The following is a 107,085-nucleotide window of genomic DNA, read 5'->3' as shown; positions in this document are numbered from 1 at the left end:
CTGTCAGAAAGGCAAGGTGCCATTTCCATTCTGCATCATTGAGCTCTGGTACTTCTTGGTTTTTTGAAAGTAGAAAAGCTGTACTCTGCGAAACGTTTCAAAACTCTCCCTCTACTCAGCCAAGGGACTTCTGTGGGCAGAGGCGGTTGACGTCATCCCTGAGAAACCGTGACACTGAGTGTATATGCTGGCAGGTATCTTGGCAACCAAACAGCGCTCACTGGTGGCGGGCTGGATCAGACTTCTCTGCGGCCGCATGTGGCCCTCGGGCCGTAGTTTGAAGACCCCTGGTTTAGAATAAGGAGGTTCAAAAAGAAACAAACAACAACATCCAGGCACAAGTCTGGCTCAGGAAAAGGGTCTTTTGGACACAAGTAGGCCTACAGGTGAGTGGAAACCAGGTGGATCCTGGTTGTTAACATCTCCTTCTTCTGACCAGCTCCAACCTCGAGAGAGAGAGGAGAGAGAGAGAGAAAAAGAGAGAGAGAGAAGAGAGAGAGAGGAGAGAGGAGAAAGAGAGAGGGGAGAGAGAGGAGAGAGAGAGAGAGGAGAGGAGAGAGAGAGAACTTTAGGGGTGCAGGAGCAGTTTAAGTTTGGAGGGACAGGCAGGGTCTTGGCGACCTCGGGAGGAGAACAGGGAAAGAAATGTTTCTCAAGGATTTTGAGTCCCCGCCGGGCGGTCCCCACCCTCCTGCCCACAAGAACACTTTTCTCAACCTGCACTCACTCGCCAGGGTCTGGGTCAGGCCCTGGGACCGAAGAGCATCAAGAGAAAGAGGTCTGAGACCCACATTTTCAGGGTTCTGCGAAGACTGACTTTGGGCCTATTGCCAACACCTCGTGGACAGACGGTGATTGGTTGATCTATACACCGACATCCTATGGTACTTGACAGGTTGGAGAGAGAAGTTAAACTCAGGGTACACCCTGAATCCCCAGCGCTGAGCTCCAGTCCTTTTTTTTTTTTTTAAACTTTATTTTATTTATTGATTAGTTTTTGGACCACACCCAGCGATGCTCAAGAGTTACTCCTGGCTCTGCACTCAAAAATCATCCCTTGCAGGCTGGGGGACCATATGGGATGCCAGAAATAGAACTGGGCCCCTCCTGGAATGGCTACATGCAGGACAAATGCTTTACTGCTGTACTATCTCTCCAGCCCCTGATCTCCAGTCCTGACACCTAACACCAGTGAGTCACTCATACCTGGGACCTGGGTCTTGGCCCTCTTCAACTGTCTCCCCTGTCCAAATCCCAGGACCTAGTCAGCGACTTTCTGTGATTTTCAGTTATGCTACCAGAATTTAGAGTGCAGGAAACTGAGTTAAAGACTCATTGTTGTTGGTTTTATTTATTTATTTTTGGCTTTTGGGCCACGCTGGGCTGTTCTCAGGGGTTAATCTTGGCTCTTTGCTCCAGATCACCCCTGGCAGGTTCTGGGAACTATATGTGGTGTGCAGGATCAACCAGAGTTGGCCACAAGCAAGTCAAATGCCATCTACACCTTACTTTCTATCTTATCTCATTTCTGAGTGAAAGACTCACAAAGTCATTTGGACTGGAATAACACCAACGACTTATTGTGTATTAACAGAACGAGTTTTGTTTGTTTTTGTTTTTGGGTCACACCCAGCCTGCTCAGTGATTACTCCTGGCTCTCCCTCCTGTCAGGCTCAGAGGACCATATGGTATGCCAGGAATTGAACCGGTCCGTTCAGTGTTGGCTTCATGCAAAGCAAAAGCCCTCCGCTGTGCTATCGCTGGTTTTGTTTTTTGGGACATACCCTGCAGTGCTCAGGCTTAACTCCTGGCTCTGCAGTGAAGAATTATTCCTGGCAGTGTTCAAAGACTATACAGGTTTCTGGGGATCAAACCTGACTCAGCGATGCACAAGGCAAGTACCCTCTTGCTCCAGTTTCTAACAGAAAGTCTTTTTAAGAAAAACTATTTCAGGGGGCAGAGAGATAGCATGAAGATAAGGCATTTGCCTTGCATGCAGAAGGTCTGTGGTTCGAATCCTGGCATCCCATATGGTCCCCTGTGCCTGCCAGGGGCGATTTCTGAGCATAGAGCCAGGAGTAACCCCTGAGCACTGCCAGGTGTGACCCAAAAACCAAAACCAAAACCAAACCAAACCAAACCAAACAAACAAACAAAACAAAACAAAAAAACAAAACAAACAAAAAAAAGAAAACTTTCAGTTACCCTGCCCCTAGCATAGAAATGGCCCACCTCAGCATTGGAGAGATAGTTTAGTGACTTGCAGGGGTCTCAAACTCAATTTACCTGGGGGCCGCAGGAGGCAAAGTCGGGGTGATCCTGAGTGCAAAGTCAGTAGTAAGCCTTGAACATTGGGGGTGTGTGACCCAAACAACTAAAACAAAACAAAACAAAACAAAAAAAGATTCCTCTAGGTCAGTGCCACAAAATGTTGTACAGAGGGCCGGAATCGGCCCTCGGGCCGCGAGTTTGAGACCCCTGGTACGGTCTTTGACTTGCACACAACCAAACTGGGTTTAATCCTCAGCATCCCATATGGTCTCCTGAAAATAGTCAGGAGTGTTTCTTGAGTGCAGAGCCAGGAATAACTTCTGAGCATCATCAGGTGTGGCCCCAAATCAAAAATTAAACAACAGTAATGGTGCAATTTCAAGGAGCTGGAGAGCAGAGTTTTGGGAGTAAACGATGTAAACGTCAGAGACGGGGAGAGCTCCTGAGCTCTTCCCGCTTCTGAGCCCTGGTTCTAGGGCTACCAACAAAGTTTCTTCACCTCATTCTATCCACTCAGGCCTATCAGTTACTTGACTCAGACCCCTCAATGTTCCTTGGTTGCTAAGAGATAGAGAGTAAAGAGTTGGCTCCCCCGTGTGGCCACAAGACTAAGTACAAGAGCGCTTTTCCCCTGCAGTTTAATGGGGGAACCTCCCTGGGTTTCCCAGGGTTCCCAGTAGCTGGACGCGTTTTAGGCACAATGGAGCGGCCCCTGTCACGTAGGAGTTTAAAGATGTTTCCTCGTCTTTGGTGATCATTGTACTCAGGCCTCAGGGTCGAGTAGGTCTCATGTCATTCGTGCTTCAGGTTGGCTGCCCCAAATGTCCCTTGCTCTCACATGCCTGTTCCTGCCATACTTAAAGGAATGAAGTGATGCAGGAGTACCTCCTACTGCAAGCCAACCACGATTCTCTTACTCTGATATAAGGGAAGGTGTCGGGTGCCCCAGGGTACTGGTAGTGAGATGATGGGAGCGACTCTTACAGACTTTATGACAGAGCCAAAAGGAGTGAGGGGGAGGATGGACAGGGAAGGTTCATCTTAGTGGACCTTGAGCAGGTGGGATGTTTGGGTAGGGAAGGGACACTGGGGAAGTGTTTGGGGAGCTGGAGAGTCTCTAAGTTACCTGGCAGGTTATCATAAAGATGTTGGCTCTATGACTGATCAGTAGAGTCTAAGTTGTAGCCATTTTTCCATTGTTGCAGGTATAATGTAAACACACATATGAATAGGAGATATGACAGCTGGTTAGAGGTAAGTGCTCCTTCCAGATCCAGAACACTTTCTTCAAATCCCTAGTACTTGGTTGTCAAGGACATGTAGAAAAACAAGGCCTGTTTGCCCTGGGACAACCAGCTCAGGAACCTTGTTTTGGGGTCTGCAGTAAGACTTTGCAGGCCAGGGTCTCAGTATAATCCCTTTCCATAGCTCGGGCACCTTTAGGTCTCTATTGAAAATTTTTGGATATTAGAATTTGAATATGTCATAGCGATTTCTTCTAGGAAAGAAGTTCATGAGGGTTGCCTCCATGTTTTGTCCTTTACTTACCATCTTCTGACTAATTATCCTCAAATTTATCACCCTAGAATTGTGTATTCTAAGATTTACTTTGGGGGAGGCTCCTGTGTGGTTTGTTTCATGGTTCCAACTTCTATTCTCATGGGGCAGGAAGGTTCTGCTTTAAAGCTTCAGAGTTCATCCAGGTGCTGCTGGAAACAAGCCTCACATACCTGCTTTGTGGGTATCTCTCAGTTCCCTAGCGAGTGTCCACACAATATAGCCATGATTGATCCTCTATGAGTGAACAGGAGTGTAGACCAGACAGAAGCCACAGGGCCTAGTTGGCCTTATTCTGGGAGTTTCACATTACTATAACAGAAAGTTCAGTCACATTTGGGCACAGGAAAATGTGTCCACCTCTAAGAAGCAAAGAATGTGGGGACAGTTGAAGCCACCACACTCTACCTTCTTATCACAAATTATTTGCATTTTCCTTACATGCAAAATAAATTTCCCACAGTTGAGGTCCTAAAAGTCTGTTTCCATCCAGACTCATCACAGAATCCCAAGTGTCAATGTCTAATCCAGGATGGCACCAAGGAGGCATCTGAGAGCATGTGTATGACTGATGCCTTCTGTGCTTTTGAGCCTCCTGACTGGAACAAATCTCCTGGCCCACAGCCCCAGTGTATGATGTGGGAAAGTCACGGAGACTTCTGGACACATTTGATGTAGAAAGATATTCACGATAACTTAGCAAATTGAAGCTTGTCACTTTCTCCAATTCCTTCTTCACAGGCCCTGTGACCTCCCACCATATCAGAGGAGTCTACAGTTAACTAGACTACAGTTAAGTAGTCTACAATTAATTTTCTTCTCATTAAGAGAAGAAACCTCACATTCCACATGTTTTTGCATTGGAATGACTTGAGCCCTATGTACGTGTGACCACATGCTGGATTCTAGCTCAGGATGCTGTGACATCCTGAGAAGTCATCCTGGGAAGTGCAGGTGCATTTGTCACCACGGTTAGTGGAAGTACTGTCCTCATCTCTAGAAGCAACTGTGACAGCCTTCCTTACTCAAGGCCCTTCCTTACTCAAGCCTCAAGGAGTCAGGGACATGGGGAAAAACACCCCAAATTGTGGCAGCAGCAGCAACAGTGGGTCCTATGACTGAGGATGACAGGATGGTGATTCTTACCTGGTTGTGGGGTAACCCACAACATTCTGACATATGTATGTGTTGGTAGCCTCAAGCTCCAAGACCAGACATTGGAAAGACATTGTTCTGGAAGCAAATGCTGATTCAGGAAATAATCCACACACACGGAAGGCAGTGAAACAGACTCAGGAATTCCAACACTCAAGCCAACCACTCCTAAAGAATAGATAGACCAACAGGGGAAAGCCTGAAATGCAAGAGTGTTTTTCTGAGACTGGGATTTTTTTCTACAATTTTTATTTTGACCAAAGTGGATTACAAATATTTCACAGTAATATTTTAGGTACATAGTGACATTGAATCAGGACACCACCAATGTTGTCCTCCCTCTACCCCTATTCCCAGCATGCATCCCATATCCTCTTCCTTTGCGCCCTGGGCTGCTAGTGTAAGTGGTCCCCTCTGTGTCTAGCTTGTTGCAGATTGAGTATCGATTCTGTTGTCATTGGCTTTGGATTTGGTGTTTAAGTCTAATAATGTTTTATTTCTACTTAATGTTCATACGATTGTTTGATCTTGGTACCCTCCATTATTTTCCCCTCAATTTTTGAGGCGGAATAAGATGGTTCAAGTTATGTGGTTCTTTTTGAAAGAAAGAAAAAAATAAAATGGGGTAAAAATCAAACAAGCAAAAAAAATGGGAGGAGTCCTTCTAGAGGCTATAAATATTAATTTAAGAGAAGAAAGGGAAAAAGGAAGAAAAACATAACAACAATACAAAAAAAATCAAACAACAAACCCTAAAAGCACCACAGCAATAAAGACAACAACCAAACAATAACCATGGTCCTGGAATAAAAACAAAACAAAGCACCCAAGAAAGAAGTACTAATTGTTTGTTTTTTCGTTTTTTTTTTGTTTTTTTGGGTCACACCTGGCAGCACTCAGGATTTACTCCTGGCTCTGCACTCAGAAATCACTCCTGGCGGGCTCAGGGGACCATATGGGACGCCGGGATTCTAACCACCAACCTTCTGCATGCAAGGCAAACGCCTTATTTCCGTGCTATCTCTCCAGCCCCTTGTGCTTTGCTTTGTTTTTATTTCAGAGAATGCTTTCTTAACCCAATGGAGATAATCCATATTTAAACCCTCATAGATTGAGCCTCAATTGTTTTCCTGCTTATGGAAATTTGTTTTTGATTAGTACCAATTTCTTTAAGAACTGAACATTGTGTTTGAGTATTTTCCCGATGGGGAGAAATTGCTTCTAATTTTGTATTAGTGCCAATTTCTTTAAGAACTAGTCGTTGTGCTAAATTGTTTTCCTGGTATGGAAAGTTTAATTCCAATTCTGTACTTATGCCTATATCTATAATAAGTGTCCATTGTGGGGGAAGCAGATCTGTTCCACACTCTAAGGAGCTGTGATGGAGGAGCTTTTGGTGATTAACTTACAGATCCGCCCTCTGAATAAGCTAATTGTGATACTTTAGTTTCGTTTATGAGACCAAAATTTTCAGGTAAAATATTTAGAGGCTCTCTGGCCTAGCACCAATAAGTAACCACAAGCCAAAATTATTTAAAGCAACCAGAGACTCTTTGGGTATATCACCAATAGAACATCAACCTTGGGGTTTTTCGCTTGACCACAGGCATTGACTGGAAAAATCTTTATATTCCTTAATCTTCTAGGCCTTTCAGAAACAATTGAAAGACTTCAAGCAATTTTTGTGATAAGTTGCATATTTTGATAGCACCCAGACTTTTTTTGATAGGTCAGAGTCTTGAACCCGCATTTTTTGCATCTCCTGATTCTTTTATACTAACAAGCAAATCTAATATCAAATCCTCCATTGCATAAATTATCATATCAGTACGTTCTATCCTAACTGTTGGAAGAAAGAAGGTAGCAATTGGCGTAAGGAAAAACCAAGGTCCTTTAATCAAAAAAACAAATCCTAGTCATAATTCTAGTTTAAATAGACAAAACTTAAAATTAAAAACCCAAAACAATGAAAACCACTTAAGAAGACACAAAAATTAGCATCATTAGCATTTCAACAATCATCGGCTATTAGATTATTTGGTCCTACCTTACTCAGTATTTGTTCTTGATCCTAGGATGTAAACTGGTGATTGGATTACTGAATCCCTCCCTACTTAGTAATTTAGTATTCATTTTTATACTTCTGGTTGTGGTCTGTTTCTTCTTTTTTTTGGGGGGGGCACACCCGTTTGATGCTCAGGGGTTACTCCTGGCTAAGTGCTCAGAAATCGCCCCGGGCTTGGGGGACCATATGGGGGGGATCGAACCGCGGTCTTTCCTTGGCTAGCGCTTGCAAGGCAGACACCTTACCTGTAGCTCCACCTCACCGGCCTTCTCCTCCTCCTCCTCCTCCTCCTCCTCCTCCTCCTCTTCCTCCTCCTCCTCCTCCTCTTCTTCTTCTTCTTCTTCTTCTTCTTCTTCTTCTTCTCCTCCTCCTCTTCCTCCTCCTTCTCCTCCTCCTCCTCCTCCTCCTCCTCCTCCTCTATTTCTTCTTCTATTTTTTTTTTTTTTGGCTTTTGGGCTATTAACCCTACTGCTGAGCCACCACTCCAGTCCCTATCTGCAATTATTTCTAAACAAGTAATATACTGTGTACTAAAAGTTAGTGTTTGCTAATCATAAGTTCAAAAGAGTTTACTACAAAACAACCCTGTAGATCTCTCTCTCTCTCTCTCTCTCTCTCTCTCTCTCTCTCTCTCTCTCTCTCTCTCTCTCTCTCTCTCTCTCTCTCTCTCTCTCTCTCTCTCTCTCTCTCTCTCAGTTTTTGGGTCACACCCGGTGACACTCAGCGGTTATTCCTGACTATGTGCTCAGAAATCGCTCCCAGCTTGGGGGACCATATGGGATGCCGAGGATTAAATCCAGGTCTGTCCTAGGTCAGCCATGTGCAAGGCAAATGCCCTACCACTGTGCTATAACTCTGGCCCCTATTTATCTTTTATTTTTAATCTTTATTTAAAAACCGTGATTAGCACTCATCACTCTTTGTGGTGAGCTTCATGTCATGAGCTGCACCTTCCAGCCCTCATCTCTTTTGTCTCTGAGAATTATTGCAAAAATGTCTTTCATTTTTCTTAAAACCCAAAAATGAGTGAGACTGTTCTGCATCTATCTCTCTCCCTCTGACTTATTTAACTCAGCATAATAGATTCCATGTACATCCATTTATAGGAAAATTTTATGACTTCATCTCTCCTGACAGCTGCATAATATTTCATCGTGTGTATGTACAACAATTTCTTTAGCCATTCATCTATTGAAGGGCATCTTGGTTATTTCCAGAGTCTGGCTATTGTAAATAGTGCTGCAATGAATATAGGTGTAAGGAAGGGATTTTTGTATTGTATTTTTGTGTTCCTCAGGCATATCCTTAGGAGTGGTATAGCTGGATCGTATGGGAGCTCAATTTCCAGTTTTTGGAGGAATCTCCATATCGCTTTCCATAAAGGTTGGACTAGACAGCATTTCCACCAGCAGTGAAAAGAATTCCTTTCTCTCCACATCCCCGCCAGCACTGCTTGTTTTCCTTCTTTGTGATGTGTACTAATCTCTGTGGTGTGAGATGATACCTCATAGCTGTTTTGATTTGCACCTCCCTGACGATTAGTGATGTGGAGCATCTTTTCATGTGCCTTTTGGCCATTTGCATTTCTTCTTTTACAAAGTGTCTGTTCATTTCTTCTCTCCATTTTTTGATGGGGTTAGATGTTTTTTCTTGTAAAGTTCTGTCAGTACCTTGTATATTTTGAATATTAGTCCTTTATCTGATGGGTATTGGGTGAATAATTTCTCCCACTCAGTGGGTGGCTTTTGTATTCTGGGCACTATTTCCTTTGAGGTGCAGAAGCTTCTCATCTTAATATAGTTCCATATATTTATCTCTGCTTCCACTTGTTTGGAGAGTGCTGTTTCCTGCTTAAAGATGCCTTTAGTCTGGGCCCGGAGAGATAGCACAGCAGCGTTTGCCTTGCAAGCAGCCGATCCAGGACCTAAGGTGGTTGGTTCAAATCCTGTGTCCCATATGGTCCCGTGCCTGCCAGGATCTATTTCTGAGCAGACAGCCAGGAGTAACCCCTGAGCACTGCCGGGTGTGGTCCAAAAACCAAAAAAAAAAAAAAAAAAAAAAAAAAAAAAAAAAAAAAAGATGCCTTTAGTCTCAATGTCATAGAGTGTTTTACCTACATGTTGTTCTATATACCTTATAGTCTCAGATCTGATATCAAGATCTTTAATTCATTTGGATTTTTTTTTTTTTTTTGGGTTTTAGGCCACATCCAGTGACGCTCAGGGGTTACTCCTGGCTATTCACTCAGAAGTCGCTCCTGCCTTGGGGGACCATATGGGACGCCGGGGGATCGAACCACGGTCTGTCCTAGGCTAGCACTCGCAAGGCAGACACTTTACCTCTAGCGCCACCACGCCGGCCCCAATTCATTTAGATTTTTACCTTCATACATGATGTTAGCTGGGGGTCTGAGTTCACTTTTTTGCAAGTGGCTAATCAGTTGTGCCAACACCACTTGTCATTCACATCTTTAGTCAAGTTGACTCCAAGATATTTGAATTTGTGTGGCATTAATGTGAATGGGGTTGTTTTCTTAATGTTCATTTCTTCCCTATCATTATTGGTGTATAACAAGGCCACTGATTTTTGTGTGTTAATTTTGTAGCCTGCCACATTGCTATATGAATCTGTTGTTTCTAGAAGCTTTTTGGTAGAGTCTTTAGAGTTTTCTAAGTATAGCATCATGTCATCTACAAACAGTGATTGCTTGACTTCTTTCTTTTCTATCTGAATTTCCTTGATATCTTTTTCTTGCCTAATCGCTATAGCAAGTTCTTCCAGTACTATGTTGAATAGGAGTGGTGAGAGAGGACAGCATTGTCTTGTACCAGAATTTAGTGGAAAGGCTTTAATTTCTCTGCATTGAGAATAATATTTGTGGTATATGGCCTTAACTAGATTGAGAAAGGTTCCTTTCATTCCCATTTTCATGAGAGTTTTTTTTTTTTAGCAAGAATGGATGTTGGACCTTATCAAATGCTTTATCTGAATCTATTGATATGATCATGTGATTTTTATTTTTCTTGTTGTTGATGTTGTGTATTATATTGATAGATTTACAGATGTTGGGCCCAGAGAGATAGCACAGCGGCGTTTGCCTTGCAAGCAGCCGATCCAGGACTAAAGGTGGTTGGTTTGAATCCTGGTGTCCCATATGGTCCCCCATGCCTGCCAGGAGCTATTTCTGAGCAGACAGCCAGGAGTAACCCCTGAGCACCACCGGGTGTGGGCCAAAAACCAAAAACCAAAAAAAAAAAAAAAAAAAAAAAAAGATTTACAGATGTTAAACCATCCTTGCATTCCTGGGATAAAACCTACTTGATCGTAGTGAATGATCCTCTTGATGAGGCATTGAATCCTATTTGCCAGGATTTTGTTGAAGATCTTTGCATCTATGTTCATTAAGATATTGGTCTCTAATTTTCTTTTATGCCAGCATCTGTGTCTTGTTTTGGTATCAAGGTGATGTTGCCTTCATCAAAGCGATTTGGAAGTGTTTTCATTTTTTCTTTTATTTATTTATTTTTTAATATTTTTATTTATTTAAACATCTTGATTACAAATATGATTGTGATTAGGTTTCAGTCATGTAAATACCACCTCCCATCTCCAGTGCAACATTCCCACCACCAATGACCCAAATCTCCCTCCATCCCACCCCCCCACCTGTACTCTAGACAGGTTTTCCAGTCCCCTCATTCATTCTTTCTTTTTTTGAATATATTTTTAAGTAACATGATCATATTTGGGTTACAGTCATATCCAGAACACCCCCCTTCACCAGTGTAACATTACCACCTTCCCCCTTGCCATCCCCTGCTTGTATTCAAGACAGGCATTCTACTACAATTGTTTTTAAGTTCAGTAAGTTGTATTTTTTTTCCTTAAAGGAAAAAAGTAAAAAAAAAAAAGTAAAGGTGTGATAGTAGCAATCGCTGTTGTTTGCATAGGTCCAGAAAAATGGAGTAAATGGAAAAAAATCCTTGACCTGATTACTAAAAAGGCCTCACCTCAGTTTATTGGAATAAGATAGACTCTGTGTTCCAGGCAAACCAGTCTGTCCAACTCCAGTCATTCTCAAGGTCCTGGTAAAACTTTTTCACACTTTAGCTGCTGTTCGTGTTTTCGTTTCTTCAATTTCATAAAAGAGTCTGGCCAGGATTGGTAGTAGTTCCTCCTAGAAGATTAAAATTACCATTTTAATTTCCTCAATAGTGATGGGAGTGTTTAGATTTGCTACATCCTCCTTATGCAACCATGGAAGGTTATAAGAGTTCAAGAATTTATCCATTTATTCCAGGTTCTCATATTTAGTGGCATAGTTTCTCAAAGTAGACTCTGATTACCCTTTCAATCTTTGCAATATCTGTAGTAATCTCCCCCTTTTCATTTCTGATACAGGTTATCAAGTTTCTCCCTCTCTCTTTGTTAGTTTTGCCAATGGTCTATCAATCTTGTTTATTTTTTTCAGGGGTTACTCCTGGCTATGCACTCAGAAGTCGCTCATGGCTTGGGGGACCATTTGGGATGCTGGGGGATCGAACCGTGGTCCGTCCTAGGCTAGTGCCTGCAAGGCAGACACCTTACCTCTAGTGCCACCTCGCTGGCCCCAAATCTTGTTTATTTTTTTCAAAGAAAAAAAAACTTCTGCTTTCATTGATCTTTCGAATTATTTTTTGGGTTTCCACTTCATTGAAAATAACAAAGCTCTTAGCTTTGTTTTTTATTTTTTGGGTTTCCACTTCATTGAAAATAACAAAGCTTCTGTCTCCCTATTTCTGGTTCCTTTTTTTGATTGTTTTCTAATTCTATAAGCTGCGTCATTAAGCTATTCATGTATGCTCCTTCTTCCTTCCTGATGTGTGCTTGCAAAACTATAAATTTTCCTCTCAGTACCACTTTTGCTGTATCCCATAGGTTCTGATAGTTTGTGTTTTTATTGTCAGTTGTTTCCAGGAAAGTTTTGATTTCCTCTTTGATTTCATCTCGGATCCACTGGTTGTTCAGTAGTAGACTGTTTAATTTCCAGCTGTTAAAGTTTTTCTGTGTGTCCCTTTGTAGTTCACATCTAACTTCAGAGCCTTGTGGTCAGCGAAGGTAGCCTGAAAAATTTTTATCCTCTTGATTTTATGGAGGTATGTTTTATGTGCCAACATGTGGTCTATCCTGGAGAATGACCCATGTACATTGGAAAAGAATGTGTATCCAGGTTTCTGAGGATGGAGTGTCCTATATATATCTACTAGGCTTCTTTCTTCTATTTCTCTTTTTAGGTCTAGTATATTTTTGTTGGGTTTCAATCTGGTCAACCTATCAAGTGTTGACAGGCCTGTGTTGAGGTCTCCCACAATTATTGTGTTATTATTGATATCATTTTTCAGATTTGTCAACAATTGTATTATATACTTTGCTGGTCCTTCATTGGGTGCATATATGTTTAGGAGAGTGATTTATTCCTGCTGTACATATCCCTTGACTAGTAGAAAATGTCTATCTTTGTCCTTTATGACTTTTCTGAGTATAAAGTTTGTGTCATCTGATAGTATGGCCACTCCAGATTTTTTAAGGGTGTTGTTTGCTTGGATGATTTTCCTCCAGCCTTTGATTTTGAGTCTATGTTTGCTCTGACTATTCAGGTGTGTTTCTTGTAGGCAGGTGAAGGTTGGCTTCAGTTTTTTGATCTATTTTGCCACTCTGTGTCTCTTAACGGGTGCATTTAGTCCATTGACATTGAGAGACATAATTTTCATGGGATTTAGTGCCATCTTTGAGTAGAAGTTTGGTATGTTTGTTGGTCTGTTTTGTCTTAAATTAGACCTTTCAGTTTTTAAGACTGGTTTTAAGTTTGTAAAGTATCTTAGCTGTTGTTTATCTGTGATGATGTATATACTTCCTTCAAACCTAAAAGTGAATCTTGCTGGGTGCAGTATTCTAGGTGAAGCATTTATTTCATTGAGTTTTGTCACTATATCCCACCACTGCCTTCTGAACTTTAGTGTTTCTTGTGATAGGTCTGCTGTAAATTTCAAGGATGCTCCCTTGAATATAATTTCTCTTTTTGATCTTGCTGCTTTCAGTATTCTGTCTCTATCTGTGGGATTCATCATTGTGACTAGAATGTGTCTTGGGGTGTTTTTCCTGGGGTCTCTTTTAGCTGGTACTCTTAGGGCATGCAGGATTTGTTCAAATATATTCTTTAGCTCTGTGATGATGTTCTTTTTTTGTTTGTTTTTGTTTTTGTTTTTGGCTTGCACCCGGCTGCGCTCAGGGGTTATTCCTGGCTCTATGCTCAGAGATCACTCCTGACAGGCTCGGGGGACCATATGGGATGCTGGGATTTGAACCACCGACCTTCTGCATGCAAGGCAAACATCTTACTGCCATGCTATCTCTTTGGCCCCTGTCATGGTGTTCTTGACTGTTGATTCTTCCTGGAGATTTTCTTCCTGGATCTCTGGGACTCCAATGATTCTTAAGTTGTTTCTTTTGAGCTTATCAAAGACTTCTATTTTCATCTGTTCATATTCTTTGAGTAATTTTTCCATTTTCTGATCATTTGCTTTAAGGCTTTTTTCCAATCTCTTCTGCTGTATGGAATTGTTATGTATCTCATCTTCCAGCTCACTAGTTCTATCTTCTGTTGCTGTTACCCTGTTGAAGAGCTTATCCATTGAGTCTTTCAATTTGTCTACTGAGTTTTTCAGACCTGTTATTTGACCTGATATTTCAGTTTAGAGTTTTCTGATTTCTATCTTCATATTCTCTTGATTATTATTAGTGTTCTGTTCTATACGTTGAGTTCTGCGAACATCCTCCATATTTCTTCTTTAAACTCCATATCTGAAAGACTAATTAGGTGGTTGGCCATTGTCGGGTCATCAGAATTGCCATCTTCATTCTCTATGCCTGATGTTGGTCTGCGTATTTTTCTCATGGTCACACTTGTATTGTGGGTTTTTCTACGTGTTGTGGTGGTATTCATTGGCTAGGTGGAGTGCGTGGTCATGAAGCGAAGCGGAGCAGAGCAGCTGCACTCATCTTCTTCCACTCCTTGTGGTGGGAAGAGTCACCTCAGAAGAATTGAGCCTTCAGGGGATGGATGCCAAAGACGATCAAAGTTCCCAGGCTGGAGCAAGCAGGGGCAAGTCTCAAAATGTCTGCCATGCTTCCCTATTTATCTTTTATTAATAAAATCCAAATGCCAGGGGCTGGAGAGATAGCACAGCAGTAAGGCCTTTGCCTTAGATGCAGAAGGATGGTGGTTTGAATCCTGGCATCCCATATGGTCCCCCGAGCCTGCCAGGAGCAATTTCTGAGTGTAGAGCCAGGAATAACCCCTGAGCGCTGCTGGGGTTAAAAAAAAAACAACAAAAATCCAAATGACAAATTTCATCACAGGGCCCATAATATATTTCTAAATACCAATTATAAAGTTACTTAGGTTTACAAGATTAATTAAGCAACTTCAGCGAACAAGAAATAGGCAATGTGCAATAGTTTCCAAATTAACATGTCAAGGATAACCAGTGCTTTTTTAAATCCAAGTACTGTAGTGTTGAATAAAAGCCCTTGGATGGGGTTGGATGGTGGTGGATGGCGATGGAGGGAGGGATGAGGCCTTTCTCCTCCAGCCCAGGACAAATGTCTGCAACCCCCTCCAGCCTGTGCGTATCTGGGTTCAGGAGAGCAGTGGGGAGAAAGTCCACAGCAGTCAGGTTTTAGGAGATATCAGCTTTATTTATGCCCTAGCCAACAGGTGTGGCTTCTCTCATAACCTTTTATTCTGGATCTCATCAGCCCTGCATTATACCTTGTCTCTCAGCCATCTCTCCTCCTCATGCTTCTCTCTCAACCCCCCCTCCAAATCTTCTCAAATCTTTTTGTTACCCACCAACCCCCCTCCCCCAGAAATGAGCAGGTCTTAGTAGCAGGTAGGGTTAGAGCAGTGGTCCTCAAACTATGGACCGCAGGCCACATATTGTATTTGTATCTGTTTTGTTCTTCATTGGAAAATAAGATATATGCAGTGTGCATAAGAATTTGTTCATAAGTTTTGTTTTTACTATAGTCAGACCCTCCAATGGTCTGAGGGACAATGAACTGGCCCCCTGTTTAAAAAGTTTGAGGACCCCTGGTAGAGGAAGAATGGGGGATGGTGTAATATCTGCCCCTTTCTTAAAATAAAAGAAAGCAAAAGAGCCTAGGTTATCCTGTTTTCCTGGCTTCTGCCTTTAGCCAAAGGTGGGTAATATTTCCATAGCAACAAAGTTTAAAGTGAAAATTACATATCAGCCTTTTTCAAAAACATAATTTTTCTGCAAAATACACCTGTAGCTTAAATTTTTCTTTTTTTTCTTTTTGGTTTTTGGGCCACACCCAGCGGTGCTCAGGGGTTACTCCTGGCTCTCTGCTCAGAAATAGCTCCTGGCAGGCACGGGACACCATATGGGACACCGGGATTCGAACCAACCACCTTTGGTCCTAGATCAGCTGCTTGCAAGGCAAACACCGCTGTGCTATCTCTCTGGGCCCTAAATTTTTTTTAATTCTTATTTAACCAAGTACTTCTTTGTTCCTATTTTTCTTTTTTTTTCTTTTCTTTCTTTCTTTTTTCTTTTTTTATTGTAAGAATTTAGTCAAGAGATAAAATTGATTAACATATTGATATGAACTAACATAATATAGTAACATAACATATACTATAATTAATATGATATAATAATACATGTAAGTCAAAGAACATTTCTTTTTTTTTTTTTTTTTGGGCTACACCCGGCAGTGCTCAGGGGTCACTCCTGGCTGTCTGCTCAGAAATAGCTCCTGGCAGGCACGGGGGACCATATGGGACACTGGGATTCGAACCAACCACCTTTGGTCCTGGATCGGCTGCTTGCAAGGCAAATGCCGCTGTGCTATCTCTCCAGGCCCCAAAGAACATTTCTGATTAAAACAATTTTTTATCATAATGGCTTACATTATTAGAGGCATTTTTAATTAATTAAATTTTTTTTTTTTTTACAAATCTTACACAGTGATATTTAAGGTAGACAGTGACAATAAATGGGGCCTTTCCACCACCATTTTCTTTTTTTTTTTGGGTTCACACCAGCAGTGCTCAGGGTTTACTCCTAGTTCTATGCTCAGAAATTGCTCCTGGTAGACTCAGTGGACCATATGGGATGCCGGGATTCAAACCACTGTCCTTCTGGATGCAAGGCAAATGCCTTACTGTTATGCTATCTCTCCGGCTCCCATTCCTATTTTTCTTAGTGATATTTAACCAGCATTTTTTCCCTGGAACTTTCTTGTTCCTATAATATATAATATATATAATTGCCACATACATTTAAAATACTCCCACACATTAAGTTAACACTATTCACTTTAACATGTGCCTAAATACAAGTAAATCCTTTTATCACTATAATAATATTTTTTAATAGCTAACCTTATTGGGCTCTATGTTTTATATATTATGTGAAGCATGTGCCTTTTATTGTCTTCTTTAATCTCTGTGAGGTACTTATTATTTTCAGATGAAGGTACTAAAGTCCAAAAAGTTAAGTCACTTACCCAAAGACACAAAATCATGTTTAAGCTTAAACTCTGACTCTAAAAGCCCAGTCATAAAACTTTTTTTTTTTTTTTTTTTTTTTTTTTGGTTTTTGGGCCACACCCGGTAACGCTCAGGGGTTACTCCTGGCTATGTGCTCAGAAGTTGCTCCTGGCTTGGGGGACCATATGGGACACTGGGGGATCGAACCTCGGTCCGTCCAAGGCTAGCGCAGGTAAGGCAGACACCTTACCTTTAGCGCCACCGCCTGGCCCTCATTTTATCCTTTCACCTAAAACCAATTGTCCAGACGCTAGGCTTCTCCCAGGTTGCTCACCACGTGGCTTCACTTCCATGGAGTTCCAGGCCCTTGTAGGCAGGTCAGGGCAGGAGCTGAGCACGCCTGCCACCTCTGGCTGCTTGCTATCTTTCCGCCGCTTTTTTTTTTTTTGCCCCACTGGACAGCAGGAGCAGGACCCAAGCAGCCGCATCAGAAGGGATAGAGCAGTCTGATGCTTTTTGCTCAGAATGACGCTGCCCGCTGCCGCCATCGTCGGCCGCGGCTTCTTCAACGCGTGCGTCTGGATATCCAGAGTTCAAAGTGGTCCAAGCTGAGAGTCCAAATTTTCAAAAGTTGAAATCCATGTTCAGGCTGACGGTCATAATTCAGAAATCTGTCCGTTTAGATAAGCTTTTTCTTTCTGGTCCTAGTTGGAAACAATTAGTGCTCTTCATCAATCTCTGAGGAGGCTGAGGTTTTTGGAAAAAGGACTTTTTGCAGAAAAAGCTCAGTCCTGGGCCTCAGATGGAGGTGATCCAAGCAAGCTTTCACTTCCCCTGTTTCACTGGCCCTTCTGCCCCTAGAAGGGGTCTCATCCATCTTTGAAAACCACGTGGCCCAAAGTTTTGGGATCACTTCAGTTGAAAAGAGCCAAAATCAAACACAGGAACAGGAATCTCACCATGCTGTCTTGATCCAGCGTTCAAGTCCCTGTTCAGACACCAGTTTGTTGTATAAAAGCCCTTGCTTTTTTTTTTTTTTTTCTTTTTGGTTTTTGGGCCACACCTGGCGGTGCTCAGGGGTTACTCCTGGCTGTCTGCTCAGAAATAGCTCCTGGCAGGCACGGGGGACCATATGGGACACCGGGATTCGAACCAACCACCTTTGGTCCTGGATCGGCTGCTTGCAAGGCAAACACTGCTGTGCTATCTCTCCAGGCCCCCTTTGCTTTTTTTGTTTTAAGAAAGGGACAGATCTTACCCCATTCCCCCATTCTTCCTGTAATCTTACCTGCTAATAAGACCTGCCCATTTCTGGGAGGAGTCTTTGGTAGGTAACAAAAGGTTTGGCCTAAAGGGCAGGAGGAGAATTGAGAGAATTTGGAGGGGGGATTGAGAGAGATTCAGCAAGAGAGATGGAGGAGATTTGGCAAGAGATGGAGGAAGAAGCACGGCAAGCTGAAGAGAGCATGCTTAAATAGGTTTAAGTTTATAGGCCACACATGTGGCCATGAATAAAGCTGATATCTCCTGAAACCTGACTGCTGTGAATTTTCTCTCTGCCACTATCAAGAACTTGCAGGCCCTGGTATTAGAACAGGGGAGACAGTGTGACAAAGATCGAGTGAGTGCAGGACAATGGGAGAAGGCAAAGTCCCAGGTCCCAGGGGGACTCTCTGGTGTTAGGTCTTTCTAGGGTGTTCGGGACTGGGAGCTCAGTGCTGGGGATTCAGGCTATCCTCAGAATTTCACTTCTTTCTCCAACCTGTATCTGGTTTTTCACCCAGATACTCTTGATGCGACTCCAGTTATCGCTACCATTGGCTGTTGGTGTCTTGATCAGCCAATCATTGCCCCCAAAGCGTTGGGATCCAGAGGCAGTCTTCCCCAAACCCTGAGAAAGTGGGTTACAGAGCTCCTTCTGCTGCTCTCTGGTGCTCTAGCCCTGACCCAGATAGGACAACAGACACAGTAAGATCCCTTGGCAGATGAAGAATCAACAGTTCTGTGTCACAGCCTGAGTGTACTGTCCTCCTTTGTCACCTGTGAGAAGAAAACATGACAGAAGATCAGAGAGAACACTGGGTCATGAGATCACAGTAAACTCTCCAATTCAAGATCCCAGAAAAGCTTTAGAACAATGAAGCCTGAGGGCAGGATCAGGAAATATAAAAAATGGAGATGCTCCTGGACTGTATCAGCCTCCTCCTGCAGGTCTGTGCCCAGCACAGAGATTCCCTGTGACCTATGCCCACTGAGAATCAGGCTCAATGCCAGCTGATCAAGGTGAAATTGTCTTTGATTCATAAACCCGAGAGCTGCACACACAGGATGAGTATGAGCAACCAGCATGGGGTATGGGGGAAGCTTCCACTAATCATGCAAAAGAAATTCTGTGTGTGGGTGACTCCCAAAGTGGGACAAGAAAAGTCAAACCTGAGTGCTTCTTCCTGTAGATCACAACTCCCATTACAGCTCCAATGATCACAGTTGCGAGGACAACCAGGGGAATAATGTTACCCATAGTGAAGATGGTAGACCGAGGGGGCTCTGGAAAGGGAAGAGAAAGGAAGATGAGCCCTCCAGGGCTCAGTTCCCGTCTGCTGAGGTGCCTCTAATTCCCCTGTGAACAGGCTCTGTGCCCCATCCCCTCCTCACCCCATCTCAGGATGTCAGGCTCTGGCAGCCCCTGGTGCTGCACATGGCACGTGTATCTGTGCTCCTCTCCAGAAGGCACCACCACAGCCGCCCACTTCTGGAAGGTTCCATCCCCTGAAGGCCTGGTCTCCACCAGCTCCATGTCCTGGGTCAGTTCTTCCCCATCACGCTGCCAGGTCAGGGAAATCTCCGCGGGGTAAAAGTCCAGAGCCCAACACCTCAGGGTGACCTCATCTTCAGAGACGGGGTGGTGGGTGATGTGTCTTTGGGGGGCTTCTGAGGAGGAATAATGAAAACATTTCATACATTCTGAGCTACTTTGATGATAAGGATGAACAGATAATGGGTTTGGAAAAGGAAGTTAAAAAACAAACCAAAAACATCCAGGCAGTACTAGCCTGGCTCAGGAAATTGGGAGAAAACCCTAGTCTTTGGAAAATTCTAGCATAAGGTTTGAGTAGGAGATTCAGGTTTCTAAGGAGACGCGGATTCTGGAGAGTGAATGAGGAAGCAGGAGCCAGAGCTCTAATATGCTCTCAGCTGTGATCAAGGTCTATGAGAAAAAATAGAGTTCACAGGCTCAAGAGAACAGAGGCCTGCAGTTTCAGAGGTCTCCCCTCCCTTTATGGAGACCAGGATCCCTCAGGGTCCTGTGGCCACGGGGTGGTGTTACAGGTGAGTCTCTGGTGCAGAACATGGAAGCCAGGTGAATCCCTCTGTCTCCAGACCAGGGGAGGGCGCAGTTCTGAGTCTGAGAGTGGTTTTCTTCCCCAGAGGAGATTAGGGGTCTTCACCCTGTGGGTGAGTACCTGCGCGCAGCAGCGTCTCGTTCCCATTCCGCAGGTATCTGAGGAGCGACTCCACGCACTCCCACTCCAAGTAGTTCCTGTGTCGATCAGCCGCATTATTCCACTCCAACTTGCTCTTGGAGATCTGCGCCGCCGTGTCGGCCGCGGTCCAGGAGCGCAGATCCTTGTTGAGCGTGAGGTAGTCGGCGCCGTCGTAGGCGTATTGCCAGTAGCCGCGCTGGAGGCGCCCGTCCGGCCCCACGTCGCAGCCGGACATGTACTGGAGGGTGTGAGAGCCTGAGGCGGGCAGAGATCAGGTCTGAACCGAAAGCGAAATGGGGCCCTTCCCCGCGGCTCTTTCTGGTCAGCAGTCCGGGAAGGTCCCTCGGCCTCGTGGGGGGTTCTGGGACCCCACTCGAGGCGACCCGGCCCGTCCCTGGGGTGGTTCGTTCCTGGCCCGGCCCGGCCCGGCTCACCGGCCTCGCTCTGGTTGTAGTAGCCGCGCAGGATGTTCAGGTTCGCTCGCAAAGTCTGCGCGGCGGCCTTGACGGTTCGCGTCTGCGCGTCCCAGTACTCGGAGCCTTCCCGCTCCACGCAGGGCGCGCGCGGCTCCATTCTAGGGCTCTCCGCGTCGCTGTCGAACCGCACAAGCTGTGTGTCGTCTACGTAGCCGACAGCGACGAATCGGGGCTCCCCAAGGCCGGGCCGGGACGCGGAGGTGAAGAAATATCTCAAGGAGTGGGGACCTAGGAACGGGGAGGGTGAGGAGCAACCCGATTCGCCACCCCGCGAGTACTGGGTCCGAGGAGACGTGTGTGTGTGTGTGTGTGTGTGTGTGTGTGTGTGTGTGTGCAGTTTAAGTTTGGAGGGACAGGCAAGGTCTTGGTGACCTTGGGACAGGAACGGGGAAAGAAATGTTTCCCAAGGACCTGGAGTCCCCACCCTCCTGCCCCCGCAAGAACACTTTTCTCGACCCGCACTCACCCTCCAGGGTCAGGGCCCTGGGACTGAAGAGCATCAGGAGAAAGAGGTCTGAGACCCACATTTTCAGGGTTCGGGGACGACTGACTTTGGGCGAGTTGCTTCATGGGCAGACGCTGACTGGCTGATTTAAAAACAAGACACCCAGTGGGAGGGAGAGAACTAGCGTCAGAACTTGGAACTCGAAATTTTGGGCAACGACACTAACGCAGCTTGGACGGAGAAACGAAACTCAAGAGAAATGAAACTGAATCTTCAGCGCTGAACTTTTGGTCCCAAGACTGTCCTGACACCTAATCAGCGAGTCACAACTGGTTCTTGCCCTTTCCAGTTGTTCTGCACTCGCTGGATCTTTGTCCTAATCCCAGAACCTAGGCAGCAACTTCCTGTGATTTTTCAGGATCTCTATACAGTGTTACAACTTAGTGAGGACCCTGGTTCAAGGTCAAGAGAGAACCCCATACTTTCTGAGACCTTGACCTTCACATTTGCATATACGAGTTATGCTACCAGAATTTACAGTGCAGGAAGCTGAGTTAAAGACTCGTTGTTGCTGGTTTTATTTATATATATTTGGCTTTTGGGTCACTCCGCGCTGTACTCAGGGGGTAATTTTGGCTCTTTGCTCCAGATCACTCCTGGCAGGTTTTGGGAACTATTTGTGGTGCCCAGAATCAACCAGAGTTATCCATAAGCAAGTCAAATGTCACCTGCACCTTACATTCTGTCTTACCTCACTTCTGAGTGAAAGACTCTTGTTTTATTTATTTTTTATTTTTTGGGGGGCCACACTGTGCACTGTTCAGGGTTAACTCTTGACTCTGCAGTAAATACTCCTGTCAGTGTTGAAGGACTATACAGATTGCTCGGTTCAAATCTGGCTCAGCAATGTACAAGGCAAGTGCCCTATTGCTCTAGTCCCTAAGAGAAAGTCTTTAAGAAAAACTATTTCAGTCTCCCTGCCCACCAGCATAGAAATAGCCCAGTTTAGGACTGAACAACCAACTTGGGTTTAATCCTCAGCATCCCATATGGTCTCCTGAAAACTCCTGAAAACAGGAGTAATTCTGAGTGCAGAGCCAGAAATAACTTCTGAGCACCACCAGGTGTGACCTCAAACAAAACAAAATCAAAAACAAAAACAAAAAAACAACAGAAATGGTGCAGCTTCACAAGTAAATGAGTGCAAAGTCACTGAATATTCCAGGCATACCAGTCAGGGCTGAGAGAACTCTGAGGCCTCTCAGAACTCTGTGGGCTTTCTCCCCCATTATTCCCATTCCTCATAAAGGTCTTGAATAGCCCCTTCCACTAGATGTTTTCAGGGCTAAAATGGCCCAGCTCTACAACTGAACCTCAGCAAATGCCAACCCATCAAATTGTTCTAGCTTCTGGAGCAATACTCCAAATTTTATAGCACTAACAGCCTAATAGGAACAACAGCAAATTTGATAGGAAAGTTGTGTAGAACTACCAGGTATTTTTTTTTTAATTTAAACTTTTTTTTAAGTTTAACTTGGGAAGTTTTAGTTTTTTTTTTTTGACATTTTAAACTTATTTATTTTTTTGTAAAGCAAACACTATTTTGAATACTCCAACACAATTTCTTTTTCATATGTCCCCCCTGCTGAATTCAGAAGTTTTGTTCAAAGGATAAAAAATGATGAACAATAAAAAAAGACATAAAGACCTCCCAAATGAAGGGAGTCTCCTAAGAACGATTCAGTTTTTAATGATCTAAAGATGTATAAAAATGAAGTTGGATTGAAACATATATATCAGTTATTAAAATTATTTTCTATAGATAATCAGATAACCAAATCACATAACCAAATTGTTCTCTTACTCCTTGAAAGAAGGTGAACAGTTTGCTTCATGCTAATTTGAGAAATTGGCCAAATTATTGATCTCAGAATAGGAACCCCAAGCCAGCCAGCTGCCTAAGATCTCTGTTTATACAAGTCCCAGCACACTTTAAGTTATTGTTCTTTGAGTGTGGCTCTCTCCACCTACAGATAAAGATGAACAGAAAAACGACTGAGAGACTTTTAATCAACAGAACCCAGAACCTAACCTGAAAGGATTGTTGTCAAAAGACTAGACTGTGGTATCATAGTCCATTTTGAAGTAAAAAGGCCACACGAAGTCAGGGAAGAAGAGACAAGAAAGGGGCATAGCTAGACATGGGGATGAAGTACTAAGCTTCAAAGAAGATAAATATTTTGCTTTGTACCACCTTTCACCCACTCCAGGAAACTGAGAGAGAAGTAACCCAAAGACAACACCTCCCTACAAACCTCTTATTGAATAACAGGTCTGAATTAAGATTGATCTAATGTAGGATTCTTCCTCATGTCCTCATGTTCTCTAGAGAATCTATGCCACAATTATATCTCTGGCAAATTTTAAATGGTTAGCCCTAGAGACAAGGTATAGGCAGTGGATAAAGCTACAGATAAATCTCACCACTCCTCTTTCCACTTCCTTATCTGTCCCACTTCTCATTCATTTTCCAGAACATTCTCCATTTCTTGCTATGAGTCCAATGTTCTCTAGGTACTAAGTCAGCTGCTAGGGCTTATCCTCAAGAAGGTTTACCTCCGGTGGTGGCTATTTCTTTCTCTTACTCAGGGGATAGCGGTTTACCCTGCAGGGTAGACAACAGCTGGAGAAAGATCTCATGCCTCTGCAGCTTGTCTTGCTCCTGTCTTGCCTTCTGTTTCAGGGTTTCAAGTTCCTGTTCTAGCTTCTGAAGGGCCTGCTCTGTCCCTGTATGACGTTCCCTTATTTTTGCAGAAACTTCTGCCAGAGAATGCAGATGTTTCTCCTGTTTCAAATGCCACTGCTTTTGGGCTGCTCTGTATTTCTCCATTGCTATTTGCTTCTTGGCCTGGAGCTGTTCAAGAGCCTCCTGGAGCTGAGAACTCTTCTCTTGGGTCTCTTCCACTTTGGAAAGGACCAGGGTCAAAGAACTTGTGATGTCCTCCACATGCTCTTGGTAGGTGGCCTTCAGTTCTTTCCATTGCTCCTTGGCTTCAGTTGCCTTCTGCCGGCTTGTTTCTTCAGAAACCACAGGATCCAGGCCCTGGAAAGCATCCTCCTGAGCCAAGAAGTTTTGCAGGAAGTCTACTACTTGCAGCTTGTCTTTCTTTCGGGAATCCACCACAAACTGGGCCAAGATCTGGGCGGGTAGTTCTGCCTCTTCCTGTAGTCCTTAAGGCTCCAGAATGTCTGTGACCTCAGCCAAAGCCTCCCTGGCTGCATCTTCTGCTGGGGTCTCTGCAGTCAAGTCCGGGCCGCGCTCTTCGGCTCACTGTTTTTTCGGGAAGTTTTAGTTTTTTAAGATAATATATTTAAACACCGTGATCACAAACATGATTGTAGTTGGGTTTTAGTCATAAAAAAGAACATCCCCCCTTCACCAATGCCCTCATCTCCTCCCTCCTCCACACATCAGAAAGGAAGAAGGGGCCTACATAAAAAGCTTAATGACTCAGCTTATAAAATTAGAAAATGATTAACAAAAGGAACTAAAAATAGGTACGCAGAAGTAAAGAACAAAGCTTAGAGCAGAAATCAATGGAGTGGAAATCAAAAACAATCCAAGATCAATGAAAGCAAAAGTTAGTTCTTTGAAAAAATAAACAAGATTGATAAACCACTAGCAATTCAAATAAACCAGATTAGAAATGAAAAGGGGGAGATCACTACAGATACTGCAGAGATTTAAAGGGTGATCAGAGATTACTTTGAGAAACTCTGTCACAAAACATGAGAACCTGGAATAAGTAGATACAGTCTTTAACTTTTATATTATGATTAAACCAGGATGAGCATATCTAAACAGATCCATCACTACTAAGGAAATTAAAATGGTAATCAAAAGTCTTAAAAAACAAAAGCCCTGGCCCAGATGGATTCAATAGTGAATACTTTCAAACCTTTCTAGATGAAATATTACCAATCCTTTTCAAGCTCTTTCATGATAATGAAGAACCAGGAACACTCCCAAATAGTTTTTATGATGCTAACATCACTCTGATACCAAAACCAGACAGAGATGCTGCAAGAACAGAAAACTACAGACCAGTATCCCTGATGCACACAGATGCAAAGATCCTCAACAAAATTCTGGGAAATAGAATCATACACCACTACCAAGTAGGCTTTATTCCAGGAATGCAAGTATGGTTTAACATACATAAATCAATTCACATAATACACCATATCAAAAAATAATAGCCATATGATCATATAAATAGGTGCAGAGAAAGAATTCAATAAGGTCCAACACCCATTCTTGATAAAAACTCTCATCCGAGGGAATGGAAGGAATTTTTCTCAATATACTAAAGGCAATCTACCACAAGCCAACGGCAAGTATTATTATCAATGGAGATAAACTAAAAGCCTTTTCTCTAAAATCTGGTACAAGATGAGACTGCCCTCTCTCACCACTTCTTTTTTTGTTTGTTTTTGTTTTTTGGGCCACACCTGGCGGTGCTCAGGGGTTACTCCTGTCTCTCTGCTCAGAAGTAACTCTGGCAGGCACGGGGGACCATATGGGACACCGGGATTCAAACCAACCACCTTTGGTCCTAGATCAGCTGCTTGCAAGGCAAACACCGCTGTGCTATCTCTCCGGGCCCTCTCTCACCACTTCTATTCAACATAGTGCTGGAAGTTCTTCCATAGCGATTATGCAAGAAACAGCTATCAAGGACATCCAGATAGGAAAGGAAGAAGTCAAGCTCTTATTGTTTGCAGATGACATAATACTATATTTAAAAAACCCCAAAGACTCTGTCAATAAGCTTCTAGAAACAATAGATTCATATAGCAAATTGGCAGACTACAAAGTTAATATGCAAAAGTTAATGGTTTTCTTTTTTTTTTTTTTTTTTTTTTGGTTTTTGGGCCACACCCTGTGACGCTCAGGGGTTACTCCTGGCTATGCGCTCAGAAGTTGCTCCTGGCTTCTTGGGGGGATCGAACTGGGGTCCGTCCTAGGCTAGCGCAGGCAAGGCAGGCACCTTACCTCCAGGCCACCGCCCGGCCCCAGTTAATGGTTTTCTTTTCTTTTTTTTTTTTTTTGGTGATTTTTTGGGTCACACCCATCAGTGCTCAGGGGTTATTTCTGGCTCCATGCTCAGAAATTGCTCCTGGCAGGCACGGGGGACCATATGGGGCGCCGGGATTCAAACCGATGACCTCCTGCATGAAAGGCAAACGCCTTACCTCCATGCTATCTCTCCGGCCCCAGTTAATGGTTTTCTTATACACACATAATGATAGAGAAGAAATGGACATTTAAAAAATGATCCCGTTCACATTAGTGCCACACAAACTCAAATACCTTGGAGTCAACTAAAGAGCTGAAGGACCAATAGAAAGAAAACTACAAAGCACTGCTTTGAGAAATAAGGAAATGGAGACTCATACCCTGCTCATGGAATGGCAGGATTAACATCATTAAAATAGCAATACTCCCCAAAGCATTGTACAGATTTAATGCAATCCCTTTTAGGATACCATGACATTATTTAAAGAAGTGGATCAAACACTCCTGAAAATTCATTTGGAACAATAAATACCCAGAATAGCTAGAGCAAACCTTGGGAAAAAGAATATGGGTGGCATCACTTTCCCCAACTTTAAATTGTAACAAAGCTATAGTCACTAAAACAGCATGATATTGGAATAAAGACAGACCCTCAGATCAGTGGAATAAACTCGAGTATTCAGAGAATGTTCCCTAGACATACAACCAATTAACCTTTAATAAAGAGGCAAGAAATGCAAAATGGAGTAAGGAAAGCTTGTTCAACAAGTGGTGTTGTGACAACTAGTCAGCCATTTGCAAAAAAGCGAACTCAGACCTCTATCTAACACCATGCACAAAGGTCAAATGCAAATGTATTAAAGACCTTGATATCAGGTTTGAAACCATAAGATACATAGAACAACACTTAGATAAAACACTCCATGCCATTGAGACTAAAGGCATCTTCAAGGAGGAAATAGCACTCTCCAAGTGTGAAGCAGAGATAAACCGATAGGATTATATTAAGCTGAGAAGCTTCTGCACCTCATAGGAATTAGAATACAAAAGCCACCCACAGAATGGGAGAAACTATTCACCCAATACCTATCAGACAAGGAGCTAATATCTAAGACATACAGTGTACTGACAGAACTTAACTAGAAAAAAATCATTGAACCCCATCAAAAAATGGGGAGAATAAAATGAACAGACACTTCTTCAAAGAAGAAATACAAATGGCCAAAAGGCACATTAAAAAGTGCTCCACATCACTAATCATCAGGGAGATGCAAATCAAAACAAGAATGAGGTACCATCCAGACCCAGGTACCAGACCCAGGCCAATAATAATGCCCATACTGGAGATAGTAGACTGAGGAGGGGGCTCTTGGAAGGGAAGATGAGACTTTCAGGGCTCAGTCCCCACCTGCTGAATTTCTCCAGAAAGGCCTGTGATTCCCCTGATAATAGGCTGTTTTTCATTCCCCTACTTACCCCATCTCAGGTTGACAGGATCTGACAGATCCTCACGTTACACATGAGACATGTATCCTTGTTCCTCTCCAAAAGGCACCACCATAGATGTCCACTTCTGGAATGTTCCATTGCCTGAAGACCTGGTCTCCATCAGCTGTGTCCTGGGCCAGTTCCTCCCCATCACGCTACCTTTTCAGAGAAATCTCCACAGGGTAAAAGCCTAGAGTCCAGCACCTCAGGGTGGCCTCATGTTTAGAGAAGGGGTGGTAAGTGGTGTCTTTTGAGGGATTCTGAGTAGTAATGAGAAAATTCATGCAGTGAGTTACTAGCATGATAAGGATGAAAAGGTTTGAATGAAGGAAGTTAAAAAACAAGCAAACAACAACAACAACAAAATCTAGGCACAAACCTGGCTCCCCCACTTGCGTTGAGTGATCTGAACCGAGGTGTCGGCCTCGGTCCCTGCACTCCACTTTCTCCACCCACGGTGCCCGCGAGGAGTTGAGGGGGACAAGCAGGGTCTGGGAGATATGGGTGAGGAAAACGGGAAAAGCTTTTCCTCAGAGGACTTGAGTTCCCGCCCGGCGATTTCACCATCTTACTCGCATAGAATATCTCTCTCGACCCTGCACTCACCCCTCAAGGTCTGAGTCTGAGTCAGGGCCGGGGCCTCTCCGGAGAGCAGCAGGAACTCTGTGACCCATTTTCTCAGGGTTTGGGGAAGACTGCCTCTGAGTCCCAACACTTCGGGGACAATGATTGGCTGTTCAAGACACCGACAGCCAACGGCAGTGATAATGGAAATCGCGTCACGAGTATCTGGGTGGAAAAAGCAGATACAGGTTGGAGAGAGAAGTGAAACTCTGGGGATAGCCCGAATCCCCAGCACTGAGCTAACAGTCCCCAATACTTTAGGAAGACTTAACACTTGAACTAGTCACTTTAACTAGAATAATATCAACAACCTATTGTGTATTAACAGAACAACTTTTCTTTTTCTTTTTTTTTTTTTTTTTTGAACCACACCCTACAGTGCTAACTCCTGACTTTGTAGTAAAGAATTACTCCTGACAGTGCTGATAAACTATATAGATGCTGGGAATCACACTTGGCAAGTGTCCTGTGGCTCAGGTCCCTAACAGAAAGTCTTTTTATGAAAAACCATTTCAGTCTCTCTGTCCCCCTACCCCAGCATAGAAATGGCCCAGCTCAGGACTTGAGAAATAGTACAGTGACTAGGGTATTTGTCTTGCACAAAACAAACCTGAGTTTAATCTTCAGCATCCCAAATGGTCTCCTGAAAACAACCAGGAGTAATTCCTGAGTGCAGAGCCAGAAATAACACCTGAGCACCACCAAGTGTGACTCAAATCCCAAAATAAAACAACAGAAATGCCCAGCTCTACAACTAAGCTTGAAATGAATGCAAAGTCACTGAATCTTCTAGGCAGACTAGTCAGTGGTGAGAAAACTCTGGGGCCTTCTCAGAATGGAGGGGAGCAGATTTCCCCATTTGACCTCCCAGTCAGTCCCCCGTCATGCCCATTCCTCAGAAAGGTCCAGGATATTCCCTCCCACTAGATGTTTTAAGGCCTAAAATGGCCCAGCTCTACAACTGAACCTCAGCAAGCTGCCAACACATCAAATCGTTTTAGCTCCTGGAGCAATACCTCCAAAGTATATAGCACTAACAGCTGCCATGGCCTTTTTTGTCCAGATACTTCAGGGAGCTCTCTGGGTCCCCAGGAAAGTGGGTGCAGGGTTTGGCAAAAGAAGGAGACACACTCAGTTTTTATGAATCACAATTGTATGTGTGTTTATTGAATGCTACAGGGGTGTTTTTAAACATGAATTTTATGTATGAGAGATTGACTACATCTGCTTTCCTGCAAGGTTAAAAATTGCACTTTCTTGTTAGCAACAAGCTTATCAGTACATACTGCTTGATCTATGTTTCTTCACAACAGACAATTTACAGGCCTTTAGTGTGGGTTACAAATCTTCTGAATGATAAGTTCCAATTAAAACATAGAGGGGAGTTGAGCCAGAGGCTTCTCTGGTATCTAAGGGAAAACTTTAACATCTAAAAGTTGTTTTACTCCTAGACTGAAACTTGGGTGTCAATTCTGATATAAATTAAAAGGTTAGCAAGTTTTCCAGGTGTTCCTACAAAGGGCTCCTTTCATCTGAGTGAGCAAAATATCTTTTAAAAGGCTAACTTTACTTTGAGAATTAAAAAGTTATTTTTATGTTTCGCTTGATGCTGATTTTCCCAGGTAAAGTGATATTTAATCAAGGCCATATTTATATGTACTAATTTTGTCATCTGGAAGTATATGCTCAACTGTATAGCATAGCAGCAGGGAGATTTTTATTAGGTCAAATATATGTTTGCAACTACTGTTTGCAACTATTATTTTAGTTTGAGAAATACCATCCTCACTTTTCAAGGAAGCAACCTCTCTTGGAGGTCTTTTCTCAGCCATCCGAACTGAGGGAGTCCAGCAGGCCTTCTGATCTTAACTTTCCTTAAATAATGACAGGAATAAACAGCATTATAGGAAAACAGCAAATTTGATGGGAAAGTTGTGTAGAAGAACTACCAAGTTCAATGAGCAAAAAGCAATAACAAAGAAGGCTCGACTAGCAAATCCTCAGATAATGACTTTAAAAACATCACTGTGATATTAAACAATGGTACCAGCTAAGGGGACAAACTTAGGATAGGCGGTATGAAATGTCAGTGTGTGTAACTAAAATGAGAGTGTAGCCAGGTATGCTGACATAGCAGCTCATGTTACAACCTTAGAGAGCCAGCATGTGTGCTGCCTTGTCCACCCCAACAACAACCCCACAAGAAAGGGTAAGAATAATGCAAGAACAATTTTATATTTTAGTGTGTGTTGTTACAAGCCATATGAAGTGAAGTACTTTGTGCTTTCTAAGTCTTGGGGATCCTATGGAAAATGGAGAACTTTGATGGAAAGAAGGTCACACTGATAGTGGATTGGTGTTGGAACCTTTACTGCTAAAACAACTGTATTATGAACAACATCATAAACCATGGTGCTTAACTAGGGTTTCAAAATGTATTTCATGTGTTAGGGGTACTAAACTGGGTTTGGTCAGACACCTCAGAGTCCTCAGAGCATCACAGGTATGGTGTGGTGTTTTATACACACACTAACTATATTTGTGTATATAAAATAAAACATTAACCTTCACAGGGAGAAACTTAGGAATATGACCTCACCAGGGGATGTGGGTCACATCACTGATGACCAACTGGATACCTTAGTCTCAGAAATGTTGTGCTGTGCTGAGAATGATACTGTGTGCTCGTGATCTTCACCATGTTTCTAGCCTTGGCCACCACACTTAATTTGAGACTCTTTGTACAAGATACAGCAGAGAAACCTCCTCAAAAGTCACATCATCCAAAACAAGAAAAGACTGAGACTGACTGAGTCAGAGGAGCGTTTGGGAGACACGGCAGGAACATAACTCATTGTGAGTAATATGTTGCATGGGATCCTGTGAGAAAAAGATAACATAATATTCAAAATGTAGCATGGATAATAGTAATAATGTATTGACATTGATTGATTAACCATAGAAATGTGGTAGTGACAAAAGATGAAAGTATTCTTAAGAAAAAGGAAAGAGAGTGGAAAAAAAGTTCCTTTGTAGTTTCTAGGTTTGTCATCATGCACTGGAGAAAGGGTTTCTGGGGACAAGATGTATTCAAAGGACAAGGTCGCTTCTTCTTAATTTCCTGTTGGGCTTCCCTCTAAGTAAAAAGTAAAATGTCTTTGTCTCCATAAGGTAACAAGACCTTCCATAAGCAGCATTTAAATTTAATTTGCATTTTCCCAACACTTCCAAAATGTGTCACATTGAACAAGTGTCAGCCATTAACTTTTGCCATTAAGGGCCAAAGTGTAAAAATGTGAGACTTTACAGCTACATAGTCTTGGAAACAGTTACACAGATCTGCCACAGTAGCTTATAACAGGGTCCAGAAACAATATTAGGATGGTAAATAGAAATTTTATTGTGGAGGAAGAAGTTTGAATTTCATATATGTTCCTAGTATTGTTATTGCTATTTGGCTAAATTGACTCCTCCTAAAAGTCCTCTGTACTTATGATTGTGATCTTAGTTGAAAATGAGGTCTTATAAATAAAACAGGATTAGAAGAAGCGTTAATTCAATATAACCAGTATCCTTATAAGAAGAGAATAGGCCCAATATTAGTTGAGTGGTGAAAGAACTGCCTTGCAAAACTCAGACTATTGAGTCCATGAGCTCAATCCCTGATGCACTGCAGTTGTGTGTATATGTGAACATCATAACTAACCTGTGAACACCACAACCAAGTGTGCATGACATTGAGTCATCACAGTAACAGATAGGGTAGAAGGGGAATAAATAAAATAAAGACATATCTTCTTTTCATAAAAACAAGTAGAGATCAACACAACTGCAAGGCAAGAAGCTCCAAGAAAATCCACAGCCAGCATCAGAAGTTAGGAAAAACAGAAAGGATTCAGCCCAGTGTCAGAGGTAGCAGGAGCTCTGGAGCCTGGATTTGAGACCCCATATATATATATATATATTGTTGTTGTTGTTGTTGTTGATTAGGGCCTTGAAATCACTCTAGTGATGCTCAGGGATACTTCAGGCCTGGTGCTCCAGGGTTTCTCCAGGATTCAAGAGACTGAGTTGGAGCTTCTTACAGGCAAAAAATGTGCTCAGTCCATTGAGTTAAAATACCTATCCAACCTTTAAATATCTATTGTTTTAAATCCCCATATATGGGCTCAGTAAATTATTTAACATTTTAAAGGTGATCCCAGTTTTTTAATAGCCCTCTTCACCTGACCACCTACAGTTGTTAAATTAGAATTAGTCAAGAAGCCCATTTAGAATGTGTGTCGTGTCTCCAGATGAGAAAATAAGTCTGCTAGCTTTTCCATCTAAACATTCTCACAAAGTAATTTTGAATAAACAAGAAAGAATAGTTTTTTCTTGAATCAACAAGAAAGAATGAATGTTAGCCTCATGTGCAAAAAAAGAGAATGGAGGCTCATATAAATAAAATGGGGGAAATTATATATTTAGGATAGCATCATCTCCATGAATTAACTGACTGAAATTTAAATAAAGTAGTTGTCACACCTCAGACCTCTCTTTAAAACTATGCACAGGGCCCGGAGAGATAGCACAGCGGCATTTGCCTTGCAAGCAGCCGATCCAGGACCAAAGGTGGTTGGTTCGAATCCCGGTGTCCCATATGGTCCCCCGTGCCTGCCAGGAGCTATTTTTGAGCAGACAGCCAGGAGTAACCCCTGAGCACCGCCGTGTGTGGCCCAAAAAACCAAAAAAAAAAAAAAAAAACCAAAAAAAACAAAAAACAGAACAAAACAAAAAAACTATGCACAAAGGACAAATCAAAATAGTTTAAGGACCTTGATATCAATCCTGAAACCATAAGATACATAGTGCCAAATTTCTAGCCCTTATTATCTTTTTGAGGCTTTTGCATTTTGAATCAAATAAAAACATAAAAAGTTAACACCATAAGACCAGAACCCAAAACTCAAAATAAAAATCTGAAACACTGATAAAAAACTGGCCACACTCAGTTGTCATGGTTACTTCTGAATCTGCAACCAGGAATTCCTTTTGACAGTGATCAGAAAACCAAAAGTGATACTGAAGATCAAATCTATGTTAGTCTCATGAAAGGCAAAAACCCTATCCACCATACTGTTTCCAGTCCCATAGGACGATTTTTGCTTTTACTAAGATAAAAAAGTTTATCATTGCTTGGTCAAAGGATGCTTACTACTTTTTAAACTTAGTATGTTTTCTCCCTACCTTCCTTTAAAATTTATTTTATTTTATTTTATTAAACCATTGTGATTTGCAAAGTCCTTCATAGTTGGATTTCAGACATACAATGAATAAGGACCAATCCCACTGCCAGTGTAGACTTCCCTCCACCATGTTCCCAGAGTGTATCCCAACCACCACTCTTTGTCCCCAGCCTTCCAGTATAATAGGCCTATTTAAGTTTAGATTGCTAGAGTTTGTTATTTTTGAATTCATTATTGTTGACATTGGCTTGGATATTTAGTTCTGTCTTTATTCCCCCCCCACCAATGCATCTGAAACTGCTTGGCCCCTGTCTCCCAACCTTTCAATATTGAGTTTCTCCTCGTCCACTCAGTTTCTTTTCTTCTCCTTGCTATACTCTAAGAACAAGGGTGTTTGAGACAATTCTCAATTGGCCCATTGAATTACTTCATGCAGTTATTCTAAGTATCACATATAAGTTATATCATTCTATATTTATCCTTTTTTCTGGCTTCATTTAACACAATATCTCCCAGTTCCATCCACATTGCTGTAAATTTCATGATTGCAACATTCCTTACAACTATGTAGTATTCCACTGTGTATATGCACTACATCTTCAAGATCTACTCATTTGTTGTTGGACATCTAGGTTGATTCCAAGTCGTAGCCACTGTATTGAGTGCTGCAATAAATAGGGTGTGCATAAATCTTCTTGAACAAATGTTCTTCTGTCCTGTGGATAGATACCCAAGAGGGATTTCTGGGTCATATGGAAGATCAATTTTGAGTTTGCTGAGAACTCTCCATACTGTTTTCCATAGGGGTTGGACCAGGCAGCATTCCCACCAGCAGTGGATGAGAGTTTCTTTCTCATCACATCCCTGCCAACAGAGATCATTTCTAGTATTTTTTTGTTTTGTTTTGTTTTTGGGTCATACCCAGCAGCACTCAGGGGTTACTCCTGGCTCTATGCTCAGAAATCGCTCCTGGCAGGCTTAGAGGACCATATGGAATGCTGGGATTCAAACCACCATCTTTCTGCATGCAAGACAAATGCCCTACTTCTATATTATTTCTCTGGCTTCGTTCCTAGTATTTTTGATATGATACCATCCTCACTGGTATAAGGTAATATCTCATTGTTTTCTTGATTTGGATTTCCCTAATGATATTTGATGATGAGCATTTTGTCATGCATCTGTTGGCTATCCATTTTCTTCTGAGAAATGTCCATTTCTTCTCACCATTTTTGATGGAGTTTATAGGTTTTGTGGAGTTAACTTTTGTGAGTACTTTGTATATCCTAGTTATAAAATTTTTATCTTAAGTGTTGAGTGCAAAATTTTTTTCCATTCAGTTAGCTGCCTTCTAGTTTTAGCCCATATTTCTTTTGCCATGCAGAAACATTTTAGTTTGATGTAGTCCCATTTATTCAAATTTGATGCAATAACCATTGCCATCCTGTCATCGAAGACTTCTTTGAGGTCTAAGTCTTGGAGTGAGCTGGCTATGTTTTCCTCAATGAACTTTATGGATTTGAGCCTAGATCTATGGTCTTTAATCCATTTTGAATCATCTTTTGTGTAAGTTGTAAGATATGGATTGATCTTTAATTTCTTACATGTGGCTCTCCAACTGTTCCAACACATTTGTTGAAGACACTGTATTTTATTTCAAGTTCTTGACTCCTTTGTCTAATATTAATTGACCATATACTTGTCACTAGAATTCTATTCTGACCCACCAGTCTGAAAGTTTTTCTTTGTCCAGTACCATGCTCTTTGATAACTATGGCTTTGTTCCACCCCCCCTTTTTTGACTCCCAAGCAGTACTTAGAGGGTTGATGTATGACATCTGGTGATACTCAGTCAATCCAGGTTCTATCCCATTATTCCATATGATTTTCCCTAGCCTACCTGGTGGTTTATGTGGTATTGGACATATAGATATCCAGGAAATAAATATGCTTAACTAGAAGGATGATAGTCTGAGGAGAGGGGCTGTAAAGGTGATGTAGGGACTCTCAATTTATAATCACCGTAACTAAGCAACCCTAGGGAGGCCCTGTTGGTGGTTGTCTTGTATTCACTTTCTTTTCTACCCCCTCTCCCAGAAGACATTCAGAGACTAGAAAAGCATTGGCTTTTCTAGGCACCTTTGATATGTAAAGGCATAGATAGGTTAGATTAACATAAATAGGCAACTGTCTGTTAACATTTGTCCTTCCTGTGTTTACTGATTCTAAACAATAAATACTGTAGGTTAAGTACAGTCAGGGCTTTCGGTCCATGAGGCTGTGAGTCCCCTGACCCCATGCTTTTCTCTCTCATGTCTGTCTTCTTATCTTGTTTTTATTTATTTATTTTTTTTTTGTTTTTGGATCACACCTGGCAGTGCTCAGGGGTTACTCCTGGCTCTATGCTCAGAAATCTCTCCTGATAAGCTCAGGGGACCATATGGGATGCCAGGAATTGAACCACTGTCCTGCATGAAAGGCAAACGCCCTACCTACACGCTATCTCTTTGGCCCAATGTCTTCTTCTTCTTCTTCTTCTTCTTCTTCTTCTTCTTCTTCTTCTTCTTCTTCTTCTTCTTCTTCTTCTTCTTCTTCTTCTTCTTCTTCTTTCTTCTTCTTCTTCTTTCTTCTCCTCCTCCTCCTTCTTTTTCTCCTCCTCCTCCTCCTCCTCCTTCTCCTTCTCCTCCTCCTCCTTCTCCTTCTCCTCCTCCTTCTCCTTCTCCTCCTCCTCCTCCTCCTCCTCCTCCTCCTCCTCCACCTTCTCCTCCTCCTCCTCTTCTTTTATTTTTTTGGCTTTTGGGTCACACCTAGCAGTGCTCAGGCGTTACTCCTGGCTCTATGCTCAGAAATCGCTCCTGGCAGGCTTGGGGAACCATATGGGATGCTGGGATTCAAACCATCCTCCTTCTGCATGAAAGGCAAATGCCTACCTCCATGCTATCTCTTCGGCTGCAGGCCCAATGTCTTCTTCTTCTTCTTTTTTTTTTTTTGTGGCTTTTGGGTCACACCCGGCAGTGCTCAGGGGTTACTCCTGGCTCCATGCTCAGAAATTGCTCCTGACAGGCACAGGGGACCATATGGGATGCCGTGATTCGAACCGATGACCTTCTGCATGAAAGGCAAACGCCTTACCTCCATGCTATCTCTCCGGCCCCCCAATGTCTTCTTATCTTGATTCTTGAGGCACCCTTACTTCAGGCCCATTTACCCTGGCTAGTCCCTGGCAATGTGTTAAGGAGTACTAAAGGGCTGAATTAAAGACTGTGTTTAAAGACTATAAAACCAACCTCTCACATATTTATATAGATAGTTGAGCTGCTTTGAAGGTCTTTGTGTCAATTAGGGATCCCATAGTGGGAAGAACAGCAACAGCTGCTCTTATACTCTCCCTTGTGATACACTGACATATGACGGCATCTGGGAATATACACTGTGCAAGGTTTTACTTGTGTACCATATAATTAGTCATATACCTCTACACCAGAGGTCTCAAACTCAATTTACCTGGGGGCCGCAGGAGGCTAAGTCTGGGTGAGGCAGGGCCGCATAAGGGATTTCGCTTACCAAATATTTGCAATAAAAAATCGCATTAGGGCCCGGAGAGATAGCACAGCGGTGTTTGCCTTGCAAGCAGCCGATCCAGGACCAAAGGTGGTTGGTTCGAATCCCGGTGTCCCATATGGTCCCCCGTGCCTGCCAGGAGCTATTTCTGAGCAGACAGCCAGGAGTAACCCCTGAGCACCGCTGGGTGTGGCCCAAAAACAAACAAACAAAAATCGCATTAATAAGAAAAAAATCGCAAAAAATCACATTAAACATTTGCATACCCCGAATGGAACTGCTCGGGGTATGCAAATGTTTAATGCGATTTTTTTCTTACTAATGCGATTTTTATTGTGATTATTCGGTAAGCTAATAATTGCGAATACTGCAATATTTGAAGGCCGGCCGTGGGCCACAAAATGTTGTACTAAGGGCCGCAAATGGCCCATGGGCCGCGAGTTTGAGATCCCTGTTCTACACTGTCCTGGCAATAATGTACTCTAATTGTCTAACAATGACATGGTTCGATGGTTACAAAGGATTTATGAAGCACAGCAGACAATAGGGAAGGGAGAGCTGGGTCCTGCTTCTAAGACATGTGGGTCTCAAGCTTCATCTACAATGGGGGAGGGGGACAGAAAACAACTGGGTACTTTTTGATTTTATCAAAACATTCTAAGGTGCTTGATAATTGGTTCCTGGGATTTTTCAGACTGAACTTCATTGGCGTTTTCACCCTTTTGAGGAGTAATTAGAGTTGGATTTAAAGATCCAAACTCTACTGACAGATAAATAACTGACCTCATACAGTGTAATTGAGCCTGGGACTCCAGAATGTGGCAGTTCCATGAACCCTCCCCCCACTCATCTCTATAGAAGGGTCTGTATGCCTGGCTCAGTAACTCATCTAAAGCTGTGAGTCTAGTCTTCTGAGACAAAATCATTACATATGTTTTACCCCATCTGCAGCTTGCCCCTATGGAAAACATTTTTTCCCTCTTTACTTCTTTATCTCTCTTTATCTGTATTTTAAACTCCTTATCTCTCTTTTATCTCTTTACTTCTCTTTTAAATTGTTTATCTTTCTTTCTAGGCACTATCATTTTGAATACTGTTAATGAAAGGGTATAATGCATATCACTTTACTTCTTTTCAATTCCTAGTTTTTGTCAAGAGTGATCATGTCTAACTATTACCATGCCATCTGTTTTAACTACACTCCTCAGATATTACTCTTGATTTTGTGCTCAATGATTACTTCTTGTGGGCCCAGGGTACCGTATAGAGAACTGGAGATTAAACATTGTTAGCTATTGGCTAGGCAAGAACCTTACTCAATGTGCTATCTCTCCAGCACTTATTTGTTTTCTTTTCTTTTTTCCTTTTTATAGTTTCAGGGATCAAACTCAGGGCCTCACCCATGAAAAGTAACACTTACTTTGTTGAGTTATATTCCTGACCTGATTTGGATTTTAAGAAACTAGTTTTGTGGCCATAGAGGTAATATGGCAGGTAGAATGCTCTCCTTGTATGCAACTGACCCAAGTTTAATCATCTGCACTCATAGGATCCTCTGAGTCCTTCCAGGAATGATTCCTGAATGTAGATTCTGGAGTAAATTCTGGAGGTGGGAGTGATAGCACAGTGGTAAGACATTTTCCTTGCATGCGGCTGACCTGGGATAACCCATATGGTCCCCTGAGCCTGCCAGGAGTGACTTCTGAGTGCAGAGCCAGGAGTAACACCTGAGCGCTGAGTGTGGCCCAAGAAAACAAACAAAAAAGAAGTAAATTCTGGGTCCTACTGGGTGTGGCCCAAACCCAAGCAAACACACAAAACAAAGACAAAACACACACAAACACAAAAACTTGTAATTTATTGAGATTTGGTACTGGCTTCATAAAAAATTAAAAACACTATCACTCTGACCTCCTCCCCACACAGACATTCACAATTCAGACAAGCATTGGATTACCCCACTCCCTCCCTGTTAAACTTAGGTGAATTTCTTTCAGGTTTCCTCTACACAGAATCTCTATCAAGCTAAGTGGTGTAAGGCATTATAACTCAGAGTGATCTTCAGTTGACAGATGTTTAAAGGTGTGCTTTTCACATCCAGGAAATCTAACTTGGGGTCAAAGTGATAGAATAGTGGGTAAGGCACCATGTCTTGCACATGGGTGAGCTGGGCTTAAACCCCAACACCCCAGAAACTACCAGAAATGATCCTTGAGTGCAGAACCAGAGTAAGCCCTGAATACTAACTAGGCTTAGAACCACCACCACCACCACCACCACCACCACTACCACCACTACCACCACCACCACCACCACCACAATAACAACAACAAAAAACAAACAAAAGTCTATCTTAATTCTTAGCATGACAACAAAAGATCTTAGAGTCCAACTTACTTTTGGGGGAATGGAAATGCCCTACATCTTCATTGGGGATACATGGGGAACAGGTGTGATTGTTGCAATCCTACCAGCTGTACACTTCAAATAGCTGCTTTAGCATTCACCTAGAGAGTGTTTCAGCTTAAAGTGGCTTCTGTTTGAAGTTTGTACCTTGGCAATGTCAAAACAAGATGAAAAGCACCCACCCTTGTTCTTATCCTGAGTGAGTCTTTGACACATGGCAGGTGAAGAGCTGAGCTGCATGCGGCTTACTTTAAGGTGGCCCCATAATAACAACTGTGGTGTTTAGATCACATAGAAAGGCTGGGACAAGGGTATCAGGGCTGTCAAGTGCAGTGCAACTATGGAACATGAGAGTGATTTAAATACATTTAAAAATATTACCCAAAAATATAGGCTTACTTAGTTAGAAGTGACATTAATGTCCCCTTTATCTTCTTCCCTTTTCTTCAACAGTTTTCCCACCCACCACTTCTCTCTCTCTCCTTCATATTCAACTTCTGCATCTCACTGGTTGCTCTAGGACCTCAACCTCAGATGAATTTTCTTCCTAGATCAGGTGGGTACAGTGTCCCAAAATTTGTGCCCCCGGTCACTGTTTTTGTTTCAGGGAAAGTCTCCAGAGAGTTTGCTGGGAGTTGCACTGGTTCTTTCCTTGAAGACTGGGATGGGTCTGAACCTGTGAGTTTTCTGGATCCCAGGCGGATGCCTTTTACATGGCTGGTGGAGCCAGTTCTACCAAGACAGCCCTGTGGCACTTCTCAAAAAGGCTGATGTCATGGTTTTTGCATCTTGAAATTCAATAGCCTCCCAAACTATTCTGGAGTTTGGTGGGGATTTCTTCCTGGGTCATTCTGGCTGTGTGGCTTGATTGGTGTGTCCTCCTGATGTGCTGGTAGCTGTTGCTGGTGTTCATTTTTTTTTTTTTTTGGCTTTTAGTGTAGAGTTCCCAGGGCCTCATCACCACTGGGCTGCACTATAGTGTTGGGTGTTAGGCACAAGCCTTCCCAAAGTTAGGTGCCTTTGAGATCACTTCCTGTTTGCACATCATTGCCCTAGTGGAGTTTAATCCTTGCTAGAACACATACATTTCCTACTTGTGTGGATGCTACCTTTCTTGTTGGTTCTTAGACATTACCTGGAAGTGTTAATGGCTTTCTCCTGAAGCTGTGCTCAGGGTCACTTACTCCTAGTTGTTTTCAGGGGACCATATACAGTACTTGACTCTAATCTGGCACTCTGCAGGCAAGGCAACCATTTAACTTCTGTCTACCTCTCTGCCTCCATGTGTTGCTTTTTTATCCTTTATTAGAAGTTTGATTCTCCTATTTTAGGTCTGGTTCTATTATTATTATATATATATTAAGTTCATATTTAGTGGTAGATTCATGAATTTAGGAAGATTTCTCTTATTTTAGATCTGGTACTGTTAAGTTCATTTTTAGTGGTAGATTTATGCGGTAGATTCATGAGATAGACACAGTTCTCTGTAGTCCATTATATTGAATATATATACACTTTTTCTCTGATTTTCTTTGAGGTCCAAAACCCATTGTGTATTTTCAATTAGAATTAAGTTGGAAATTAAGTTGTATTTTTAGAAAAATGTTTGCGTCATCACAGCATTAGCCTCATATCAAGTTCTTATTCTAAAAGCACTCAGAACAATCAACTTTGAAGGTAAAAAGGGAGACCTTCCTGGGGAGTCAGAGGTTTTCAAACTTGTCGACCAAAGCCCATTTAGTTGAAACAAAAGATCCCCTATATATCTATCAACTGAAAATTTGCACTTATTAGTGGAAGAACTTTCTTACGTTTCTATGATGGATGGCTCGTATTTGAATAACAGTTTATGCAATGCTAAAAATCTAATCTAAAAAAGTAAGAGGTCCAGACCACTATTGTAATAGATGCAAAAACTATCAAGTATGAGGTTAAACAACCTGAAAAGCAATATTAGTTGTGGAGAGAGAGAGTTGCAAAACAAATCGAATGATTTTCTAATATTAGAACATATTTCCAGGATGTTTCAACTATTCACATTGCATCCATCCCCTAGAATCATCATTTTGCCAATGGCCCTGCCTCACTACGCCCCATGATTCTCTTTGGGGATACCAATTTGATAAAAAAAATTCAAGTGTGCCAGTATTTGGGCTGATAACACCAGGGCTTTTTGGAGCCAGTGTGGGCACCTTCAGTCTGTATATTCCTTCTTCCTGGAGGTCTGGCACCAGAGAACACCCCACCAAAAATGCCGAAGTATCAGCAATAGTGAATTTTAGGACACATTCATTTGTTTGATGCTGTCATCCCTATAGGAACACATCTATTTAACAGGATGAATAGCTGACAACAAGAGCTTACTAAGTCTTCTGCCAATGTATTAATGACACAATTGGAGATACAATAATTTTCAGAAATGTGCTTGCTACTGTACTTTTCCTTTTAAAAAATTCATTACTGTTCTTTTATTTTTTTCTATTCTTTTAAATAACTTTACTCCCAATTACTTGGAAACAAATGTATATGGTCAACTATGTCAACTATGTGATGCATTTTCTTTAAATAAAGTAAAAAAATAACCACTCAAACTATCAATTATTATTTTTTTATTTTTTTTTTAATTTCTGGCTTTTAATTTTTTTTATAATTTTTTATTTTGAATTATGAGAACAAAAGATGCAAAGAAAGAGGATAAGGTAAAGTTACAGTGGAAGGACAATCACCCATAACATAATTATCAGAAGAAGTCCCCTTGCTGATATCTTAACTTTGAACTTTCACCAAAGAAAGTTAAGATAAATAAAACAGAATCCATGTGCAATTACTTTGTCCCTCAAGTCCCCAGATTGTAGCACATTATAATACTTCTTAACAGCACACAAGGCAATCTAAAGCCATCAAACTTACGTAACTCCTTAAACATTAGAGGCATAGTATTTTTTACATTTCCATGTACATGCATATTAGCTTAAGTTAACCTCAAATTTTAAGTGGGTGCGTTTTAAGGATTAGAGTCAAAGGAGCACAGTAAAAACGGTGTTAGAGTGGCAATTGTTGTTTGCATAGGCCCACCAAAATATGAGAGGCATGGAAAGGAATAACCTTGGCCTAAATACAAAGAGATCCTACCCCTGAAGTTTCCTGGCATAAGACCAGCTCTAGGCCTCAGGAAAGTTATCGTTCGCTCCAAGACATTGTCCGTAGCGCCAACACACTTATCACACAGTCTCTGTTGTTGGTCTCATGTTTCTGTATTAAAGATTCTGGAATCTGCATGTCCTACATTGAAGTCATGATGTGGAGTGTCTTCTCGTTTCACCTCACCATGAAAGGGCAATGCAGGAAGCCCTTTCCTGTAAGCAGGTTGTTGTTGTTAAGTCTTCTCAGTGTTAAGGGAAGTCTCTTTTGAGCAGGACGATGTCTGAGCAGTGGTAGGGTCTTCCGTGGTAGAGGATTGCTTCCAGGTGATGTTATAGACAAACCTCACAATTAAGGGGCAATACAGCAAGCCCTGTCCAGTAAGCAGGTCTTTGTTCTTGTTGTCTTCTCAGTGTTAAGGGGTGTTTCTTTTGAGTAGATGTCAGAGCAGCTGTAGGGTCTTTCCTGGTACAGGAATGCCACCAGGTGATGTTATATACAACCTTGGATGTTTTGTAAATGTCTTCTGTAGATCAAGGGGTGAATGGAGAATGCCCATTCTTCTGAGGCCTGTGCCAGGTCTTTATGTCAATGTTCAGGGTGTAAGGTCTCATTGCACTACAAGATTTGTGTGTTCCCATTTTTATTAGATAAGAACTTATTGGTATGTATAGTATTTTCCCATGTTAGTGTGCCTACGCAAACAAGATATAAAGCCATGTGGTGCTATCAGATATATGGGGGCATAAGAACATTTCCAACAAGACCCATGACTTGGTTCAAACATAAGTATTAAACTGAGTGATTCTTTCGCACCAAATTCCATATTGAGCAGTTCACAAAGAGAAGATAAAAAACATGGGGGGGGGGGATCATCACTGTATAAGAAAGTATTTAGCAAAAGTTATAGCCGTCAAAGAAAACACCCATAAAATGTTGAAAAGATATGTGTCCTTTTTATGCCTTTTAAAATAGTTGGGTGGGTGTTAACTCTAGGGCACCACTTTGGTCTGTGACTTAGGACTCAACAGTACTTAAGTTAGAAAGGGTAAAAAAGGAGTAATGATGATAGGAGTTAAAGAAGTTAAAGAGAAATATGAACTTATGAAGGGGTATGCAAAAGGGCAGAGTACAAGATGGACATTCTGCATACATAAAAACATAATTCAATGATAGTGAGTACTATTAAAGTTTCTTGTGAGAGTACTATTAAAGTTTCTTGTGAGAGTACTATTAATGTTTCTTGTGAGAGTATTATTAATGTTTCTTGTGCACGCGGGGGCAATAGCCCCCGCGCAATTTTGAAAATGTAGACTGGACAGAGATTACCAGTGCCAGCCAAACCTCCTCCTGCTAGACTCCCGGCTCCCAGGAAGGAGAGATCCTTCAAGAAGCTGGGAGACCAGAAGTTCAGAGCCCCACCCAGACCCTCCCTAAGGAGCCGCATGGATAGTGGGGAAAGGCCTAGGGTACCTTCAAGCTCCACCAAGGGACCCAACTCACCGGCTTGCCCAGGCGTGTGGCCCGGGGAAACCCTGGAGATCTGGAGCAAGGCGGCAGAGGGGTGCTGGGGTTACCCAAGTCCTGCACCCCCCCAGGCCTGGCCAAGCAGGCCTCCGGCATGGCAGGGGCCTGCCAAACCTCCTCCTGCTAGACTCCCGGCTCCCAGGAAGGAGAGATCCTTCAAGAAGCTGGGAGACCAGAAGTTCAGAGCCCCACCCAGACCCTCCCTAAGGAGCCGCATGGATAGTGGGGGAAGGCCTAGGGTACCTTCAAGCTCCACCAAGGGACCCAACTCACCGGCTTGCCCAGGCGTGTGGCCCGGGGAAGCCCTGGAGATCTGGAGCAAGGCGGCAGAGGGGTGCTGGGGTTACCCAAGTCCCGCACCCCCCCTAGGCCTGGCCAAGCAGGCCTCCGGCATGGCAGGGGCCTGCCAAACCTCCTCCTGCTAGACTCCCGGCTCCCAGGAAGGAGAGATCCTTCAAGAAGCTGGGAGACCAGAAGAACTACTATCAATTATTTTTGAAGGAGTGATGAAAAGGATTTCATCAGAAATTTAATTTCATTCAGAAAAATTGCAATTGCCACCAAACTGATTTTCTTTTTTTATATCTTTATCTAAACACCTTGATTACAAATATGATTGTAGTTGGGTTTCAGTCATGTAAAGAACACCCCCTTCACCAATGTAACATTCCTATCACCAATGTCCCAAACAAACTTCTTTTCTTTTGTCACCAAAATTATAGCCATCAAACTAGTTCTTTTATAAAAGAAAAAACACCACAAACTCACTTTGTATGTTGTGATATACTTAAAAATTATTATAAAGGAGATTATTATTGATGTTTATTAAAATGAACCTGAAATTTATATGCTTTAAATTTAAAATGGTTTTGCTTATAATTGTATATGAGCATTTCATGGTAACTTCAAAACAAAACCTAGGAAAAAACAAACATGGAGGACCTAATCTCCATACAAAAGACAGATATCAAACTACAGGGGGACAAAATAAAAGAACAAGGAAACAAAGATTAATATTTACTAACTCAAACATTTAGCATTAAACAACAAGCTTTTGGGCAGCTATTGAATGTAGGAGGAAAAAATGAAATAAAAAATAATTACTGGAAGCAAATAAGAATAAAGACACATGATATCAGAGAATATGGGATACAGCAAAAGCAATATTAAGAAGTTGATAACAGATTTATATCAAGAAACAAGATGCACCTTAATTAAATCATATGATCTCATCATTTTAAAGTGAAAGAGAACAAATGAAATTTAAAGTTAGTAGAAGGAAGTACTTAGAAAAATTAAAGTGGATATAAACAAATAGGAATGAAGTGCCAGGGACATAGCTCAAAGGATTATTGTGTAGGAGATCCAGATTCAATCATTAGCACTGTATGGCTCCATAAGCATTGCCAGAAGTACCTTTGCTCTAGTACTGTGTTCAAAATAGTTCTGAGTACATTTGGATGTGAAGCAAAATATTAAAATTTAACAACTGGCGGGTGGGGGCTTTGACCTTCCGGCCTTCCAGCTCTTGAAGGATCTCTTTCCTTCCTGGGAGCCGGGAGTTTCTGCCAGCATGGGGAATAGCAGCACAAGAGGCTCTAGTTTCAGGAAGTCCAGGCAAGTTTCCTTACTAAACCTGTCCATTGTGAAACTGCGTGGGGGAGGTTTCATATTGACAAATATTTGGATATCATTGTGCTTAATCTTTTTGTCATAATCTGAATGCCTCCCAGGAGCTCATTTTATTTCTTTACTCTCTCACTTCCACCTCCTATTACCGGACATTTAACCATTTTTTGTACTAATCATTTTTGTTTTGGCCAAGGTGGATTGTATATCTTTCACAGTAATTTTTGGGGGTGTCTGAAGCTTCAGCAGGCAACACGGGGGCGACATGGCTCCACACGTTAGGCTTTTTGGCCAACCTTAGGGGAAGATGCAATCTCAGATTTACCCTACAGCCTTCTCTCTCCTTCCTCCCGGTCTGCAGGGTTACCCCTGGCTGCCTGTTCAGGTTCCCAATAAGTGGGTTCTGCTGAGGAGCAGTTTACAGGAGACCCCAGGCTTTCCCATTCCTTCACGGAGCGGGGAGGGGAGCTTCCTGCAATTAGGAAGCAAACGCTTCTCGGGGAGTTGGAAGCTTCAACAGGCAGCATAGGGATGACATGGCTCCATGTAGTAGGCTTTTTGACCAAACTAAGGGGAAGATGCAGCCTTGACTGCCCCCCACAGCCTTCTCTCCTTCCTCCTGGTCCCCAGGGTCCTAGCAAGTGGGTTCCGGCGAGGAAGAATTTTAAAGGAGATCCCAGGCTTCCTCTTTCCTGCAAGGGGCGGGAAGGGGACTGGTGAACTTCCAGCTTCCAGCAATTAGGAAGCAAACGCCTCTCGGGGAATAAGAAGCTTCAGCAGGCAACACGGGGACAACATGGCTCCACGCGGTAGGCTTTTTGGCCAAGCTTAGGGGAAGATGCAGTCTTGGCTGTCCCCCCCCCCCCCCACAGCCTTCTCTCTCCTTCCTGGTTTCTGCAAGGGGCGGGGAGGGGACTGGTGAACTTCCAGCTTCCAGCAATTAGGAAGCAAACGCCCCTCAGGGAGTTGGAAGCTTCAGCAGGCAACACAAGGATGAAATGGCTCCATGCACTCTTCGCTTGGCCAAATCACAGACCAAAGTGGTGTGTCAGAAACAACACCCTCCCTCTTGACTATTTCTAAAACATAAAAGGGACATGTGTATCTTCTTTGTACATCTCAGATGTATTCCCTTAACATCTATAACTCTTTTCGAATATCCTCATATAGTGACAATTTTGTTTTGTTATTTGATTGTTTGTTTGATTTTTCCCCCTTTGAGATCTGTTTTATAAGCAATACTGATAGAAGAGTATCTCTGTATAAAATTCATGTTTGAATCAAGTTGTGGGGAATGTTGGACTTTACTTGTCGACCTCCAGATGTGCCAGCAATATCTGTGGCATTGTTCCTCTTTTGCATAGGCACATTAAAATGGGAAAATAATAAATATACAAACAAGTTCTTATTTAATAGAGATGGGAACACAAATTTGGTAATTCAATTAGGCCTTATGCCCTGAACATTGGCATAATGATTTGGCTTAGGCCTCAGAAGAATGGACATTGCCCATACACACCTGAACAATGGATACCATCTATGGAAACAACCACAATTGTCTATAACATTACCAGGATCCAAACCTCTACCAGAGAAGACCTACCACTGCTCTGGCATTGACCTACTCCAAAGAGTGCTCTCAACACCCAGATGGCTCAGCAGTAGCCTGCTTGCAGGACAGGTCGCTCTGCATCTAATGGTGTGCTGAAACTAGAGGATGCTCCACCTCAGCCTGACATCAATCAAATAAATGCATAGAATTCAGAATCTTTAAATATAAGAACCTGATACCAACTGTGGGCGACCGTACACCCACATATTCAATGGAACTCTGGATGAATTTTCCACCGCCTGCCCTGATTCAAGCCACTAAGTTTGCATAGCCCCGAGCAAACTGGAAACTGCAAATAAATTTAGCTCAGAACACAGAATCTGGCTTAACCAGATTCCTTAACCTTTCCATGGAACCTGTTTTTGTAACTGCTCTCAAACACGTAATTATAGATAGGTTTTTGTAAAGTTTAAATTATGATCCTTATTGCTTGCACAAAAGAAAGATTTAAATGGAAAATAGGCTAAGCAAAAATTGTATTTGCGTAAATATCAATTAGCTATTTGTTTAAGGATTTGCTTCCCCTCCCCCCATCCTGCCAGGTTCCTCTTTATCCTTCCCGCCATCAAAATGTGTTTATGCTCCCATTGGTTAAAATTGTTGTACTTGTACAAATCTGATTGGTTTATGTTTCAATCCTATGTTACTACTCCTCCCACAGAAGCAGGGCATAAAAACCCTGCTTCTCCCTTCAATAAATCCTCTTGACTGGAACGCACCTTGAGCATTTACTAACTTCTGCAGCTTAATTTTTTAGGTGTTCACAAAAGAGCTTAACACTCGCGAATTATTTGTAGCTGCTTTCTGCCTTCTGTCCCGGTTGAGAGAAAGCTGCTGGCCGGAATTCTCTCCCAGTAAAGGGCAGGAGCAGAGGCGGTTACAACCAACAATAGCTAAAATGTGAAAAAGTTTCACCAGGACCATGGAGAATGACCCTGGAACCCAGAGTCGGTCTTATGCCAATAAACTTTTGGGGTGAGGCCTTCTTGTAATCAGGCCAAGGATTTTTTTTTCATTTTCCCCATATTTTTCTGGGCCTATGCAAACAACAGCGATTGCCACTATCACACCTTTACTATATATATTTTTTACTCTTGTCCTTTAAGGAAAAAAAAACAATTTACTGAACTTAAAAACAACTGTAGTGGAATGCTTGTCTCGAATACAGGCAGGGGATGGGAAGGGGGGAATGTTACACCGGTGAAGGGGGGTGTTCTATTTGTGACTGTAACCCAACTAGGATCATGTTACTTAAATAAAAAATATATTAAAAAAATTAACAACGGGCCCGGAGAGATAGCACAGCGGTGTTTGCCTTGCAAGCAGCCAATCCAGGACCAAAGGTGGTTGGTTCAAATCCTGGTGTCCCATATGGTCCCCTGTGCCTGCCAGGAGCTATTTCTGAGCAGACAGCTATGAGTAATCCCTGAGCACCGCCGGGTGTGACCCAAAAACCAAAAAAAAAAAAAAAATTAACAACTGAAAAAATTAAAGCTATAATTACCATTTGATCCACATTCTACTTGTATCTATATGCTTAAAAGGAATTGAAAGGATGCAAATACATATTGTAAACTCATATTAAGAGCAATGTAATTTACAAAATAGAGTATAGCAACCCAAGTGTCCACAAATAGATGAACAGATAAATTATGTGATATCTAAGATATAAGGCACTGGTAGTGCTCAACAAGATAAAATACAACCTCATCAAAAAATGGGGAGAAGAGATGAATAGAAACATACTCAAAGAAGAAATACAGATGGTAAAAATGCACATAAAATACTCCACATCATTAATCATCAAGAAGATGCAAATAAAAACAACAGTGAACTATTATCTCATACCACACATCAAAAGAAACAAGTGCTGGTGCAGATGCAGAGAGAAGAGGACTTTCATTCACTGCTGGTTGAAACATAGGTTTGTCCAGACTTTTGGACAATAATATGAAAATAACAGGAAATAATAGGAAACTAGAATTGAACTTCCATTTGATACAAAAATATCTCTCCTGGGAATATACCAAGGCATCTGCTCTCCTATCTTCATTGCAGCACTATTCACCATTAGTCACTATTCACAATAGTCAGAATCTGGACACAATCAAAGTGTCCAAGAGCAGATGAGTGGATAAAAATTATGGTATATGTACAGCGTGGAATACTATGTACCGTTAGGAAAAATGAAGTCATAAAATTTGCTTGTTCATGGATAGAGATGGTCAGTAACATGCTGAGTGAAATAAGTTAGAAAGAGAGGAATAGACATAGAATTATCTCACTCATTCGTGGGATATTAAAAAAAATCTATTACATGAGAATAATACCTGAAATTATTCCATCCATCACTCCTATAGGTGGAATGATAGGTGGAAGTACAGTTAAGACAGAAGAGAACACCATGAAAATACAGTTGGAAATGATCACTCTTGACAAGAACTGGGAATTGAAAGTAGGTAAAATTAGTTGCATGACACCCCTTTAGTAACAGTATTGCAAATCACACTGCCTAAAAGAGAACAAGAGAGAGAAAGAGAAGAAAAATATAGTCAGGCTGGGGTTGGAGGTGGAAGTACAGAAGGGTAACAGGAGAATGTGTGTCAAAAAAGGAACATTGGTAAAGGGATGGTTTTTGGAACAATGTATGACCAAAACTCAACTACCAACAACATTTAACTTATCTCATGGTGATTTAATTAAAATTAATTAACTTAAAAAAGAAACTGTGATAGATATATATTGAGTACTATTCACCTTGAAAAGAAAGTTAAGTCTGACACATATTATGACATAGATGCACCTTGAAAAGACTACACTTATTGGGGCTACAGTGATAACACAGCGGTAGGGCATTTGCATTGCACATGGCTGACCCAGGATGGACCAGGGTTTGATCCCCGTTGTCCCATATGGTCCCCCAAGCCAGAAGCAATTTCTGAATGCATAGCCAGGAGTAACCCCTGATTGTCACTGGGTGTGGCCCCTCCAAAAGACTACACTAATGGAAATAACCAGTTATTAAGAGACAAATGTTGTATGATTACACTTATATATGGTAACCAAAACAGTCAAATTCATAAAGATGTAGAGTGGTAGTTTCCAGGAGCTGAAGAAAAGGAGGTAATGAGAAATTATTGTTAAATAATGGAGAAGAAATAAAAAAAAGGAGCAGAGGGGTTGAGGTCTAAAGCAGTAAAAATTCATATTTAAATCATTGATATACATATTTTGAGCAAATATATACATCAGCAGGGTTTAAGAGAATAGTTTTTGTATTGAGTAGTTGCTTTATTCTACTGAGTTGTCTAAAAATCCTTTTAAAAGCTTAAAAAATAGTACTGTGGTTTGTTATGAGTTTTATTTTATTTTTTATTGAAACTGTTGTGAATTGTTATGAGTTTTATGCATAAAATTTTCATCAACAGACCCACCACAGAATACTTGCTTCTTTCCACCAATGTACAAAAGTCTGCGGAGAACTTTTAAAGCCTATTATTAAATATTAGGGCACCATATTTCAACACCAATTTCATCACCAGTGTCAACTTCCCTTTATCTGTGTCCCTAGGTTCCTTCGCATCCCTCAGCCTTCCTCCTTGACAGGTACTTTTTATTTTTATTTTTTATTTTATTTTATTTTATTTTGGTTTTTGGGCCACACCCGGCGGTGCTCAGGGGTCACTCCTGGCTGTCTGCTCAGAAATAGCTCCTGGCAGGCACGGGGGACCATATGGGACACCGGGATTCAAACCCACCACCTTTGGTCCTGGATCGGCTGCTTGCAAGGCAAATGCTGCTGTGCTATCTCTCCGGGACCTATTTTTATTTGTTTAAGATAGAAGGTATTTTAATAAACTCTTAAAAACTTACCTTTGTCTTTTCTTTTTGACAGGCACTTGTAAAATTTTGGCTATTGTGGTTCAAGTTTTATGCAACAACAACAGCATTGTTATTTCTGTAGTGTGGATATATACATACACCTCACCTCTACATCATGGATGTGCTCCAGGAACTTAGGCTTTCACTCCCTCCTCCCACCCCTCGTTTCTTTCTGAGAAGAAATTTTTGTTTTTTGTTTTTTGTTTTTTTTTTTGGGTCACACCCGGCGGTGCTCAGGGGTTACTCCTGGCTGTCTGCTCAGAAATAGCTCCTGGAAGGCACGGGGGACCATATGGGACACCAGGATTCGAACCAACCACCTTTGGTCCTGGATCGGCTGCTTGCAAGGCAAACACTGCTGTGCTATCTCTCTGGGCCCCTGAGAAGGAATTTTTGACTGCATTGAATACCTACAGCTTTAAGATGATCAAAATGTATACACACTGACTGAAAATACTCTATTCCTGATATTTTATATTTTTGTATTTTTTCATGACTTTTGTGTGATTGGACTTTTGTAAAGGGTATGGAGAGACTACTTTTCCTGGTGGTAATAAATTCATTTTTTTTTTTTGTTTTTGGGCCACACCCGTTTGACGCTCAGGGGTTACTCCTGGCTATGTGCTCAGAAATCGCCCCTGGCTTGGGGGGACCATATGGGACGCCGGGGGATCGAACCGCGGTCCGTTCCTTGGCTAGCGCTTGTAAGGCAGACACCTTACCTCTAGCGCCACCTTCCCGGCCCAAATTCATTTTTTTTAAATAAAGTTTTCAATTATGTCACCACAAGATACACAGTTACAAAGGTGCCCATAATTGAGTTTCAGTCATACAATATCCAACATCCTTCCCTTCACTAGTGCACATTTTCTGTCACCAATGCACCCAATTCAATTGTTAGACAAGGACTTGCCTTGAAAACTAAAGTAGTCCATATTTGGGGCTTGAACAATAGTACAGCAGGTAGGGTGTTTGTATTGCATGCAGCCAACTGGGGTTTGATCCCCGGTACCCCAAATGGTCTAAGACATTCCAGGAATAATACCTGAGTACAAGACAAAACAAAACAACAAAAGTAGCTCATATTTTATTTTATTTTTTGATTTTATGGCCACATCTTGCTGGTGCTCAGGGCTTACTCCTGGCTCTGCATTCAGGAAATCAGTCCTGTGAAATAGCCCATATATTAAACCGCTTCTTCTACACATGCCAGAAAACACTATTTCTCTGCTCTAACTTCCAGGGTTAAATACTAACAGCTAGAGACTGCTGCATATCACCCAGAGCCCACCAAATACTTTATTAAATTTAGTACGTTTCTAAGATCTTCCTGTGAGAAGAGTAAGATCTGTCCTAATTTTTTCCAGGAAAATACAATACAGAATTTGGAACATACTTTATTCTTCTCTATCTTCTAACTAATCCTGTCTGTACCCATGTGGTGCTGTGTGATATGCTTTGGCCCCTCCTTTAGAAAATGCAAACAGTAAAATCTTCTAGCACCACGGGTCACAGATATAAATTAAGTGCTGGGCACAAATAGCAACAAATGATGTTTCTGTGTGCATTTGTATTTAAGTTGTGCACAAACTGAAATAAAGTAAGTTTAAAATACAACCACCAGGAAGTACCGCATGAGAATTTTTTTTTTTTAACTACATCGAGTGGCATCAATAACTACTTTTACAGTTAAGATTCCTGATGTTCTGGGTGCTGGAAAAATACAGTATAGGAAGTGAGACATTTACCTTCTATACAGCCACTTGAACCAACCTGTTTCAATCCCTGGTACTACATGATTGCCCCTGAGCACAGGATCAGGAATAGCCTATAAGCACCACAGGGTTTGTCTCAAAAAGAAAAAAAAAAACACTTCCGCTATTTTGGGTTATGAAGAGAGTGTTACCACTATAGGCAATAAAGAGGAAATGAAACATAACGAACTTCATCTATGGGAATGTCCACTTAAATGTTCCACAGACTTAAAGAGAGGAAACCAAAAAAAAGTGAGCTCCCTGGGGGGATTCTTCCATATTTCCTGCCAGCATCTGAACCATTAAGTCTCAGAATGACAGTGTGACAGTGACAGCGTGCTGTATCCGGGTTGAGGAGGATCTCAGGCCTTTAAAGGTTGAGTAGTGATGGGAAGTGCTGGGGTTTTCCCATCACTTTGGTTTCACTTCTCAACCAACTCAGTGTTTTCTTCTCAGAAATACTTGATGCCACTCCCATTGGTTCTTGAGAAACCAATCAGCACCGAGATTCCGATTTTAACCCTTTCCCACCTTCCTAACCAGATTATCCCCGGGGCCCTGAGACTCAGGGTCATGAGTTCTGGATCGCTCCTCCAGCTGTTCCTCTGGGCTCTGTCCCAGACCCTGACCTCCGCGGGTGAGTTCGGGATCTGGAGGGGGAAACGGCCGCTTGGGGTGGGGCAGGGTTGGGGTGTGGGGATAGGCTCGGGCCGCAGCCAAGGGCTGTGTCCCCCACACTCTGCTCTCCCAGGGCGTCTCCGGGTTCTACTTCCCCGCTCGCATCCCGCCCAGGTTCCCACTCCCTGAGGTACATGCACACGGCGGTGTCCCGGCCGGGCCGCGGGGAGGCGTGGTACGTGTCCGTGGGCTACGTGGACGACACCCAGTTCCTGCGGTTCGACAGCGACTCGGACAGGCCCCGGGTGGAGCCGCGGGCGCCATGGGTTGGGCAGGAGGGACAGCAGTTTTGGGACGTGCAAACGGACATCGCCAAAGTGCACGCGCAGACTTGCCGCTCCAATCTGGTCACTGCCCTTGCCTACTACAACCAAAGCGAGTCCGGTGAGTGACTGACTCCGGGGCCGGTTGCAGGGACTGAGCCTCCCCGTGAATCCCCTTAGATTAATCGCGTCTTTCCGGGTCCCGGACTCATTCATAAACTGAAAGAATAACTTCCAGTCCCAACACCCGGGAAAAGCCGGCTGGGATTCGCTGAGACTTTGTTTTTACATCAAGTGGAGACAGGTTGACCAATCACCACAGAGTTAGGGAGGGGCGAAGCTAATGAGACGGGCGGGGCTAACAGTATGGGCGGGACTGAGAAGTGGGCGGGACTAACACTATGGTCGGGGCCTAGAAGCGCGCGCGACTAACACTATAGGCGGAGCTGATACCGTGGGTGGAACTAAGCCTGTGGGCGGGGCTGATAAGTGGGAGCGACTAACTATGGGCGTGACTGACAAGTGGGCGGAGCTAAGCTTACGGGCGGGGCTCTTAAGTAGGTGTGGTTGACATTATGGGTGGGGCTGACACCGTGGGTGGAACTAAGCCTATGGGCGGGACTGAGAAGTGGGTGTGGCTATCAATGGGCGTGGCTGACAAGTGGGCGGAACTAAGCATGCGGGCGTGGCCAATAAGTGAGTGTTACTGACACTATGGGCGGGGCTGACAAGTGGGCAGAACTAAACCTGTGGGCGTGGCCGATAAGAGGGTGAGGGTGTAATTAACACTATGGGCGTGGCTGACAAATGGGCGGAGTTAAGCCTATGAGTGGGGCTGAGAAATGGGTGTGACTAACACTGGGCGGGGCCGACAAGCGGGCGGGACCAAGCCGATGGGCGTGGTCGATGAGTGGGTGTGGCTAGCACTCTGGGCGGGGCTGACACTGTATCTGGGGCAGGGTCTCACACTTTCCAGTGGCTATCTGGCTGCGACGTGGGACCCGATGGGCACTTTCTTCGCGGGTACGAGCAGTTTGCCTACGACGGTGCAGACTACATCACCTTGAATGAGGACCTGCGCTCTTGGACCGCGGCAGACGCCCCGGCTGAGATCACCCGGCGCAAGTGGGAGGAGGCCAGAGCTGCAGACCACTACAGGGTCTACCTGGAGGGGGAGTGCGTGGAGTGGCTCCTCAGGTACCTGAAGAATGGCAAGGAGATCCTGCAGCGCGCAGGTACCAGGGAACCAGGGAACTTGCTTCTCAGGTTGGGGCGGAACATACAGCGGGTCCAGTCTGAACGGGAGAGCAATGGAACTGACACTGGAATTTTTCCCACTGTCCCTTGGATCCTTGCTTTCCTAGGTTTTCACAGCCCTATTATTTTGACTTGCCCAGAGACACCATTCCTTTTCTTAAGGCTTTTAGGGATGCTTTTAGATCCTTCGAGATGCAGAGGAAGATCTCTGAAATAACTTTATACATAGCAAATTTCTTTGACCCTGGCAGGCCTTTTTCTTTCTTTTTATTTTTCTCTTTCTTTTAAACTTCTTAAAATTTTATGTTAACATTATTTTATTCGTAAATTTTAATTGAATTACTATAATGGAATGTACAACATCCATCCCTTCACCAGTGCACATTTCCTGACACCCAGTCCCCAGTTTCTCCCCCCTCCCCTGTCTTTGTGGCAGACATTTCTCTTCTCTCTTTTCCTTTTTTCCATTTAGATCAGGCTTCTCAAACTCAATTTACCTGGGGGCCGCAGGAGGCAAAGCCAGGTGATCCTTGAGTGCAAAGTCAGTAGTAAGCCTTTAACATTGGGGGTGTGTGACCCAAACAACTAAAAAAACAAACAAACAAAAAAGATTCCTCTAGGGCAGGGCCACAAAATGTTGTACGGAGGGCCGCAAACGGCCCGCGGGCCGCGAGTTTGAGACCCGTGTTTTAGACAGAGACTCTGGTTTGCAATATTGTTACTGAAGGAGTTTTCTGCACCACGTCCCTCCTTTTAGCACCTAGTTCTTGTCCAGAGTGATCCTTCCCAAGTATTGTCAGAGCAATACCTTCTCTGTCCTAACTGCACTCTTCTACTCTTTGTGGCAATCTTCCTACCATGGACTAGGCCTTCTCTCTATTGTCTTTGTATATTATTACCATACTATATTTAAAAAAAAATCTCACAAATGAGTGTGATCATTCTAAGTCTATCCCTCTCCCTCTAACTCATTTTGCTCAGGATAATACTTTCCATATCCATCTATGTATAAGCAAATTTTATAACTTCTTATTTCTTAACAACTGGCAGGTCTTTTTCACTCACAGTTTCACTGGTGTCACTCAGCCTCCACCCAGGTGAGGACCAAAGGTCTTTTATTCGCCCAGTAAGACACCTGAATCTTTTTTATCCTGTCTGTCTTACCCTATTTTAGAACTTTCTAAGGAATAGGGGCTTATCTGGAATCTGAGCTATGTATTCTCTCATTCCAACTGTCCTTTCCATTCATGGTGGCCTAATGAAAGTAATGCAAAGTCTCTGCATTTTCTCACCTTTTGTTCAGACCCCCCAAAGACACACGTGGTCCGCCACCCTACTTCTAATTATGAGGTCACCCTGAAGTGCTGGGCCCTAAACTTCTACCCAGCGGAGATTACCCTCACTTGGCAACGTGATGGGGAGGACCTGGTCCAAGATACAGATACTGTGGAGACCAGACCTTCAGGGGATGGGAGCTTCCAGAAGTGGGTGTCTGTGGTGGTGCCTTCTGGAGAGGAGCAGAGATACACTTGCCATGTACAGCACGAGGGACTGCCAGAACCTGTCACCCTGAGATGGGGTAAGGATGGGATGAAACATAAAACTTCGGGCTGGAGAGAGCATGGAGGGAAGGCATTTGCCTTTCATGCAGAAGGTCATTGGTTCAAATCCCGGCATCCCATATGGTCCCCCGAGCCTGCCAGGAGCAATTTTTGAGCCTGGAGCCAGGAGTAACCCCTGAGCACTGCCGGGTGTGGACCCCCCCCCAAAAAAAACAACAAACTCAAAAAACCCATAAAACTTCTTCTCAGGAAATTCAGTTGCCTTTCTGGGGAACTTTGTCAGGTGGTATCTGAGTACTTTAGGGCTTATCTTTCCTTCCCTTCCCAGAGCCCCCTCCTCAGCTAACTTTCACCATCATGGGAACCATCGCTGGTCTGTTTTTTCTTGGAGTTGTAATCATTGGAGCTGTGATCTGCAGGCAGATGCTCTCAGGTAAGGAAGGATTTGAGATCTGAGTGTTCTTGTCCCACCGGGAAGGTTCAAGCAGACAGAAAAGTCTCAGTCTTAAATGATGAGAACTGGCATTGAATAGGATGCATGCTACTGAGAGGGTGGGGGGATAGATCAGGGAGGGGGCAGTGGTTATGATAGAAGGAACTATTCAACCAGGAGGAAGAGGCATTACTGAAAGGTGATAGTGTTACTTAAAACCCTCTGAGCAACAGGATTGTAAGCCACATTGCAAACACACACACACACACACACACACACACACACACACACACTGCCATTTACAGACTGGTGGGTGAGAGGCAACTATGTGTGGGGAGGAATTGGTGGATGGAAGTAGATACTGGTGAAGGGACAGGTGTTGAAACAATGTATGCCTAAAAACCAATCATCAATAATTTTGTAATTTCAAAGCGACTAAATAAAAAGGCTTTATTTTTTAAGAAAAAAAAAGTGAGACTTCTGTGGAGAAAAGAAATAAAGAAAATTCTTCAGTTTTAGTACAAGGAACCACTATCTATGCATATGATTTCGCTAATCTGGTCAATTTACTAGCATTTTCCAAAGCCACTGTGGAAAGGGGTATTTTTTCCTGCTAATGAATTTGATGATGGGAACGTGGTTCCTCGTAGTTGCCAATCAAAGGGGACAGTTTCTGCCTGAAGGTGGTTAGTGTAGTTTCCATGAAGATCTTTTTTCTGCATGTTTCTTGATCCTGCCCTGAATCTCCACTCACAGTTCTTGAGACTTTGCTATGGTCCAACACTAGTAGCTCCAATAGAATTGCCAGACTGTGCTTTATTCTGTCCACTTATGAGTTTATTTTCTTTCCACAGGCGGGAGAAAATGGAACTACATTCAGGGTGCCAGTGAGTATAAGAGGGGTGATCCTGAGGCCCTTGAGATAGTGTAGACTGGAGCTTTCTCTCTTTCTAGACTTTCTCCCTTAATCTCATCCCTGGGCTCTGACCAAGTCCTGTGCTTCTTCTACCCCAGGAGATGACAGTGCCCAGGGCTCTCATATGTCTGAAACACATCATAAAGGTGAGATCTGGGTCCTGAAATATGGAAGAGGTGGGGCAAAGAGGGCAGGACTGGATATTTGAGGGTCTTTAGATTTAGACAGAGTGGAAGGTGTCAGAATCACTGATATCAATTGACTAAACTTATTCTTGGTATTTTCTTCTGTAGTGTAAGACAGATCCTTGTGGCAATGCAGAGGTGCAAGATTTCTTCATATGTCACTTTGTGACTTCAAGATTTGAATTTTCATCTTTTAAAGGGTGTCTGAATGTGTCTGTGTCTTTCATGCAGTGAAATGGGGGAGACTAGCACAAAGACCCTAGTCCCATTGTTGTGTGATGTGTCATGTTCATTTTTATTTACAAATCTTACAATTATTTTTTCACCTTTTAATTGAGATGCCTGGATTTATAATGTTATTAATTATACTTTTCACGTATATATTATTCCAACACCGCACCAATTGCTTGAATGCCTGCTTCCTTCCATTAGTGTACCAGGGAACCTCTCACCCACTTCTTCCATTATTTATATTTTTATATTATTTAAACGTATCAAATTGTACATATTAAATATGTGTGGTTCTTTGTGAAGAGATGAATAAACCTGTTTCTTTTTTAAAATGAAGCAAATTAGTTTTATTTAAAATATTTAAAGAGAATGTGCAGGGAGAGGAAGAGAGATACATGTTAAAGAGACACTGATTCTGTAGAGGGTAAATTTGCTCTAAAAATAATTTAATTTGGGGATTGGAGAGATAGTACAACCAGTAGGGCATTTGCTTTGCACATGGCTGACCTGGATTTAATCCCTAAAAACCTATATGGACCACAAGTTCCCACCAGGAGTGATTCCTGTGTATAGAGGCAGGAGTAAATCCTGTGACCCAAAACACCCCAAATAATGATAATTGTATTTTATAATTTGATTTTCAATGTGGCTCACTGGTTTCACTTTAACTATTTTTATTGGATAAATATGTTTGATAAAGTTCTCTTAATGTTTAGTAGTTCACAGCACAATGAATGGGCATATATGTGCAAGTTTTTGTGTGGAAAAGTCAAAAGATTTTTATTATAATGCAGTGATTTACCTAGTTGCTCACAACAGTTATTTTGGGCAGTAATTGTTCAAACACCAACCTCATTACCAGGGTGCCCTTCAGCAGGGTCCCCAATTTCTCACCCACTGCCATAGCTTATACTCTTGTAGGCACAAACACATTTACTCTATATTGTTTGTTACAATACAAAGGCAAATGGAATCATCAAAACTTACATCAACACAGATCAATTTGAAATAATTGTTTATCTCTCTATGGGGTTACTAAAATTAGTGTCTAAAGATTTACTGGGCTGTGGTTGGTGCTAGTTGAGCCTTCTGTGTTACTGTTTTGGCTCACTGAGGTTGGTAGATTATTATTGTACCATCAGATTTCCTGTGGTACTAGTAGGCTGACATTACTATAAAAATTTGGGGTTTCCAGGATCTATAGTTCTAAAACAAATTTCGTGACTTCACAGTTTAGTAAGGTTAAGTCAAGGAACTGGACAGTTTCTATCATGGGTGTAGGGTGTGGCACTGATCATGCAAAAAAGGAGTTTCTGCAGAAAGGAGTTTCTGACTCCAGCCCTCTGGGAATGCCTCAAAATTATCAGTCCAAATCAGACTATTTGGGAAGTATCAGCGACCATTATTTTCGTTTGGAGCTCATTAGAGGAGTTGGGCCAGAAGAATGGTGGGGTGGGTAGAACCTCCGTGTTCACAAGTTTTTAACTTTCCAAGTATATGTTTCAATAGAAAGATAATTGTGAGATTATTTTGGGTAAGAGAAAAAAGTGTGTGTGTGTGTGTGTGTGTGTATGTGTATGTGTATGTGTGTGTGTATGTGTATGTGGGGAGAGAGAGAGAGGAAGAGAGAGAGAAAGAGAGATTGTGTTTCATAAAATACCAAAATGCCTTAAGTGGTTGTGCTCTTGGGCTGGATGGGGAGCTGGGAAGTCTCTAAATTGCCTGGTAGATAATCAGAGATGTTGGCTCTATGATTGAGCATGATCAGTAAAGTCTATGTCATAGGCATTTTTCCATAGTTGCAGGCATAGTGTAAACACAGACAGGGATAGGAGAGATTACACAAGGGGACAGGTGGTCAGGTTAAGTACTCCTTCCAAATCCATAACACTTCAACCCCTCAGTACTGACTGGGGTGTCAAGAATATGCAGAACAAGGCTTGTGTTTTCTGGAGCAACCAGCTCTTGACCCTGATTCTGAGGTCTGCAGTAGGACTTTGCAGGGGGTCTGAGTTTAATCCTTCTCCATGACTCTGGAAAATTTTAGGACAGTGTTGGAAATTTTTGTATATTAGAATTTAAATATGTCAGAACAATTTCTTCTGTGTTCACTGTTTTAAAAGGAGAAACCATCCATGATCATAAGGTAGTTTCCATGTTTTATCCTCTAGTAACCAGTTTGTGGCTAATTATTTTCAAATACATTACTCTGGAACAATATATTAATGAAAATTCATTCTATTGGGCAGACCTCTAGTTGGTTTGGCTTGTGGCTTCCGCTCAGATCTCATGGGGCAGGAAGGGTCTGCTTTAAAGATGCTGCTGGAAACAAGCCTCAGCTCCCTCTCACATGGTGTCCCACAGCTGAGTGTCCACACTACATGACTATGTCTGATCCTCTATGAGTGAACAGGAGTTTTGGCCAGGCAGGAACCACAGGGTCTAGTCAGTCTTATTCTGGAAGCTGCATATCACCATGAGAACAGAAAGTCCAGCCAAATTTGGAACAGGAGATTGTGTCCACCTCTCAGAAGCAAAGAATATGGGACCAGTTAAAGACAACGTACTCCACCTCTGACTTTTTCCCATATTCAAATTAAACTCCCTTCACATGAGGTCATAAAATTCTGTTTCCATCCAGATTCAACAGAGTTACATCTAATCCAAGCTGGCACTTAGGAAGCAGTTGAGAACCTGTGAGTGACACTATATTCTGGAACCTCCTGACTGGGATAAATCATCTGGCCCACAGCGCAGTGTGTGATATGGAACAGTTATAGGGGGCTTCTAGACAGATTTGATGAGAGGAGATGTTCATAATTCAGCAACCTGAAACATGTTATTTCCCTGATTCCTCACCCCACATACCTGTGCCTTCTCCCTATATCAGGGGAGTCTACAGTTAGTGGGAAGCAGAGACCCCTCCCTGAGAGAGCAAACCCCACTGTGTTCCATGTTCTTGTATGGACACACGAGACCCACAGGCATGCAACCACATGTTGGATTCTGATTCAAGATGTGATGACAGAGTGGCTGGGATAGTACAGTTGCATTTGTCACCCTGGTGAGTGGCAATAGTGTTCTCATCTTCAGAAGCAGCAGTAACAAGTCGCCTTTACTCACTCAGGGCCCCATGACATCAACATCAAGGACTCAGGGATGTGGGCAGAGAAATCTCTGGGCTGCAGCAAGAATAATGGGTCCTGTGGGGTGTGATCTACAGAGAATGGTGGTTCTGTCCTGGTTGTGGTGTCATCCTGATGATCATGTCCACATGCTGACATGTGCATGTACATCATATTTGCTGAGTATGTCTGTATTGTACATTATATCTATTACATGGTACAAAGATACATTTCATGTCTCTAGTCCTTTTCTGATATTAGGAAAATAGAGTCCATTGTTTACTCTCAGAATAAATCTACGTTGGAAATATACTCAAAATATGCTGAGTTAATACCAACTTCCGGATCCTGGAGGCCAGCTCTTCCCAGGTATGAGGTTAGGGGACACCCCATGCCGGAGATCTACTCCATAGCTTGGGGGGTGCTGGGAGGCTTGGCAGGCCCCCAGCTGTTCCCCTATTTCTCCCCTGGACTCTAGGCCTTGCCTGAGTGCCACCTCGGGTGGCCTGATGTGGGTTCCAGGTTGACTCTATTAAGGGTCCCCAGGCTTCCACCCTCCCTACTCTAGGAGGGAGGATCAGAAGGGAGAGGCCGGGAAGATATCTAGCTTCTGGTTCCTTGATCCTGGAGGCCAGCTCTTCCCAGGTATGGGGTTAGGGGACACCCATTGCCGGAGACCTACTCCCTAGCTTAGGGGGTGCTGGGAAGCTTGGCAGGCCCCCAGCCATTCCCCTATTTCTCCCCTTTATTCCAGGCCTTCCCTGGTTGCCGGCTTAGGTGGACTCTATAATGGTCCTCAGTCTTTCCCCCTTTCTCTCCCTACACTAAGCGGGGGACGCATGGGGTGGAGGGCGGGCCGATGCAGCACTGGTGTATGTCAAGACATTCACTGGTTTTTTTTTCTCATTGGTCTCCATTTTGAAAACCACATGGGGGCGCTACCATATATATTCAAAATAAAAATGGGAGGATGGGGAAGACCTACCACTGTTTTGGCATTGACTTACTCCAATGGGTGCTCCCAACACCCAGACGACTCAGCAACAGTCTGCATGCAGGGCAGATTGCTCCGCATTGAATGGTATGCTGAAACTAGAGGATGCTCCACATGAGCCTGACATAGATGATAGAAATGCACAGAATCCAGAGTCTTTAAATATAAGAATCCGATACCAACAATAGCTAAAGTGTGAAAAAGTTTCACCGGGACCACGTAGAATGACTCGAGTTGGACGGACTGGTATGCCTGGAACCCAGAGTCGTTCTTATGCCAATAAACTAATGTGGTGAGGCCTTTTTGTAATCAGGTCAAGGATTTTTTTTCAATTTTCCCCATTTTTCTGGATCTATGCAAACAAAGGCGATTGCCACTATCACACCTTTATTATATTTTTTTTTACTCTTATTCTTTAAGGAAAAAAAATACAACTTACTGAACTTAAAAACAAATAACTGTAGTAGAATGCCTATCTCGAATACAGGCAGGGGATGGGAAGAGGGGATGGGGTAATGTTACACTGGTGAAGGGGGGGTGTTTTGATTATGACTGTAACCCAACTATGATCATGTTACTTAAATAAAAAATATATTAAAAAAAAAAGAAAAATGGGGGCCGGGAAGGTGGCGCTAGAGGTAAGGTGTCTGCCTTACAAGCGCTAGCCAAGGAATGGACCGCGGTTCGATCCCCCGGCGTCCCATATGGTCCCCCCAAGCCAGGGGCGATTTCTGAGCACATAGCCAGGAGTAACCCCCAAGCATCAAACGGGTGTGGCCCCAAAACAAAAACAAAAACAAAAACAAAAACAAAAAAAGAAAAATGAAAAAAAATATACTGGAAAAAAAAAAGGGAGGATGGACTCTCAGGCTGGGAAGAGACCAGTTTGCGTGGGGGTACCATATATATTCAAAATAAAAATGAGAGGATGGACTCTCAGGCTGGGAAGAGGCCAGTACTCTTTTCCTACTTGTTTACTCTCAGCAGCCTCTTGGCCTCTTCCTTCCTTTATCGTGTAACTTCATTGTGTAACCTACCATACTAGGTTTCTGATTAGTTCCCACACATGGTGACAATTGAGTCCACTGTCTTAAGTTAGATTGTTTATTTTCCCCACTTTTTACCCCTTTGTTATCTGTTAAATAAGGAAGTTTGTAGAAGTGTCCCTCCATTTAACGTTTATATAAAAACCAAGTCAATTGGATTGTTGGACTTGTTCTAGCATCCCCATAGGCACCAGTCTTGCCATGTGACACTGTTCTTCCTTTGCATAGGCACATTAAAATGGGAAATTATATACAAACACGGTCTTATCTTATAGAGATGGGAACACACAAATCTTGTAATGCAGTAGGACCTTACACCCTGAACATTGTCATAAAGACCTGGCTCATGTCTTGAAAGATTGGGCATTGTCCTTGCCATCTACAAAACAATTATGGTAGTGTACTACATCACCTGAATGAAACCCTCTACCAGGTAAGATCCTACCACTGCTCTGGCATAGACCTATTTAACAGAGACTTCCCTTTAACACCCAGAGAACTTAACAACAATAACAGCCTGCTTTAAAGACTGATCTCTCTCTGCATCACCTTCTGATTGTGAGTGAAACTAAAGGATGCTCTGCATCATCCTGACTTTTATATAGGATATGGACATATTCCAAGATCCTTGGCTATAGAAACCTGACACCAACAGCAATGACTGTGAAAAATAAAAATGTATTGGCACTACAGACAATCACTTGAGTTGGACAACCTAATATGCCTGAAGCCTAGAGTTGGTCTTGTGCCAGAAAAATTCAGGGGTAAGGTCTTCTTGTATTTAGGCCAAGGCTTTTTCTTTTCATGTCCCCTATATTTTGCTGGGCCTATGCAAACAATTTCCACACGAACACAGTCTTTGCTGTGCTCCTTGACTCATTCTTAATGAATCATTGTATTATGATCAATTGTGTCAACAATACTACAGCTTGTAATGTTAAGGGAATTGCATAAATTTTTTGGCTTTGGATTGCTTTGTGTAAGAAATACTATTATGTACTACAATCTGGGGGCTCGAGGGACAAAGAAAATGTACATATTAAAATAAATAAGATAAAAATACCAACTTCCTAGTTTCACTGGCTGTCCCCCACAGCAGAGGCTAATGAGGCCTCCAACACAGGTGTTTCTTGCCTTTTTCTTTCCATAAAACAGTTAAATGTGGATGTAAACCACCTCCATTCTGGGGCCTCTTTGACAAATGACTCAGTGGTTCCCAGTGTGGCTCAACCCCAGAAAAGTTTTTAACTTGTTGCAATTACTCAGGCCTCACCTCGATTCAGCACATGGAGCCTGAAATTCAGGTTTCTCTTAGTTAACAAACTTTAGGGGGTAAAAGGGATGCTCAGCCACTGGGTCTGGTCTCTGTTATTGCTTTTAAAGTGGGTCTGAAACCAACCGCCTCACCTCCAATCATATTATAAACTAGACTCTCTTCCATTCCAGACTCTGAATCTTAAGAAAGGGTCTGAATGACACCTGTGCTTACTCACAATTGGGGACTCACTGTCTCTGTGTGCCTTCAACAGATTGTCACCTCTGTGAGACCTATACTTGGTATAGGTCTGATGGGATACCTCAGTTCTGGGGATTTAGGGATTGGTCCCTGTCCTTTCTCTTCTAGATATCACCATTGGAGTTTCCTCACCCCTTCTTCAGCAGTTAAGTATAATTGAAGTCACCTCCCTATTCAGTTACTCCAGCTTAGATATCCTACTTGCCTGTCAAGTTGCCAACATAACCTACATTACTTTTTTGTTGTTTTGGGGCCACACCTGGCAGTACTCAGGGGTTTTCCTGCTATGCAATCAGAAATTACTCCTGGTGGGTTGGGGGACCAATTGAGATGCCAAGAATCAAACCCAGGTTGACTGAATGTAAGTGCCCTACTGCTGTAATATTGCTCCAATCCCAAGAATGGTAAAGTTCACCAAGTTTTCATTCTCTGAGGTGTTCCAGATCCAAAAAATATCACCCATATATCTGGCACCAGTGAACGAAATATGTAGATCACTTTCCTATTCCACAAATATTAGTGATTATTACTGTAACTCAGTCTACATGCTGTTAACCACAGCACAATGTCTCCTCCCAATAACATCAATGGCACTTCCATGCTTCTCATAAATGCTACTCACCCTTTTATTTCCCTCCCACACTAGTCCTCCTGCCAACCACAGCACACAGAATTCTATCTCTTCAGAAAAGAGGACTTTGGTTTCATAAACCCCATTTTCTAGATGCTAAATTTGGGGATAACTGAGACTACTTTATAACCCATGAACTCAGATCACAGATACTAAAATTGTTAGAACTGAGTATGGGTATGAAGTGAAGTGAGTAGGTGAGACATCAAGGCTGTACAAAACATAGCAGCTCAGCTAAGCTTATTAAAGGTGATAAACAGTAAGACCTAGCTCTCACCTAGCTGATTCCGGAATATAATTCTAAAGAAAGGCATGGAAATTGAAAAGTTCACACCAGAATACAGCCCTACAACAAGAGAAAGAGCCAAGAGTATGAATATTCATCTTCTGATACTACAGATTCCTGTGTACAGGGACCCTGAAGGATCTTAAGGGGACTGAAAGGCTTCTGAGGCTCAGAGATAGGGACAAGTGGAGAGAATGAGAAGTGAATGTGTGTACAAGAAAACTGTCATTCACAGAAACAATAAATAAGAACAAAGTTGAATCTGAGACTCAGATCCAGGCCTGAGCATAGACTGACCAGCACTGACCAATGGCCGGGGACAGAATGAGACCTAGATTTTGCCTGAGTCCCTGAGGGACAAGTCACTGGTGGGACAAGGTGCTACTGAGGACAAAGAGAGGAAGAAATGACCCAGACTGCTGAGTGACCACACATAAGTCCACATGCACTGAGACAAACAGCACAGGCTCAGTTCAGTTCATCCCCTCAGAGCCTCTCCTGTCACACCTATGACAGACACAAAAGACATGTGCATTCTGGGAAGGCTTCAAAATTTCCATTTATTCCCTCATACATTTCAGGGATCTCCTTTATTAACCTCTAAATTTCACAAAAAGGAATTAGAAAAATGCAAATTGGATGCTTATTCCAATAGGGGGTAACATTATTCAAGAAAGAACCTAATATAGATGGCAATAGTCTAGGCCTGTGTCTGAGTGACAGAATAGGTCTGTACCAAGAAGAAAAAACAAGTCAGTGTAGTGAAGAGCCTGGTGGGTAAGGGTGGGCCAGCATCCCTCTCTTCACAGAGACAAGACAACAAAGTCACATCCCTTGGTAGAAATAGAATTAGCAGTTCTTGAGTCACAAGTGGAAGCACGAGGAAATCTTGCATCTCACAGCCCCATACAGGGCAGATCTCTCATGCTGAGAAAGAAAAGAATAAAGATTCACATGAATTCCAGAAGTTCACGTCCTGAACAAGCTTAGAATGTCTCCCTCAAAGAACTCCCAAATCCTGTTACCTCAGCCAACTCCTTCTACATCTGGCCCCCTGAATCTTACCTTTAGGATTTGTGAGAGTCCTGGGCATCATTGCTGTCTGGGAAAGAACAAACAGAACAAGGTAAAAATCTCTGTGATCGAACCAAAGAGGAAACCTTGGATGGGTGAACTCTCCACAGGCTCCTGTGTGCTCTACCTCAGTGTATAAGGGATTCCACACCCAACCCCAAACTCACTTTCTGCCTGAGTGTACTGTCCTTCTTTGTTACCATGGGAAGAAAACATTACAAGAAAAAGTCAGGTAAAACATTGGGTCATGAGATTACAGAAAACTCTCCAGTCCCTAATCCCAGGGAAGCGTTAGAACTCTTATGACTGAGAGCAGGATCATGAAACATCCAAAAAAAAAAAAAAAAAAAAAAAGAAGATGTTTTGGACTGCATCAGCCTCCTCCTAGAGGTCTGTGCCTAGCAAGGAGATGCCCTGTGACCAGTGCCCACTAGAAATCAGGTTCATTAGCCAGCTTATGAAGATGAAAGTGTCTTTCATTTCACAAACTTGAGTGCTGAACACACATAGTGTGAGCAATGAGCAGGGGCAGTGGAATTCTCTGTGTGTGGGAGACCCCCAAAGTGGGACAAGATCCTATCATAGTTTCAATGACCACAGTCCCAAGGACAACCAGACCAATAATGATGCCCGTAGTGGGAATGATAGATGAAAGAGTGTGCTCTGAGAAGGGGAGGAAAGAAAATGAGACCTCCAGGGCTCATTCTCCACCTACTGAGTTTCCCCAGAAAGGCCTCTGATTCTCCTGAGAACAAGCTTTGTGCCTCTATTCCTCTCCTTACCCCATCTCAGGATGTCAGGCTCTGGCAGCCCCTGGTGCTGCACATGGCATGTGTATCTCTGTTCCTCTCCAGAAGGCACCACCACAGCCTCCCACTTCTGGAAGGTTCCGTCCCCCGAAGGCCTGGTCTCCACCAGCTCTATGTCCTGGGCTATTTCCTCCCCATCACGCTGCCAGGTCAGAGAAATCTCCGCAGGGTAAAAGTTCAGAGCCCAACACCTCAGGGTGACCTCATCTTCAGAGAAGGGGTGGTGGGTTATGTATCTTTTGGGGGGTTCTGAGGAGGAATAATGAGAAAATTCATACTCTGGGTTACTTCCATGATGAAGACGAGCAGGTTATTGAATTGAAATAAGGTTAAAAACAAATAAATATACATACAAAATAAAACAAACAAACGCACACCTAGGTAGAAGTCTGGCTCAGGAAACTGGGATAAAATTCTAGTCCTTGGAAAATTCTAGAATAAGGTTTGGGTAAGAGGCTCAGGTCTCTAAAGGAGGAGACACTGATTCTGGAGGGTGAAGGAGAAAGCAGGAGGCAGATCTCTAATATTTTCTCACTTGAGATCAAGGTCTGGGAGAGAAAGTCGGGGTTCACAGGATGGTGCCCGGGACAAGAAAACCGAGACCTGCAATTCAGGCCAGGGTCTCTCGGGATCCTGTGGACACAGGGTGGGCTTTCAGGAGAATCTCTGGAGCAGAACAGAAACCAGGTGGGTCTCTCAGTCAGCTGACCAGGAGGAGGATGCTTTTCTGACACTGAACCCCGTTTTTTTCCCTATTGTGGAGAGTCGGCCCCGCCCAGGGGAGACCAAGTGTCTTCCCCCAGCCCTGGTACCTGCGCGCAGCAGCGTCTCGTTCCCGTTCCGCAGGTATCTGAGGAGCGACTCCACGCACCTGCCCTCCAGGTAGTTCCTGTCATAATCAGCCACATTTTCCCGCTCCCACTTGCGCCGGGTGAGCTGCGCCGCCGCGTCGGCCGCGGTCCAGGAGCGCAGGTCGTCGTTGAGCGCGATGTAGTCGGCGCCGTCGTAGGCGTATTGATGGTACCCGCGCAGGAGGCGCCCGTCCGGCCCCACGTCGCAGCCCACCACCCTCTGGACCGTGTGAGAGCCTGAGCAGGTCCAGAGATCAGCCCAGAACTGAAACCGAAACCGGGGCCCTTCCCCCGCAGCTCCTCCGGGTCCAGAGTCCAGCCTACGGGGACACTCTGGGACCATCGCCCGGGTGGTCCGTCCTGGCCCGGCCCGCGCTCACCGTCTTCGCTCTGGTCGTAGTAGCGGAGGGCGATGCTCAGGCTCGCTCGGAAAGTCTGCGCGTTTTTCTTGGAGACCCGCGTCTCCCGCTCCCAGTACTCGGGGTCCTCTTGCTCCATCCAGGGCGCCCGCGGCTCCATCCTCGGGCTCTCCGAGTCGCTGTCGAAGCGCACGAACTGGGTGTCGTCCACGTAGCCGGCGCTGATGAAGCGGGGCTCCCCTTGGCCAGGCCGGGACACGGAGGTGTCGAAATACCGCAGGGAGTGGGGACCTGGGGGTGGGGAGGGGGTGAGTCTAGGTCCGACCCTTTGCGGTCCCTCTGGTCCCTGGTCCGAGAGTGACAGGATGAGGACACTCGGGGGCTCGGGAGGCAGAAAGGGGCGGCGGGGCTGATAAAGGAGATATTTGGGGCTCAGGAGAGTTCAAGTTTGGGGTGACAGGTAGAGTCATCGAGGAGACCTCTAGATGGGAATGGAACTCACAGCCGGGCGGTCACCACACTCCTCCCAGCTACGAAAATCGTTCCCTACCAGAACTCACCCACCAGCGTCTGGGCCAGGGTCCCCGAGAATAAGAGAAGGAATTGGATCTCTCTAACCATCATTTTCATGGTTTGGGGTAGATTTGACTTTGAGCCAGTCCACACCACTTTATAACGGAAACCGTGGCCACCCTGATTTGCTGCTCTAGACACCGACACCCAATGGGAGTGAGAATCAGCCTGCGTCACCAATATCTGGGCAGAAGACGCTGATACAAGTTGGAGGGAGAAATGAAACTGTGGGGATAGCACTGAGTTCTGCCCCCCCAATACCATCCAGAGACTGAAAACTATTCACCAGTGAGTTATCTGGGGCCTGCAACTTGGCCTCCTCTTGCTGTCCTGAATTCACTTGATTTTGTCACTGAGTATCCCCTTTACAAACCGCATTGTGGTGCTTTTTGGGTTTACACACTTGCTTGCAGTGCTCACACACTTTTTTAGGTGTGCTGTTGAGGGGATAAATCGATTGAGTCGTGAAGCCCCTGCACATTGGTAGTGGTGCCAGAGACAGAACACTTCTTTGTTGTGGTGCCAGGGATCACACAAGGCAATATCACACGAGCCATGTCAGATGATTTGTGTGGTCCTAGGGCTGAAAGATGACTCCGTCCTAACTGTGCTTTCTCTTGTTATCTCCAGACTCCCAGCACAGAACAGAATATGCACACGAGGGGGAGTCTGATCTGGTGTCAATTATGTATTTGAATAGTTTCACTAAATATATACTCACAGAAGTTCCTCTCCACTAATAGCCATGAGCATTGGCCACGAGTATGATTAAACAACGTGAGTATAATAATCAACATTAATAGTATTGTAAAGCATAAACTCTCAATCAATAACAAAAGTGGCATTGTAAAAACAAACAAAAACTCGAACAATAGGGACTGGAGCGGTGGCACAGTAATAGTGTTTGCCTTGCATGCGGCTGACCTAGGAAGGACCGCAGTTCTTTCCACCCATGTCCCATATGGTCTCTGAGCAAGGAGCAATTTCTGAGTGCATAGGTAGGAGTAACCCCTGAGTGTCACTGGATGTGACCTCAACCCCCCCCCATCTCAACAATAAGATTGGCCAAACTTTTGATTACAGTTTTAATTTCTTCAACAGTGATGGGGGTGTTTAGATATGCTGCATCCTCTTCGTTCAACCGTGGAAGTTTATATGAGTTCAAGAATTTATCCATTTCTTCCAGGTTCTCATATTTAGTGGCATAGAGTTTCTCAAAGTAATCTCTGAATATCCTTTGAATCTCTGCAGTATCTGTAGTGATCTCCCCCTTCTCATTTCTAATATGGGTTATCAAGTTTCTCTCCCTCTCTTTCTTTGTGAGTTTTGCCAATGGTCTATCAATCTTGTTTATTTTTTCAAAGAACCAACTTCTGCTTTCATTGATCTTTCTGATTGTTTTTTGGGTTTCCACTTCATTGATTTCTGCTCTTAGCTTTGTTATTTCCTTCTGTCATCTTATATTTGGTTCCTTTTGTTGATCATTTTCTAATTCTATAAAATGCGTCATTAAGGTATTCATGTATGCTCCTTCTTCCTTCCTGATGTGTGCTTGCAAAGCTATAAATTTTCCTCTCAGTACTGCTTTTGCTGTGTTCCATAGGTTCTGATAGTTTGTGTTTTCCCTGTCATTTGTTTCCAGGAAAGTTTTGATTTCCTCTTTGATTTCATCTCGGATCCACTGGTTGTTCAGTAGTAGGATGTTTAATTTCAAGCTTTTAGAGTTTTTTTTTTGTGTGTGTCCCTTTGTAGTTGACATCTAACTTCAGAGCCTTGTGGTCAGCAAAGGTAGCCTGCAAAATTTTTATCCTCTTGATTTTATCGATGTATGTTTTAAATGGTAATATGTGGTCATCTTAAAACAAATGTGTTATGATCAGTTATGTCAACTATGTGATGTATTTTCTTTAATAAATTTATTTTTAAAAAGACAAAAAAAGCAGAAACATTATTAAACATATAGTAAATGTTCCATGTAAACTTTGTACATGCCTCATTTAGTGTCAGAGAACAACGAGATAGAAATTAAAAAAACCTAGAATAATGTCTTTATATATGTACATATATGTATCAAGTCTAAAGTCTTAGTGTTGGATGAGACCTTCTTTAGCAAGGAGCCTGTAGCCCCTTCTGCCTGTGAGTCTGGAGAAGCTTAGTAGCAGCGAAATAACTTCACAGGCAGTCGAAGTTTCACAGGAGTCAGCCAGCTTTATTTCACAGCCCTAGCCTTCATATGCATTTCCTCACATGACTTCTATGCTAAACTTTTCAAGCAGTCTCTTTGCTGCTTCTCCTCTGCTCTCTGCCTCTCTCACTGCTGCTCCCAAGCCATGTCTTTCTCATCTCTTTTTCTCAGGAGCTTTGACTCCTTTTCTTTTGCTCTACATGCTTCCTTCTTGCTGCCTCTCTTGCTCTCTTCTCTTTTTTATCCCCTCTCTCCCCCCAGGTACACTCCTCTATCTAACCATGTCAGATGTGGGCAGTTTTGATCATTCAGGCAGGATAAACAAGAAGTTGGGGGGGGATACCCTAGATGTCTACTGGTTAACACTTAGTTATAAGCAGAGAGAACTAAGGGGATGCGCAGCCACTGGGTCTGGGCTCTGATATTGCTGTTAAACTGGATCTGAAACCAGCCACCTCACTTCTCACAATGTCATCAACCTCCACTCTAGACTCCCTGAGTCTTAAGAAACTGTCCAAGTGACCCTGTGCTCACTGTCATTTGAGGACTCCCTGTCACTGTGATTTCCACAGTGTCACATCTGTGAGGCCTGTACTTGGTGTAGGTCTGACCAGATCCTCCAGCTCTATGGGTTCAGGGCTTGGTCTTTGGTCTTTCCAAGTCATCACTGTTGATTATATTTAACCTTCAGGGGTTAAATATAATAGAGCTCACCTCCCTAATCAGTTATGCCAGAGCAGCCATCCAGCATAAATCAAGACTTGTCTGTCCAGTGGTCAACACCACAATATTATATTTCCAGTTGATTTTTTTTTTTTGTTTTTTAGGTCACACCCAGCAGTGCTAAGGGGTTACTCTTGGCTCTACACTCAGAAATCGCTCCTGGCAGGCTCGGGGACCATATGGGATGCCGGGATTTGAACCACTGAAGTGTCCTGTTGATTTTTAAGAGCCACACTAGTAGTGCTCAGGAATTACTCCTGCTCTGCACTCAGAAATCACTCCTGCTGAGCTTAAGTGGGATGATGAGGATCAATTCAAGGTTAACTGCATCCAAATGCCCAACCTGCTGTACTATTGCTCCAACTCAAGAATGGGAAATTTTGTCTAGATTTCATTCTATGAGGCTTTTCAGATCCAAAAATATCACTCATTTATCTGGCACAAGTGAATGGAGAATCATGTAGATCACCTTCCGATTCCAGAGAATCTGAGTGATTATTATTGTAACCCCAGTTTACATGATGAGTTGTGGAACTAAAGCACAATATCTCTTCCCAGTGATAACAATGTCACCTATGCTTTTCTAAGAAATGCTTCTCACCCTCTTTTTTTCCCCTTTCTTCCACAGCATTTTCTCTTTTCAGAGAAGAGGATCTTTGGGTTATAAATCTCATTTTCTAAATGCTACATATGAGGGTAACTGTGACTACTTTATAATCCTTGGACTCAGATCACATACACCTGAGTGTGAGGGATGTAGAGGGGTGGGTAAGAGAAAGATAAGGCTACAGAAAACAAAGTTACCCAACTGGAACTCACTGAAGGTGAGAAACAATAAGGCTTCCCCTCACCTAGCTTATTTCAGAATGTAAATTCTAAAAGAAGGGCAAGACAATTGGAAATAACATCCCAGAATACAGCCCTACAACAGGGCAATACCAGAGGAATCTGAACATTCATCTCTTGATACCACAGAGAATCCTGAGGGCAGGTACCCTGCTGGGCCTTGAGGGGACTTGGAAGAGAAATGCCTCCTGAGGATCAGGGAATGAGACTAGTGGAGAGAATGAGATGTTCATGTGTGTACAAGAAAACAGGTACTGTCCTCCACAGAGTCAACAAAAAAAGACAAAGGTGGAGCTGAGGAGTAGATCCAGGCCTGAGCATAGACCAGGGGTCCTCAAACTTTTTAAACAGGGGGCCAGTTCACTGTCCCTCAGACCACTGGAGGGTCTGACTATAGTAAAAACAAAACTTATGAATGAATTCTTATGCACACTTCATATATATTATTTTGCAATGAAGAAACAGAACAGATACAAATACAATATGTGGCCCGCGGGCCATAGTTTGAGGACCACTGGCATAGACTGACCAGCACAGAAATCCTCACTGTCCAAGGTCCTGGACAGAATGAGGCCTGGATATTGCCTGAGTCCCTATGATAAAAGTCCTGGTGGGACAAGATGCTACTGAGGAAAAGGAACAGAAGAAATGACCCACACTGCTGAATGACTACATATAAGTCCACAATGCACTGAGACAGACTGAGCACCGGCTCTGTTCCCTTCATCCCCTACAGCCTCTCCTGCCACACTTGTGCCAGATATAAAACAGACTTTCATTCTGGGAAGATTTCAGAATTTCCATTTAATCCCTCTTAATTTCAGGAATCTCCTTTATTAACCTCTAAATTTTACAAACAGGAATTAGGAAAAATGCAAATTAGATGCTAATTCCAATAGGGAAGAAATATTATTCAGGAAAAGAATCTAACACAGATGGAGATATGCTGCAGACATCTTGTATCCCTAAGCAAAACCTTACTGGGGTCAGAAAACCTTCACAGAAAAAAGTGGCTACACAAGCGGACGAATATGAAATATGAAATAATTGAGATCACACAAAATGCATTGTATGGGGACCCACGTCTATGAGACGAGAGACAACTTTACTTTTTGCTGATGACATTTTAAGCACAACTCTGGTATGCAAGGTATCTTCAGGGAAACAAAGGGCAGAGGATTGTTAGGAGGGACAACACAATGGTACTGGACCCTAGAACCCTACAATCTACGTATCAAATAACTACCGGATGTAGGTGAGAAAGAGTCCTGCTAGAGGTAAGGCGAAACATGAGGCGGAGATGTTTTGGGGTTAGCAAAAAACAGATTTTTCAAGAAACAGGAGGAGAGAAACCAGTTCTGGAAGAAATGTTTTTGCAGTTGCCGGAAAATAGATTTTAGGGGAGATGGAAATTATTGTTTACCATTATGGAGCTAGACCCAGAAAAACAAGCTGCCAAAAAGCCGTTTCTTTGGTACTGAAATTTCTTTGTGACTGTAGGATAACTAAGGCCGAATTTCTGTAGTAGAAAAGGAGACAAAAATCAAATAAAAGGAAAAGAGAAATATAATGTCACAGCCATGTCAGAAATATAGCCAGTAATCCACGCAAGGGTCAATGATTGACTTCTCCAACGGACCTTCTGGCTGAAATATTTCTTGGGAGGAAAATTAGGCACTGCATCAGGAAAGCCCAAAGCCAAGTCTGGTGCTTGCTTCCCTTGATAATGGAGACATGCATGCTGCATGCCTCTACAGAGATAGCACTGTCTTATCTCTGAATGTGACAGAAAAAGTCAGTGTATCAGGGATGAAAACAGAGGTCAGTGTGGGGTAGGTCTGGTGGGTAACGGTGGGCTGGTGTCCCCTTCCAAACAGTGACAGGACAACAGACACAGTAAAGTCCCTTGGAAGAAAGAGAACCAGCAGATCTTGAGTCACAAAGTGGAAGCGTGAGGAAATCTTGCATCCCTTAGCTCCATGCAAGGCAGGCAACTCTCTCACACTGGGAAAGAAAACAATGAACAGACTCAAATGAATTTCAGAAGTTCATATCTGAACAGGATCATAATGTCCCTCTCAAACAACCCCCAAACCGAGTCACCTCAGCCAGCACCTTCCATGACAGGCTCCCAGAGTCTTACCTTTAGGTTTAATGAGAAATTCATCAGAGCCCTGGGCACTGTTGCTATCTGGGAAAGAATAAATAGCATACGGTCAGAACACCTGTGATATGACTAAAGGGAGAATCCTGAGTAAATGAACTACCCACAGGATCCTGTGTGCTCTCTTCCCAGGGTGTAAGGGATTCCCTACCCAATACCAAACTTACCTGCAGCCTGGGTGTACTGTCCTTTTTCACCTGTGGGAAGAAAACATGAGAAGAGGATAGGGTGACACTGGGTCATGAGATCACAGAAAATTCTGCAGTCCAGGATCCCAGGGAAGCTCTAGAACTCTAAAGCCTAAGAGCAGGATCAGGAAACACAAAGAAAAGAGATGCTCCTGAACTGCACAAGTCTCCTCTTGGAGGTCTGTGCCCAGCAGGGAGATTCCCTGTGCCTTGTGTCCACTGAGAATCAGGTTCATTACCAGCTTATCAAGTTGAAAGTGTCTTTCATTTCATAAACCTGAGAGCTGCACACAGGGCAAGTGTGAGGAACCAGCTCAGGGTTATGGGTGAAGCTTCCACTCATGAGGGAGGAGAAATTCTGGGTGGGGGTGAGAACTCCAAAGTGGGACAAGGAAACTCAGAGCTACCGTCCATCCTACCTGAGTGCTTCCTCTTGTATATCACAGCTCCCACTATTGTCACAGTCACCAAAGCCATAAGGACAACCAGGCCAATAATGATGCCCATGAAGAGGGTAGACTGAGGAAGGGGTTCTGGGAAAAAAAGGAAAGAGAGGTCTGGTCCCGAATACTCTGATGTTACCCAGAGGGCCCTCTCCTGATTCACCTGAAAACTGTCTGTGCCCCTATTCCCCTCCTTACCCCATCTCAGGATGTCAGGCTCCGGCAGCCCCTGGTGCTGCACATGGCACGTGTATCTCTGCTCCTCTCCAGAAGGCACCACCACAGCCGCCCACTTCTGGAAGGTTCCGTCCCCCGAAGGCCTGGTCTCCACCAGCTCCGTGTCCTGGGTCAGTTCCTCCCCATCACGATGCCAGGTCAGGGAAATCTCCGCAGGGTAAAAGCCCAGAGCCCAACACCTCAGGGTGACCTCATCTTCAGAGAAGGGGTGGTGGGCGATGTGTCTTTTGGGGGGTTCTGTGGAGGAATAGTGACAAAAACTATACACTAGTTTACTTCTGTGGTGAGGATGAACAGGGAATTGGTGTAGAATAAGGAGGTTAGAAATAAACACATACAAAAATAAAAGACAACAATAATACCAGGCACAAGCTTGGCTGAGGAAACTGGGATAAACACTAGTTCTTGGAAAATTTTAGAATAGAGTTTGACAGGAGGCCTTGGTGGCTAAGGACTAAGACACTAACTGGAGGATAAATGAGAAGCATGAAGTCAGGAGTCAGATTTGTACTGTGTTCTCAGCTGAGATCAAGGTTTGAGAAAGTCAAGGTTCACAGGATGGCAAGGGAAGAGAGATCTGATGTTTCACTCAAGGTTTCCCCTCCCATCAGGGAAACGCGGGTCCCTCAGGGTTTTGCAGACACAGGGTGGGCTAAGGGCCGACTCTGATACAGAACACGGAAACCAGGTGGGTCCCTCCCTCTGCTGATTTAAAGAAGGGCGCAGTTCTGAGACTGAAGCCCGTTTCCTTCGCCATTGTGGGGAGCTGGCCCCGCCCGGGGGGGGGTCAAGTGTCCTCACCCTCCGGGGCCCTGGTACCTACCTGAGCGCAGCAGCGTCTTCTTTCCGTTCCGCAGGTATCTGAGGAGCCACGGCACGCAAAGAACCTCCAGGTAATTTCTTTTATGTTGAGCCGCATTATCCTGCTCCCACTTGCGCCGGGTGAGCTGCGCCGCCGGTTCGGCCGCGGTCCAGGAGCGCAGGTCCTCGTTGAGCGCGATGTAGTCGGCGCCGTCGTAGGCGAACTGGCTGTAGCCGCGCAGGAGGCGCCCGTCCGGCCCCACGTCGCAGCCGGATGTGTACTGGAGGGTGTGAGCGCCTGAGCCGGGCAGAGATCAGGCCTGAACCGAAAGCGAAACGGGGCCCTTCCCCGCGACTCCTCCCGGTCCGGAGTCCGGGGCGGGTCCGTCAGCCTGCGGGTGGGGCGCTGGGACCCGACTCGGGGCGCCCAGGTCGGCCCCGGGGTGGGTGTGTCTGGCCCGGCCCGACCCGACTCACCGGCCTCGCTCTGGTTGTAGTAGCCGCGCAGGGTGTTCAGGCCCGCTCGGAAAGTCTGCGCGTTGCCCTTGGCGATCCGCGTCTGCTGGTCCCAGTACTCGGGCTCCACTTTCTCCATCCAGGGCGCCAGCGGCTCCATCGTCTTGTTCTCCGAGTCGCTGTCGAAGCGCACGAACGGGGTGTCGTCCACGTAGCCGACCTCTACGAAGCGGGGCTCCCCAAGGCCGGGCCGGGACACGGCGGTGTAGAAATACCTCATGGAGTGGGGCCCTTGGCGGGGAGGGGGAAGAGTGAGACCGGCCGACTCGCCCCCTCGGGGTAAAGGAGACTCGGGAGACAGAAAGGGGTCGCGGGACCGAAAGAGCGAACTTCGGGCGCAGGAGAAGTTGAAGTTGCGGGGGGGACAGGCAGAGCCTGAGCGACATTGGGGCCCGGGACGCGGAGAAGTTTCTCCCCGGAAATCCTGAGCTCCCAACGGGGTGTCCCCATCTGCCCGCATCGAACTTCCCTTCCGACCCCGCACTCACCTTTCAGAATCTGGGTAAGGTCCGCCAGGACCCCCGAGAACAGCAGAAAGACGTGGAGCCCCGAGGCCCACATTTTGTGGGTTTGCGGAACACTGACTCGGGGCCGGTCCGCGACACTTTACAACCTGGAGCCGCGTGGATGCTGATTGGCTGCGCTAGATACCAACACCCAATGGGAGTGCGGACTGTGTCTGCGTCACGAATATCCGGGCGTAAGACGCTGAGACAGGTTGAAGGCAGAAGTGAAACTGAGGACACCGGGAACCCCCGGCTCAGAACTCCTGCGCCAACCTCGCCCTGGGATCAGAGACTTTGAGACCCACACCTAAGACCTGGGACTCCGTCCTCCCCAGCTGCTAGGCACTCCCTCCATCTTTGTCACACGGTCTCCCCGCGTTCTGCTTCCATCGTTTTCCTTTCAGGATCTCGGCACAGGCTTACACATTACATTACTGAGGATCCCAGAGATGTTTTTATATACGTGGGTCATGCTTTTACTGTGTCACCTTTTACTTGTGATAGAAATCTGAGTTAAAAGTTCTTAAATTAATCAAATTAATTCTTAAATTAATCAAATTGATTCTTAAATTAATTAAATTAATTCTTAAATTAATTAATTATTGGAAGAACATCAACAATCCAGTGTATCTTAAGAGATAGTCTTCGAAAGAAAGAGAACTAAATTGGCTAAAATGACAAGTGACCTGGGGTTCTGGCAGGGCACCGCATGGCCCCCGAGCATTGCTGGGTGTGGCTGGAGTCCCAGCAGCACATTCTCCTGGGAGAACCACCTCTTGGGAGGCTCTGGCTCCAAATAAAAAGGCAAAGGAAAAACATGTTCAAAAAAAGTAATCCGGATTATAACAGAATGGATCCTTCAAATTGTCCAAATGTCTTTTTTCTCTGTTTCATTAAAACCCCACTAAATTTTTAATATTTTGTTCTGTATTCAATCTGTTCTTTGAGTCAAAGCAAACAGAAATAAATTAAGCTCTATACAAGTATATAGAAATTAGTTGGTTTGGGGGATACGCCCAGTTGTGCTCAGAACTTACTCCTGGTTCTCTGTGCTCAGGAATAACTCCTGGGCAGGTTAAGGGGACCACAGAGGGTGCCAGGTATTCAACCTGTTTGCTGTATGCAAGGCAAGTGCCCTACCCATTGTATTGTTTTTCTAGCCCAAGAAATGATAACTTTATAAGATAACTTTATCAGATAATTTTGGATAACTAATTTTAGTAATAATAAGAAAGTCATATGAAAGGGAAAAGAAGTTCATTTCTTTCTTTCTTTTTTTTTTTTTTTTTCCTGGTTTTTGGCTTTTGGTTTTTGGCCACACCTGGTTACTCCTGGCTATGCGTTCAAACATTGCTCCTGGCTTGGGGGACCATATGGAACACCTGGGAAGGAACCAGAGTCCATCCTAGGTGCAAGACAAATGTCCTATCGCCTTTGCCACCACTCCAGCCACAGAAGCCTATTTCTTGATTCAGAAAATGGGAGTGTGTTAAGATTAGGGATCTCCTGCCCTGTAGAAGTATTAGACTTTTGAAACAAAATGCTTATATACATTTGGTAAAATTAAAGAGTTTGGTAGGTGAAATGGGAACTCAAAACTCATTGTGTTAAGTTTTCTCAATATAGTCAAGGCCATCTACCACAAGCCAATGGCAAATATTACTCTCTGTAAATTATCTGGGCTGTTAAATCCTTTGTTGGGTATTTGTGAATCCAAGAACAGTTCCCAGAATGAGAAATTACTTCCCATCCCCTTGTCTTCTTTCGGGCGCGGGGGGGGGGGGAGACCTTGGTAATATTTATCCGCAGCAAATAATAATCCACACAGACAAGAAGGATAGGGTGTAAAAGATTGGGCAAAGAGAGCAAGAGAATCCTCTTGCAGCATGCAGCTTTCGCAAAAAGACCCCTCTTCCCTCTCCATCAAGCTATTTATTGCCAACTCCACAGTGCCCCCACCTGGAAGGGCTAGGTGGGGGCAATCGTCACAGAACAATCCTAAGGAAATAGTTTTATATACAACAATTCCAAGAATAATCTTATGGAAACTTTTTCATATACTACAACTCTCAATGGAGACAAACTAAAAGCCTTTCCCCTAAAATTGGGTACACAAAAAGGCTGCACTCTCTCACCACTCCCGTTCAACATAGTGCTAGAAGTTCTTGTTGTAGATATTAGGCAAGAAAAAGATATCAAGGCATACAGATAGGACAGGAAAAAAAATCAAGCTCTCACTGTTTGCAGATGACATGATACTATATTTAGAAAATATTTTGCATTTATTGTCCCTTTATCAAAGATTAAATGATTGTATGTCTGGTGTACATTCTCTGAATACTCAAGTCTATTCCACTGATTTGATGGTCTGTCTATGCTAATACCATGCTGTTTTAAAGGCTATAGCTTTGTAATATAATTTAATGTTGGGGAAAGTAATTCCTCTCATATTCCTTTTTTCAAGGATTGAAACCTCTACCAAAAGCTTCTAGAAACAATTAATTCATATAGCAGAGTAGCAAGCTACAAAATTAACATGCAATAATCAAATATAATAAAAAATTTTATACACCAATAATGATAGAGAAGAAATGAACATTAATAAAACAACCCCATTTACATTAGTTTCACACAAACTCAAATACCTTGGAGTCAACTTAACCAAAGAAGTGAAGGACCTATACAAAGAAAACAACAAAAGCCTGCTTCAAGAAATAAAAGAGGACACATGAAAATGGAAACACATACCCTGCTCATGGACTGGGATGATTGACATCATTAAAATGGCATTACTTCTCAAAGAATTGTATAAATTTAATGCAATCCCTCTAAGAATACCCATGAAATTTTCAAAGAAATGGAATAAACACTTCTAAAATTTATTTGGAACAATAAATAACCATGGATAGCTAAATCAATCCTTGAAAAAAGGAATATGAGAGGAATTACTTTCCCCAACATTAAATTATATTACAAAGCTATAGCCTTTAAAACAGCATGGTATTAGAATAGAAAGACCATCAAATCAGTGGAATAGACTTGAGTATTCAGAGAATGTACACCAGACATACAATCATTTAATCTTTGATAAAGGGACAATAAATGCAAAATGGAGCAAGGAAAGCCTCTTCAACTAGTGGTGTTGGCACAACTGGTCAGTCACTTGCAAAAATTTGAACTCAGATCTATCACCATGCACAAAGGTCAAATCCAAATGGATTAAAGACCTTGTTATCAGACCTAAAACTATAAGGTATAAAGAACAACATGTAGGTATTACACTACATGACATTGAGAATAAAGGCATCTTTAAGAAAGAAACAGCACTCTCCACAGCAGTGGAAGCAGAGGTAAACAAATGGGACTATATTAAACTGAGAAGCTTCTGCACCTCAAAGGAAATAGTGCCTAGCATACAAACCCCCACAAAATGGGAGAAGCTATACACCCGATACCCATAATATATGGAGTTAATATCAAAGATATACAAGGTACTGTCAGAACTTAATAAGAAAAAAATCTAACCCCATCAAAAATAGGGAGAAGAAATGAACAATTTCTCAAAGAAAAAATACAAATGGCCAAAAGACACATGAAAAAATGCTCCACATCATTAATCATCAGGGTGATGCAAATTAAAACAAAAATGAGGCACTATTTCACACAACAGAAACTGGCACATACCACAAAATCCAAGAACAATCAGTGCTGAAGGGGATGTGGAGAGAAAGAAACTCTCATTCACTGCTGGTAGGAATGCCATCTGGTCCAGCCTTTATAGAAAAAAATATGGTTATTCCTCAAAAAACTGGAATAAAGCTCCCATATGATCCAGCTATACCACTCCAAGGATATATCCTAAAAACACAAAAGTATAATTTAAAAACCTCTTCCTCACATTTATATTCATTGCAGCACTATTTACAGTAGCCAGACCCTGGAAACAACAAAAATGGCCTTCAACAGATGAATGGCTAAAGAAACTGTGGTAAATGTACACAATGGAATATTAATGCAGCTGTCAGGAGAGATGAAGTCATGTCATTTTCTTATACATGTATGTACATGGAATCTATTATGATGAGTGAAATAAGTCAGAGGGAGAGAGATAGACACAGAATAGTATCACTCATCTATGGTTTTTTTAAATTTTTTTAATTCATTTTATAAGACTTTTTTTTTTGGTTTTTGGGTCACACTAGGCAGTGCTTAGGGGTTACTCCTGGCTCTACACTCAGAAATCGCTCCTGGCAGGTTCGGGGGACCATATGGGATGCCAGGATTCGAACCACCATCCTTCTGCATGCAAGGCAAATGCCCTACCTCCATGCTATCTCTCTGGCCCCCTCATCTATGGTTTTAAGAAAAATGAAAGACATTTTTGTAATAGTCTCAGAGACAAAAAAGATGAGGGCTGGAAGGTTCAGCTCATGATATGAAGCTCACCATAAAGAGTTGTGAGTGCTGTTAGTGAAATAACTACACTGCCAACTATAGTGACAATGTCAATGAATGTGAGAAGTAGAAAGCCTGTCTCAAATACAGGCGGGGGGTTAGGAAGAAGGGAGATTTGGGACATTGTGGATGGGAATGTTGCACTGGTGAAGGTATGTGTTCTTTATATGATTGAAACTCAAACTACAATCATGTTTGTAATCAAAGTGTTTAAACAAAGATTTAAATAAAAGAAGAAAGAAATAAGAAGGAAAGAAAGAAAGAAAAAGAAAGAAGAAAGAGAAAGAAAGAAAGAGAGGAAGAAAGAAAGACAAGAAAGAAAGAAAGAAAGAAGAAATAAAAAAAAGTAAGTGGGTAATAGTAATTTGCAAAAAAATGTACTCAATGAGTGGGGCCTGTGATATAAGTCTGCGGTGCACAGTTTTCTGTTTCAGAGGTCTCAGTGGTCTTATGCTTTAGGTTTTAATAGAAGACCTAATTAAAAGGAAATGACTAAATTGGAGTATTTTATGAAGTTATTGTCATAATGAGCACTGTACAATATCTGGTATCTAGTATAATTGAGCACCAAGTTGCAAAATTAGAGTGTCCACTCTATTTTTCCAGGAATCACTGTGGACAAAGAAGCTGAAGGGTTATTTTATACCTTAATAAAAATAAATTTAAGACACTAAAACATAGTCTTAGTAATCCCCCTGCAGGAGTCCCTGGGTTTCAATCATTTTCTGCATTTGATTCTATAGATAAATACATTAGAACATTATAGGCCTTTGTAGTGAGAAGTTGATTGAACACCTGTTCACTCTGAACCACTGTTTCCGTTGGTGCTGGTTTCTTTATGGTATAAGGATAGTAGAGGTTTTGTGTTTCCCCTCTTCTGCTTGATTTGATCACTTCTTACTATACCCTGACATCTACAGTGTTCAGCGTTTCTACCATTTATACCGTTGTGTTTCTTCAGAGTATTAAATGAATATATAGTATATATTCTAAATACCTCAAATAAGTGCTATCATTCTGTATTTATCATTCTTCTGGCTTACTTCATTTATTCTATCCATGTTGCTGCAAATTGCACGATTGTATCATTTCTTACTGCTATGTAGTATTTAATTGTGTATATTATGTACCACACCTTCATAATCCACTCATCTGTTGTTGGACATTGAGGTTAATTCCAAATCTTGGCTATTGTACTGAGTGCTGCAATAAATAGTGGTGTGCATACATACTTTTGGATGAATTTTCATCTATCTTGGGGATTGATACCCAGGAGTGTGATTGCTGGGTCATATAACAGCTCAATTCTGAGTTTACTGAGCACTCTCCATACTGTTTTTCATAGGGATTGGACCAGCATTCCCACCAGCAGTGGATGAGAGTTCCTTTCTTACCACATCCCACCAACAGAGATTGGTCCTGTAATTTTTTTGATGTGTGCAATCCTCACTGGTGTAAGGTAGTACCTCATTGTTTTTCTTGATTTGGATTTCCCTAGTGATGAGTAATGGTAAACATGCTTTCATGTGTCTATTGGCCATCTGTTGGTCTTCTGCAGAGAAGTGTCTATTCATTTCTTCTCCCCATTTTCTATGACTTTATTAGATTTTGTGGAGCTCACCTTTCTGAGTGCTTTGTATATTCTAGATATTAACACTTTATCTGTTGTGTTGAGTTGAAAGAAAATTTTCCCATTCCATTAGCTATCTTCTATTTTTGACCAGTGTTTCTTTCACCTTGCAGAAACTTTTTATTTTGATGTAGTATCATTTATTTAGGTTTGATGCTATAGCTCTTGCCATTGGCATTCTATCATCAAGAACTTTTTTAATATGTGTAAGTCTTGAAGTGTTCTGCTTATTTTTTCCTCAATGAACATTATAGTTTCAGGTCTAATTTCAAGGACTTAAATTCATTTTGAGTTGACTTTTGTGTAAGGTGTGAGGTATGGATCAATATTTAATTTCTTACAGGTGGTTATCCAGTTGTTCCAACATCATTTGTTGAAGAGACTGTCTTTGTTCCATTTCAAATTCGTGGCTCCTTTGTCAAATATTAATTGACTGTATATTTGGGGTATGTCACTGGATATTCTATTCTGGCCCATTGGTCTGAGATTGTGTCTTTGTTCTAATACCATGCTGTTTTGATCACTATAGCTTTAAAGTAAAGCTTCAGATTAGGTAAACTTGTTTTTCTATATGGATTTGGCTAACCTGGATCTGCTGTGGTTCCACACAAGCTTTATAATTGATTGTTCTAAGTCCTTAAAAAAAGATGTCTGAATTTGGATAGGGATTGGATTTTAGCATGAATGGGTGTTGAACTTTTTGCATTGATTGATATGATTATGTGATATTTGTCTTTCTTATTGTTGATGTGATGTATGATGCTGATTGATTTACTTATGTTGAACCATCCTTTCATCCCTGGGATGAAACCCACTTGGTCATGGTGTATAATATTTTTGATATATTGTCGGATTCAGTTTGCTAAGATTTTATTGAGGATTTTTGCATCCCTGTTCATTAGTGAGATTGGTCTGTAGTTTCTTTCTTGGTGGTGTCTGTGTCATTTTTCGGAATAAGTGTGATATTAGCCTCATAAAAGGAATTAGGGAGGATTTCTATTTTTTTTTGTTTTTTAGTGTTTTGGCAGAGGCTGACGATGGTAGTAATGGTAGTAATTCTCTGAATATTTGTTAGAATTCACCTGTAAAACCATCTGGACCTGGACTTTTGTTCTTGGGGAGTTTCTTATTTACTGTTTCAATTTCCTTAGCCTGTTTAAGCTTTCTACATCCTCCTTATTAAGTCTCAGAAGGTGATGTGTTTTTCCAGAAATCTGTCGATTTCTTCTGGGTTCTCTAACTTAACTGAGTACAGTTGTTCATAATAAGCCCTCATCAAGTCTTGGATTTCTTGAGGTTCTGTTGAAATCTCTCCCCTTTCATCTGTAATCCTATTTATTTGGGTGTTTTCCCTTATTTTCTTTTCTTTTCTTTTTTCTTTTTTGGTTTTTGGGCCACACCAGCGCTGCTCAGGGGTTACTCCTGGCTGTCTGCTCAGAAATAGCTCCTGGCAGGCAACGGGAACCATATGGGACACCGGGATTCAAACCAACCACCTTTGGTCCTAGATTGGCTGCTTGCAAGGCAAACGCCGCTGTGCTATCTCTCCGGGCCCTTCCCTTATTTTCTTTGTGAGTCTTGTCAGTGGTTTGTCTATCATGTTTATTCTTTCGAAAAACCAACTCCTTGGGGGGAAGAGATTAGGGAAGGGGTGGAAGGATTTCTAGCTTTTGGTTCTACACCAAATTCTTTTTTGTTCTGGAGGTTAGCTCTGGCAAGTTGGCATGGGGTGTGGGGAGACGGCAGGCCGAAGGCCCTCTCCCTAGCTTGGGGGGTGTTGGGAGACCAGGGGGGTCTCCCCCCTTCCTCCCAGACTCCATGGGCATGCTTAAGTGCTGGCCCAGGTCACCAGAAAGGTGGATGTTGGGAGGACTCTAGAGGAGACCCCAGAACTATCCCCCACTCCCACCCAGCACATGGAGGGAAGAGATTAGGGAGGGGGAGGGCAGATTTCTAGCTTCTGGTTCTACACTGAATCCTAAAGAGTGGTGGGCTGGGGCAATCACCAGCAACTTTCTTTCTCACTGGTCTCCATTTTCAAAACTGCACAGGGGCTAGTGCCCCCATACGTATGATATTAATCAATAGGATTTTTTATGATTAATGTATGTTTTGCAGATGCAGAATGTTCATAATATATTCTACCCTTGCCTATGGCCGTACAAGCTCATGTGTAGTCCTTCACTCCCTCTCCCCCAACTACCATTACCTCACATTTAACCCTTTGAACCTTCAGTTCTTGACTCCTCAAGAAGCAGATAATTATCCCCACACAAAACCAGCTGCCAAACCATACCCTAAGTGATACCCTAATGATAGACTCTTAGCTTACAAAGATCCCAGTACTCTGTTGCTATTGATCTACTCGCAGAGGCCTCCTTCCTTCCTCCTTCCTTCATTGTGGGCTTTTGCTTGCTAAGGGACTCAGTTTCTGAGAAGTCACGGCTCAAGGATTTTTCCTGATATGGGTCTATTGCCAGTCGGTTATCAGACTGCACAAGCCAAACCACAGACCAAAGTGATGCACCAGATTTAACACACCCCCAACTATTTCAGAGACATAAAAGGATATATATATGTATATATATATATATTTTTGAATATATATTTGAATATCTTGTATGTATTTCCTTACAGCTATAATCCTTACTGAATATTCTCTTATACAGTGACTATTTTCACCACTGTTTTTTCTGTTATTTTGGTAGAAGAATGTCTGGAATTCTGGTAGAAGAGTCCCTAGATTTAGAGCTTATGTTAGAACCAAGTTACAGGGATTGTTGACTTCTTCCAGTGGTCCCCATATGCACCAATAATGCAATGAGGCATTGTTCAGGTTTTGCATAGGTGCATTAAAATGGGAAAATATTATACATACAGGCAAGTTCTTATCTAATAGAGATGGAAACACACAAATCTTGTAATACAGTGGGACCTTACATCCTGAACATTGTCATATGACCTGACTCAGGGCTCAGAAGAACTGGCATTGTTCATTCATACCTGAACCAGGATGCAATCTATGAAACAACCACGGTTGTCTATAACATCACCTGGGAGCAATCCTCTAACACAGAAGACCCTACCACTGCCCTGGTATCGACCCACTCCAAAGAAAGGTCCCTTAATACTAAGAAGACATAACAACAACAACAACAACCTGCTTTCAGGGTAGGGCTATCCGCATTGCCCTCTAATTGCAAGGTGAAGTTAGAGGATGCTCCACATCATCCTGACTTTGATATAGGATATGCACAGACTTCAGGATCTTTAACTACAGAAATCTGACACCAACAACAGCGACTGTGTGGGAAAAAAAGGTTTATTGGCACAACAGACAATGACTTAGGTTGGACAACCTAGTATGCCTGGAGCCTAGAAATGGTCTTATGCCAGAAAACTTCAGGGGTAAGGTATCCTTGTATTTAGGGCAGGGCTTTTCCTTTCTATGTCTCCCATATTTTGCTGTGCCTATGCAAACAACAATTGCCACTCTAACACTGTTTTTGCTATACTTCTTTAACTCCTATCCTTAAAAAAAAAAAAAGAAGAAAAGCTTATTAAACCTTCTGCTAGGCCTTTAATGAGTTAATTGGTGATTCAATGATTTTAAAAAATATACTTGCTACTGAACCTTTTCTTTCTCTTCCATCTTTTTAGTTTTTTAAAATTTTTTGTTGTTTTGTTTTTGTTTTTTTTTTTTTTTGGGTCACATCCGGCAGCGCTCAGGGGTTACTCCTGGATCCATGCTCAGAAATTGCTCCTGGTAGGCTTGGGGGACCATATGGGATGCCGGGATTCGAGCCACCGTCTTTCTGTGTCTAAGGCAAACGCCTTACCGCTGTGCTATCTCTCTGGCCCCAGTTTTTAAAAAATATTTTTTTAAAATAACTTTGCCTTTGTTCTTCCTGAAACAATGTATTATAATCAATTGTGAAAACTATGTGATACATTTCCTTTAAATAAATTTTAAAAAAAGAAAGAAAAACCAACTCCTAGTCTCATTGATTATTTGTATTATTTTCTTTGTTTCTATGTTGTTTATTTCTGCTCTGGTTTTTATTATTTCTTGTCTTCTATCTGTGTTTGGGTTTCTTTGCTGCTGTTTTTCCAGGTCCTTATAGTGTCCCTTTAAACTGTTGATTTTGTCATTTTCCTCTTTCTTAACATTGGCCTGTATTGCTATGAGTTTCCCCCTAATAACTGCTTTTGCTGTGTCCCACATATTTTGACAATTTGTTTCTTCATTGTCATTCTTCTCAAGAAATCATTTTATTTCTTCCTTGATTTCCTCTTTGATATAGATGTTGTTTAGCAGCATGTTGTCTAATCTCCAGGTGTTGTATTTTCTCCATACCTTCTTTTTATGGTCAATCTTGTTCTCTGTTTCATTGTGATCTGATAGGATGCTTCTTATAATTCTTATATTTGTGATTTTGTGTAAGTTAGATTTATATCATAAGGTGTGTTCTATTCTAGAGAATATTCCATATGCACTTGAGAAGAATGTGTATTCCACTTTTTGAGGGTGGAGGGCCCTGTTGAAGTCCATTAGACCTAGTTCTTCTAGTTTCTTATTTAGGGTTCTTATGTCTTTGCTAGTTTTCTGCCTAGTGGATCTATCTTTATTTTTTATTTGTATTTTTTGGTTTTTGGGCCACACCTGGCAGTGCTCAGGGATTACTCCTGGCTGTCTGCTTAGAAATAGCTCCTGGCAGGCACGGGGGACCATATGGGACACTGGAATTCGAACCAACCACCTTTGGTCCTGGATCGGTTGCTTGCAAGACAAACGCCGCTGTGCTATCTCTCCGGGCCCTTTTTCTAATATTTTATTTAAACACCTTGATTACAAACATGATTGTGGTTGGGTTTCAGTCATGAAAAGAACACCCCCCCATCACCAGTGCAACATTCCCATCACCAGTGTCCCAAATCTCCTACCTCCCCACCCCACCCCTGCCTGTACTCAAGATAGGCTTTCTATTTCCCTCTAGTGGATCTATCTAATGGTGATAATGGTGTGTTGAATTATCCTACTTCAATCACGTTTACTTTAATATTTCTCTTAGGTTTGTAAGCAAACACCTTACATATTTTCTGGCTCTACATTTGGTGCATAAATGTTGATCAGAGTTAGTACTTCTTGGTCTAATGTTTCCCTGATCAAAAGTAGGGACCCTCTTTGTCTCTGATCACTTTCTTGGGGTTGAATGCAATTAGGTCTGATATAAGAATGGCTATCCCAGCAATTTTTTTTTGTTTTCCATTGACTTAAATAATTGATTTCCATCCTTTTATTCTTTTTAGTTTATTTTGGGGGGGTCACATTTGGCTGCACTCAGGAGTTACTCATGGCTCTATGCTCAGGAATCACTCCTGGAAAGCTCTGGTGACCATATGGGGTGCTGGAATTCGAACCACCAACCTTCTGCAGGCAAGTCAAACGCCTTACCTCCATGCTATCTCTCTGGTCCCTACCATCCTTTTATTATAAGCCTGTGTCTATCCTGATATTTTAGGTGTGTTTCTTGCAGGCAGCAGATATCTTGTTTTTGTTTTCTGATCCAACCCTCTACTCTATGTCTTTTAATAGGGGAGGTTAGTCCATTGACATTTAAGGAGATTATTGACAGAGGTTTGTTGTGTAGGTTTGTTGTTGTTACAATTGGGTGTTTGGGTTGTGTAGTTCATCTCTGAGTAGTTCATTTAGAGTTGGTTTGGTTAGTACAAATAGTGAGAGTTCTTTTCTGTGTGAGAATGTTTTTAGTCTGCCCTTCCATGAAAATGACAATTTTGCTGGGCAGTGTACTCTAGGTTGGAAGATCTTTCGTTTAGTAGCTTAAAGATGTCATTCCACTGTTTTCTCGCTTGAATTGTTTCCAATGGGAGAACTGGTTTAATTCCTTCCTTTGTACCTGAGGTTTTTTCCCTCCCTTATTGTTTAAAGAATTCATCTTTCTCTTTCTCTTTGGGTTTTTTTTTTTTTTTTTTTGCCATTTGGTTTACTATATTTCTTGATGTTGACCTATTAGGATCTATTTTATTCAAGAGTCTTTTTTCCTCTTAAATTTGTGCAGGTGTCTCTTTCCAGAGGGTGGAAAAATTTTCTGCAATTATTCCCCTCACTAATTGCCCTTTTCTTTTTACCTCGCCTTCTGGTATTCCTACAATTTGTAGATTATTTCTTTTTTGTTTTCTTTTTTTGGTTTGGTTTTTGGCCACATCCAGGATGCTAACGGGTTACTCTTGACTATGCTCTCAGAAATCTGGCTTTGGGGGACCATATGGGATGCTGGGGCTCAAACTAAGGTCTGTCCTGAATCAGCCACATGCAAGGCAAATGCCATACCACTGTGCTATAGCTCCAGCCCCAGATTATTTCTTTTATTTTTGTTCAGTAGGTACCTTACTTTTTCTTCCCATGTTTATCTCTCATTTGTTTGTTGTCTTCTTTGTTGTTTCTGACAAGCATTTGTCTTTGAGTTCGAGTTCATCCATACAATTCTATGTCAGCATTTTTCAACCACTGTGTCACAGCACACTAGTGTGCTGTGAGATATTGTCTGGTGTGCTGTGGGAAAAAATCCAATTTCATCCATAACATGCAGCCTTGGCTCACAAATAGACCAATCATTAGATTGTAAGTAAAAAGAAATATGAACAATTATAAAATACTTTATTATTTATATTACTCATAATAAAGTAATTATAAAATAATTGATTTGTTTATTTGATTCCTATTCAAGAGAATTACTTTATAGATAGTCAATATATACACAGAGTTAACATTTTTTAATATTTTCTAGTGGTGGAGTGCCTCGTGATTTTTTTTTCATGAAAAAGTGTGCCTTTTGTGTGCGATTCTGCTATTGTGGCTTGCTATCATGCTTTTTCGTTCCCTTAGTTCCATTTGTATGGACTCTCTCATCTCCTGATAGAGTTCTTCTTTGAGTTGGATAAATTGATCATCTATGGATTTCTTAATTTCTTTTGTTAGTGATTGTTTGAATTTCATTCCTAAGATATTAAATGCTGTTTTTAGGTCCTTTTAGGTCCTTTTTAGTTCATCCTTTTTGGGGGACTAGGAAATCTGTTAGGATTTCTTTCTATGTCCCCAGATGCTGGTGCATCAGTTTCCCCATTGTTCTCTGCATAGGGTAGGTTGGTGTATTGGAATTTCAGGTTATTATATTCAGGAGTGATAGAGATAATGCAGGTTAGTTTATTAGGTTTTTATTTTGGTTATTGGTATATATATTGGTATATATATAAATATATATATTTTTTAAGGGAGATAGGAGATAGAACTGTCTGGTATTGACTGAAGTGTCAGTGGGGCTTGTAGCACAGCAGGATCATGGCCATAGTGTGTACCTATAGATCCTCCTATTCCCTCCTGATCAGGGAAGTGATGGACATTTGAGAAGCAGGCAGTTGATTCTTCAACTTTGGAGTGACCGTGGTTTTCAAAAGGCAGGGTGTCCAAGTGGGTGTTGCTATCCATTTACCTACCCAGTGTTGGCAGTGGGACCGAATTTCTGTCCAGCAATGGCCGAGGTGCAGAACTGGTGTGGGAAGGGGCCCTTGGCATACCTTTCAAGTCCCTGCAGGCAGCAGGACACCAGTTAAGATGTGGTTATTCTTTCTTGGAGGGAGATCGCACATACACAAAGACACAAAGACAGACACGGAGACAGACAAGGGTGGGAAAAGGATTTCAGATCCAAATCCAATTCCGTTTATTGAAACTCAAGGCCTGGCTTATATACTTTTTGCGGGCACAGTTCTGCTCGTAATTATGTTGATAGGGGATAGATACATTGAGCAGGTCAGATTGTCCAGATAACAGGATCCACCGGCAAGTGGGATGGAATGTACAGATAATGAGATCCATTTCCATCAGGCCGGGGTGCACTGATAATGGAACCCATCTCTGGCAGGTCAGAATGTACAGATAACGGGGACCTCATAATTTAGACTCAGTTTTCCAGGACCAAAATTCTGTGCCTTCTTGGTTTCTGTACAAGCCTTAAATCTTAAATGTCTATTTATTCCTCAAGACTGCCTGCTTTTAGCATAGTTCTCTGCTTGTTTGCTTTTCTGTGCCTAACAAGCCTTAAATCTTAAATGTTTATATTTATTTCTCAAGGCTGCTTGCTTTTAGCAAAGTTCTGTGCCTGTCACAAGGCCCTGCATTTCAGCTAAGTTTTCTGCCTATTATAAGGGCTCTTGGCACAAGTCTGAGCACCTCCTGTCAACCCCCTGTGAGAAAGGATCCACCAGGTTGGGTTGACAGTGCCCTGGGGATGTGTTGCCTCCCACTCACCTTCCCTGTTGGCAGCGGGAATGAGTGTCTACCCAACAATGGCCAAGGCGCAAAGGGGGAGGGGGAGGAGCCCTTGGTGCTTATTATTTTTTAAATTCACAAGAAACCTTGGAAATTTTAAGCTTCAATGGCCAACAATCACACTCACACACACACAAAAAAGGTCATTATCGCATATCATTACAAATATCCAAATCAAGATGTCAATGAGATGTAGACTTCCTATTTTCATACTAGATTATATACTGGGTCGATCCCCCACTTTGGAGAAGCCTGCATTCTCTCTTGGTCATATTACTCTTTTTTCTTTTCTTTCTTTTTCTTTTTTTGGGGGGCACACCCGGTGATGCTCAAGTGTTACTCCTGAATATGCACTTAGAAATTGCTCCTGGCTTGGGGAACCATATAGGATGCCGGAAGGGGGGGGGGAATAGAACTGGTCCATCCTAGATTAGCTCTGGCAAGGCAGACGCTTTACCGCTCCATGCCACCACTCCAGCCCCAACTCTCTCTTTTTCTTATGTTCTCCCTCCCTTTGCTCAAAAGCAGAAAGCCTTTCCCGGCTCTTCTCTTTGAAATTCTTTTCTGTGAAGGAAGGTGACAGACCTGAATGCCATAGGTAAGACCTAGGACCAACTCTCCTTTTTTGCAAAAAGGAATTCTTTGCTTCAGCCTGTGCCCATGAATGACTTCCTGAGAAATTTGGTGGCAGGCATCACCCACCCACACCAGGCAAACCAAGTGGACAGACCAACTGAATGTCAAGTGTGGTTTGAGTGCAGAGCTCAAGAACCCACACGAGGCCAGCAAGATATATAACAAAATAGAAGAAAGTGCAACAAAGTAGTCACAAATATAAAGTTATTGTTACTTTTACAAAGAACCCACACATCTGGTCTCCGTGACTCAGGACAATGTTATTTGTGGAATTAATTAATGTAGGAATTCTTCCTGTTTTTGGTGCCTGGTAATTTGGGAGGGAGGATTTACCACATTCCGTGGTCCCCTCAATATGTTAATGTCATAAATAAGGAAAGTCTGAGAAAGTGTCACAGAAAGGCATGACTGGTATTTAATGTAGCTCCTAGGTGAGACAGCAGAACCTTAAATATATATATAAAGAAAACTAATAAGATCAAAGTAGGGTGTCTAGTGAAAGTGCTTATGAAAGTGAAAGTATTTACTTCCATGACCATAAAATTCTACTAAAATAATATAAAATTTGATGATGAAACAATATTTAAAGAAATTATGGGTAAGAATTCCCTAAATTTGAGAACTATAAACACAGAAATCCAAGAAATGAAAATAGATTCAACTAGGAAAACTCCAACACATGTGTCCTCAAAAATGACAAACTCCAAAGAGAGAGACAGGATGTTGAAAGCAGCAAGATCTATAAAGAAATATACAAAAAGATATGTTTCACAGTAGATATAATCAAATGAGACTATAAATGAGAAGAGCACAAAGGGATGTCATACAAACACCACAAAATAAACATCTCACCAGGAATTATATAACCAGGGGCTGGAGAGATAGCATGGTGGTAGAACTATTGTCTTGCATGCAGAAGGATGGTGGTTCGTATCCCGGCATCCCATATGGTCCCCCGAGCCTGCCAGGAGTGATTTCTGAGCGTAGAGCCAGGAGTCACCCCTGAGCACAGCTGGGTGCGACACCCCCAAAAAAAGATGACCTCACCAGCTATCTTATCATTCATATTTGAAGGAATGATATAAAGCTTCAAGAAAGATAGCATCTTAGTGGATTCATAGTCCTCAAACCAGTTTTACCAGAAGCACTAAATGAGCTTCTATAAAAGATAGAAAAAACTTATCTGCGTGTAGCATTGACTATGATACTCAGTAATAGTACTTTTGATATTCCTCTATGAAATTAAGGAAGGAGTTTTATACATTTTCAATAGTTAATTAACATTTCATTTATTCATGAATGCTTTATGCTTTACCAGTCATTTTCACGATAGCTATTATAGCAATTACTCATTTGCATTAGCACATACTTAAGCAATATTTATAATATCTTCTAATTAAAATCAATATTTCCTTGCTTAAAATAAAACATTTTGTATTTTATAAGCATATTCAGATATTCCCTTTACATTGTATTCTCTTCACTCTTAATAAATTTTAGTCATAGATTTTACCTACTTAATGTAAACTCCAAAACTGATTAGCAAAGAATATCAGGGAAGACATGGTTTTACCATAATAAGGCCCAAGTACAAAATAAAGCTGATTGTGATGTATTTAGATACCACTGCTGAAAACTTACTTACATAAATCAGGGTAGACATTTATTGTATTAAATTATTTTCTTCATAGAGATTAAACTTGTATCAAAATAAATCTTTACAAATTGACCATTTATAAAAATTCTTTTATTGATTTAGTTGCTGGTAATTCCAAACACACACACATTGAGGGGAGGAAAGAGGAGATGAACAGGCACAGGTGGGTAATGGGTTGCACTCCTTCTAGATCCAGACACAGAGAGGAGAAGGGAGAACAAGGCCTGCAATGTCCCCCTGGAAGGACCAGCCTCTGAAGTGTGCCCACCACAACTCACAACTCACCCTTCTTCAGAAAAAAAAAGATCTTAGGTTCACATGTAACATTCTCTAACCCCAAAGTTTGAAGATAACCAAGACAACTTTATAATCCATGTATTCATATCACAGAAAGTGCTAGGATTGCTGGGAGAGGAAGGTAAGTTTGCACAAAAAACAGAAACTCACTGAAGCTGAAAAACAGTAAGGTCACTCCTCTCTGCTGATTGAAGACTATAAATCCTTAAAGAAAGGCAGAAAATTTTGAGCAGAACAATACAGGATACAACCTTAGAACAAGTGCAAAGGCAAGATGAGACTGAACATTCATGTCTTTATGCTCAGGAATGCCAATATACATGGTTCCTGCTGAGATTTGAGGGGACATGAAAGATAAATGCACCCTGTGGCTTAGTGATGTGAGTATTCAGAGAGAATGAGATGTAAATGTCTGTACAAGAGGACAGTCCCTTCCTCCAGAGAAACACAAACATAAAGATGAGACTGTGGAATATACCCAGGAATATACCCATGAGCCTAAATTGACAGCACAGAAGGCCTCACTGCTCAAGGCCTGGGACAGGATAAAGACCAGGTATTGCCTGAGTCTCTGTTGTCAAGGACCTGAAATGATAATGGGATACTGAAGGACCAGAACAAGTAGCAGCAGAAATGACCAAGCTGCGGAGTGACCATGTCAAAACCCTCAATGCACTGAGACAGACTGGGCACAGGCTCTGTTCCCACTGATCCCTTCAGGACCTCTCCTATCAAATTGTCATGGCCACACCTGTGACAAACTCAAAACAGAAAACACACATATATCCTGGAAGGTCTAAAAATTTCCATTTATTCACTGTCAAATTTTAGGGATCTCACTTATTAACCCCTGAATTCCATAATATAGGAATTAGGGGAGAAAACTACAAATTAGGTACTCATATCTAGTAGGGGAGAAACAATATTCAGGTAAACAAAAAGCTATCATAGATGTATCTGTGATATAGGACTGTATCTGCTGACAAAGGTCAGTGCATCAGGGAAGAGAACACAGATCAGTAGGGGGAGAGGCCCACTACAAGGGGGTAGGCCAGTCTTCCCTTCCTCACAGGATGTGATAGAACAAAAGAGAATCTGGACCCTTGACAGAAAGAGAATCAGCAGTTGTTAAGTCAAAATGTGTAAACATGAGAAAAGCCTGCATTCTTCAGTTCTATGCAAGGCATCTGGTAGCACACTGGAAAAGAGAAGAATGAACAGACTCAGGTGATCCCAGGAAATGATCATATACTTACTTAACAAGCTCCCAACATCTCAAAAAACCCCAAACCCAGTCCTGTAAAAGCTGCCCAAACCCTTCCACTCTTGCATCCAGAGCTGAGCATCACCTTCAGGATTTGTGAAAGACTCATCAGAGCTCCGGGCACTAACACTGTCTAGAGAAGAACAAACAAAAAGATCAGAGCCGTTGTAATGGAATCAAAGGACAAACTGCCCAGTGGTACCTGTGGACTTTATCCCCAGGGTGTCAGAGATTCCACACCCATCTTTAAACTCACTTGCAGCCTGAGTGTAATGTCTTCCTTTTTTGCCGGTGGGAAGAAAACATGACAGGGGAGGAACAAACCAGAAAAGGTCACAGCCCCTGTGATGGAACCAAAGAACAACCCACCCCCTCCCCAAAGCTCCTGTGGACTCTATCAACCGGGTGTAAGATTCCCCACAGAACACCCAATACTTACTTGCAGCTTGAATGTTCTGTTCTTTTTTACCTGGGGAAGAAAACAAGGAGAACACTGGGTCAGGAGATCACAGAGAAACTCTCCAGTTCAGGATCCCAGGGAAGCTCTAGAATTCTGAAGACTGAGGGCAGGATCAGGAAACATGAAGAAAAGAGGTGTTCCTGGACTGCACCAGCCTCCTCCAGGTAGTCTGTGCCCAGCAGGGAGATTCCCTCTGACCTATGCCCACTGAGAATCAGGGCTCATCACCCACTCATCAAGATGAAAATGTCTTTCATTGTATAGAACTGAGAGCTGAACACACAGGATAAGTGTGAGCAACCAGCACAGGTTTGACTGATGTTTCCCACTAATGAGGCAGGAGAAATTCTGTGGGTGGGTGGGAACCCTATGAATGAGTAAGAAAGCTCAGAGCCACACCGCTCACCCTACCTGAGTGTTTCTTCTTGCATATCACTAGTGTCACAACCACCACAGCCATAAGGACAACCACACCAATGATGACCTTGGAGAGGGTAGACAGAGGAGGGGGATCTGGGAAGAGAAGGAAGGAGAGATTTGACTCCCAACACTCTGATGTTACCCAGAGGGCCCTCTCCTGATTCACCTGAGGATAGGGTCTATGTCCCTATTCCCCTCCTCACCCCATCTGAGGATGTCAGGCTGCGGCAGCCCCTGGTGCTGCACATGACACGTGTATCTCCGCTCCTCTCCAGAAGGCACCACCACAGCCGCCCACTTCTGGAAGGTTCCGTTCCCTGAAGGTCTGGTCTCCACAACCTGTGTGTCCTGAGTCAATTCCTCCTCATCACGCAGCCAGGTGAGGGAAATCTCCGCGGGATAAAAGTCCAGAGCCCAACACCTCAGGATGACCTCATGGTTAGAGAGGGGGTGGTGGGTTACGTGTCCTCTGGGGGGTTCTAGTGAAGGAGAGTAGAAAAATTTACACTGGTTTATTTTCATGACGTGGGTGAAGAAGCAATTGATTTGGAAGAAGGCAAAAGCAGCAAACAAACAAAATATCTGACACAAGCGTGTCTCAGGAAAATGGGATAAAATTCTAAAAAATTAGAACAGTGTTTGGATCGGTGTCTCAGATCTCTAAGGAGACTGATTCTGGACCTGACCTGGGTCGAGGATGAGTTGCCTGTAAGCAAGAGCAGGAGTTAAATCTTACATGTTCTCAGATGAGAACAAAAGTCTGAGAGAAAATTGACAGGTCCAACGTAACTGAGCTCTATTTCAAAGAAGGTGTCTCCTCACCTCAGGGAGACCAGGGTCCCTCAAAATCGTGCGGACACAGGGTGGACCTATGCGCAAGTCTCTTGTACAGAACATGGGAAACCAGGTGGGTCCCTCCCTCTGCTGACCCAAAGGAGGAGTGCTGTTCCGACACTGACCCCCGTTTCCTTCCCTCTTGTTGGGTGTCGCCCCGTCCAGGGAGACCAGGACCTGCGGCCCCTGGTACCTGTGCGCGGAAGCTTCTCTTTCAAGTTCTCCAGGGATTCACGGAGCCCATCCAGGCAGCTGCCCTCCAGGTAGTTCCTGGTTCGATCAGCCTCTTCCAACTGCTCCCACTTCTGCTTGGTGATCTGCGCCGCCGTGTCGGCCGCGGTCCAGGAGCGCAGGTCGTCGTTGAGCGCGAGGTAGTCGGCGCCGTCGTAGGCGTATTGGCTGTAGCCGCGCAGCAGGCGCCCGTCCGGCCTCCTGTCGCAGCCGCGATACCACTGGTAGGTGTGAGCGCCTGGAGCCGGGCAGAGATCAGCTCTGAACTGAAAGCGAAAGCCCTTCCCCGCGGGAGTCCAGGATGGCCCTGCAGCCTTGCGGGGACACTTGGGCCGGACTCGTGTCCCCGGGGTGGCCCGGCCCGCGCTCACCGGCCTCGCTCTGGTTGTAGTAGCCGCGCAGGTTGATCAGGCTCCTTCGGAAACTCTGCTCCGTGTCCTTTGCCACCGATGTCTGCTCGTCCCACAGCTGCTCGGGCCACAGCTGCTCTATCCAGGGCGCGCGCGGCTCCATCCTCCGGCTCTCCGAGTCGCTGTCGAAGCGCACGAACTGCGAGCCGTCCACGTAGCCGACGACGAGGAAGCGGGGCTCCCCGCGGCCGGGCCAGGACATGGCAGAGCTGAAATACCCCAGGGAGTGGGGACCTGGGGAGGGGGCGAGGGGTGAGACCAAGCCCGGCTCGCCTCCCCTCGGGTACCTGGTCCGAGGGTGAAGGGGGCGCAGGAGACTGAAAGGGGCAAGACCGAGGAGGGCGAGATTTGCGGCGCTGGAGTCGTTGAAAGTTGGGGGGACCGCGGAGAAGCCTCAGGGGTGGGAGTGGGGGACCTCCTCCCTCCTCCACGCAACAAACTGCCACCCGATCCCTCATTCACCCTCCAGGGTCCGGGTCAGGACCAGGGGCCCAGAGAGAAGCAGCAGGAGTGTTCGGCGTTCCATCACCCACAACTTCAGGGTCTGGAGCGACTCCCTTTGGGGACCCTGATTGGCTGCTCCGGACACTGATACCCAATGAAAGTGAGGACTTCGGTTTCTTCACGAGTATCCGGGCAGAAGACCCTGACACCGGTTGGAATCAAAAAGTGAAACTGGGGCGATCAGAAACCAACCAGCACGGAGCTCCAACACCGACCGCCCTGAAACATCGCCTTCTCCCGCTGCTCCTGTTTCCTCATATCATCTCCCTGAAGCATTGGTCCGAGGACAGTGACTGGCTTTCCAATATTTTCGTTTCAGAATCTCGATCATTCAGGCTTACAAGTTAGTGAGGACCCCCAGCGATGCTTTCGTGTATGTGAATTTTATCTATCTGTGTTTATCATTTTAGGAATTAAAGACTTTTGAATTAGTTTAATCGGAACCAAACCAACAACCCTTTTGTGTTAGCGTAGACTTTCTATGAAAAAGAACTAAATTAGATTTAAGGGCACAGGTCATGAAATTCCATTCCTGGCACCAAATAGTCCTTGAACACAGCTGGGTGTGGCACTGTTTGCAATCTCATGGGAGTTACTGCCTGCAAGTAAAAAAAAAAAAAAAAAAAAAAAAAAAAAAAGACGCTATTTTAGAAAATAATAGAGTCAATCCTTTCCATTTTCCAAATTTCTTTTTTCTTTTTGTTTTTGTTTTTCTTTTTCTTTTTTGTTTGTTTTTGGGCCACATTTGGTGACACTCAGGAGTTACTCCTGGCTATGCGCTCAGAAATCGCTCCTGGCATGGGAGATCATATGTGACACGGGGGATCGAACCAAGGTCCGTATTGGGTCAACCACGTGCAAGACAAACCCCCTACCACTGCGCTATCGCTCTAGCCCCCGATTTTCCAAATTTCTTATCTGTCTCATTTTGTTCCGCATTTAACCTGTTTTGATAAAAGTAGATGAAAAAAATAAAATTTCATGTAAATATGTAGGAATTTTCGGTGTTTCTTGTCTTTCAGGCCAAAAGACAAGTTCTACCCAAGTATTACTCCAAGTGACTCAGGGCTTATTCCTGGATCTCTGTACTTTGGAGTTACTCCTAATAGGGTTTAGGGATGCATACATGGTGCTGGGGATTGAACCTAGGTCAGCACATGCAAGATATGTATACCTTCTGTACTATCTGTAATATATATATATTTATATATGTCTGCCAACTGTACAATCTCTTCAACTAAGAAATAACTTTTGAGGGGGTTTGGGGCCACACCCACTGATGCTCAGGGGTTACTCCTGGCTATGTGCTCAGAAATTGCTCCTGGGTTGGGGGACTCATATGGGACACCTTGGAATCAAAACGTGGTCCGTCCTAGGCTAGCATGAGCAAGGCAGACACCTTACCATCAGTGCCACCACTCAGGGCCCAAGAAATGACATTTTAATAGCATTTTCAGATAATTTAATAACAATAGAATCAAAAACAAAAAAGTTTCATTGCTATGATTCAGAAAATGGGGAAACCACAAATGGGGAACTCAAGCCTTGCATTTCAAGACTCTTGAAACTACATGCTTCCATTTATTTGGTAAAAATAAAAAGTCAATATTTTATATGAGATATGAGTTCAAATTTCATTATGTTAAGGAAGATCACAGAATGGCTATGGTCAGTGTAGATCCAGGTTCCCATGGGTGAGACTTGGTCTTTTCCCTGAATTTGTATGGGAGATGAGAGACAATAGATGAATGAAGACACCCTATTAAAGTGGGGACTGGGGTTTCAACATGAATATTTGGGCAGAATCCAGATTCCTGGGATAAAAAAGTAGAATATCTTTGAAAAATTGCTTTGACTTATTACATATATTTATTTTAATAGGAAGGTGCATCATTTTTGTCTGAAGAGGGCAGGAAATTGGTGATTCAAGACAGGGCGCCCAATCACATCCCAAACTAAGTGTGTATATAGCAGAGGTCTTAGAGAGAAGCAGGACCATTACAGTCCTGTTTCATACTGGAAGGAAAGAGCGTCCAGGCACTAATTGAGGGGGAAAGGAGGATAATGAACCACTCTCGTAAGTGAAAGTAATATAGGCATCTGAGAAATAGTACAGCAATGAAAAAGTTGGCCTACCCATAGCTGATCCAAGTATGAGATTTCTGGCACCCTATATGATCCCCCAAGTTCTTCCAGGAATGATCCCTAAGTGTAGAGCCAGAAGTAAGCCCTGAGCAAGGCAGGGTGCAGCCCAAAACCTAAATCAAATGATGTAAATTGATCACCTGAGTTTATATCAGTGGAGTGGGGAAGGACTGGGATGATTGGCACAAAGAGGAAGAATAGAGGCACAGTCTCAAGAAGTGAGAGAGTGAACTGACTGGGAAATGGCTTCTGGGAGAGCAGGCCTGGACTCTGATGAGCTAAGAGACCCACAATGGAGCATTAGGAGAGGATATGTAAAAGACTGGAGGAAAGTACAATAAAATATCCACAAATGTAAGGAAACAATTCATTTTACTAAGGACACTCAGACACAGATTCTTTCCTCCATGTCTTTGGACACTGTTATCTGTGGAGGCCATTTAGGTCACATATAGTCCTCTAGCGCTATAGGAGTGACCCCTAATCACAGAGAGGAGTCAGCCCTGAATTCTCTCTAGAGTTTTACATGGCCCTAAACTCTAAAAACTAAAAAAAAATTATTTTATTATTGATTTATTCCCCCCACCCTTTTCTTCTGTTCATTCTTTTAGTTGGGGCCTTGACTGTTGCACATTCACTTGGATGTTGTACTTGTAATGCTTACCATTTTAGTTGTGGGTCTCAGTTGTGGAGCTCCCACAATCTTGGTTGTGGTGCCAGAAATCTAACATTTTCTTTTTAACTAGAACTAGGATCACACAAGTTAATGCCCCCAGACTTACATGAGGCATGTGCAGGATCAAACATGTGCCAGAATCATACTCATGACCTCATGTCTACACAGCAGCTAATCTATACAGAGTGACATACAAGGCCCCAGTAAGTCTATTGTGAGTAATATTTCTAAGAGCATATAGTCTTTTCTAGGAAAAAAAACTAAACTAGTTCAGAGAGATCAGAGATGTGTCTCAGTAATTTGGAACAATAAACACCCTAGAATAGCTATAGCAATCATTGGGAAGAAGAATATGGGAGGAATTACTTTCCCCAACTTTAAACTGTACTACAAAGCAATAGTTATCAAAACAGCATGGTATTGGAATAAAGACAGGCCCTCAGATCAGTGGAATAGGCTTGAATACTTAGAGAATGTTCCCCAGACATACAATCACCTAATTTTTGATAAATGAGCAAGAAATTCTAAATGGAGCAAAGAAAGTCTCTTCAACAAGTGGTGTTGGCATAACTGGCTAGCCACTTGCAAAAAATTGAATTTAGACCCCCATCTAACATCATGTACAAAGGTAAAATCCAAATGGATTAAAGACCTCGATATCAGACCTGAAACCATAAGATATATAGAACAACACACTGGTAAAACACTCCAGGACATTGAGACTAAAGGCATCTTCAAAGAGGAAACTGCACTCTCCAAGCAAGTGAAAGCAGAGATTAACAAATGGGAATATATTAAGCTGAGAAGCTTCTGCACCTCATGGGAAATAGTGCCCAGGATACAAGAGCCCCCCACTGAGTGGGAGAAACTATTCACCCAATACCCATCAGACAAGGGGCTAATCTCCAAAATATACAAAGCACTGACAGAACTTTACAAGAAAAAAAAAACATCTAATCCCATCAAAAAATGGGGAGAAGAAATGGACAGACACTTTGACAAAGAAGAAATACAAATGGCCAAAAGACACATGAAAAAATGCTCCACATCACTAATCATCAGGGAGATGCAAATCAAAACAACTATGAGGTACCACCTCACACCCCAGAGATTGGCACACATTACAAAGAATGAGAACAAGCAGTGTTGGTGGGGATGTGGAGAGAAAGGAACTCTTATCCACTGCTGGTGGAAATGCTGTCTAGTTCAACCTTTATGGAAAGCAATATGGAGATTCTTCCAAAAATTGGAAATCGAGCTCCCATATGACCCAGCTATACCACTCCTAGGAATATACCCTAGGAACACAAAAATACAATACAAAAATCCCTTCCTTACACCTATATTCATTGCAGCATTATTTACCATAGCAAGACTCTGGAAACAGCCAAGATACCCTTCAACAGATGAATGGCTAGAGAAACTGTGGTACATATACACAATGGAATATTATGCAGACATCAGGAGAGATGAAGTCATGAAATTTTCCTATACATGGATGTACATGGAATCTATTATGCTGAGTGAAATAAGTCAGAACGAGAGAGAAAGACGCAGAATGGTCTCACTCATCTATAGGTTTTAAGAAAATGAAAGACATTTTTGCAATAGTAACTTTCAGACACAAAAGAGAAAAGAGCTGGAAGTTACAGCTTACCTCATGAAGCTTGCCACAAACAGGCATGAGTTTAGTTAAAGAAATAACTACAATTTGAACTATCCTAATAAAGAGAATGTACGAGGGAAATAGAAAGCCTGTCTAGAGTACAGGCGGGGGTTGGGTGGGGAGGAGGGAGATTTGGGACATTGGTGATGGGAATGTTGCACTGGTGATGGGTGGTGTTCTTTACATGACTGAAACCCAAACACAATCATGTATGTAATAAAGTTGTTTAAATTAAAAAAAATGTGACAATAGGGAAACAATGCTGGCAGCTCTGATGACCTGAAAAGTATTAACCACCTAGGAAACCTCTCAGATAAGGAGATTAGAGAAGAAATAAGGAGGCTCATAGAACTCTCAGAAAGCATTGATCAAGCTACATTGATCACAAAGACAGAAATCAGAAAACATCAAACTGAAATAACGGGTCTGAAAAACTTAGTAGACGAAATAAAAACTTCAATGGAAAGCCTCTCCAACAGGGTAACAGTAGCTGAGGACAGAATCAGTATGCTGGAAGATGAGATGCATAACAACTTTGTTCAACAGAATAGATTGGAAAAGAGCCTTAAAACAAATGATCAGATAATGGAAAATACTCAAAAAATGTGAACAGATGAAAATAAAAGTCTTTGATAAATTGAAAATAAGCAACATAACAATCATTGGAATCTCAGAGACCCAGGAAGAAAAACCCCAGGAAGAATAAACAGTCAAGGACATCATTGCAGAGAAACTCCCAGAGCTAAAGAGTGCAAACAACCAAAGCCTACATGCCAGCTAAAGGAGACCCCAAAAAAGCATCCCAAGATGCATCCAGGTCACAATGCCAAACCCTACAGATAGCAATAGAATCTGAAAACAGCAAGATCAAAAAAGAAAATTACACTCAAATGAGCATCCTTAAATTTTAGAGTAGACCTGTTACAAGAAACCCTCAAGACCTGAAGGCCTTAGGGATATAGTGACAAAACTCAATGAAATGAATATTTTTCCTAGAATACTGTATGCAGCCAGACTCACTTTCAGGTTTGAAGAAAGTATACATAGCTTCACAGATAAACAGCAGCTCGGAAACTTGCAGACTCAAAACCAACATTAAAAGAAAAACTAAAAAATCTACTTTAAGACAGACAGACCAAAAAAAAAAAGACAGACAGACCAACAGACACACCAAACTTCTACACAAAGATGACAATAAACCCATAACGATTATCTCTTTCAATGTGAATGGATTAAATGCACCAGTTAAGAGACAAGCAGTTGCAAAATGGATCAAAAAGCTGAATCCAACATTCTGCTGCCTACAAAAAAACACATCTGAATAGTCTGAAAAAATATAGACTCAAAATCAATACTTGGATGAAAGCATCCAAGCAAACAATTCCCTTATAAATATGGACTGTTGATGATATGATACTCTACTTAGAAAACCCTAAAGACTCTACCAAAAAGCTTCTAGAAACAGTAGATTCATATAGTAAGGTATATGATTCATATAGCAAGTCTACAAAATTAACACACAAAAATCAATGACCTTTTTATACACCAATAATGACACGGAAGAAATGGACATTAAGAAAACAACCCCATTCACGTTAGTGTCACACAAACTCAAATATCTTGGAGTCAACTTGACCAATGATGTAAAGGACCTATACAAAGAAAACTATAAAACCTTTCTCCAAGAGAGGACACATGAAAATGGAAACACATACCTTGCTCATGAATTGGTAGGATTAACATCATTAAAATGGCAATACTCCCCAAAGCATTGTACAGATTTAATGAGATCCCTCTAAAGATACCCATGACATTCTTCAAAGAAGTGGATCAAACACTTCTGAAATTCATTTGGAACAATAAACACCCTTGAAAAGCTAAAGCACTCTTTGGGAAAAGGAATATGGGAAGCATTACTTTCCCCAACTTTAAAATTTATTACAAAGCAATAGTTATCAAAACAGCATGGTATTATAATAAAGACAGATTCCCTCAGATCAGTGGAATAGGCTTGAATACTCAGAGAATGTTCCCCAGACATACAATCACCTAATTTTTGATAAAGAAGCAAGAAATCTTAAGTGAAGCAAAGAAAGCCTCTTCAACAAGTGGTGTTGGCACAATTGGCTAGCCACTTGCCAAAAATTGAACTTAGAGCCCCAGCTAACATCATGTACAAAGGTAAAATTCAAATGGATTAAAGACATTGATATCAGAACTGATACCATAAGGTATATAGAACAAGGTAAAACACTCCATGACATCGAGACTAAAGGCATTTTTAAGGAGGAAACTGCACTCTCCAAACAAGTGAAAGCAGAGATTAACAGATGGGACTATATTAAGCTGAGAAGCTTCGGCACCTCAAAGAACATAGTGCCCAGGATACAAGAGCCACCCACTGAGTGGGAGAAACTATTTACCCAATATCCACCAGATAAGGGGTTAATATCCAAAATATACAAAGCACTGACAGAACTTCACAAGAAAAAAAAAAACCATTTAATCTCATCAAAAATGGGGAGAAGAAATGGATAGACAATTTGATAAAGAAAAATGCATATGGCCAAAAGGCACATGAAAAAATGCTCCACATCACTAATTATCAGGGAGATGTAAATCAAAACAATAATGAGGTACCATCTCACACCACAGAGACTGGCACATATCACAAAGAACAAGAACAATCAGTGCTGGTGGGAATGTGGGGAGAAAGGAACTCTCATTCACTGCTGGTGGGAATGCTGTTTAGCCCAGCCTTGATGGAAAACGATATGGAGATTCCTCAAAAAAACTGGAAATTGATCTCCCATATAATCCAGCTATATATTCCTAGAAATTTTGTGTTCCTAGGAACCACACACACACACACACACACACACACACACAATACAAAACTGTCTTCTGCACACCTATATTCATTGCAGCACTATTTGCAATAGCCAGAATCTCGAAACAAGAAGATGCCCTTCAACAGATGAATGACTAAAGAAGCAGTGGTGCCCACTGGACTATTATATAGTCATCAGGAGAGATGAAATATGGGATATTCCTATACATAGATGGACATGAAAACTACTATGCTGAGTGAAATAAGTCCGATGACAGAG

The 107,085-nt window shown here is 42.7% G+C and overlaps 4 protein-coding genes across 5 annotated transcripts; 1 reads left to right on the top strand and 3 right to left on the bottom strand.

Moving 5' to 3' along the window:
* Positions 1-18,582: 18,582 nt before the first annotated feature.
* LOC125996451 (patr class I histocompatibility antigen, A-2 alpha chain-like) lies at positions 18,583-78,429 on the bottom strand. Of its 2 annotated transcripts, none has more exons than XM_049765399.1 (6): positions 78,323-78,429; positions 77,796-78,065; positions 77,341-77,616; positions 76,479-76,754; positions 76,257-76,370; positions 18,583-18,644 (listed from the first exon to the last, which is right to left on the bottom strand). In XM_049765399.1, the coding sequence occupies exons 1-6, from the start codon at positions 78,393-78,395 to the stop codon at positions 18,598-18,600; spliced, it is 1,056 nt and encodes a 351-aa protein (XP_049621356.1). In that variant the 5' UTR covers positions 78,396-78,429; the 3' UTR covers positions 18,583-18,597. The 2 variants fall into 2 exon arrangements, with proteins under 2 accessions (XP_049621356.1, XP_049621357.1); XM_049765400.1 differs by lacking the exon at positions 76,257-76,370 and adding an exon at positions 19,038-19,151.
* LOC125996243 (ZW10 interactor-like) lies at positions 23,652-30,034 on the bottom strand. The gene is given in 4 exon segments (XM_049765196.1): positions 23,652-24,337; positions 27,971-28,069; positions 28,185-28,367; positions 29,983-30,034. Coding segments are annotated over 4 exon segments (1,020 nt in total).
* Positions 53,502-58,066, top strand: LOC125996242 (class I histocompatibility antigen, Gogo-B*0103 alpha chain-like). Its single transcript, XM_049765195.1, has 6 exons — positions 53,502-53,579; positions 53,735-54,004; positions 54,843-55,118; positions 56,444-56,719; positions 57,031-57,135; positions 57,990-58,066. The coding sequence occupies exons 1-6, from the start codon at positions 53,516-53,518 to the stop codon at positions 58,064-58,066; spliced, it is 1,068 nt and encodes a 355-aa protein (XP_049621152.1). The 5' UTR covers positions 53,502-53,515.
* A 271-nt stretch (positions 78,430-78,700) lies between the features above and the next one.
* Positions 78,701-99,510, bottom strand: LOC125995790 (HLA class I histocompatibility antigen, alpha chain G-like). The gene is made up of 10 exons (XM_049764777.1): positions 99,447-99,510; positions 98,946-99,218; positions 98,537-98,812; positions 97,713-97,988; positions 97,501-97,602; positions 96,886-97,098; positions 96,715-96,762; positions 94,089-94,150; positions 91,941-92,032; positions 78,701-78,758 (listed from the first exon to the last, which is right to left on the bottom strand). Exons 1-10 carry the CDS (start codon positions 99,508-99,510, stop codon positions 78,701-78,703), a joined length of 1,464 nt encoding a protein of 487 aa, XP_049620734.1.
* Positions 99,511-107,085: the final 7,575 nt, after the last annotated feature.

This window comes from Suncus etruscus, chromosome 18 (genome assembly GCF_024139225.1).
Source record: "Suncus etruscus isolate mSunEtr1 chromosome 18, mSunEtr1.pri.cur, whole genome shotgun sequence".
Lineage (NCBI taxonomy): Eukaryota > Metazoa > Chordata > Mammalia > Eulipotyphla > Soricidae > Suncus > Suncus etruscus.
This window is presented reverse-complemented; position numbering and strand designations above follow the sequence as displayed.

Excerpts from the sequence above, each read along its gene's own strand:
- LOC125996451 (XM_049765399.1), bottom strand. The coding sequence starts at position 78,395 with ATGTGGGCCTCGGGGCTCCACGTCTTTCTGCTGTTCTCGGGGGTCCTG. Across the intron at positions 78,066-78,322 it reads CCTTACCCAGATTCTGAAAG|GGCCCCACTCCATGAGGTAT; the intron begins GTGAGTGCGGGG and ends CTCCCCGCCAAG. Across the intron at positions 76,371-76,478 it reads GCCTGACATCCTGAGATGGG|AACCCCTTCCTCAGTCTACC; the intron begins GTAAGGAGGGGA and ends TTTTTTTCCCAG.
- LOC125995790 (XM_049764777.1), bottom strand. The coding sequence starts at position 99,510 with ATGGAACGCCGAACACTCCTGCTGCTTCTCTCTGGGCCCCTGGTCCTG. Across the intron at positions 98,813-98,945 it reads CTACAACCAGAGCGAGGCCG|GCGCTCACACCTACCAGTGG; the intron begins GTGAGCGCGGGC and ends GCCCGGCTCCAG. Across the intron at positions 96,763-96,885 it reads ACATTACACTCAGGCTGCAA|ACAGTGTTAGTGCCCGGAGC; the intron begins GTGAGTTTAAAG and ends GTTCTTCTCTAG.
- LOC125996242 (XM_049765195.1), top strand. The coding sequence starts at position 53,516 with ATGAGTTCTGGATCGCTCCTCCAGCTGTTCCTCTGGGCTCTGTCCCAG. Across the intron at positions 55,119-56,443 it reads GGAGATCCTGCAGCGCGCAG|ACCCCCCAAAGACACACGTG; the intron begins GTACCAGGGAAC and ends CCTTTTGTTCAG. Across the intron at positions 57,136-57,989 it reads CTGCAGGCAGATGCTCTCAG|GCGGGAGAAAATGGAACTAC; the intron begins GTAAGGAAGGAT and ends TTCTTTCCACAG.